Below are 144179 nucleotides of genomic sequence, written 5' to 3' on the forward strand. Positions count from 1 at the left end.
GTGTTCTTGTCAGTTCTATTGGTTACAGTGGTGAAACAGCTGACTAAGGCAACCCAAAGGCATTCTCCCAGTGACCAAACTCCTCCAACCACATCCTTCCTGCCTACAACTAACACCCATTAATCCATTCAAATTATCAATCCATTAATGGATCAATCCACCAATCAGGTATGGCTCTCATAATCTAATTATTTCACCTCTGAATAGTTCTGCATTTTCTCACACATGAGTTTTCAGAGGACACTTCATATCTAAACCATAACAAACCCTCATTCCCTAAAAATCCCATTAAAAACCTGGAAGGTTTTCACAACAATCTTTGTGCTTTGCTAATTCCATCTTCTAAGTAAGTCTTTGAGTTTTTCTTTTTCACACATGGTGTCTGCCTCATAATTTTTTTCTAGGTGACTACAAATCTCTTTTTTGTCACTGCTTTGGTTTTAGTGTTCCCATCTATCTTCCACAATAAAAACCCATAGTTTTAATTTTTTTCTTAAAAGTTATTTTTTTGGGGGGTGATGGTGGTGCTGGGATTGAACCCAGGGCCTTGTGTATGCAAGGCAAGCCCTCTACCAACTGAGCTATATTCCCAGCTCTAAAAGTTAATTTTTTTGACTGTAATATATGCATAAAGTTACAGAGAGATATATAGAGAAAAGTCTGCCCCTTACACTGGACTTCCTTCCTTCCTTTTCTCTCTCTCTCTCTCCCCCCCCCCCCTTACTGGGGATGGAACTCAGGGCTTGTCCATGCTAGGCAAGCACTTTATCACTGAACTACTCAACTATGTCCCCAGCATGTGCCTGACTCTTAGTCACCTAGTTCTTCCCCAACACACCACAGCTGTCAATTTCTTAGGAAAAAAATATATTTCTAAAATGCATCTAATTCTCATTTTCCCATGACTCCCTCCCTCTACAAGATAATGTCCAACTGAAAAGCACATATGAGGCCTTTTAGGATTCGGTCCAGTTTACCTCTAATTTCTTTAGTCTTTGTATCCAGATTCTATCCTCTTAACCACTAACTCTTCTTAGACTGCCTAAGGTTTATTTCTCTCAATAACTTTGCATATGCTCTTTCCCCTCCTCAAGAGGCCTTCCCCCATGCCACCCCCTTCTTAAAGAATATTTATTTTTTAGTTACAGGTGGACACAATGTCTTTATTTTATATTTATGTGGTGCTGAGGATGGAACCCAGTGCTTCATGCATGCTAGGCGAGCGCTCAGCCCCCCATGCCACCCTTTTGAGTATAAAACATTGTCTCTCTTGGGCTGGGGATGTGGCTCAAGCGGTAGCGCGCTCGCCTGGCATGCGTGCGGCCCGGGTTCGATCCTCAGCACCACATACAAAGAAAGATGTTGTGTCCGCCAATAACTAAAAAATAAATATTAAAAAAAATTCTCTCTCTTCTCTCTCTTAAAACAAACAAACAAACAAAAAAAACATTGTCTCTCATTTTGTTCATTTTTTTTGGTACCAGGGATTGAGTCCAGGGCACTCAACCACTGAGTAACATTTCCAGGCTTTTTTTTTTTTTTTAAATTTTTTTTTAGTTGTAGGTGGACACAATACCTTTGTTTTATTTATTTTTATGTGGTGCTGAGGATCGAACCCAGGGCCTCATACACGTGAGGCAAGCGCTCTTCCACTGAACCATAATCCAGGCCCCAGCCCTTTTTATTTTTATGTGAGACAGGGTTTCACTAAGTTACTTAGGGCCTTGATAAGTTGATAAGTCTTGCTTTGAACTTGCTGTCCTTCTGCCTCAGCCTCCCTTTTCAATGAAAACATCTCTCTTTCTCCTTCTCATCCTTGCCCTCCTCCTCTTTCTTTCTTTCTTTCTTTCTTTCTTTCTTTCTTTCTTTCTTTTTTTTTAAGGTGAGAGTAAAAGGAGTAGGATTTATTTAAGTGAGAATAAAAGAGAGAACTACCACCAGGCAAGAGGGGACCTGAATAGCAGATTACTGAAAATATCGTCTCTTCATATTCCCCCCAATAATATTCATGTACAAGCCTCGACAGACCTCTGTGGATAAAGGCTATATCCTCCTCTCATGAGGCCCTTTAGAAACACATACTTATTTTCATTATATTACCTATCACAGTTTTATTTGCCACTAGAAGGCAGAAACTGTGATCCTTTATTTTTGAAAGTCCTTTGTGCAGTAAACTGTTCAATATATAGTTTGTGTTTAGTAAATGTAGGAATATTAGCTACAATGTGATGTCAGTTAAGCTAAGGAAACATTAGTCTTAACTATCAGTAGTGTAGTACATAGAATTTTTAGTTCTGGCCAACATATTTAGAGATGGGTACTGAAAAAGTGTAAAACCTACTGGTAGTTTTGAGTCTAGTAACACTTAAGAAGAAAAGTATAAGAGGCAAAGCACTGAAGAACTAGAGAGGAAGCAGCTGTCAACTACCCAACTCCTCCTTGAGACCGGACATCTCTACCACAGTGTTGGATCATCCTGGTATTTCTTCATCAGTGTTGCACTTATTTGCACTAATAAAAAGCTGAAGTACTTAGTTTTGCAAACAGTTTTACTTTCACCCTCTTTTAAAATAAAGTAGATTCAGGTTACTTCTATAATGTAACTACTGTCCACTTATATTCCAATATACTTTGCTGAGGTAGGGGTAAAGTTAACAATAGATAGGTCAGAAAGCTGGGTATAAGCCACTGTCTAACATATCTTTGGTTCCACCCTGGAGAAATGTTGAGCCATGTGAATAATATTTATCTTGGTTGGGGTCAGGGAGATACAGAGAATGGCCATTGTAAACCTTTCTTCAAGGTAGGCATCAAGCCTTTCTTTTCTTTCTTTCTTTTTTTTGAAAATAAAGTTTTAAAAATTTCATAATGTCTGGTAGTTAACAAACACTTGAAGAAAAGTGAAGTTTGGGGGATGGGTCTATGGAAGAATGAAAGAGTGAAAAAATGTGATAAAAATTTTAAAAGTAGGAATGAAGGAAAGAAAAAGCAAAGGAATAGAGGAAACTTATGTTACTTCTTGCAACCTGTTAATTGGACACAGGTTTTACTCAACATTAAAAAAAAATCCTCAAAACATCAAGCAGTTAAAGTTGCTTAAATTGAGACTGTGGAAAACCAGATAAGATGATCTCTAAGTTCGTATGCACCATTTTGATCTGTGATTCTAGGCTTTTTATTTCTTCAGCAATCTTTAATTATATTTGTGAGAGAAATATATCTGACAATAACACAAAACAGCAACAAATAGATGCTTCTGGAAAAAAATGTATTGTTACTTTTTCAAGTCTTCATAGTTTCATGAACAGATTGGCAAATGGATATGCCAAGTTCAGTTTCAGTTTGCTCTTGTGCAAGAAACTTAATTTAATTAGCACAGAACTGAGGTATTTTGTGGTAATTTAAAATTATTTTTTAGGTTAAAAAATAGCAGAAACTTCCTGGCTAAATTCTAAACATGATGCAAGTTCTTTATAACTTAAGATGCTATTTCGATGGGGAGGGGATGGAATTAAGGTTTCTTAGATCCAAAACAGAATCCCGAGATAACTGGATTTACAGTTAGTGATCCCAAAAGAGATGGGTGTGGTGACATGTATGCTTGTACTCCTAGCAAGGATCATAAAGTTTGAAGCCAGCCTCAGAAACTTAGTGAGACCCTGTCTCAAAATTCAATAAAAAGGGCCGGGGATATATCTCAGTGGTAAAGATCCCCTGGGTTCAATCACCAGTAGGAAGAAAGAAGGAGAAGGAGAAGAAGAAGCCTCAGCTACCGAAAGTCACAAGGCAAACAGGTAAAGATGAAGAAGCCAGTAACTTCTCTTGCCTGCCATTCAATGTATCATAATAAAAGATTTCTTAACTTTCTACCTTCCAAAATAAGTGCAATCCATAATACATTAGGAATTTGGGATTATTCAAGGCTAGGTGATGCTGTTGTCTGCTAATGTGGTGCAATTCTAAGCTTAAAGACAAGGACTTTTGTTTCCCTTGCAACACTTTCCTTGGAATCAGACAGTGCTTAATGTGTTATTTTGGTTTCATAAACAAAAAAAGAGGGAACAACCAGGGAACTAGATAGTTTTCATTGGGAATAAAAATGATATTTTTGGTCTTTTATTTTTTTCATCCTCATTCATGAAGAGTGCGATTTTTTGCCCACGAACCTGGAAAACCTGAGAACATATAAACTTTTTTTTTTTTTTTGTGACACACTTGAGTAGAATTGAATAACAAACTCACTTGAAAACTACTACAAATAATCATACTTTACTTTCCCTGTAACATGTTATGGTTCCATTTATAAACAGTAGACTTATTCTGACTCACTGCAGGAACAATAAATATTTGCTAGTCTGGCCAATGTAACTATAAGCCTTTTTAGTGCAGTGAAAGTCTATGTTATAGATATCTAACATTATTAATTCCTATACATTATAAGTACTGGATAACATCCCCCTTCCCACATACACATTCATCCCCAGCCTCCTCCTTGCAACAGAGAATTTCGAAATTTCAGGACATCATCCAGAGGAAAAGACCACCAAGACGGTGCCCAGCAGAAACTTTCTGGCTCAACAGTCAAAATAGAGTAGCGGGAGGGAAATGGTCAAAGACACAAGTGGAAATTCCTTGTGGCTTCTAGATTTCATCGGAGAAGAAAAGATAATGAACACCAGGGTTAGAACACAGTGGCAGGGCGGTGTCCCCTGCCATGTCTCAATTCACGCCGCTCTAGTAACTAGCAATATCCGCATCACGGAGCCGTCTTGCCCAGTGCTCCTTTTCCCCTCGGAAAGATGTACCCCGACCCCAGACGCCGGAGTGGTCATGAGGGGAGACCATCGCGGGCAGAGGCTCCGTCGGTGAAGAAGGGAGCGGGGATGCCACCCTTCTCACTCTGGGAGCCCCCCCGCCGCGCGCGCAGGTGGGAGCGTGCTGCCGCGAAAGGGATGCGGGGCGAGATGGGAGCGCCGCCGCCTCTCCCGGCGCCCGCCGCCCGCCCCGCCAGGGGGAGCGTCTGCGTCCGACGGCCGGCTGCGGGGCCTGGGCGGGCGGCGCAGGGCGGCGGCCCAGCTCCGCGGCTGCCCTCCCGCGTCCCCACCCCCTCCCCGCCCGCCCCCGGCGCGGCCCTACCCACCCCCTCCGCCCCCTCCCGCGGCGCCATGCGCAGACTCAGTTCCTGGAGAAAGATGGCGACAGCCGAGAAGCAGAAACACGACGGGCGGGTGAAGATCGGCCACTACATCCTGGGAGACACGCTGGGCGTCGGCACCTTCGGCAAAGTGAAGGGTGAGGACCCCCGGGGCCCGGCTGGGTCCCGGCCCGGAGCCGGGCGACTTCCTCTTCTCGCACCTCCTCATCCTCCCCCGCGCTCGGCGTGGCTCGCCTCCGAGCGGGGCAGCCCCTGTCCCGGCTCCGACCCGGGCGCAGCCCGCGGCGTGCGGCCCCGGGACCCTGTGGGGGCGGGTGGGGGTCGGTCGCCATGGCGACGGAGCGGCGGCTGGAGGGGCTGGCGAGTGGCGGCGGCGGCGGTGCCTCCAGGTGCGAACTTTCCCAGGCGCGCTCCGCAAGCTGTGGCGGGCGCCGGGGTCTCGGCGCCCAGCCCCAGAGGCGCCTTGTGTTCGCCGGGTGGTGCCCCCTTGCTTGGGGCCAGCCCGTCTCTGCCTCGGTCGCCCCACGGGGTGTCTGTATTTCCGTTCCCTTGAGGAGCTGACGACTTACCTGCCCCTGCCGTTAACTGAGTATGAAATGTTCTCCCCAACGTTAGGTCGCTGTGGGGGAGCCTACAGAATTATGTATGTTAAAAAAAGCCATTTTGTCGGAAAGGACCCTGGATTCTCTTCAGAGCAAAGTAATGAATACACACTGGTCCTGTATTTGCTTTACGTGGTTTACATTCCGAATGCAGACTCCAGTGCCTACAGTTTTTTAACTATCAGGAATTTTTCAGTTAGTATGCCAAACCTGCGAGGTAGGAGAGTTATTGCTTCCAGATAGTAGTTATTAGTCTGTTAGTACAGTTCGTTTCCATTTATTTTCAAAGGACATTATATCATAACAAGTAGTTTGACTGGACATCTATCCTTGGGTAACAGCACAGGTGTCCTGGAAATTATTCTCTAGTCTACCAATTCCGGCACAAAGAGTTTAATTGCAAACTTTGTAATCCATACATATTTTTTTTTCTTTAAAATATTTGGCTTTGTTATTAGGTATTGAGACTAAGGAAGTTTGGAACTGATAAAAATAATATATGCATTGGCTTTGGGGAAATGATCAGCTATGGTTTGTATATACTAAGCTCTTAGTATAACATTTGACTTGAAAGAAAAAACAGTCTTTGTGAAAAATTTTACAGTGAACTGAACTTTGCTGTTCCAGAGCTAAATAAACATATTTCTGATGTTATTAAGGAATGGAAGAGGAGAACTTTTCCTTCTCTTGCTCTTCCTGAGTCATAGGACTGGAAAATTGCTCTGTACTTCATAGGGAAGCAGTTGCCTAAATTTTATGAAAATCACCAAAGCCAACAATGTTAGGAAGTAAGAAGCGAATGCCAGAATAGGGTAATAACAGTATTAGGGTTGGTCTGTATTAGGTCAGTAAGATGTTTCTGTGCTCTTGCAGTTTTAAATTTAGTTTTGACGATGGTATTTTTTTTTAATTGTTAGCAGTTGTAAACTGCAGAAGGTTACAACTAAGAAATGCTCATTAATGTTCCTAAAATAGTGAGAAGACAGACTTGATGCCTTCATCCCTTCCCAGAGTTCTGCTTGGATTATGGTGGTCATCATTCCCTTAATAATAGACCTGAGTGTAGTCAGGTCTGTTTTCATGTTTGGCACAGCATATAGGAAAGGAAGACATTTTTCATTTCTGAGTTTGATCTATGATGTGTCTGTGACATTTTCTCTCCAGTGACTGCTCTTTCTTAACTGTTTTCTCCACCTACACATTCCTCTCTGTAATACTATATTCTGTCAAAGTCAACAACCTCCTCAAATATTGAAAAGTCAATATTCCTCAATAAATCATAGACTTCATAGTCATGATTAAATTTGTTCATAAACATATTAGTTGATGTTCGTCAAAATCTTCAACCAGTTGTGAAATAGTTGGGATGCTTTCTGCCACCACTAATAGAAAATCCAATTCTCTGGTTCTTTCTTCATAACAAGGAAGCCCAACCTTTCTCTTGTGTTATTGGCTCATCCAGTCCCTCTGGCCATGTACCTATTGGCTTAAGCACCAGGAAGAGAATAGCATTACATTGGAGGAATATGGCTCACCCTTGGATATATGTGTGTGTGTGTGTGTGTGTAGGGTTATCTTTTTCTTAAGTACTTGGATAGTTTAGGGGGACAGGGTAAACAGAAAGAAATTGGTATTATTAAGGTTAGAGAAAGTAGGACATGGATGCTCAGTGAGCAGGAAAAAGTAGCCACTATAGTGGACACATTGGTAACTAATACCAGTGTTAATGTGATAAGAATTCTTACAATAGGATTAACCATATATTCCTATTGAGATAATTTAAATAGGTCAAGCTTTTGAAATTAGTTGTACACATTGGTAAACTTAAAGAATTGACAGAAGATATATGATGTTGATATGCAGAAAAATTTGCAGTATGATACCCTATGGTTAGAGCAAATTTAATTTTTAGAGGAATAGGGCTATAAATTCATAGTGATTGTTTTGTTTTCTTTTATAGACTAAAGAAAAGTTCAGCTGTTTAATGGTAGCATTTTGAAAGTAGAGTTTAAACTGAAAACTAAGGTTAGTTTAGGATTATGCTTGAATTATTACCATTTTTTAGGTGTCTTTTTAAATTTTTTTGGTACCACAGATTGAACCCAGCAGTGCTTAACCACTGAGAAACACCCCCTTTTTATTTTTTATTTTGAGATAGGGTCTCACTAAGTTGCTTAGGGCCTTGCTAAATTGCTAAGGCTGACCTCAAACTTGGCCATCCTCCTGCCTTACCCTCAGGGGTTGTTGGGATTATAGGCATGTGCCAACCAAGCCCAACTCTCCCCCACATCCCTCTGATTATTAAGATTTTAGTGTCTACTTCTTTTTGGGGGTCTGTTCCCAATCTCCTTCGGTGGAGTAATTACTAAAAAATGGAATAAACAATAAGTCATGATACTGTTACATTAAATTAATATGGAAATTTTGGTAAGTTTTTCTAGAGAAGATGATCTCTTTTTTATTTATTTTTTTTAGTGGTGCTGGGGATGAAGAAGATGATCTCTTTAGTACGTTGGGTGTGTAATTTATAACTGAATTGTTTATACATGTAGCCTATTAAATAAATTTAATATAATTTAATATTATTAAATTGGTGAGTTTCTACATAAAACTGCAATTTCAGATTTGTAGGTGACTTCTCTATATGAATCACAGGAAAAATTTTAAAATCCCTTAAGTAAAAAAAAATCTATATGTGAAATATATATATATATATATACACACACACACACACACACACACACACATATATACACACACAAACACATATATGTGCACAGTGTATGTGTAGAGTGTGTGTGTATCAAACATGAGTGAATCTCAAAAGCAGATTGTAAAAGAACGTGCAGATGAATGTGATTTATAGAAATTTTAAAAACATGCACAACACTTACCCAGTGCTGGTGAGAGTTTAAATTGGTACCACCTCTATAGAGTGTGACAGCATTTACTAAAATTAACCTAGCGCTTCAACTGCTAGGAATGTGTTTTATAGATGTACTCACGTGTTTGGAATAATGGATTATTCATTGCCATATTTCTAATACAAAAGTTTGGAAGTAACCTTTCTAGTGGGACAATACATAAATTATGGTTTATCCATACAGTGAAATGTTTGCAAATAAACATTAAAGGGCGAGCTAAGGGCTGGGGTTGTGGCTCAGCAGCAGAGCGCTTGCCTACCACTGGCGGTGCCCGGGTTGGATCCTCAGCACCACATAAAAATAAATAAACAAAATATTGTGTCCATCTACAACTAAAAAAAAAAAAATTGAAAAAGAACATTAAAGGGAAAAATAGTGGGGAATTTATATAATTTAAGAGAATGATTTTCCAGGTGTGTTTTATGAGGAAAAAGTAAAACTTTGTATGTAGTTTGCCAACCTTTTATGTTTAAAAGGCAGGGCAAATTTATATGTGTGACTGCTTTTATACATGTATTATGTGTCTGGAAACTAGATAGCTGGTGATATTATATGTTCTTTTGTGTGTGTAGGCAGACATGTTTTCAAAATATATAACATTAAATTTCTAAAATAAATATGAAAAACAATGTTACTGTTTTTTTTTTTAACAGATTCATACTTATGTACCAAAAATATATACATCTGTGGGAAATAAACACCAAATCCAGAGTAGTGGTTACCTCTGAGAGACATTAAGGAGAATGGAATCTGGGAGGAATCATACAAGTGCTTCAGTTATATCTGCAATGTTTTATTGCATAAACTGGTGGTGGTATCTAATATTTGGCATGCCTTTTTATATGCCCGAAATGTTCTGTTTTATAAAAGGTAGTTTTCTCAAATTTCCATCTGTAGCTTTTAAAGCTCACCCTTCTCCAGTATTGTTATTTCACTAAGTTTTTTCAGAGTGAAATTTTCATCCTTTTAATTTTAGAATGGGAACAAAATGGTTAGGTGGCTAGAATATCTTCAGTAGATATTTCTCTCATTGTGGCATTTCTGGCCTGTTAAAATCCTCCCAAGTGTGATCTTGTTTCACTTAAGAATTACTTATCTGATTAGAAGAACCAGAATTACATATCTGATTAGAAGAGCATTTGTTACAATGTTCTATATTTTAGACAAAGTTCCCTTAGAGAGTAATAACATGGTTGTTAGCTAAGATATAGATGATTAATCTGCTATTCTTGTGAGACAGACATGTAAATGCTGGTAACCTTTGCTGTGGGTGACAAGCAAATCTTCCATGGATAAAGTACTTGTTTAACACTGTGGTAAAATAGTGACAGTCAGAAGAGTCAAGTTTTGAGCTTTGAAAAAATGGGGGAGGGCTGGGGTTGTGGCTCAGTGGTAGCATGGGCAAGGCCCTGGGTTTGATCCTCAGCACCACATAAAAATAAATAAATAAAATAAAGGTATTGACAACTACAACTGAAAAATAAATATTTAAAAAAATGGGGGAAATTCCTTAGAAATACATATTCCTGACAAAATAAATTTACTACTTTCATTGATTGCATTGATTGACTGTGGAACTGTAGTTAATTTGCCAGCAACTGAGTTTACTCAGTGGAGAATCTTTAGCCCAGTTTTGAGAAAACAGTTTGGTTTTAATACTGTGCCAAGACTTTTTCCCTTGTTACTGCATAGTGTTGGTGGGATAGGGTAGATAGGTCAGAAGACTTGGAATCAAAAGTCCCAGCTTGATCACAGTAACATTGCTTTGACAAATTATAAAATCTCTCTCTCTCTCTTTCTCTCTTTTTCTCTTTAATGGTATTGTGGATTGAACCCAGAGCCTTTACTGTGCTAGGCAATACCACTGAGCTGCATTAGCAGCCCCTTTTATTTATTTTGAGACAGTATCTTGCTAATTTTCCCATATTGGCTTCCAATTTGCAGATTTCCTGCCTCAACCTCTGAGTACCTGGAATTATAGGCATGTACTCCTGGCTGAGAATAAGATAATATCTGCTTAGGTTTATTGTGAACCCTGCATATGAAAATATGGTTGTTTCCTAAACTCTTAAGACTATGAACACACACACACACACACACATTTTTAAGGTTCGGGGGATCAAAACCTTGGTCTTTGCATATACTAGGCAAGCAGAGTATCACTGAACTATACCCTTATCATTAAGATCATATATATATATATATATATATATATATATATATAATATTTATTTATTTATTTTTTGTAATGGGAATTGAACTTAGGGGCATCTAGCCACTGAGCCACATCCCCAGCCCTATTTTGTATTTTACTGAGAGTCAGTGAGTTGTTTAGCACCTTGCTGTTGCTGAGGCTGGCTTTGAACTTGAGATCCTCCTGCCTCTCAGCCTCTTGAGCCGCTGGGATTACAGGCATGCATCACTGGGCCTGGTAAGATACTATATTTTAAAAAGTATTATGCCACTGAAATTTTAATGTTGAAAGTATGTTGATGATTGGGTTTAAAGCAATTATTTCTTTTCCTATAAATAAGGATAATGTAACAAATTATAAAAATTACCAAGATTTTGTTGGCATGAATGAAGGAAGGGAAGAATGCATAATTGGAGGGAATAAAGCTTACTATGAAAGAGAGCCATCACTGCTGGGACATTGTTTCAAAATTTTAGAGAGAAAAACTTGTATCAAATTAAGATTGGGCTCTTTCATTCATCTCTTCATGTTGCCATAATAGTGTACAAGAATGTCCTCACTGATGCTCTCAAGATCATCCACTGCTGAAAAGAGACCAACAGTAGGTTCTTATTAGGCAGTGCTGCAGAGTCATCATCTGGTTTCTAACTGATAGTGAAGTTTAGTAACATTGGTTAATTCAAAATCATTGATGATTACAGATCTGGGAAAATTCTTGTGAACTTCACAGGCAGTTTAAGCAAGTATGGATAGATCAACCCCAGATTTGTTGTGCTACTCAATAATGGGAACTGATTATCCTGCCTCAAAAATGGCATATCAGTTTGGATTCATTGTAATGACCACCTCAGCTGGTATCATGGGCCCTAAAGAAGCAAGATGAAAACACAGGAGAGAAAATCTTGGGATTCTTTTTCTAGGGACTTAATACTCAAATAGAAATAAAATGCCCAATGGCTCCCCTTTTCCCTCCAAAAAAGAAAAGCCAAGTTAAAATTTAACAGGTTTCTTTACTATGAGACTTTTTTTTTTACTATAGGACTTCTCAGAATTGTTAATAAACATAGCCTCCAAAAGGGACAATAAACATCCTTTCCCAGACTTAGGAAATCTCTTTCTGTGGATAGTCTCCAGTCCTGGTGTGTTATACAATATGCTTTAGATTCTGTTATAATTTTAGTTTTATGACTATTGTAGCCCATCAAACACAGATAGTTGGAAAAGAGTAGGTAGGAGTTGACTCCTGATAGGGCTGCAAAGGATGGGGTACAACTTCAAATGGCATTAACCACCAGGCACAGTGGCACATGTTTGTAATTTCAGCAGCTTGGGAAGGCTGAGGGAGGAGGAGTCCAAGTTTGAAGCCAGCCTCAGCAATTTAGAGAGAGACCTTAAGCACCTTAGCAGGGCCTTATCTCAAAATAAAGGACAAAAAGGGCTGGGCACATAGCTGAGTGGTAAAGCACCCCTGAGTTCAATCCCCAGTACTAAAAAGAAAAGAGAAGAAAAGAAAAAAAAAAAAAAAGGCAGTAAACCACCGGAGCAGGAATGTAATATACCAAGAGCAAGAAGTCCTCTGGCTAGATAGCATTGTGTGAGCATAAGGTAGTAATTGGTGATTATGATCATTCAAGCTGAACATTTATTTGTCCTTGTCATCATGTAGTATGTTCCATTTAAGAAATCTTGGGCACGTCCAGAACAGTTTGGAAAGCCAGTTTTCAGAAAAGATTGCTTTTGTTAATTTGTTAATTTTAATGGTGAATATTAGAAAATGCACTTTTAAATTGATAAACTTGGTTGAATCAGTTTGTTAGGGCTGTAGTAACAAAGTGCACTTGATGGTTTAAAACAGAAGATTATTCTCTCGAAATCTAAGGTCAGAAGTCTGAAATCAAGGGGTTAGTAGGGCCACATTCCCTCACAAGGCAAGACACTAATGGAGAGTCTGCGTCTTGCCTCTTCCAGCTTCTGGTGGCTCCTGCTCTTCCTTGACTTATGGTAGCATAACTCCAGTCTCTGCTTTTGTGGTCACATGGCTACCTTTTGTGTCTGTGTTTGTGTTCTCTCTTATAAGGACACCAGTCATTAGGTAATAGGGCTCATCCTAAATCCAGAATGATTTCATATTGAGACCCTTAAGTAATTATATCTGTAAAGACCTATTTCCAATTAAGATAACATTCTGAGTTTCGAGGTTGACATGAATTTATGAGGGATACTCTTCATCTCACTGCACTTATTTCGTATGCTTTCTGTTTTATGTTCTTTGTTTCTCTTTTACAATACTTCAGTTTTTGGGTAACTTTTAAATTGCTTTGAGAGAATGTATTAAAATTTCTGTGCTGGGCTGGGGATATAGCTCAGCTGGTAGAGTGCTTGCCTCGCATGCACAAGGCCCTGGGTTTAATCCCTAGCACCACAAACACAAAAAAGTCTCTGCTATCTTAAGATGTTGAAATTGATATGAGGCATGTTTTCAGTAGGCTATATTTGTGCTTTGATAAAAGAAAAAGGTCAAATGAAAGAATGAAATTTTATAATAGTTCTTATTAGTAAGGGGAAGTTCAGTCTATTGTTTCAAAAAATATGAGAGTATAAAATGAAAGATTCCTTTGATATGTTCAGCTTTTGTTTTATTAAAAGGATGTATATATTTGTATTATTATATCATATAATGTCTTCTTGAGGATTATCTTTTTTAAAAAATTTTATCCCATTTCACTTTCCAGTTTTGGAAAAAGTGTGAGTTTTTGAGTCAGACCTGAGTTGAAGTTTTGGCTTCGACACTTACTTGCTGTGTTAGTTGGGGCAAGTTATTTTAATCTGTTCTGTGCTTCGGTTTCATGTAAAATGTTGTTGATAATATCAGTCTTCAGAATTGGTGAGGGTTAGAGTGTGTTTAAGTACAAAGTGGGTATGCCATAAATATTAACTAGTAAGGTATATATCTTAATAATACATAATGCAAATGAATGAACTATGAAAGAGAAACTACTATTTATGTTTTTCCACTGAATCACTCTGAAACATCTAAACCTTTAGGAGTAAAATTAGATAGAAGAGAAAAAAATATTTAAATCTGCTCAAGTATTTTCTGAGAATGCTAAGATTACTATTCTTAAAATGTACCTAAATATATATTATTGCAAGAATGTTTCGAATCTTCTATTCCAATTCCTTAGTTATGGACAGAATATATGTCCACAGTTTTGGATAAGTCCCAATTAGTCTTAAGGTTAATTTAGGCTGATGTTCAGATGAATAGGATCCAATAGGCAACTGGTTGGTTTATGATGAATTTGTGTTCAGGCTCAAATGGATTCTGTTCTAGTATTCTTCTCAGGTCTGACTCTGCTAGTGTTATTCACTTTTGTCACCATTTTCCAGTCCTGTTTTAGCTGTATAGCCAATAAGTCGTATTAAATGAAAGCTTGAAACTTTGGAGGGTATTTGGGAGAGATGAGATTATTTTTTCTTCAGTTATCAGTAAAATAGTTCTTAGAAAAAACTTACTTCCCCAATTGGGGTTTAAGTTAAGTTTGCACTTAATCACATCTAATTGGTACTAGAGATTGGAGAAAACCTTATTAGAAATTAGAATGTGTTTGATTTCTTTTTTTAAAAATACATTTATTTATTTATGTGGAGTCACTACTGAGGATCAAATCCAGTGCCTCACACGTTTTAGGCAAGCACTGTACCACTGACCTACAATCTCAGCCCGAACATGCTTGATTTCTACAATTTATTTCAACAACTATCATAGATTTTTCTAACTTCTGTCTTTTCTGTAGACGCCATTTTCTAATATAGTTATATCATACTTAAAAAAAATTTATTTATTGTTTTCATAATTATGATAAATACTGTTTGCTAAGCCAATAATATTTGGTAAGCCAACAGATTATACTTTGTTTTTTATGACCTCTTTAATTTTTTCCATGAGTTAATAAATTACCTCATACCCCTTCCCTTTTTTTTTTCTTTTCAAGTTTTCTTTGACCTAGTGCTGAATTTCTCATATCTTATATTGCTTTGAAAAAATCTCATTACAGTGTTTCTGTACTTTCAACCCCTCTGTTCCCAACAACTATCTAAGGTCTCTTGCTTTCCTATATGAATCTGTTGCCTTTTAGATGTTCTACACATCTGTTATCTGTAACTTTCTTTGTCATCATTGGGATTCTCTTAATTTTTATCACTTATTATATTACTTCTTTTCTGGACTTCATATCATATCATCTTTTGTGGTTTCCTGACTGGTTTTGATGGATTATATATTCATTAGTAGGTTCTTGAAAGGATGCACAGAAGTTAAATTTTGGGAGACTTTGCTTCTATAACAATATCTAAATCCTATCACCATTTATTGTCTGTGTAGGCATAGCATCAAAATTTAAAAATAAAACCACTTTTTAGGGGCTGGGGATGTGGCTCAAGCGGTAGCGTGCTTGCCTGGCATGCGTGCGGCCCGGGTTCGATCCTCAGCACCACATACCAACAAAGATGTTGTGTCCGCAGAGAACTAAAAAATAAATATTAAAAATTCTCATTTCTCTCTCTCTCTCTCTCTCTCTCTCTCTCTCTCTCTCTCTCTCTCTCTCTCTCCCTCCCCTCTCTCACTCTCTTAAAAAAATTTAAAAAAAACCACTTTTTAAAAAAACTTCATATTTGAAAATGAAAACCACATGTCCATGAAAAAAGATTGAAAAGTATCAAGAAGCTACCGATAGGGAAAATACGGCTATGCCATGAGGAAGTTTTTAGGGGGGATAATGTAACTGTTCTGTATCATATGATTAGTATGGTGGTTACACCAGTTTTTACATGTGTTAAAATTCATAGAACTGTACACCAAAAGATAAAAGGTTCAAATTAATATGTATGATAGTTTTTTAAAAAAAAAAGAAAAAAGAATTTAAAAGGACACAAGCATACAGCAAAAAGGAAGTCTTTTTCTATCCTCTTGGTTTTCCAGCTTTATTATCTCAGAGAAACTACTATTTGTTTTCCCACTGAATCACTTTTTTTTAAAGCATTTTTATACTTTTATTTTATTTATTTATTTTTATGTGGTGCTGAGAATCGAACCCAGGGCCTCACACATGCGAGGCAAGCACTCTACCACTGAGCCACAACCTCAGCCCCCTGAATCACTCCTAAACATCTAAACCTTTAGTAGTAAAATTAGGTAGAAGAAAAAAAAATATTTAAATCTGCTCAAGTATATTCTGAGAATGCTAAGATTATACTTAGAATATCTAAATATATATTATTAATCAAGAGTGGCACTAATTTATTAAAATTATTTCTCTTGCAGTTGGTAAACATGAATTGACTGGGCATAAAGTTGCTGTGAAGATACTCAATCGACAGAAGATTCGAAGCCTGGATGTGGTAGGAAAGATCCGCAGAGAAATTCAAAACCTCAAGCTTTTCAGGCATCCTCATATAATTAAGCTGTAAGCTCTATTTATATTAAATGTAGTCCATTCATCTTTTCATCACTTTGAGAAACATGACTGACATTTCATCCTGTTTCCTGAAAAATTTCTTCTTGTTCATGTATTTATCTAACTTCATTCATTGTCAGTTATGCCTGTCTTCATGTTTTAACCTTGTACATGTTACTGTTGTCCTCATTCTTTCCTGTCTTCTGAACAGATAGATGCCCTTCTAATAGATAATGTTTAGTACTTCTTTGTTATGGAACCAACAATTGATTTGATGTAAAAATCTCAGCCTCTAAATTTCCATATATTATCAATTAGCCTTACTAGAGGTAATACACTAGGAAGGGGTTTTCCCCATATTCTTATATTTGATCATATGAATATCAAAATTTCAGAAATCTAATATTTCAAAAAGCCATTATCTTACTGAAGTAGGGTTTGCAAGTAACCTATTTATTGCTCAGCTCCTCCTTTATTATATAGGCTACAATTGAAATGTGTTCAGATGTTTTTGTTGAAGTGGCTGAAACTGAAATTTGTTTCACTCACTCTTTTCATGTGTTAAAGTGGTTTCAAATATCACCCACATGCTGGTGACCCTAAATGCACATTTCCTTCTTTGAAACCTCTTCTGCAAACTCTGGACTACTGTGTGAACTGTTTACTTTTAATCTGTGTTTGGATGTCCACAAGACATTTCAAACTCTGCATGGTCAAATCTGAACTCTTTGTTACCCTCTAAAACCTGCTCTTCCCACAGTTTTTGCCATTGCAGTTAATAGTTAGTTGTAGGACAAAAACTTAGGAAACATCCTTAACCTCCTTATTTCTCTCAGTTCCTACCATCCATTTCATCTTTTCCCTCAAAATATCTTTCTGATCTGTTTCTCAGTTCTTATCATCATCTAACTGATCTGAACCACTTTCATCTGTTTCATGGACTACTGTAATAGCCTTTAGCCTCCACACTCACTTCTTCACCCTGCTGCCACTAATCCTAAAATGCCAGATCATAAGATTACTTAAAAATCTTCAATACCTTTTCATCCTCCTTCAAGTGAAAGTCACAGCCTTTTCATGGCTTGTAAAGTTCTGTGTCCTTTGGCCTGTAGTTATTCTTTTGCTTCATATCCTAGTTCTCTCCCAGGTTACTCTACCTATGCTGCCTTCTCATTCCTTGAACATGCCAAGCAGGCTTACTGGGACCTTTGTACTTTTTGTTCCCTCTGCCTGGTTCACCTCCTCCCAGATAATGGCATAGTTTGTTCCTTTACTTCCTCTAGGCTCTACTCAAATACTTCTTTATTAGAAGCCTTTCTTGAGCACTCTGTGTAGATTTTGCTTTATTTCTGTTCATAGCATGTTGTGCCACCTGAGATACTGCTCATTTATTTAGTGTCTGTTTCCTTTCTTCTGGACTATGAACATCACAAGAGCAAAGAATTTGTTCTGTTCCCTGCAATTTTCCCAGCTCCTAGCATAGTACCTGGTATATTATAGGTGTACTAAATATTATTGAATGAATGAATATACATGTTTTAATATTAGTAGATAATGTTTTCTCTCACCAGGTACCAGGTCATCAGTACACCATCTGATATTTTCATGGTGATGGAATATGTCTCAGGAGGAGAGCTATTTGATTATATCTGTAAAAATGGAAGGGTAAGCAGTTCTGATTTAATCCTGTATATGTTTTGTAACTCCCGTTATCCCTTACTGGCACCCAAATGTCAGAAAAGTTTAAAGAGGTCTAGTTTATAACCAGTTCCATTAGTTATATATTTGTTTAGAATCATAGATTACAGTTAGAAAGACAACCTGTTTAGCCTACTTAACAGATATGCCTATTGAGCCTCATAGTGTATACATTTGCTCGAGTTCACATGCTTTATCAATGACAGAGTTGGATCAAGACTCCAGAACTCATAATCCTTGAACTTATGCTTTTGGGATATATAAATACTTTAAATATGTAGTATCTTGAAGGATATAATTAATCCTAAAAATATATTATTAAATACTTAAAGATCTAGGCTTGCTAGTCAACCCTAGCCACATTAAATTGCATTCATTTTTTGGTTTCAGAAATCTGATGTACCTGGAGTAGTAAGAACAGGCTCCATGAAGGAGGTAGGAATTAGACTTAAAAGAATTTAGAGCTGGAAGGATCATGAACAGTACCATAAGTCCAGATATAAAAACTGAACATTGCTCACTCTCCATATTTTTTCTCATACCCAGGTTATCTGGTACACAAAATCCCCTTGTGAAAGCTGTACTTAGCACTGAGAAAACAATTTTTCACATTCCCAGTGTAAACTTATATATATTATTCATTCATTCATTCATTCATTTTGTATAGCATATGTTTACTTTAATCAAAATCAAACTCAATAACCAAGTTAATTTTTAGTTTACTGTTTCTTAACATGGTTCATTTATATTTCAGGTATTCCCTTTATCTGTTTCTCTGCCCATCCCCCAGAAAAGCTCTGCCTGGAAAACTGGAAACAGGCACAAGTTGAATTGATATCTTGTTTTTTTATCTTTTTACTTCCATTTTCATTTCTTGGCCATTGTGTTTTGCATTGTGGGATGTTTTTCAGTTTTTCCTTTTGCATATTAAAATGTCAGCTTTCATATTTGATATATCAGAGTTTTATCTTGCTTTCTGAAATCAGCTTTTCTTTAGAAAGTCTGCTATTTTTTTGCTCCATGGATGTAGTAACCTTACTTGGTTGAGGATGAGAGTTTTTTTTTTTTTAAATGGTTGTCTTCTATTCTTTGCACTGTTTCTGTACCTTCTGTGCTTTTTGCTCATCAGTTTTTTCTGTTCATTTTATGGCCTGTCTTTTGTTCATGGCCCTTCTTAGAGTTGTCCACTAATTCATTCACGGCCTGACTGTCACTTAAGTTCTTAAGAGTGAACTACTAAATACCAAGCATATTGGGGTAGGTCTTAAATGATTGGTAGGCCTTCCTGTAGGTTGAATTGGTAGGAACCTATTCATTTTATTAGTGTACACCAATGTCAGTAATAACAACTATTTTTTCTTGGGTCTGATATTTGCTGCACAAGATACTTCCAATTTTCTTGAAAGTATTAGTTGAGCTGTCAGAGCTAATTGGGGAAGCGGAAAGTTTCACTAGTTAATATGTTGACTTTCACTTAACCCACATGGTGTCCTCAAAGTGCCTCATTCCTGTGTGGTGTTCTTGAGGATAGACTGATTCAGTCTTACTAGAGTAAACCATTGGTCTTATTTCCTGATAGGGGTGAATTTAAAGGCTCCTTACCTCAATCATTTATCCTGTTTTCAGCCCACTTCTTACTTCTGCCTTCAGAAGTGTGTGATGCTTCCATTTTCTAAGCCTTTTCAGGTTTCTGTGTGCTGATGATTTTGTTCTCCCCCATAGGCTTAGGTTTCACCTTTTTCTTGTTGGCTAAATCTTTATCACCATTTACCCACTGTCCAATGTGGTAACTCCTCTTTATGACTGACGAACTCCTGTTTATGACTGCCATTTCTTCTCTTTTTCTTTATGTTTTATATACCATTTTTATTGCTGAGGTAATTTTAGTGATATTTTAAGGAGTGGAGGTAAAAGATGTAGTCTGTGATGTTGAACTGGAAATATACTTTCACTTTTCTAATCTTCCTTTATATAAAATCTCTTCCATTCTTTTATACTGTTTTTGCAAATGTAGTATTTTTTATTTTTGTAAACTACCTACTGATTTTACGTCTCATATTTTGTATTTTCATATTTTGAACAGATACCTTTTCTCTCATACTTTCATTTGAAGAAATAAAGGTGTTAAATTGTTAAAATATTAGTATTTTTTTCCCCAAAGGATTATATAGCACTTCAATAGTAGTTTTAATTTTTCAAAAGAAATTACTAGTTTTTCTTTTCTCTTAGATTATCCATGCCAGTTAAGCTGTGGAATTCTGATTTTAGAATGCTAATTCATGAGTTAGCATTGCATGTAAGAGTTCTTTGCTTAGAAGATTAATAGCTTATTTTTAAAATATGACTTCTTTGGAATAGGCATGTGCAAGTAATGGTTATCACGTATGTTGAGAAAGCATCATAATTTAAGAAAATATGAATAGAGAAAGTTTTAAAAAATATTTTAGTTATATAACTTTATTTAGTATGTGGTGCTGAGGATCGAACCCAGTGCCTTACATGTGTTAGGCACGCGTTCTACAACTAAGACACAACTCCAGTCCTGAATAGAGAAACTTTTTTTGTTTTAATATTTATTTTCTAGTTTTACGTGGACACATATCTTTATTTTGTATTTTTATGTGGTGTTGAGGATCGAACCCAGCACCCCGTGCATGCCACGTGAGCACGCTACCACTTGGGCCACATTCCAGCCTTGAATAGAGAAATTTTTAAGAATAATTTTACAAAGGTAGTTGTAGCATTGATTTTTAAAAAATGCTTTTATATTTATGAGACAAATTTAGATTTTTCTTTTGTTATAATTAAAACATTTTTAATTTCAGGATATATAATAATATGGCTGCTTGTTAATTCATTAACAATACTTAAATGTTACTTATTTATAAAGTTGTATCCCCCATTCCCAGCGTCACTTTCTCTTACTCTTTATTTTTCTTCAGAGTGCTGTCACTCCTTGATGTTACTTGACTTTTTTTGTTGCCTTATTTTTGACAACTAGATTAGGGATTTTATTTATTTATTTATTTATTTATTTATTTATTTTAAAGAGAGAGTGAGAGAGGAGAGAGAGAAAAAGAGAGAGAGAGAGAGAGAGAGAGAGAGAGAGAGAGAATTTTTAATATTTATTTTTTAGTTCTCGGCGGACATAACATCTTTGTTGGTATGTGGTGGTGAGGATCAAACCCGGGCCGCACGCACCCCAGGCGAGCGCGCTACCGCTTGAGCCACATCCCCAGCCCCAGGGATTTTATTTTATCCATTGCTGTATAAACAATGATTAAATGATATAGTACATTGAAGGCGCTTAGTAAATATTTGTTAAAAGGAAGGAGGATTAAATGTTTCTAATTTATAGGCAAAAACATGTCTAGTTTGTTTCAATTAGAAATTGAAACTATTTGAAATAGGTCATGAGATGTAGGAGATTGCAAGCTGATAAATGTACTCATATGCAAATGATAGGATTAGAAAATTGAATTGCTGATTTGGGTTCCAGAAATCCTCTTAACATTTCTTGTTTTGCTGGGCATATATATCTCCTTACCTTTTCAAAAATATCTCATGAACAAAGATCATCTGGAAGGTTTCATGAATTTTGACAGTTTGTATAAGTTGAAGAATAATAGATAGGAGTTTTTTCTTCATTTTGTTTTTTAATGACACACCTGTACTTCTCTGCTTTTCTTAGCTGGATGAAAAAGAAAGTCGACGTCTGTTCCAACAAATCCTTTCTGGTGTGGATTACTGTCACAGGCATATGGTAGTACATAGAGATTTGAAACCTGAAAATGTCCTGCTTGATGCACACATGAATGCAAAGATAGCTGATTTTGGTAAGGATATTTTTACAGTTTCATGTGTTCATTATGTTTAACAAGATAAGTAGCATTCTTCAGATGGCTTTTATGTAATAGAAGTATCCCATTTTGTCACTAAGCATGAGCATGAAAAAAGGAAAAAAATAAGGTATTCTTTCTTCATTTTTATGCGTTTTTATATGTGTTGAATCACATTTAAATGATTTAAATGATACAAAGCATAAATTATTTTTTGGTGGGTGGTGCTGCGGAAAAAGCATAAAATTTGATGGCATAAAAGTAACAACTCATTATCAAGGGTTTTTAAAGAAATAATAAAGCATTTTTTAGGATCAGTGTTGAATATTGCTTTATTGCTTTATTGCTATTTCTTAAACTTATTTCTTTAAAATTGAATTTTATGATAGTAGATAAACAATTGAAGTTGGCAGCATTAGATGGATCATATGAAAGAAGGTACCAAACTTATTCCAGCATATTCTTTTGATCAAATATGGAAAGGAAAGTGAGTGGGATGAAATTCCTTAAAAATTGAAAGCAAGACTGTGAGCTACATAAGAAAATCTAATTCATTTCTTTCTTTTTTTTTTTTTGGTACCAGGAATTGAACCCAGAGGTGCTCAACCACTTTGTTTATTTTGAGACATTGTCTCACTAAGTTGCTTAGAGCTTCACTTAGTTGCTGAAGCTGGCTGTTAACTTGTGATCCTCCTGCCTCGGCTTCCTGAGCCACCAGGATCATAGGCATGTGCCACAATCCCCAGCAAGAAAATCTAATTTCTGCTTAAGGAACATTTTGATGTATTTTTTTAAGTTGTAGTTGGACACATTTATTTATGTATGTATGTATGTATGTATGTGGTGTTGAGGATCAAACCCAGTGCCTCTCATGTGCTAGATGAGTGGTCTACGCTGAGCGAGCATTCTACGCTGAGCTATAACACCAGCCCCAATTTATGAATTTAATTTTATTTCATATATAGATTGCCCCTAACATTATTGAACCTCAGAGAAAAATGAATCTTTGAAACTCTGTTATTTTGGTTGGCTGTAATTCAAATCAGAAGAAATTCTTGTAGATATTTTTCTCAGCTTTCTTGCATATATTGTAATTATATGATGATTTACTAAACAGTGCAAACAATCCTGAGCTACATTTTTTGTTTTATTTTTTCCTTTGAAATTCCTTGTTCCTGAGCTGTCATGAGTATCTTTATATAGAGTACATTTCTGAGAAGATAAAGATTTCCTTTTGGAGTACAAGTATGAGGAAACATTCAGATTAAAAATTACTGGATTTGTTTTTTTTTTTTGGTACTGGAGATTGAACTCAGGGGCACTCAACCACTGAAACACATCCCCAGCCTATTTTGTGTTTTATTTAGAAACAGAGTCTCCATGAGTAGCTTAGCATCTTGCTGTTGCTGAGACTGACTTTGAACTTGATATCCTACCTCAGCTTCCCGAGCTGCTGGCTGCTTGGATTACAGGCGTGTGCCACTGTGCCCGGCTATGTTTTTGTTTTTGATAGATCAGAATTGAGTTAATAGAAACTTTAGATTTTAGTCATTCTACTCATCTATTTGAGATTATTTTCCCTAGCAGCTTCTATATTAATAAAGCTTATATATGACAAGTTCAATGTAGTAAACAGAATAACCAGTAGTTTAATATATACTCATTAAGCTCTAACAATACACTAACTTTAAAAGTTGAAATAACTTATACATTTTAGGGCATAGTGGCAGAATATTTGGAAATAAAGATGATATGATTTTGTTGAAGCACAGAAAATGATTCATTGCATAAAACAATTGCGTTTAATGGGCTTTTGTTTTTATTTTCGGCCTTAGGAAATCCTGACTAGCTGTTTTTGTGCACTTTCAGGTCTTTCAAACATGATGTCAGATGGTGAATTTTTAAGAACAAGTTGTGGCTCACCCAACTATGCTGCACCAGAAGTAATTTCAGGAAGGTAGTATTTGATACCATCCCACTCCTATTACATTTATAATAATTAACTTTTTCTCCTAAATTTTGTCATATTTAATTCTAGTGAAAGGAAAGAAATACAGTATCATTAAATTCTAATAAATGAAAGAAACATAAGGCTTATTTTCTAATCTGTAAGTATTCTGTTTTTAAGAATAAAACATAAGTGGAAAAGATTAAGATAGAGTACAAAGTTGGCTTGAAAATTAATGTTATGTTAAAGCATTTAGAAGAGAGTACTTTAATTTTTTTTCCCTTGTGGAAAAAATTGAAGGTTTAAAGCTGATGTGTTTTAGGTGTAGGTAGTGAAGACACTGAAAAACATGGGTAATATAGAAATACCCACTAGTTAGAACTGGTTTATTCTTTACCTATGAAGAATTGAAAGTGTAATGTAATGTGTACTTTAATTTTTCAAATAGATGGTATTTTGTAGTAGCTTTGAGTTTCATAATGAAACTGTTTCTTGGGAAATTGGACTGAAATATTTATAAAATCCTCAGATTCTCACTCCATTTCTTTAGTTAATATGGTTTGCTTTTAAATTACCTTTACTACTGGTAGTTACTGTCCTCTTAAAGGGGTACTGGGTGGTTAAACTTAGCACTTTTTTTTTTTTTTTTTTTTAGTACCAGAGAGTGAATCCAGGAGTGCTTAACCAGGGAGTTACATCCCCAGCCCTTTTTTATATTTTATTTAGAGACAGAGTCTTGATGAGTTGCTTAGGGCCTCATTAAGTTACTGAGGCTGGCTTTGAACTCAGGATCCTCCTGCCTCAGCCTCCTGAGCTGCTGGGCTTATAGGCAAATGCCACTGTACCTGGCCAAAACTTAGCACTTTGATTATGCTGATTTTATGTGTTGAAGCTAAGATAAACTCCCAGCCCAGGGCTTATTATGAACAGATAACTACTCATTATAAAAGGAAACAGAATCCACAAAAGAGAAAATGGAATTTATCACAACAGAAGTACAATATAGGACCTTAGAAACATCGTGAAGCAGGCAAACAAGATGCCTCCATATGCTTATAATCTTCCAACAAATGAATCCAGAAATTGAAATGAATAAAATATCAGAGAAAGAAATTAAAAAGTTGGTTGTTAAAATGATTCATGAATTTACAGATCTAAGGAATGAACTAAGGGAGAAATTATAGGATACTAAAGAGCATTTTAATAGATTCTGAAAAAGAGTCAAACAAAAATCTTAGAAGCCAAAGACTCAATATCAAATAAAAAATTAAGTTGAAAGTCCCTCCAAAGAATTAGGCCAAGTAGAAGACAGAATCTCAGATCTTAAAGGCAAGGTTGCCAGTCTCCAATATTCAGATGGTATTAAAAAGAAAAGAAAGAATCTATGATAAGAATAAAAAAGAACTCTGGGGCCGGGGTTGTGGCTCAGTGGTAGAGCGCTTGCCTAGCATGTGTGAAGCACTGGGTTCAATCCCCAGCACCACATAAAAAAAACAAATAAATAAAATAGAGGTATTGTGTCCATCTATACCTAAAAAAAAATTTAAAAAAAAAAAAAAAAAAAGAACTCTGGGATGACATTAAGAGAACAATCTTAAGAATAATTGGCATTGAGGCAGGAGCCAGAAATACAGGTTAAGGGCATAGATAAACCCATTTAATGGAACAAGAGCAGAAACATTTTAAAATTTTGGAAATGAAATGAATTCCCAAGATATAGGAGACATTTAGAACTCCAAATAGACAAAGCCAAAACCAAAACTCTCTGCTATACTTTATAAGTAAAATGTCTAACATCCAGGACAAGGATAGAATTTTAAAAATCTCAAGAGAGAAACATCATTTTACATTTAGAGATAAACCAATCAGAATAACATCCAATTTCTAAGCAGAAACTCTGGAATCCAGGTGGGCTTGAAATGATATGCATTATGTCCTTAAAGAAAATAACTTCAACCAAGTTTGCTATATCCAGCAAAGCTATCCTTCAGAATCAAAGAAGAAATAAACAACTTTCAAGGTAATCATAAACTGAAAGAATTCAGGACTGCTAAGCCAATGTAGCAGAATATACTTTAAAAAATCCTACATGAAGAAGATTAAAAAACAAAACAATAAAAAAAACCAACAGCGCCTAGGGAAGAATAAATATTAGAAGAGTAGTACTAGCATGTGAGAATTAGGATTACATTAAACAATTAGAAATAAATGAAAGTTGTAGGAAATAATAAATACCTTTCTGTAATAAAATTGAATGTAAATTTTGGTCTTATCTCTCCAATTAAAAGACAGAGACTGGAAGATTGGATTTGAAACAAGATCCAATTATGTGTTGCCTGCTAGAGATAGACCTCTCAGGTGAAGAGATCCACAGGCCAGAAATGAAAGGATGGAAAATGATATTCCTTGCAAATGGAGCTTCAAAGCAAGCAGTAGCAACTACTCTCATATCTGACAAAGCAGACTTCAAGCCAAAATGAATTAGAAGGGAAAAAGAAGACTGCTACATACTGGTATGGGAACAATCCAGCACAAAGATATAATGATAGTAAATGTATAAACCCCAAATGTCAGTTTACTTAATTACATAAAACAAATACTACTTGACATAAATGCTCAGATAGATCCCAGTACAATAAATAATACTGGGTGATTTCAACACACACCTCTCAGATCATTCTGATTTAAAATTAGCAAAGACACTTCAGATGTGTAAAATACTATATAGCAGGTGAACTTACAGAATAAATGAATTATTTCACCCAACAACTGAATATCTTTCTCAGCTGCTCCTGGAACTTTCTCCAAAATAGACCGCATTTTAGGCTTTAAAGCAAATGTTAGCAAGTAACAAAAAAATAGATATAATTCCTTGAATCTTATTAAATCATAATGGATTGAAATTAGAAATCAACAGCAAGAAAAAGTAAAGAAACTATAGAAACTCATGGAGACTGAGCAATACACTTTTGAAGGATGAATAGAAGAAATTGGGGAGATATTCAAAGATTTTGAGAATCAAATTTGAATAGATGCAGCATACCAGAAGTTCTAGGACATTCTGAGAGTGATTCTAAGAGAAAAACTTATAGCTATGAGTGCTTACATGAAAAAAATAAAAAAGATCCTACATAAACAACCTTGTGATGCATCTACATTCCTAGAAAAATAACAAACCAATTCTAAAATCAATAGAAGAAAGGAAATATTTTCAGAGCTGAAATTAATGAAATAGGGAATAAAAAATTATGAAGGATCAGTGAAAGTAACAGTTCATTCTTTAAAAAGACAAACAAGATTGATAAACCCTTAATCAAACTAACCAAAAGTTAAGAAAAAAGTCCCAAATTAGTGAAATTAAATTATCTCATGAAAACCAGATATATCACTACAGACATGATGGAAATCCAGAGGGTTATTAGGACTATTTTGAAAACTTATATTCCAATAAGTTGGAAAATGTACATGAAATAGGTAACATTTCTAGATACCAAAGTTGAATCAGGACATTGAAAAAAAAAAAAGGAAAATTTGTTTTGGTTCATGGTTTCTGAGATCTCAATTCAGAGATGGCTGACTCCATAGTTCTAGGCCCAAGTTGAAGCAGAATGGTATGGCAGAGGAAAGCAGCTTACGACATGGCAACAAGGAAGCAGAGAGAGAGAGCTCTGCTAATAACCAGGGACAAAATATAAACCCAAAAGCGTGATCCCTGTGACCTTTCTCCTCCAGCCACACCCTACCTGCTCATAGTTACCACCTCGATAGTTCGCATTGCTGGATTAATCCACTGATTAGGTCATACCTCATAGTCAAATTTTACCTCTGAAAATTCTTGCACTGCCACACACATGTGCTTTTGGGGGACACCATATCTTAACCATAATAGCAGCCATTCATGATAAAAACACTGAAGAATCGAGGGATAGAAGGAACTTACCTGAAAGCCACAAAGGCTATTTATTGATAAACACAAAGCCAACATCATACTGAATGAAGAAAAACTGAAAGCATTCCCTCTAAAATGAATATAGTACTTGAAATTTTAGCCAGAGCAATTGCCAAGGGAAGGAAATAAAAGGGCTACAGATAGGTGAGGAAGAAATCAAATTATCACTTTGGCAATTGATATATTCCTATACTTAGAAGAACCAAAAAACTCCACCAGAAAACTTCTGAGTCTGGTAAACATATTCAGAAAAGTAGTGGAATACAACTGCATGACCAATATCATTCTGCAACCTGTACACTCAGAAAAATGAGAAATTATATCTCATCTGATTCAAATGTATGATATGTCAAGGTCATCGTACTGTCATGTGTAACTAATTAAAACAAAAAAAGAAAAGTAGCGGAATACAAAATTAATATATAGTAATGATACACCAATAATGAATCCGGTGAAAAAGAAATAAGGAAAGTAATTTCATCAATTTCATCCATAGTAATCTCAAAACAAACAAATGAAAAACTGGAAATAAATCTAACCAAGGAGGTAAAAAACCTCTACCATGAAAATTATAGATCACTGAAGAAAGAAATTGAAGAAGACACTAAGTGATAAAAAGGCCTCGTGTGTTCAATAATAGGTAGAATTGATATTGTTAAAAATGGCCATATTACAGGTGATATACAGATTCAGTATAATCTCCACCAAGATACCAATGCCATTCTTCACAGAACTAGGAAAAGCAGGCCTAAAATTCACTTGGAAGAATAAAAAACCCAGAAAATCCAAAGCAATCATGAGCAAAAAGCAGTGCTGTAGAAAATAGGGAGGTTCTGGAGAATGAAATTGACCAAATTATGTTTTGTGCGTGTACAGATATATCAAAATAAATTTTCCTCTTACGTTGAATTATAGTGCCCCATTAAAAAAATAAATCCTCTGACTTCATTTATGCTCTCTTTATTTATATGTTTTAGAGATTGTAGTATTATAAGAATTCTGCCCTCTCAATCTGCTAACCATCAGCATAGAGAACGTGAGGATATTTGCACAGGACAGCTTTTTAAAAGCTTGGAAAACAATTTTTAAGGAGTAACTGTTTTATTACTGAAAGAAAAAAAAACAGAGAAATAAGTTTGTTTGCTAGATTTTATAATTAACTTTTGTATACTCTAGAGGAATAGAATTAACAGGATATATGATTATTAAAGTGAGATTTATTGGATTGGCTTGCACAGTCAGAAGCTGGATAGTCTACAATGGCTATCTGCAGGCTGGAGAGCTGGAGGAACCAGTAGTTGTGCCATCCAAGAGGTTGAAGCCTCAGAACAAGGGGGATCAAAGATGTGACCCTAGGCCCAGACAAAGGCTTCTGGAAACTCCCTAGAGAATCACTGGCAGAGTATGAATTGAGATAGTGATGGAGCAGGAGTCTGATAGCCTCTGGCAATTGCAGCTGCATAGGATAGAGAGCAGAATTCATCAGACACTAGAATGGCAATGTGTAAATCAATGGAAATGTAACTGATGTAACTGTTGTGATTCAGCAATCTGTATACGGGGTAAAAATGGAAGTTCATAACCCTTTTGAATCAAATTGTGAAATATGATATATCAAGAAAGATGTAATGTTTTGAACGACCAACAATAAAAAAAAAAAAAAAAAAAGAACCCATTCAAGGGCTGGGGTTGTGGCTCAGTGGTAGAGTACTTGCCTAGCAGGTGTGAGGCACTGGGTTCCATTGTCAGCACCACATGTAAATAAATAAAAATAAAGGTCCACTGACAATTAAAAACAACAACGACAACAACAAAACCCATTCAAAAAGAATCAAGCTTGCATCTGTTGCTACTTTCTGGTTCTTCCAACTTTTATTCCATCCAAGCCACCTTCCTATTAGACCGTGCTGCCCACGCTTAGGGAGGGTTTCTATTTCAATTTACTGTCCCACTTGCCATTCATTCCTTGACACACTCAGGAGCCTCTTAGTCTTTGGCATATGTTAATCCAATCAAGTTGACAATTAACCATTATAACTTTTTTTTTTTAATATTTATTTTTTCAATTTTCAGTGAACACAACATCTTTGTTTGTATGTGGTGCTGAGGATCGAACCCGGGCCACACGCATGCCAGGCGAGTGTGCTACCGCTTGAGCCACACCCCCAGCCCAACCATTACAGTTTTTAATAACTTTTCATTGAAAGCACATCTTTGAATGTTTCATATCTTGATTAACTCAGAATACAAAAATTTTTTTGTTTTCATAAGTTTGTTTTCCTAGGCTGCCCAAAGAAATGATATATGTGTAAAAGCTTAACTTTGAATAAGGCAGGAATACCTAATTTTAGATCTATCATCTTTCATCATTATCTTTTCTATTAACTTAATGTCAAAAAAATTAAAAAAAAAATTTTAGTTGTAGATGAACACAACACAACATCTCTATCTATCTATTTATTTATTTTTATGTAGTGCTGAACATCAAACCCAGTGCCTCACCCATGGGAGGCAAGTACTCTACCACTGAGCTACAACCCCAGTCACCCCAAAATTATTTTTTAAATTACTATTTTATTTATGTCTGTTGATCTTAATTATTTTGAGAGGAAAAATTCAGGACCTGGAAACTGGGTAGAGTGTAAATAAATAAAAATGAGATGTGTTATGATTATGCATATGGTGCAACCGCCATTACTGAAATCTGATTTCCCTAGTTTGGATGAAGTATTTGAGGTCTGAGTGAATGAGAACTTTTACTTTATTGAACAGTTCAACAATTTAATTTTATCATTTTTTTTTCCTCTTGAAGGTAGTCTGAATGGATGATTTAACTAGTCTGCAACTAGTTAAGGCAGATGTCTATAGTGTACCTTAATAAGAGTTTAAAATATTCTATGAACCACTTAGTTTGGCTACTTTCTCAGCCACTTCCAGTATGTTGGGAAGCAATGGGTTCTGTATATCACTAAATAATTTAATATCTCCTTTGTAACAAAACCACATTTTAAATTCAATAGTGATCTGTTTGTTCAAGGTTTGGCTCTATTGATGGGATTCTTTGAGGGTATAAGAACAGAATTTTAGCTGTGATCTATAATTTATAAAACTTCACTCTTGTTTTTAAGATAGTTCTGATTGAATTAAGATTTTATGGGAGATTAAGTTTATGGGTGATTTGCAACAGTAGCTATAAAACCCATATTTTAAATAATAATTCTTTATGAAGTATCCATATTTAAAATTTTTGATTGAGTCTGACATCATTAATGATTATTTAATGCAATTGGTATTTCCCATTACAGATTATATGCAGGTCCAGAGGTAGACATATGGAGCAGTGGGGTCATTCTCTATGCTTTATTGTGTGGAACCCTTCCATTTGATGATGATCATGTGCCAACTCTTTTTAAGAAGATATGTGATGGGATTTTTTATACTCCTCAGTATTTAAATCCTTCTGTGATTAGCCTTTTGAAACATATGCTGCAGGTGGATCCCATGAAGAGGGCCACGATAAAAGATATCAGGTAAGAAAGCACTTTGGAAAATATTAGATCTAATATATCCATGATCTATATTAAGTGAATGGAAAAGTTGTAGAATAGAATATACAGTGTAATCCATTTTTATGTGAAAAAAAATTACATGGTATAAACACATTTATTTCATTATGGTATTAAAAACATGCTGAACTGATACTTAGGGAAGTTAAATTGGTTGGAGGGAGAGATTTTATTTTTTACTTATATGTCTCTGTATTGAAATTGTCACAATTTCATTGTATTACTTTTTTTTTCATAACTTTATTTTTTTAATTTATTTTATGTGGAATTGAGGATTGAATCCAGTGCCTCAACATGTGCTAGGCAAGCGCTCTACCACTGAGCCACAACCCCAGCCCCTCATTGTATTACTTTTTAAATTTAAAAAAGCTAATGATAGACTGGGGTTATACCTCAATGGTAAATCTCTTGCCAAGCATTCATGAGGCCCTGTTTGAGCCCAGCACTGCACATGAGTCCCAAAACATTAAAAAATTTAACAAAGAATAGACAGGACCTTGGTGGGATATTACTTTAATTTTCTTCTTATTTTTAATTATTTTTTTTCTTTTTAGTTATACATTAGTTATACAGTAGAGTATATTTTGACATATTTATACAAACACAGAGTATATCTTATTCTAATTAGTGTAAGTACATAGGAAATTTATTTCAGAATCATTCCTTTATTTCTGTTCATTTCTTATTCTTGTTCTCTCCTCCCTTCCCTCATTCCCCTTTGTCTAATCTACTGAACTTCTATTCTTTGCCTCCCTTATCTTGTATGTTAGCATTCACATAATCAGAGAGAACATTGACCTTTGGTTTTTGGGAATTGGCTTTATTTTGCTTAGCATAATAAGTCTCCAGATCCATCTATTTACTGACAGAAGTCACAAAGTCATTCTGTTTTTGTGGCTGAGTAATATTCTGTTGTGCATATATGCCATATTTTCTTTATCCATTTATGCCCTGTTGAAGGGCACCTAGCTTGGTTCCATAGCTTAGCTATTATGAATTGAGTTGCTATAAACATTGATGTGGATATATCAGTAGAGTATGCTGATTTTAAGTCCTTTGGGTATATTCTGAGGAGTGGGATAACTGGGTCAAATGGTGGCTCCGTTCCAAGTTTTGCTTTCCAGAGTGATTACACCAATTTGCAGTCCCACCAGCAACTTATGAGTATACCTTTTCCCTGCATCCTCGCCAACACTTATTGTTGCTTGTATTCTTGATAATTGCCATTCTGACTGGAGTGAATGTAGTTCTAATTTGTATTTCTCTGATTGCTAGAGATGTTGAACATTTTTCTATATATTTGTTGACCATTTATATTTCTTCTTCTTTGATGTGCTGGTTCAGTTCCTTTGCCCATTTATTGATTTATTCGTTGAATCAGTGTTTTTTAAAAAACTATATATATTATAATCAATGTTCGGTTTTTTGAGTTCTTTTTATATCCTGAAGATTAATTCTCTGAGGTGCAGGTGGCAAAGATTTTCTCCTATTCTGTAAGCTCTCTCTTCATGTTCTTGATTGTTTACTTTGCTGTGAAGAAGCTTTTTATTTTTACTTTGATGCCATCCCATTTATTGATTCTTGATTTTACTTCTAGCACTAGAGGAGTCTTATTGAGAAAGTTGGTTCCTAAGCTGACATGATGGAAATTGGGCCTACATTTTCTTCTAGTAGGTGCAGGGGTCTCTGGTCAAATGCCTAGGTTTTTGATCCACTTTGAGTTGGGTGTTGTGCAGGATGAGAGATAGGGGATAAATTTCATTCTGCTACGTATGGATTTCCAGTTTTCTATGCACGGTTTGTTGAAGAGGTTATCTTTTTTCCAGTGTATGTTTATGGCTTCTTTGTCTAGTATGAGATAACTGTATTTATGTGAGTTTGTCTCATGTCTGTTTTGGTGCCAGTACCGTTTTGTTTTCGTTAATATAGCTCTGTAGGATATTACTTAAATTTTATAGTGGTTCTTTAGGATTTTCTATAGTATTCCTCAAATTTCATTTTTATGTATTCTCATCAGGATGAATACTTTTTAAAAGTGAATTTGTGTTACTGTTCTGGCATCATGTAATTTATGTTTTTTCTTTTGTTCATCTCAAGAGAAAATTGTAATTAATAATGTTTTACATGGAGGATACCTTGACTCATGTGAAATTGTTCTTTTAAAAATAAAAGGAAATGTTTTATTTTTTATGTTTTAACCTTGTAGTTTAAATAAGGCTTACATGATGATGATGGATCTTCTCAAATTTAGACAAGCCATTTCTGATGATAACTAAAAATATTCACTGTAAACTTCATTTTCTTGCCATCATTATTTCCTTATGATAACTAAAAATATTCACTGTAAACTTCATTTTCTTGCCATCATTATTTCCTCCTTTTCTTATTTTTGACTCCTTGTTTTTGCTTTCCTTAGAAGTTTTCTTTTGGTTTTCTGATGGTTAGTTCATACGTTTCTCTCATGTAAGGAGAAAGAAGAAAGAAATCATATAAATATGGGACTATAAATAAGAAAGCGTTAGGGTTAAGAAGTGAAGAGTACGCATGGAACTTGAAGCTTGATTTCCTTTCATATACTCCATGTGCCAAAAGATGAGCTAAAGAAGAGAGCATGAATTTAGTGTATGATTTTACTACCAGAGGGAAAGAAAAAGCCGTTCTCTAAAATGTGTTTTTTTTTTTTTTTTGGTACTGGGGATTGAACTTGGGGTGGGGGCACTCAACCACTGAGCCACATCCCGGCCCTATTTTGTGTTTTAGTTAGAGACAGGGTCTCACTGAGTTGCTCGCTTTTGCTGAGGCTGGCTTTGAACTCTGGATCCTCCTACCTCAACCTCCCGAGCCATTGGGATTACAGGTGTGTGCCACCATGCCCGGCCTAAAATGTGTATTTTAAAATACTTAAGTGAGAAATGTATTTGTTTGTGTTTTATGTATTGTTTCCCAATTAAAATGTAAAATATGTAGTTGTTAAAAGACTTAGAAAAATAACAAAAAGAGGGGAATAAAGATTATTTTGATTTCCATCACCTATAAGATAACGTTGTTTTTTTGGGTGTTTTCCTCTGTTGTTCCCCTCTCCCCCTTTTTAGTATAGTTTTTGACATGGTTCAAATGTATCCTTTTATGTGTGAAGTTAGGGAATTCAGATAGGACGTCTTTTAGAATATGGCCTTTTGGGTCACCTGGAACTTGGGTACAGTCCTGACTCTGCCTGTTAATATCCTGACTTGGCAAGATCCTTGATCTTCTGGAACCTCATTTCCTTCATTTAAGACCCAAAAGTATGTTATTTTCAGAGAGTTGTTTAGTGTTGACAGGAGATTATATGAATTGTTTGGCATAAAGCCTAGTATATAGTAATAGTAAGTCATCTATTATTTTTGTTATTAGATTCTTTTTATTTAACATTGTATCAAAATAATATTATGATGGACTGGGGTTGTAGCCCAGTGGTAAAATGCTTGCATAGCACATGTGAGGTACTGGGTTCAATCCAAAGCACAAAAAAAAAAAAAAAAAAAATATATATATATATATATATATATATATATATATATATATATATATATATATATACACATTGTGCCCATCTACAATTAAAAAAAAATTTCAAAAAGAAATTATTATATTGAAGCCACAAAACATTTTTTTTAAACTAGAGATAAGCTGTGTTTTATTATTATCATTTGTTCCAAAACTTGAAATGTAAGTGGAGACATTTCTTTTCCCATTGCTACATTGGTCCTTAAAATCAGAGGGGGTCTGGAACATTTCCCTCAGTATATATGAGAAAGTGTGAGGTAGAAGAAGAAAATCTCTTTTTAAAAATATGATAGTGAGGGGCTAGGGTTGTGGTTTAGTGGCAGAGTGTTTGCCTGGCGTGTGTGAGGCACTGGGTTTGATCCTCAGCACCACATAAAAATAAATAAAGGCATTGTGTCCATCTACAACTAAAAAAAAATATGATAGTGATAATACAGTATGTTTTAAATTCCTCAAAGATGTTGATTTTATTCCTGGCTGTACTCAAAATCCTTTTAATCCTACATTTTTCTCAGGGAGCATGAATGGTTTAAACAGGACCTTCCAAAATATCTCTTCCCTGAGGATCCGTCATATAGCTCAACCATGATTGATGATGAAGCCTTAAAAGAAGTGTGTGAAAAATTTGAATGCTCAGAAGAGGAGGTTCTTAGCTGCCTTTATAACAGAAATCACCAGGACCCTTTGGCCGTTGCCTACCACCTTATCATAGATAATAGGAGAATAATGAATGAAGCCAAAGATTTCTACTTGGCAACAAGCCCACCTGATTCTTTTCTTGATGATCACCATTTAACTCGACCCCATCCAGAAAGAGTGCCATTCTTGGTTGCTGAAACACCAAGGGCACGACATACTCTGGATGAATTAAATCCACAGAAATCCAAACACCAAGGTGTAAGGAAAGCAAAATGGCATTTGGGAATTAGAAGTCAAAGTAGGCCAAATGATATCATGGCAGAAGTATGTAGAGCAATTAAACAACTGGATTATGAATGGAAGGTAAGAAAGAGCATTCTGAGTATTAACACATTTGGCAAACCTGTAGTCTAAAAAATGTTATAGAAGAATTGATTTGGTGTTTTTGTTTTGTTTTGTTTTTGTCAATATCGTACGCCAGGTTGTAAACCCTTATTATTTGCGCGTACGAAGGAAGAATCCTGTGACAAGCACATACTCCAAAATGAGTCTACAGTTATACCAAGTGGATAGTAGAACTTACTTACTGGATTTCCGTAGTATTGATGGTATGTACATCACATAAAATACAACAGATGGTTTATTAGAACTTGTTATGTAATTTGACTTTAGTCTTTCATTCTTTTGAAGCTTGTTCACTTATTCCTAGTAGTTCAGTATCAAAGGAATATGTATTGTGACTTTTTGTGCCTTTTTGATATAACATTTGTGAATCTGTGTAGTCTTGTAATCTTATAGTCCACTGTCATTTTAAATTTGTTTTATAAAATCCTTAAAGCCGGGCTGGGGATGTGGCTCAAGCGGTAGCGCGCTCGCCTAGCGTGCCTGCGGCCCGGGTTCGATCCTCAGCACCACATACCAACAAAGATGTTGTGTCCGCCGAGAACTAAAAAATAAATATTAAAAATTCTCTCTATCTCTCTCTCTCCTCTCTCACTCTCTCTTAAAAAAAAAAAAAAATGGAAAAAAAAAAATCCTTAAAGCCAAGATAGAGTTTGATCCTAAAAAGACAGTTTCCTGCTACATTTCTGGTGGGTTTTTTTTTTTTTTGTAATTCATTTTGGTAAGATAAAATATTATAAAATAAAATAAATGTTCACATTTCTGTTAAGTTTTTACTTACTTTTTAAAGTTTTAAAGTTAAATACAATAGTTTTAAAGTTAAATACAAGGTTATAACTATTCTTTTTTTCCATGTTTTTTTATTGGTGCCTGGTTTTTTATGTTATAGTGGATTCATTGTTATATATTCTTACATGCACATGATATAACAGCATAATTTGGTCACTGTCAGTCTCCAGTAGTTCCCCTTTCCCTTTTCTCCCTTTCCCTGATCTCTTTTCCTCTTCTACTGGTCTCCCTTTGACCCCCTCCCCCTAGAATTTTCTGTTTTCTTCTCTAGTTTCCAAAGTGAGAGAACATATGACACTTGACTTTCTCAGTTTGGCTTATTTTACTTAATGCTCTCAAGTTCCATGCATTTTCCTGCAAGTGACATAATTTCATTCTTCTTAATGGATGAATAAAACTCCATTGTGTTCATGTACCACATTTTCTTTATCCATTCATCTATTGGTAGATACCTAGGCTGATTCCATGGTTTGGCTATTGTGAATTGTGCTGCTATAAACGTGGGTACGCATGTATTACTATAGTAAGATGACTTTAATGCTTTAGGTTGAATACTGATGTGTGGTATAGCTGGGTCATAAGATGGTTCCATTTCTAGTCTCTTGAGGAACCTCAAAACTGATTACATAGTTGTACTAATTTACAATCCCACCAACAATGTAACAGTGTTCTTTTTTCTCCATACCCTATTATTTATATTTTTGATGGCTGCCATTTTGACTGGAGATGAAATCTCAGTGTAGTTTTGATTTGCATTTACCTAACTGCTAAAGATGTTGAACATTATTTCGTATAGTTGTTGGCCTTTTGTACTTCTTCTTTTGAGAAGTGTCTGTTTGCTTATTTGTCCACTTGATTTTGGTATTTATTTTATTGAGTGTTTTTAGTTCTTTATATATTTTAGCTAGTAATCCTCTGTCAGAAGAGTAGCTGGTAGAGATTTTCCCCATTCTATAGGTTCTGTCTTCACATTTTGAATTGTTTCCATTTTTGTACAGAAACTTTTTAATTTTTTTAAATATTTATTTTTTAGTTTTCGGCGGACACAATATCTTTGTTTGTATGTGGTACTGAGGATGGAACCCGGGCTGCATGCATGCCAGGCAAGCGTGCTACCACTTGAGCCACATCCCCAGCCCACCTTTTTAATTTGATGCTATTCCATTTATTAATTCTTGGTATCATTTCCTGAGCTTTAGACCTATAGAGGAAGTTCTTTCCTACGTCTACATGTTGGAGTGTTGACACTACATTTTCTTCAAGAAGTTGCAAAGTTTCTGGTCTAACTCCTAGGTCTTTGATTCATATCAAAATCATTTTGAATTGACTTTTCTGCGGGGTGAGAGATGAGGTTCTAGTCTCATTCTTTTACACACGGATAACTAGTTTTCCTACCACTATTTGTTAAAAAGGCTGTCTTTTCTCTCAACATGTTTTTGGCACCTTAGTCAAGGTTGAGATGACTGTACTACTGTGGGTTTGTCTCTGTTTATTCTGTTCTGTTCCATTGATCTATATCTCTGTTTTTTCATATCAATACGTTATAGATTTTGTTGCTCCGGAGTATAATTTGAATTGTTATGCCTCCAGCCTGGATTTTTTAGATTAGAATTGCTTTGGTTATTCTGGGTCATTTATTCTTCCAAATGAATTATGGACAGTTTTTTTTCCTTTTCTTTCTAGTAACGTAAAATATATCATTGGTATTTTGATAGGGATTATATTGAATCTGTATATGTTTTTGGTAGTATGCCATTTTAACAATATCAATTCTGCGTATGCTTGAACATGGGAGTCTTTTCATCTTCTGGTGTCTTCTTCAATTCTTTCCTTAGTGTTCTATACTTTTCACTGTAGAGGTCTTTTATCTCCTTGGTTAGATTTATTCCTAGGTATTTTATTTTTAAGGTCTATTTTGAATGGGATTTTTTTTCCTGATTTATTTTTCAGCAAATTCATCATTGTTATATAGGAAAGCTTTTGATTTTTTTTAATGTTGATTTTGCATCCTGATATGACTATTACTCTTCATTGACCAGATCAATTGAGTTAAGTTTTGTTTATGGAAGATTATATAGAATTATTAGAAAAATTTCGCCTATGAATTCTTCTTTATAAGCTCAAAAATAGTACCTATTCAGTATCAGGAAGGCACAGGTTTGAATTATGATATGCTGGCTAAACCTGATTTTCTGGGTATATCCAGATAGCAAATGTGTGCTAACACATAGTAGTACAATTTGAGATATAGAATATGTTTTATTTTTATTACATGTGGGTGAATCTTGCAAGCCTAGATTTATTAGTGCCTGAGTTTACATTTGAATGACCATTTACTATTTTTGTATTTTGATTCCAATAGTTTTTCTTTGAATTAAAATTTTTTTTTTTTTTTAGTTGTAGACGGACACAATCTTTACTTTTTATGTGGTGCTGAGGATCAAACTCAGTGCCTTATGTATACAAGGCAAGTGCTCTACTTCTTAGCTATAACCCCAGCCCTATTTTTTCTTTCTTTCTTTTTTTTTTACTGGAATTGTTGTTCACTTATAAGATTTTAAATGAGGCAGATGAGAAAGTAGAGAGTGAAAAGCACTGAGCTGAAGTTAGAGGAAACTTCTGTTTTAAACCTAATTTACATTTTTGTTCATTTCTTTGCTTGGACAAGTAACAACTTATCTAGGTGTATTTTTTTAAATCAGTAAATAAGGTATGAATCAGATGATTCCCATTATACCTTCCATATTTCAAGAGAATCGATGACGCTATGACTTTCATGCAGAAGGATTAATTTTTATTGCTAAAAATGGTATTTATTAAACCCCAGGTTATTAGTTTACTGGGTTCTTAACCTTGGATTGCAAAACTGTATTAGGAGAATAGGTATTATGTTTAAAAAAAGATGACTAGTTCAACCCAGGCATATTGCTTCAGTTTTCGAAGGTGTTTAAAATAAACATGTTTTGAATATCTGGTCAATATTCTTATTTAAAGAAGCAAATTCAGTATTTCAAAAAATCTTGTGGGGAGGTCATATATTATAATAAATTGAAATTCTTTTTACCTAGATGAAATTACAGAAGCCAAATCAGGTACTGCTACTCCACAGAGATCGGGATCAATTAGCAACTATCGATCCTGCCAAAGGAATGACTCAGATGCTGAGGCTCAAGGAAAATCCTCAGAAGTTTCTCTTACCTCATCTGTGACCTCACTTGACTCGTCTCCTGTTGAGTTAACTCCAAGACCTGGAAGTCACACAATAGAATTTTTTGAAATGTGTGCAAATCTAATTAAAATTCTTGCACAGTAAGCCTAAAACCTTGCTTATTTCTTTAATAGCAATAAGCATGCATAGTAAATTATAGCTAAATGCTTCCATTTGTAATCAAGTTTTATATATATATATATATCATATATATATATGATATATATATAAATATATAATTATAACTAAGGATTGGCCTTTTGGAATGCAATTTGCACAGGGATTGAAATATGATTAATAGTTAAAAGCCTAATGTGCAGAAATAAATTAAGATCATTTTGTTGTTTGTTGTTCAATGGGTATACAGCATTATATAATACATACACAATGGATTATAGCTCTCAGGCTCACTTGATTTTTGGCTATTTTATATGTAGTATATATAGGGCTTTGTAGAATATTAATTTACCATAAAGGCCTTCATATATCCTTACATGTTGATGTGTTGCTTCATAAATTTATTCAACACATATTGCCTAGCATTTCCATAGAACTTTATAGGTGATATTGTTTTCTGGGATCCTCAAATTCTTAAATAGTATAAATAGTCTGGATAACTTCTTCTGTATCTCTTCAAATTCTATATTATAAGTCATATCAGATATTAGATTCAAATGAGAGTTTTTCTTTAGTTTGATAAGTCCGAATACACACAAATTTATATATTCAAAAACTCTAGGCACTAAGTTTAATCGTTAATTTGTCCCCCTAATGCTTTGTATATAAAGTACTCTATTTGCTTTAAGAGCTAGTTGCATATACTGTAAATAAATCATGTTTTTGCCAATTCCACAACTTATTCTGGCTCATCATGTCTGCCAGTATTGAATGTATGCAAAAATTTTTAATCATTTGATTGTGTATCTTTTAAATTGATTCAGGACATAGGAATACATCTTACAGACTTTAAATGCTTGGATCTGATTTTCCCTAAAACTATTTTCTGAACATGTTTTAAGAAAAAGTTGAAAGACTATATTGGTGAGCACATTTAGCTACTAATTAGATTCATTAATTAATGTTTTACCATATTTGATTTCTTTATATTCATATATGTATAAACATACAGGTATACATATATATTTTTGTGTTTATATATGTGCTTTTTTTCCTTAACCATTCGGATGCTATAGATGTTTATTATCCCTGAATACTTAAAGCATATCCAAAACATAATGATATCCTCCTTAAAAAAAAAAAACTTATAAATCCATTGTAAAATTTATAATTCCCTAATATCTTCTAATGCTATTCTCCTGCCCCATCTGTCCTCCAAATTTTTTTTATAGCTTGTTGTTTCAAACCAGAATCCAGTTAAACCTTACACGTTGCATTTCATTATCTCTCTTTAGTCAGATATAACATTATTATTATTTCTAAAATGTGGAATAAATCAGTGCTTCTAAATGGTCAAGTTTGTTTCAGGTTTTATTACTTTTTTAAAAATTAGCATTATGGAAACTGTCTAAAAATGTTTACTCTTACTAAGATCCCTGATTTATGTATTTTTTTCTTAGTAAAGAATCACATACCAGGAGTAAATGCAGATATTAAAAGTCACTTCAGATACATTCGGTATCATGTGTATCCTGATAAAAAATAAAAAATACTGTATTCTCCATATTTGCATTATATTATTTTAATTTAAATTGGGGTTGGGAATGTAACTCAGTGATACAGTGCTTGCCTGCCATGTGCAGGCCCTGGGTTCACTTTCCAGCACTGCATTTTATCATTGCAAGGGAGCTCCACCCCCTCCCCCTTGTATTAGAATGGTTTTTGACAAATACAGTGAGCACTTATCAGATAATAATGTGATCAGATGTTGTGATAGTTTGCATAAATGGTTATTCTAGTTAATGGTGACTCCAGTACCTCTAGACTGCACTGAATTGAAAACAAAAATCTTGATTTTTTGGGGGGGTGGGTCCAGGGCTTGTTTTATTTCAACTTTGAGTTTGAAAGATGTATATAGTAATTGAAGTTCCTTTTAAATATGAGTTCAAAACTGTATTTATAACTTGTATGTAGTCCTCTGGGGGATATCGATTTACTTGGGCTCTCTGGAAGCAGCATTATATTACTGATGTTAAGAACAGAATATTGTATTTTTAAAGTTACAGATTTGTACATAGAACTAAATAATACTCTATAAACTCTTGTGAGGAGGAGAGAAAAAAGGAAGAACCAATTAAACAGGACCTTCTAAAAAATGTTAATTTTGTGAACTTTGCTTCTAAGTTATTGTGATTCATTTTAGTTATTGAGATTTATTTTGAAGATGTTTAAATATTGCACTTGTACAAATAGTATGGTAATGCAGATTATTGCGGTAAATTCTTTTTTAAGCTTAGACAATTTTTGGTTAAGTGTGTCAAGGTTACAACAGAATTTTCACAAATTTATTGTAGTTTGCAGATTCTTACTAATATTAAAGTTGTAAGGGAAGTCAATGAAAATGCTTTTTTAAAATCTTTTTTTATTATCTTTTCAGCAATTTATATTTTTTGTGATTTTATGCAACCATATTTTTACTTTGTCTTGAATGAAAGATGTATAAGGTTTTTGCCAGAAATGTACTGTATACATAGTTTTAAATATGACAGATTTTACTGATATGTAAAAATTTTGCCATTAAAATTGATTTCTCACTGAGAGGAACTTTTCTACCAAGTTGGGACATATAGGAGCTTAATATATCATATATAATTTAAAATAATTTCACTGAAATAAATACCATTGCTTTTACTTTGATTATATTTTTCTTAAGATACTTTTGTAGTTTTTCAGAGTTTTAGATAATTTTATATAAACCCCTTTCCTCCCTCCCTTGTGCTGCCCTTTTTGATCTTGTAGTGATACCATTCACACAGAATTAACACCTGGTAGCCTGTGGCTGGATGTAGAACTCCCTGCCATTTGTGTTCCAAGTGACACCATTGGAATGAAAAAAAATGTGTGTGGTCTAAACATCTTTTTCGTTATCTTCTCCCCTACCTCCCCACCTAAATATGAATCTCAATTTCATTGTGAGTTTTCTTGACAAAATGAGTGAAATTCCACATATAACATGTAAATCAGAGGTAGGATAAAAATCAATCTGTAGTTTATGTATGCTTTGAGTATACAATTTCATAATAAAGAAAAACTTCATTTTTCATCTGTTAATGTCTTTCTTTTTTAACCTCTGGGAAAACTAAAAAGGGTGGGTGGTGGTGAGACAATTTATTCATGGCCAACTATCTGTATAGTGCTTGATCAAATTTGAGTACTTAAAATATTGTGATCTTTGTCTCCACTAAATTAGTTCCGATTTCATCTAGAAATCAACTACCTAAACAAAATGTTAAGATATACACACAGTAAAAGCTGTGGTTGTGGTTCAGTGGTAAAGGGCTTGCCTTGCATGTGTGAGGGAGGTGCTAAGGGTTTGATCTTCAGCACCACATAAAAATAAAATAAAATGAACTTAAAAAAAATAAAAAGAGCCAAAGCAGCTTCATTTATCAGTAGCTAACATTGGATTTGGGCCCATTACTGTTGGAATTCAGTTAGTACTAAATCTTGTATCCATACAATTCATCCTGCATTGTTATGCAGGGCTTTAGCTAGATTGTAGGCATTCTAAATCCTTAAAACAAGAGAAAACAATGTTAAAGAACATTATTAAAGAACATTATGAGTAACATATAGGTTCTTTTAGGGAAATTATTGCTCTTTGTATTTACTCTGTACAAATTTATACCAGGAAAGATTGTGTTTGAAAAATTAATATCTACTGAACTGTTTATTATAAATGCTAAGTGATAAATTTAAATATTTTTTTAGCAACTTGGAAGATGTTCATGTTTGTCTCTAAAAAGAGTACAGGAAATGTGGTAAATAGATCAAAAGGTTAATAAAGATCATAGACCAAAGAAAGAACAGAAATGGTGGGCGATTGTAAATACTTTGTGGGAGGAAGCCTTTGTCAGACTAGAGGGGATCAAGATTAAATTACCTGAGGGATGTAGGAAACCCTAGAAAAGGGGCACAGCCATTTCCATTTCCCTCGGTAAACTGTTATTTCCTCATGCGGCCACTATGGATCAAGCACTACAAATGTGACCACAAGACATCCTGCTCTGAGCGTCTTGTTGGGGAGATTACATATATTTAAATGTTTTAATAGATTCTAACCTATAGAAAAGGGCACAAATCATAAATCTTGGACTAAATGAATTTTCAAGGTTTGCAGTGAACGTGGCCATGTCAACCTTTGCTCAGATTAAGAAATATTGCTGCCACCTTAGTGTAAGAGAAGCGATATGTTATTATTTATGCCCTGTTCTGTAGGTTTCACATGCCCTGGTGCAAGTGGGAAGGAACTTCACAAAGGTGTGAATGTTAGGAGTGGGGTTCACTGGAGGCTAGCTACCAAAATCATACATTGGTCATTTTGAAAATATTACTTAAGCAGCTCTTACAAATGATGCATTTAATCAAACTAAATAGTCATATCTGATAACATCACCACTACTGATCCCATTAAATAAGTCTGGAAATATTCAGAAACTATCAAGATCACGGTGGTGAGTACAGTGTTTTTTTTTTTTTTTTCCCCAAAACCCTAATTTTTGCTTACAATCTTGAATTTTGTCATTGGTAGTAAACACTGTCAATTGTTTCTCTTTTTTTTTTTTTTTTTGAGAGAGAGAATTTTTGTTTATTATTTTTTAGTTTTCGGCGGACACAACATCTTTGTTGGTATGTGGTGCTGAGGATCGAACCCGGGCCGCACGCATGCCAGGCGAGCACGCTACCACTTGAGCCACATCCCCAGCCCCTCAATTGTTTCTCTTGAAGTAACATTCTCCTTTTTATTATTTTCAAGGAATGGTTTGTCAAACACAAGTCTTAATAAGCTTGTGAATGCTTCCAAATAAAAGTTGTGTTCCACGAAAAAGTATCTACTTCAATTTATAGCGCAGTCTCACAAATGCTTTTTTTTGAGACATCATACTTTAGTATACAGCAGAAGTACTTTATGAAGACTTCCCATTTTGTCACAGAATATTAAAAAATATATTTGCTGGGTGCGGTGGCACACATGCCTATAATCCCAGCGGCTCAGGAGGCTGGGACAGGAGGATCTCAAATTCAAAGCCAGCCTCAGCAACAAGATATTAAGCAACTCAGTGAGACTTTGTCACTAAATAAAATACAAAAGAGGGCTGGGAATGTGTCTCACGGATTGAGTGCCTCTGAGTTCAATCCCCAGTACTCCCCTCAAATCCCCCCAGAACAAAAATGGACTCAGGAATCATTTTATTTATTTTTCTCTTTCTACGTTTTTTATTGGTGCATCATAGTTGTACATTTTGGTGGGATTTGTTACATATTCATATATGCACAATATAACAACAATTTGGTCAATATCACTGTCCAGCACTTCTCCCACTCCTTCCCACCTCCTGGTCCCTTTTCTCTACTTATCTCTTAAAATTCGTCACCTGTCTTTTCCCTTTCCCTCTCTGGCTTCCACATGAGAGAAAACATACAATCAAGGATCATTTTAACGCAATAATTTCTACTGCTTTGTCAATATTTTTGAGTGGTGGCACTTATTTTTCTTGCCACGAGTGTGTGGTGGAAGAATATGACAACCAGTAGAGTTCCCTATCATTTACCTTAATTCATTCTGAGGTGCCAGCAGTTTTGCCCCCTATTCCTTTTTAAGCATCACTTCAAATGTCAGCATTGTGAAAAGGGCAAATGATGTCTTCATGAGTATGAAAATGGTTTTGGCTTTGAAAAGGTCTTATGACTCTTAGGGGTTTGAGGATCACTTTTCAGGAATCATTGGTTTACATCAGAAATCCTCAATAAGTGAGTTTCTGGAAGAATTTTTCTTCTAGGGGATATTTGATATTCTCTGGGGAAAAGTTTTGGTTGTTATCATTGGTAATGATGGTGGTGAATATTAAATATAATGGTGGAGAGAAACCAGGGATGCTGCAAAAACACTCTACGATGCACAGGAGGCTCTTTCCTCAACAAAGAATGATCTAGTTCTAAATGTTAATATGTAGTGCTGAGGTTGAGAAGGTCTGGTTTCCAGAAATGGGTCTTCCTTTGTATAATATAAACTAACAGTCATCATTTTTCAATTTCCTGAACACCTGTTTCACATTTGCCCTCTCATTTTCCTTCATATATATATATTCATATGGTTTGATTTGAATCCAAGGAGAACATAAAGGCACATTGTAGCATAATCTGTTTCTCTGTAAAGCTTCTAAAGTACATTTACATTCAGCAGTTTAGCAACTCATATTTGCAAATTTACCTCCTCAACCAGCTTCATTGGGATATTATTGACAGATAAAATCACACATATATTTAAGGTGGACAAGGTGATTTTTAAAAATTTTTAGTAGTTGTTGAAAAAAAAATATATATATAGTGCTGAGAATCGAACCCACACATGCTAGGCAAGCACTCCACCACTGAGCCACAACCCTAGCCCCCATGGTGATATTTTGATATACATTTTGAAATGATCAGCACAATCCAGCTTATAATATACCCATCACTTCACATGGTTACCTGAGTGTGTGTACACATTAGTCTTAACAGGTTTTTTTAGTTGTTGATGGGTCTTTATTTTATTTATTCTTTATGTGTTGCTGAGGATCGAACCCAGTGCCTCACACATGCTAGGCAAGCGCTCTACCACTGAGCCACAACCCCAGCCCACATATTACAGTCTTAATAACTATAGTCACCATGCTGTACCTTAGGTCTGCAGAACTGCAAACTTGAATCCTCTGATCAACATCCACCCATTATCCCCAGTCCCCAGCTCCTGTTGACTCTGTTCTACCCTGTTTCTGAGTCTGACTTTTTAAAGACGCTACACACGAGATTCGCAGTATTTGTCTTTCTGTGCCTGGCTTATTTCACCTAACATAATATCCTCCAAGTTAATCCATGTTGTTTCTGATGGCAGGATTTCCTTCATCTTTTTTTTTTTTTTTAAATTTTTTTAAGGACTGGAAAAAAAAGTATGCGCGCGCGCGCGCACACACACACACTATAATTTTCTTTAGCTATCTAGCAGTGAATTGCCCTCTTATTTTCTAGACATGATTCACAGATACTTTCATGTATTCTCTATTCTGAGTCCAATTTATTTGTTAATTCCCACATGAAGCCTACAGGTAAGCCATGAACCCTTACTGATCAATCCCTTGAATCTTTATTTTTTTTTTTTCTTTGCCCTCTGCGGTGGCTGACCTCATCAGTTAGGTTGTAAAGCGCGTTAGAGCACCTTGCTTTACTTGCCTAATAGTTGTGCCTTGGGTCCAACCTGGTATCCTTTTTGGCTTCACTGTGAGGTTTTCCTGCCCTCTCGCTGAGGTCACCCGCTCGCTGGCTCCGACTACAAGTCCCAGAAGGCATTGCAGATCCCGCTGCAGTGGCTTCTGGGATTTGTAGTCCGGGAGAAGGCGTCTGCGGCGGAGAAAGACCCCGATAGTCGTCATTTCTCTGCCAGCCTCTTTAAACTACTCGGACCTCTCTGAGGCTTCTCAACCCTTTTCTTCGTAGGTTAGAGAGCAAAAGTAGGCAGGTAAGGAGTCTGGCGTTTTAGTTTCCGCTTCCTGTGGCAAAGGGCAAGCGGAATGTAAACACGGGGCCGCGGCAGTGGTTATCAGGTAATCGGGGCTAGAGGTTGGCGGGGAAACCGGGGCAAGAGGAGGAAGACGAGGCGAGTGGGTGTTGTGGTTGGGGAGAAGGGGCCTTCAGGAGTCAAGAGGGGGTCCCGTTAGAGGGGTGGCAGGGCCAGGCGGGTGTGTCGGCCCTGCCTCACCGCCGCCTGGGTTGTTGCGCGGCGGCCGGCGACGTGGACCTTCCCGCGGCCGGGAGCAAGCGGCGCCCACTCTCGGCCGGGCCGAGGTCGGGGGCCCGTGGCGGCTCCAGCCAACTGGCGGCGAGGGCCGGGGCGGGCTTCATGAAGGAAAAGTCGCGGATTCAGCTCTCTCTTGAAGTAGCATTCTTGGATCACTCGTTCTCTGGGTTCCTCACCTCTGAAGACGTCTCCACCCGGAAGGATGCGGCGGCGACTTCCTGTGTCCACACAGTGTTTTTTTGCCCTGAGGCCCGCGTCCTCGGACCCGGTCAGGAATGACATTTTACTCACCCACAGGCTTTCTCCTTCTCCTGGTTGAGCAAGATGTAAAGCTGCCAACTTACCGAGCGCCTACTACACGGGTCACGGCTGGTGAAAGACATCAGAATACAACGTCATTATTTAGAATTTTTATGGCACTCATTAAATATAATTCTATATAAAATGTTTTTGAGTTTTTTCGGGTTTCATGAGTTTAACATGAAACCTGTATGATTGTGACTTCTTCATATGGTTTCTTATCCTGGTGAAAAAAATGTTAAGGCTAGCGTGTTGGTACCTTGTATATCTAGCTATAGATTTAGGAAAACCTCCTTTTGTAAGTTATAATTTTATGTTCAGATAACCTTAAAGAAACGATAATTTCATACTATTTATCTTTAAAGAACAGCTCTATTTAGGTAAAATTGATGTCTCATGCAGTTCACCCATTTCAAGGATATATGGTTCTTAGTTGTGTCACCAATTATGGAACATTTTAATCACATAAAATGGAAATTCTGAAATCATTAATAGGCCTTTCCCATCATCTCCCACCAGCAGCATTTAAGCTATCCAGGTCAAATCGAAGTGTTCAATTTTCCCTGGGGAAGGTATTTCACATATTCCAGGAACTCGCTCCTCTTTTTAAGCCTGGTTAACTTTTATCTTTTAAAACATAAAGTTCTCTATAAATACTCAAGTGTCCATTCTCAAATATCATGACATCCTTTGATTACTTTTGGTTATACTTTCATTGTTTCAAGACATTTTTGAAGAAAATATAAAACTGTGGTAATGGCTTTGAATGAATAAAAGATTCATGCTTTTATCCTCTAGGCCCTTGATACTGTTTGGTGTTTTTACTTATTCCTTATTGTTGTATCTTTCCTAATCCCCATAGTGACTACTTCAGATCTTCTCATTTTTTCTCAAGACTTAGATCCATTTATTTTTACTCTACTTTGAGCAAACGACTGTCTCCCATTTCCTTGAGAAAAATGAATTGTGGGGAACATGAAATTCTTTTTCTTTTTCCTCCATCTCTGAACTCTGCTATAGGTTTCACTCAGTATTAGCTTCTCTTTTGCAAGATATGTTTTCTTGTTCCTCTCTTCAAGGTGAATCTTGTCAATTTCTTGTGTCTTCAGCCCTCCTATAATTTTAGAGCTTTATTCTGTCCTGACCTCTCCAGCCTTTGACTTTGAGGAATTTGTGGGGGAGAGTGACAAACATTTGAGGAAACAAGGTGTGGCTTTTTCATACACAATTGAGAATTGTGTCCTCAGTATGATAACGGTAGTTTGGGTTAGAAGATAGGAATGGTAATGGAAGTCCGATTGATCCAAAAATTTGGAAAAATATCTGAAACAGTCACTGTGGATTTACCTTTTTCCTTTCCTCCCTATCATATCCCCTGCTCCTAATAATCAACAGATGTAACCAGTGATTTTTAAGGTAATTTGCCTGCAGTAAGCATGCCAGGTTTCTGTTACTATTAGTAGAGCTATTACACTGCCTGATGCTCTACATTACTAATATAGAAACAGAGCTCTGTGTGGAAACTTGAAACTGGAAAACTTAATCATCATCCTTGTTACTTTTCGGACAGTCATAAATCTATGACTTCTTTCTTATCTTGCCTTTTTCATATCTTGTGAGGCCCTTCTAAGAATCCATTCCCTCAGGGTTTCTTCTCTGTGCCTCTGGACTTTTGATCCATACTAACCACACTTCTGTATTCAGCCATTTCTTGGTTCTTCCCTTAGAATATGTATAGTCATGTTCAGACATCGAAAACTCATTCTCCCATGTTGTGATGGGTCTGGGGAAAAGTTTACATTGTCCTAGCATGATTTATAATCCATCACTTCTCCAGGTTTTTCTAAAAATCTGTGTTCCTCTGTAAAATGTGTTTCACTTATATCAGCTTGTGCATTTCATTGGCACTTTCTCATATTCAGTAGAACTTAGTCCCAGGACCCACAATTTTCTTACCCCTTCAATGCTGCTATTATTTAGGGCTTTTCCGTGTGAATGATCTCACAGCTATGCTCATCTTTTTTTTCCTTTCTTTAGTGATTACTTTCACTTCACCCAAGTGTGGCAAGGTTAAAGATCTTCACATCTGTCTGCTAGAACTTACTTGTTTACTGTTTCATTTCTTTCCTTCCTTTACTCTTAAAATGCCTATTCCTTGATCCTATCATATTTAATTTTTTTTTGTGATACTGGGAATCAAAGCTAGGACTTTGTGTATGCTAAGAAAGGACTCTACCACTGAACGATGTCTGAGTCCTTTTAAAAAAATTCTCAGTTTTGAGGCAGAGTTTTGCTAAATTGTTTAGACTGGCCTCAAACTTACAATCCTTCTGCGTCAGTCCTCCTAAGCAGGCATGTGCCACTGCTCCTGACTTGTTTAATCAATTCAAAGAGCACTTGGTGCATTTTTCCCCCCTGTCCCTCTATTTGGTCAATCAGTTCACCTAATCTCCTTGGGGTTATAAACTTCTGTATAAATGGAATGAAAGCTTACATACTCTTCCCCAGTGCACGTTGTATAAAAAATTTATATACAATCCAAAGGATTCTTCAGTATCTTGAAGTCCATCTGTGCAACTAGTAAATTGTGGGATCCCTTATTAATTCCCTCTTTAAACAAATACTTGTTGAATGCATCTAGTATTTTCTTTAACTTTGTTCTTTAGTTTTGCTTTCATATCCCTTACATTTGTATTATTGCAGATTTACAAAAGCAGTTTAACTTGTCTTATTTTTTTGATTTGCCCAATAGTTCTGTGAGTTAAGTCATTTATAAGCTTATATCTTTTAAACTATATTTGTTTTAAAAATTTTTGATATATATGAAAGGAGAGAGAAAAGTACTCCTATGTACTTATCACTCAGCTTCATTAGTTATTAATTCAAAGCAGTCTTATTTCATTGATATCTTCCTCTCTACTGAACTCTGCACCCCAATGATTACTTTGAAACAATTTTTAGATATTGTATAATTTTATATGAAATATTTCTGTAATTTATAAAAGACAAGGGTTCTTTTTATAAATATGATCATAATACTCTTATCATACCTAAAATATAGCAGTAATTTTTTAATGTTGTTAAATATCAAATCAATTTTCTTCTCTTTTTTGTCATAAGAGGGTTTTTTTTTTTTTAACTCTTGGCTTTTTTGAACCAGGAGTAGAACAAAATGTACACATTATGTATGTCTTTTAAATTTCTCAAGCTAGGGGTTACTGCCTTCTTTCATCTTTCTGGCAGTTAATGTCTTGAAGAAACCAGTTTTTTTGGGGGGGGACACTGGGGGTTGAACTCAGGGACACTCAACCACTGAGCCACATCCCGAGCCCTATTTTGTATTTTATTTAGAGACAGGGTCTCACTGAGTTGCTCAGCACCTCTTTGTTGCTGAGGCTGGCTTTAAACTCGAGATCCTTCTGCCTCAGCCTCCTGAACCTGGGGGATTACAGGTATGCGCCACTGTATGTGCCACTGCACCCGGCTAAGAAACCAGTTTTGCTTCTCTTGAGTTTCTGTTTTCTGCTGCCTGTGTCTCTGATGTGTTATTCAGTATGCTTAACTGTATCCATATGTTTTTATAAACTTTCTTAGAGGGCTGATGTGATTGAGGATTAGTTTTTGTAGACCAGCTTTCTGGATGGTGTGCTGCTTCCATTAAGAATTGCAGTAATGTGTAATGTCCAGTTGTCTTTCTTGGTGATGTTAGCAGCCCTTGATGATCATTGCCCAGATCTACTAATTGAGAATTGAAAAATGGTGATAGTCTAAGCCTGCTACTCTTTATTCACCTGTTAGTTGGAATACTTTTATAAAAGGCTAAGGTCAAATTTCATAATTTTTCTTTGTAATTTTCCAGCATGGCTTCCTTTGGGTGGAAGAGGAAAATTGGTGAGAAGGTCTCCAAGGCCACTTCACAGCAATTTGAAGCTGAAGCTGCTGATGAGAAAGATGTAGTTGAGAATGATGAAGGAAACTGGCTTCATGCCATTAAACGTAGGAAAGAAATTCTCCTTGAAGGCTGTACTGAGAAAAGTAAACAGCTGAAGGATGAAGGAGCCAATTTGGCTGAAAATAAAAGGTAGGTTTTGGAAATTTTCTTATGGTGCAATTTGTTTCACTCCCAGTCTGTTTTGTTGTCAGTAATGGAACAAAGAGTTACAAATTCTGTAAATTCATGTTTTTTTTTTCATTTTTTTATTAGTTGCACATGACAATACAATGTTTAAACCTTTTTTATTTTATTTTTTTTTAAATCTTACTTTATTTGTTTTTTTAAGATACACATGACATTAGAATGTATTTTGGCATATTATACATACATGAAGTATAACTTATTCTAATTAGGATCCTATTCTTGTGGTTATACATGATGTGAAATTACCCTGGTTGTGTATTCAAATACAAAGATAGGAAAGTTATGTCTGATTAATTCTACTGTCATTCCTATTCTCCTACCCGCTCCCTTCTCTTTATTCCCCTTTTTCTAATCCAGTGGACTTCTATTCTTCTCCTCCACACCCTCCCTTGTTGTGGGTTAGCATCCACATATCAGAAAGCAGATTCTGCCCTTGGTTTTCTGGGACTGGCTTACTTCACTTACTATGATAGTCTTCAGTACCATCCATTTACTGGCAAATGCCATAATTTCATTATTTTTATGAGTAAGTAATATTCCGTTGTTTATATGTATCACATTTTCTTTATCCATTCATCTGTCGAAAGACACCTAGGTTGGTAACATAGCTAGGCTATTGTGAACTGAGCTGCTATAAACATTGATGTGGCTGTGTCCAAAACAAAACAAAACAAAACAAAACAAAACAAAACAAAACCACCCTACAATAACAACAATGAAAAACTTTTAGGTGTTACACTGAAAAAAGAAGATATTTCAAAGTGATATAAACATTCCCATTTTCTGGGGGAAATGAAAGTTTGTAAAAATTGTCTTCAGGATGCTTATAATGTCTGCTTTACTATCATTTTGTTCTATATAAATAGAAGTAAATGCTAAGTGAAATGTTCCACACCATGCGGCCTGCGCAATGGTTTCATTAATGAGGTTCTTGGCATAAAAGTTAGCTAGAAGAGATTGAAATAAAACACACAGACTCAGTTACCTTATTTCTATTGCCGGGTCCGAGACGGCTCCCCTCTCTGGTTCCCTCCTCTAACCGCCCAGCAGGGCAGCAAGAATTACTCAGGGCTAGCAGGAGAGAGAGAGTTTGAACACGCCTGAGAGTAGCTTTTTATTGGGGAACAAGAGATTCAGGGGAGAATTCCATCCAATGAAGGTTGAGGGGGGACTGCACTCCAAGGTCAGGGTCAGTGATTGGGCCCCCGGGGTCAGTGGTCAGGCACACCCCCACACGGATGGGTTCTCTCATCAGGAAAGGGCCGGGAAAGTTCCAACACAGCCAGAACACTTCAGACCCTTAACGGGAGCCACCCAATCACGTGTCAGAATGGCTTCCCACAAAATGTAATCCAATTTATTGGTTAATAGAAGATGGTTTAATCTCTGAAAACTTTTCCTTATGATGTTATGTAAAGTCAGGCATTTCCCAAACAGTTTTGAGGGAATATACATTTAAAAATAATACTTAGTTTTCATTTATCATTTACATACTGTATCTTTTAGTAAATATGACATGGTGTGCAGGAATTTGATAATAACTGCATTTATTTATAACCCTTCCTGAATTAAGCTCTTATACTTCTCCTGTATGTGCCTGCTTTTTTTCTCCTTTGCTGTTTCTTAAGTACTTTTTACCTTTCACTTGTTAGATTATTCAGTGGGAATGAAGGTCATTCTAACACACAAATTAGTGGTGAAAAGATAAATTGTTTAGTAGAGTGTTGAGACATGACTTATGGATGAGTACAGACCAGTTTTTTATTTGGTTGTTTCTCTGTATCTGTCATTTAATTCCATCCTTTGTTGTGTATATTTCTTATAAATTGAAAGTTAGGTGGAGATAATTGATTTAGAGTTTCCATTTTTTAGCAAGAATATGTTATAGGTAATGTTTTTGCTTTATATTGCTTCATATTGGGAGATAAAGCATAAGGTTGCCCTCTGTTAGAGCAGCCATTGGAAAGACATTGTAATCCTTTCTGTTTGTTGTGTTTGACATCTGTTGAGAGGCATATTTTTATAAAACTATTTTTTTCCTTTTTAAAATTTTCAGTCCTAGGGAACAAATCTTAAGTCATTGGTTTTTAGTGAAGCAAATATATTAGGAAAATTGTACTTAACAGTATTAGAGACCTAGGGGTGTAGCTCTGTGGTAGAGTGCTTCCTAGCATATACTAGGCCCCGTGTTTGATCCCTAGCAAAAAAAGAAAAGCAGTATAAGATCTGTTGATAAATTTACACTAAGTATATGCTTTTTAGAAGCTACACCACACACACACACACACACACACACACACACACACCTAGTAGGAGTAGTATCTGATTTTTTTTTTTTTCAAATACTAGGAATTGAACCCAGGGCCTTGTGCATTTTATAAGCATGTACTCTATTTCTGAGCTATATATCCTTAGCCCTGGGAGAAGTATCTGAGACAGGCCTCTGAATACTGTTCATATAAACATGTAGAATCAGGCTTGTGTGTTGTTGACTGGTATCTGCCACGTGGTAGTGAAGAGTTTGAGAAATTGGGTCGGGGGACATGAAGTAATATTTAGGAAGAAACACCTTTTTAAATTTTTTTTTTAGTTTTCAATAGATCTTTTTGTTTTATTTATTTATATGTGGTGCTGAGGATTGAACCCAGGGCCTCACCATGCCAAGCAAGTGCTCTACCACTGAGCCACCATCCCATTCCAAGGAAGAAACACTTTTTTCTTTCTGTTTTTTCAGAGTTACAAGAGTAGTTATAAGATTCCTTGTCAATCATGTTTTTCATTAATGAGTTACTGAGTTGAGGAACCAACACACTTGTTTCTAGTTCTGTTTTTCATTTTGATTCTAGGATAGTTTTTAATTATACTTTAATATAAAACAAATCAGTGCATAAAGTGTAATATATTATCATCTCAAATTGAAAATGAAGGGTAGTAGTCAAGATCTGTGAACCACACACACACAGCCTAATGTTAGATTGTGAATTCTCATTTGTGGCATGTTAAACATAAAAAGTTATTTTTTATAGAACGTTGCAAAATTATGGCACACATCTTTAATCCTAGTGACTGGGGAGGCTGAGGCATGAGGATCACAAGTTCCAGGCTAGCCTGTGCAACTTAGGCCCTAAGCAACTTAGTAAGACCCTGTCTCAAAGTGAAAAAAAAAAAAAAAAAGAGCTGGGGATGTAGCTTAGTGGCAGAGCATCCCTGGGTTCAGTCCCAAGTAAGCAAAAAATAACTATAAAATCGGCTGTTCTGTCATAGAAGAAAACCAAATGTAAATTTTCCACAGTTATGAAATCAATTTTATAATATCCATAAAACATCTTAAGAAATTCCTGTAAATGCCTGTTAAAAGTTCATTAATGTTGTTTTTGCCTTTTCTCTAAACCACACGAGTATGTATGTACAAGGGAAAAGCTATTAAATTATTGCCATGGGATTCCTTCTGAATTTCCTGTGGTAGTGGAGAGATATCAACTTTGTAGATAAACAAAGGAACTTTTCTGCCTGGGTGTTGTAATATTGAGCCATTTCACTAAAATCAGCTGGATTGGATGCTTTGTTTTGAATGGAGAACACTGTGGGGTGATTAATTTTTTGCTCTTTACCTTTTGTTTTGGAGTTATATATACACAGCTTTGGAGAAATAACTAAACAGAATTAAAGGAATCTAGTGAAATTTAGTAGTTCAGCTATTCTAATCCAAACAAAAATAGGAATAATAGTTTAAAAATGCTAATGAGAATATTAAAGTCGACTAAAAGTAATATGAGAAGGAATAGTGAAATTAAATAAAAAAAAGTAAAACGGCCCATCAAATCAGCTTCATTTAACCACTGTCAATTTCACTACATTTTAGCCATGTTGGCTTTCTTCCTCATTTTGTCAGTGTAGCTCTTACACAACTTTGTGTGACTCTGCAAAACTCTCTTGTATTTTCTGATGTCTGTTTTCCTGTTCTTCAGATCTCTGCTCACATGTCATGTTCTTGGTAAGCTCTTCCTGATTAGCCAGTTTAAAATGGCACCCTCATGCTCCCTCTTGCTCCATAATATCATCGTGTTTTATTTTCTTTTAGTATTTCTCTTTATTTAAAATGACCTCATATGCTTATTTAGCTGTTTGTTTGTATGTTATTTTTCCTCTGTAGAAATGTAAGCTTTAGGATGGTGAGCACTTTATCTGACATATTGTTCTGTATCTTCAGCTCTTAGAATAAGTGGTGGCACTTATTATTAAGCCTGAAGTAAATATTTATAAAACTGTCATTATTTGGCTATTTTTTGAAGAATAGGTTTTTGTGGGCTATCGTTGACTGTTTTTATCCATAGAATATATATTTTTACTCCAAATTAGGATACTGTATTCTGGGAATATTTTTTTTATTTTAATTTTTAAAAAAATATTTATTTTTTAGTTTTACGTGGACACAATATCTTTATTTTGTTTTTATGTGGTGCTGAGAATCGAACCCAGTGTCTCACGCATGCTAGGCGAGCGCGCTACCACTTGAGCCACATCCCCAGCCCCTGGGAATATGTTTTAATTTATACCGTAACCACAAAAGTCCTTTGGGAACAGAATTTTCCTACCTCCATTCTGCATTTTCCTACCTCCATTCTCCATTCTCTGAGAATATGGCACTTGAGAGTAATTGTGCTATTTTTAGTCTCATTCCTTTTCCCAATAAACCCTATACTCCTCAGTCCCCCATCTTCTGAGTTATTTTGTGGAAGAAGCCTTTATTTATATAATAGGAAAATAACAATAAGTTTTACAGTATAGTGATTAAGGATTTGGGCCTTAGAGATACATTGCCTTGTTTTTTTTTTTTCTAATTCTGACAGTTTCTAGCTTTATAATATTAGGCAAGTTATCCAGTCTATGTTTAGGTTTCTGTTTCTGCCCAAAATTACATACTTCACAATGTTATGCTAATGAAATTAAATTGTGTATATGATGTATTTAGTATGATGCCTGTTACATAGTTAATACTCCATAAATATTAGCCATTAGTATTACTATTAATATATAATAATGCCACTGTTTTAATCTCAGTTGGTTTGTGTTCTTGACTAAATATTTTTTTTTCATTTGCAGTATTATTTGCTTCATGGAATTCTTGTGAGGTTGAAATCCAATAATGAATAAAAAAATACTTTAAAAACTAGATATGGCCTTCCACTTGAAATCATGAAGGAGTATTTAGTAGTAGAGCTGGATGATGTCTTTTTGCAAAAAAGATATGAAACAAATGCTTTCAAACACTGGATGAGAGTGGGCTTAGGACTTTGATTTTTAAAAAATTTTTTTTAATATTTATTTTTAAGTTTTAGGTGGACACAGTATCTTTATTTTACATTTTTGTGGTGCTGAGGATTGAACCCAGTGCCTCATGTATGCTAGGCGAGCGCGCTACCACTGAGCCACAACCCCAGACCAGGACTTTGATTTTTGAGAGAAGGAACACAAAGGAGATGATCCCTGTGAACTCCAGTAATTTCTACTTGAAGGCAATTTCCAGACTATAAATAGCACATCTTGCTTAGTTGAGGAGGTGGAGGATGGATTTTGGAGGGGCTAAGGAAGCTGGAAGTTGTAGAGTTATCTCAGAAGAGTGGTACTTGGAAAAAGCTCCAGAAGTCTTTATGAGGTTCTCTTGAACCTTTTTGAACATTAGACTATGTAGCTGTGAAGATAATTTCCTAAATGGGCAATATGACTGGGGAATTTTAAGCTGAACAATTGCCAGAGTTTAAACAGATCAGGAATATATTTAAGCTTCAGCCATCCAGACTGTAATGTCTTTATTGGTCACTTGGTTCATTCACTGGAGTCACTAGAGAGGTTATTATGCCTTAGGATAAGATTCCTCTGGTCCTGCCCTAGCAAAGCTTAAAAACGTGTTTTGGAGGCTGAGGCAAATCAAGCCCAGCATTAGCAATTTACCAAGGCCGAATCTCAAAATAAGGACTGAGGATGTAGTTTATTAGTACTGCACCCATGGGTTCAATCCTGAATACAAAACTGAAAACAACACCCACCCCATAATAGGTGCTCTATTTTTTTTTTTTTTTGTAGTACTCAGATTGAATCCAGAGGTTCTTTTTTTTTTTAAATTTTTTTTTTTTTACTGGTAATAGGGATTTAATCAAGTAACAATCTACTACCAAGCTACATCCCCAGCCCTTTTTATTTTATTTTATTTTAAAATTTTTAGAGTCTCACTGAGTTATGGGGCTGGCCTTGAACTTGAGATCCTTCTTTGCTGCCTCACCCTCCATAGTAGCTGGGATTACAGGCATGCTCTACTGCACCTAGGGTACCCAGATATTCTTGGCGGGCTAGGCAAATGCTTTTCCACTAAGCTCCGTTTTCAGCCTTAAAAACAGGTTTTAGGGTTCACACTGACACGAAAGTTAACTGCCTGCCATAGCAGAGTCCAGATTTTCTAGTCAGTAGCATAACATTTCAAATATTCAACATCAAATAAAAAATTACTATATATGTCAAAGAGTTCTATACTATATCCCATACATAGGAGAATAGTCAAATAGAAACAAACTCAAAAATAGCATAGATGGGGCTGTGGCTGTGGCTCAGTGGTAGAGCACTTGCCTAGCACGTGTGAGGCACTGGGTTCGATTCTCAGCTCCACATGCAAATAAATCAATAAAATAAAGGCCCATCAACATCTTAAAAAAAAAGGAAAGAAAGAAATAGCATAGATGATAGAAATAGTGGATAAAAATGGTAAATGAAGAATGAAATGGAAGAAAAATAAATGGCACATTTAGAGATGAAAATATAATATCTGAAATAAAAAAGTACTGAATTATATTAACAGCTGTGCTAACTGGTGGTTTTTTAAAAGTGGATGGCAAAAGTAGATAAAATTTACAAAGATTTAATTAGGGGAATTGTGTGACAGGAAATGGAGAGGGATCTGGGTATATCTGGGAGAGCTTCCAGACCATGACATTGGTTTAATCTCGTGGAGTAAAGGTGAGATGGAGGGAAAAATGGGTGGAAGCATCATATTGTCATCCAATCTAAATAAATTTGGGCAAGACCCTAGGTAGTTCTCAAGAATTGTTCATCAGAGGAGTCCCATGCCTTTTAGGAACTTTAGAATTTCTTCTACTTTCAATTAGTGCACAGAACAGTCATGGAATACTTATCCTTGCTACAAATGTGGGCACAGATTTCAGAGTGTAGCATTTGAAGCCACTGGAGGTCTATATGAGATAATGGAGTGACATCATTGAAGTTCTGAAAGAAAACTATCAACTTTGATTTCTGTATACCACAAAATATCTTTTAAAATGAACACAAAATAAGTTTATCAAGCAAAAGCTCAGATAGCTGATTACCAGTAGGCTTGCACTTCAAGAAATGTTAGAAGTTTTTCAAGTGGAAGGAAAATGATTCCAGATAAAAATTTGTTTCTAAACTAAAGAATAGAGGGTGCTAAAGAGGGTAAACATGAAGGTAAGTGAGAAGAAAGGTTTTTTTTTGTTGTTTATTTATTAAATTAATGTTCTTTAAAAAGATAATTGATATTAACAGCAGTATAATTAAAAAATTATAAACTATAAAAGTAAAATGTAATAAGCAAGAAGGGATAAGTGAAATTATGTTGCTTTTAGGCCCTTCTGTTATATGTAAAATGGTATAATATTATTTGATCCTAAATCCTAGAACAACCACTCAAAATAATAGTAATCACCAATAGTGGAATATAACAAAGCAATTAGAAAGTTAAAAAAAATTTTAAAAATTTACAGTAACATCCCCAAACACAAATTGTTAGAAAAAAATTGAGCAAATTCAGCAAATTATGTATAAGAACTATATAATGGAAACAATTAAACATTGCTGAGAGAAATTTAAGAAGATAAATCAACAAATATATTCTGTGGATCAGAAGATTAAATTTTGTTAAGACATCAGTTCTTACCAAACCAAGCTGTGAACTCAGTGTAGTTTCAATCAAAATCCCGAAAAGCTGGTTTTTGTAGTAATTGACAAGCTTAACTTAAAGTTTACATGGAAATGCACAGACTCTAAGTTAGTCAAAACAGTTTAGGAAACAAATACATCTTAGAGAACTTACTTTATTTCAACACATGCTACATTTTTGAATTTGTATCTTTATAGTATTAGTGTAAAAAAAGATATATGGATCAGTGAAAAGAATATCAAGTTTAGAAATGACTCTATGTGGTCAGTTGATGAAAAATTAAAACTTCTGGTTATCAAAAAGCTTAATTAAGAAAATGAAAAGTCAGGCTGCACACTGGGAGAAAATATTTTTTAGTACATTTATCTGACATAGGATTCATTTCCAGAATATATAAAGAACGCTTATAACCCAATAAAATGATAAGTTATTCATCTAATGAATGAGTAAAAAGTTTGAACAGATGCTTCACAAAAGAAGAAACATGAGTGACCAAACACACATAAAACTGCTCAACATCATTAGTCATAAAGAAATTTCAATTAAAACAACAGTGAGATACTACCACATAGCCCCTAGAATGCTAAAATTGAAAATATTGACAATAGCAAGTATTGGCGAAGATGTAAAACAACTGAAACTTTTATAGGTTGCTTGTGAAAATGTATTACAACTTTGGAAAATAGTCTGGCTGTATATTATAAAATGAAATATACATCTTACCATACAGACCCACAGTTTTACTTCTAGATATTTACACAGGACAATTGAAAACTTCTATCTACACAAAGTCGATCTAACAATGTTTTTAGTAGCTTGATTCACAATGGCCATGAACTGAAACAACCTAAATGTTCACCAACAAGTGAATGGATAATTTGTGATATATCTGTACAGTGGTATATTATTGAGCTGTAAAAAGAATGATTTGCATATCTCAAAAGCATTACATTGAGGAAAGAAATCAGAAAAAGTACATACTGACTCCATTTATATAAGTATCCTTAAAGACAGATCTAATCTGTAATGACAGAAAGAAGATCAGTGGTTGTCAATGGCCAGGCATTGGGGTTGGGTTTATTGAGAAAGGGCACAGGGAACTCTTTGGGGTTGATAAAAAATGTTCTGTTTTTTGTGATGAATGCTCTTATATTTATATGGGTGTATACATGTGTGAAAAACTCATCAAATGCTGTGCTTAAAGTGGGCACATTTTTTGATATTAAATAGATTGTATAGAAGTAAATTTGATTAAAAGAAGTTGAACACTTGTCAAATATAAATGAATTATAACTTTGTTTCATTTATCTATATTCAAAATATATATTTTTATGTATTCTGAATTATTTACTTTCTTGTAAGTTGATTGATAAAAGGGACAATTAGGTTCTAGCTTAATTCTGAATGTGAATATTATGTGATATTATGTTGGGGTCACGATCATTTACTGCCCTGTCATCCTTCTTCATTACCTCTTGTGTGCACAGACTGGGACAGTGGCTGAAATCTCCAGTGTTGTTGTTTTTTAAACTTAGTCTTTTGTGGGAATTTATTACTGCTAAGCAGTGTTTGAAGGTTTTAACTTTATTTCTCCTCAGGTTTTTTTTGATGAGTTTTCATTTGTGCTTTACATGTATGTAATATAATTTGCTCTATTTCAGTCAGCATTTCTCTTAACTTTTGCACAAACATACTGTGCAACTGGAAATTGATCTTTCTCATGAGATCCAATATCAGTTTTTAAGTATCTTTCTCTACCAATTTCAACACAAAGTAAACTGAATATGCTTGGAAATTTCACAGACTGCTCCCTGTTGAAATTCTGTTTGACATGTTGTGTCAGAATTCTTAAGATCCTCCTTGAATTTTACAGGGGGAATAGTATGATAAGCAGAAATAATTTGAGTTGGATTTTCATTCCCCTGCTCAGTGGTTCTGAGATCTACTGCACCCATTGGTTCCTAGGACTGTGTTCACCTGATGATGTCGAGTACAGAAAATAAACCTGCCACTGTGGCTTAGGAGTCATCTCCCATGGAAGACAGCACTGGCCTTCTGAATGATGGGAGTCATGGGCTCTTTGAAGTGGCTTTCTGGTGTGTTAGACACTCCTGGTAGCTCCTACTCTTCAGTTAGGCAGTATTACTGGGATACAGCATCTGACAGACAGGTACTCCTTGGGCTATCCTGTATTGTGCCACTGGATCCTTCAATACAATGCAGAAATAATAAATCACTGTCTGCACATAAATAGCCTTATTAATGACATCATTATTCACCTGACCCATCTTTCTGAAGATGATACTTTCCTTGTCTGAAGCATAAGGTGAGGTCATCTGGATTTCAAGAGAATTAGTGATTAACAGTATCTTGATCAGTCTTCGCAAAATGGGGGTAAGGAAGTAAGCTTAAGAGGGTGATGAAGATGGCAGCAGAGATCATGCTGTGGGGCTGGGGATGTGGCTCAAGCAGTGGCGTGCTCGCCCGGAATGTGTGGGGCGCTGAGTTTGATCCTCAGCACCACATAAAAGTAAAATAAAGATGATATGTCCCCGAAAACTAAAAAATAAATATTAAAAAAAGATCATTCTGTTCTTTAGAGTGAAGAGTATGTAGGCTCCTGGCCACATGGGGCAGGTTAAAGTGGTGAGTGAAACCAAGGAGAGATAAGAAAACTGAACCATAGCTCCTGGCAGGACTGGGAGTAGTAATGGTTTTCAGGGTCAAGTGGTACCTCTGAGAAGTTGTTCTCTGTGACCTACTCACTTCCACTGGGCCAGACACTGCTGCTTTAACCCACCTGCACTCCTATGCTGTCTCCCTTGCTGTCCTCAGTCTTAATGTAGAAACAAGAGTTGGGATTTTTGTAGTTGCATATATTCACAAGTCTTGAGTTTGAATCTTAGCTTTTAAACTTAATAACCCAGAAGATATAATAACAATCATGTAACCTTTTTTAGAAAAGACTGAGGGTTTTTTAAATAAAATAATTGCAGTATTAAGTGCACAAAAGTGTGGACTAGTTTTGAATTTGCAGTCCTTAGAGTGGTAGTTAAGGATGCCTCTGGATGAACTACTAGAGAAGTAGATGGAGAGGGAGATTGATAAAGAGAGGAGGGATAAATTCTTTTGCCTCCTTGTAATTTTTCCTTCTTTTAAAAATTTCCTTAGCAATTTCTCATTTAGTTTTATTGAGGACTTAGAGAATTACCTTAACACATTAAGTGTCATCTCTTAAGGAGGTTCAGTTGTTGGCACAGTAGGCAAATGCAAAGTCTCCTTCAGTTTCCAATAACACATTATAACTATTCTTAGAAAACTTGGCTTGCAGTTGAGCTATTTTTAAATTCTTCAGTTTTACCTTAATATTATTTATGATATTTTTGTAACAAAAGACAAGTTTACTTTCCTACCCAGCCCCCAATTAATTTTGATGCTTTTTAGAAATGGAGAACAGTGGTTAAAAGGTGTGGATTTTGAATTTAGTTTGCTTCTGTTTAAATCCTGGGTTTATCATTTCTATCTCTGTAAAGTTTGGGCAGCTGTCAACTATTATGTTAGTTTCTAGTTTCCTATTATATAAAATGGGGATACATATCTTATAGAATATTGGAGGATTAAAGAGCAAGTCCATGTAAAAACATAGCATTACCTAATACCTAGTAAATTTACTTTAGAAATGATATTTTAGGATTTTATGTTATGGGTATATTTTATGTAATAGTATTTTTTGTATATTTTTTTTCAAATAGCTAATTCTAGAATTGTTACTGACTACGATAAAACTTTGTCGAGATAAACATTCACAAGTTGGCATATAAAGTTTCAGCCACTAGATGGTGCTATTTGCTTATATAGCTAAGTGGTCTAATTTTTCTGTTAAAAGCAGTGTGTATATGTGTGAAGCAGGAGTATATTTAGAATTTACCACAAATTTTGTCTCTTGTCTGTAAAAGTATCTTTGAGGTATTTTAGCTATGTGACACATATTCTACTGATCAGCAGAATCAGTGTATTTAATGTCCATGATTTTGTGACATTTGTGGAAAAAAATGGATGCAAACAGTGGAGGATGCCTTTATTTTCTCACCATCTTATCTTTCAACCTTACTTTATCTGGACCCAAACTATTTGTCTTCACTCTGTTGTAATGAAATGCTTTGCTCTTATCAAAGGCCCATCCCTCCATTTGTGCACTAGACATGCCGCATCCCTTCTTGCTTTCTCAGGAGCATTGATCCTAAAGTTATCCTCTCATTTTTATATCGTGTGTTGCTCCATCTTTTGACTCCTCTTCATGGGTATACTAACATTTGATAGTAAGATATCTTTGACTGCATGTGCTCAGCCAGTTCTTTGTTCCCCTGTTACTGCAAACTTACTTTTTTTAAAAAAAATATTGTTTTAGTTATAGATGGACACAATATGTTTATTTATTTATTTTTATGTGGTGCTGAGGATCAAACCCAGTGCCTCACACATGCAATGCAAGCGCTCTACCTCTGAATCACAGCCCAGCCCACAAGCTTCCCATTTCTTAATGAATCATCCTTTCTGTTTAAATCAGGTTTTTGTTCCCATTAATTCACTTTTGTGAAGGTTAGCAATGACCTGCATACTATAAAATCTAGTTGTCACTTCTCTGTTCTCATTCATTGTACCTCTCATCATTCAGCATAGTTGACCACTCTCTTCCTAAATACTGCTATCTAATCTTGTGTTAACACAACACTTGGATGCTGCTTCTTTGCTTTATTATTTATTACTTATTTAGTTTATTACTTATTTTCTAAATATTAGTCAGCCACAATATTTGGAAAGTATCTTTTATCTTTTTCATATATATTCTTTCCTTTCTTAAACTTAAATAGTTTCCTGCATTTAGTACCCTCTCTGTACTAATGATATCAAATATATGTCTGCAGTACTGTCTTTCTACCTGAACTCCAGACTCTTTAATCTACAATGCTTGCTTTATGCCCACTTGGATGTCTGCAGTATCTCATTCTTAACATGTACAGATCAGAACATTTGATTTTTCTCCCAGACATCTGGTGCTTTCCGGTCTTCCCCACGTCAGTAAAGGCACCATCACTTACCCAGTTACTTAAGCCTGAAAGCTGTGAGTCACCTCTGCTGGTTTATGTGCCATTCCAGATCTAATGAGCTTCACTTGCTTCTAACTGCCTGCCCTTCTGATAGCTCATGCTGTTCTTGTAGCTACAAAGCCCTCTCTGCTGCTACTATCACAGACAAGAGAGCTCCCATATGTGATGCTGACTGCCAGTGAAAGACCATCACACCTTGACATTGGTCAGATCAGACATGCTGAAGTTCCATTGAGCCTGTGTCACATACCCAGAGTGTGTGTGGGTTAAAGTCTTGTAGAGCAGACTTCAACCAGTGGGAGAACAGTGTATGGGAGGGAGCCTGTAGATAAATTTCTTTTCCTTCTTTACTGCCAATGGACTGCTTCCAAGACACAGTGGTTTCATAAGATCTCTCTGAATAAGTTCTTAAAGTTCAGCAATTATCTGTTTGTGGAGCCAGCTTAAGATAGGCCTTGCCTTTAATTCTTCTTCCTGCCTTACTCCTCTGTTCCCCTCACTCTTGCTTTGCTGAGATCCTACTCCCTAACAGAATGAGCAATAGGTGTTGACTTGGGTTCTTTTTCCCAAGTAACCCAGTGAAATCATCATCCTGGATACCTTATTGGTTTTTGCACCTTATGTCCAACCCAAGTTGAATTGACTTCACCTTTTTTGTATCGTGGTGCTGGGGATTGACCCCAGGGCCTTGTGCTGTGAGAGGCGAACACTCTACCAACTGAGCTATATCCCTAGCCTGACTTCATCTTTTCCACATATTCTAAATCTCTTTTTTTCCCCTTCTATCTTCACCATAGTTATCTTAATATAATCTCTGGTAATCTTTTATGTAAATTACTTTGGTAGTCCCATAACTGATATCCTTGTGCACATTTTTATACCCATATAGTCCATTCCTCTTCCCTTGTGCCTGAATGGTCATTTAAAAGTGTAAATCAATTCATGTTTCTCTGTTGCATAAAAATTGGATTTGCCATCACATCTACATTAAATCCATATCTATAACTATGGCCTATTTGGTTTCTATGGTTGTGGCTTTGGACAACCTCTTGGACCTTCCACTTCCCTTCCTCCTACTATTGCCACCTTGGTGTTATTTCTTTTACTCAAAACATAGTGTGTTTAATTCTGCCTTGGGCTATTCCTTTTGTTTGGAAAGGAATTTTTCTATATTTTCATGTGACTGACCTCTTTTGTCATTCAGGTTTCAGGTCAGATACCTTCCTAGAGTGACCTCTCTTGACCATTTTGAATAGCCACTTGGTCACTGCCTATTATATCCTTCCATTTTAAAATTTTTATCATGGCACTTATATTTTGACTGAGTTTATTGTCTTTCTTTCCCTATCCCCTTCCCAGATGCATGTGTTCCAGAAAGTAAGATTCAGAAGAATAACAGGAGTCCTCTACATCTTCTTTAATGCAGAATTCTCAGTCCCTAGAATGCTACCTGGTTCAAAGAACATGCCCTACAAATATTTATTAAATGAATAAGCTACTAACTATAAAGACTATTAAATTGGAAGCTGTAATAAATTAGAATTCTAATTGGGAGCAAAGTAGCGAAGTACTCTGACGTTTCTATCTGTTAAATGTGTATGCTATCTAACTTATTTGGCTTGTTCACCAGCTGTTCTTTACCTCATTGTAGGGTATTATCTCACCCTGCCCTTATATAATCCCTGGAACTATTCACTTTGCTTCCTTCCTTGTGCTGGTTTAGTTGCATACTGTTAAGGTTGTCTTTAAACTGGCTGAATTAGACTTTGGTCATTTATTAACCACAGTGACTTTAAACCAACTTTTTATCTTTTAATGCTTCCTATCCAACAGCTGCAGTAGGGCTGTGTCTTTTCAGTCTGTTCCAAACTGAAGTTGAATTAAGAGATATGCTGTAGGCATTATGAGAGACCATTGATTTAGTAGCTGCCAAATTTCCTATGATCCCAAAATGGAGGAACTAAGTGGTACCACCCTTTATTCTTGGCCAAGAGAAGTAAACCAGAGAGACAACTGAGAAATGAGATTTGGGAGAGAATTCAGCAAGCTCATACTAATGAATTTCTTGCTCACTATTTTTTTGTTCTATTGAAAAACAGCTCATTTGTTTCTTTAACTCTTTGTATGCTTCATGGATAACAAAGAACATTTTATTTAGCAGTGCCTTTGCTTACAGTATTGGTTATGTTTTCAAAATAAAAGCCGTGATGAGGAAGACATTTTTTCCCCCAAAATCTGTGTGCTTGTGTTTGCACATGTGTATGTTTGTGTGTGTGTGCACTTATGCACATCTACCTTAAAAAATGAGAAAATAGAACTAATAATGGTCATTGTCATCTTGAACCTTTAGTTTATTGTACTCTGGGACTACGTAAGCTTAGGTACATAAGTAAGTTTGTCATGTGGTTATGGGTAAGCCGTCCTGTTTCTCAGCAGTACTGCTAGTCGTATTTTGGGCAGAACAGCACTTGATTGCTCAGGACTGCCATTTTTCTTGTGGTTTGTTAACATCCTTGACCACCCTCTAGAGCCTTCAAGTCATAGTGACAACCAAAAATGCATCCATGAATTTCCATAAATGCTTTCTATTGAGTGATAACACCCTCTAGCTTAGGCAGGAAATAAGACTGGAAGTAAAAAAGAATACTTGGCAAATACGACAAATTTTTATAGTAGTTTGGCCAATTAGAACAGGGTTTGGCATACCATAGCCTATTTTTGTAAATAAAAATTTTTATTGAATCAGAACTGTGTTCATTTGTTTATGTATTGTTTATAGCTGAGTTTGCAGTATAGTGATAGAATTAAGTAGTTGTGATAGACACTGTATGTTCCACAAAGCCTAAAATATTTATTATATGGGACCTTTCTTTGTCAACTCACGTTCTAGAGACCAAAGATTGTGTGCCCTTCCTCAAAAGCTGCAAAGACTTTAGAAAACTGAAAACAGCCAAGGTTTTAAGGTCCCTCAGCTATACCTAGAATTTTCATTTCTTTGTTCTTTTTGCCCATATTTATATTCCCCTAGTCTTGGGATTCCTTAAAATTCCTGTTTCTGAAATATGACTCAAAGTACAGTAAGGATTAAGGTTTTGCTACATTTTTCCCTATGATTTAGTTTGTTTTCACTTCCATTTCCCCCCCAGATATATTGTTAGCCGGCTACTTCCTGTCCCCTCTTTTCATATCTTAATTCTTCACTGCCTTCTAGGACTTCTCATGGGAAAGACAGGACACACGAGGTAGATAAAATCTGTGATATTAGCACCTTCCACGTGCCCTGAAATGTTCTGGGTTATGTGAGAACATAGCATAATTAAGTCTATTCTTTGGTGCCTGAATTCATTACTCAAAGACAAAAATACATGGAGGAATTAGAGAAAAATTAAATGAAAAGCATCATGAGAGTAACAGAGAAGGCACTAGTCTTATAAGAATTAGCTTCATATTCAGACTTTTGCAGAATTAATACCATCTGCCTCAGACTAGTCCTGTAGCTGTTCTCAACCTGTGTTTCCTTATCAGTGAATTGAGAACAAGTAATGCCAATCTTGTAAGGATTTGAATAGTAAGTGAATGAACTTTTTGTGAAAATAACTGCCTGTTAAATAAATCTATTTAAAATGCTTTGGAAAACATAAAATACTTTAGGAATGTAAGTGACATTATTTGTTCAGGCAGCTGATACTTAAGGCTAATGAGTAGAGCCACTAGAGAAGGTCCTCAGGAACAACAGAGCATTTTAACTTGGTTTTAAAGGTAAAAGAAACTTTGAATAAGTGAAAAGGGGTAAGAAGGAGATCTTCAATGTCATGTGTATGTGCATAGGGTATCCAAATGAGCATATAGTATATAGTATGTGGGTAGGGCCAGGGTAAAAAGCCAGCCAAGTAGAGCAGAAGAATATAGGGGACTGGTAGAAAACAGACCAGACAGACAGGCTAGTGCTGGAGGAAATATATGTGCTTTGTTAAGTCCTGCAGAATTTATTGCTGTTTCATTTGTTAGAAAATTGTGAGTAGAAGAATTATTATTAAGGAATAAGTTTTCCAATAGAGATAGAATAGAACATTACAAATTCCCAGAGTTCTTCATGCTCCCCTAGCATGCTTGAGGCACTGGGTTCGATCCTCAGCACCACATAAAAATAAAATAAAGATATTATGTCCACCTAAAACTAAAAAATAAATTTTTAAAAAAAGAAGCACATATACTTTTTAATTTAGTTTATGTGATTGCTGTTTTAGAGATAATGTTACTAATACTTGGTAGATAATAGTACCAAGGGACTAAATTTCTTTAATATTTATATACTTTTTGTTAAGAACAGTATAAGCATAGCTCTACACAGTCAGAAATAGATGTTAAATTATAGTAAGTATTGTTGACTGGCATGTACATTTTTCTCCATTAGCTGTTAAATATGAACCTATATCTAAAGTTTTCCTGAGATGCACCATACATAGTCATGTGGATTTGTGCCTTAAGAAGTTACTGGACCTATATTACTAATCTGTTTTTTAGAATTTCACATTCATTTTAGGGATTAGAAGTCTTCAGTAATCACTACAGTCGATTCTCTTTTAGGAAAAATCTTTAACTTATTTTTATTGCTAACTTCTGTAAATATGCTTAAATACATCTTAAAATTCTTAACATTACATCTCTAACTGTGGAATTTAAAACTTTGGGGCTGGGGTTGTGGCTCAGCGGTAGTGCGCTCATCTAGCACGTGCGAGGTGCTGAGTTCGATCCTCAGCATCACATAAAAATAAATAAATAAAATAAAAGTATTGGGTCTATTTACAACTTAAAAAAATAGATTAAAAAACAAACAAAACTTTTGATTAGGCAGTGGCAGCCCTTTTGTGGTCAGGGCCTGTTCTGTATTGTCCCAACTCATTACACAAAGGCCATGGCTGACTTATGTTCGCTTTATTCCTTCAGAGATATTGATATCAGTTAGGTACTACAGCTGCATATATATGAGGTATATATATAACTTTATCTTTCACCTAGATATGAAAAATGTCCATCCCACTGCATACATAGACATTTTAGTTTTAGTATACACAAAAATAAATTCAAATTTTCAAATTGTTGTATAAAAAATAACAAGGTGCTATTAGCCAGTATTCACCAGAATAATTTTGATAAGGGGCTTCTCTGAGGAAACAAGTGATTGGGTTCATCCATGTGAGAGGAACGAGTCCTATTTATTCTTTTGCCTTTTGTATACTTTGCAATTTTATCATGTATTTATGAAAACAAATAAGGCAACTTGTTATAAGTATTCTCTTTATTTTTATGTCTTATTTTGTCCAAATTATCCTATGATGTTAATATTAATTTCTGATGAATTAGATTTTGTGGCATTTATATGTAAAATGAATGAATAATATGGGTGTTAAAATATTTTTAAGGGGCTGGGGATGTGGCTCAAGCGGTAGCTCGCTCGCCTGGCATGCGTGCAGCCCGGGTTCGATCCTCAGCACCACATAAAAAGATGTTGTGTCTGCCGAAAACTAAAAAATAAATAAATAAATAAATATTAAAAAATTCTCTCTCTCTCTTTAAAAAAATATTTTTAATTATTCTTGTATGTGAAGTCAAACTTGGAAGATTAAAATTATGACTTTTTACTTGTTTCAGCAAATTCATTGTCTAATGAATATAAAGAAATAGAACTGACAATTAAGACCCATAGAATGTCTTGCATTAGGTAGAAGTTACAATAATATTTTGATGTGCTTTGGAAAATGACGTTTATTCAATGTATACTTCTTATAATGTCAGATCAATCCACCTGTTTCCAGAGTGAATTAATATGCCGTAAATGGTTTTGTCTTGCCTATAATAAACTAAAAACTCTTAAAGACATAGTTATTCTTTTGTATAAACAACTTAATTACTGAAACTAAACTTTATGACTTCATTTATTCCTGTCTATATAATTTTAGTAAGTGATATAAAACTCTAAGCAGTTTAGGATTTATTTTGAGGTATATTTATAACTTTTTCTTTCACCTAGTGAAACTATTCTGAAACTGTCTGATGTGAGCATCATCTCAATACTTCTCCAGATCTAGTTTCCTTTCCCCTTAATATGACTGTCTTATGTTCATATTTTTCTCTATCATTGTTTTTGCTTCTTTTTTCTTTCCTTCTGAGCCTGTTGTTAAGTATAAAAAATTAGTCTCCTTGTGATGAATAGTAATTTTAACTGTTCTGTTCTTGCTTTATTCAGAATGCTACTCTAAATTCTAAATAGAAATTCAGAATAATGTAGAGATTTTGAGGGGAATTTCATTCAAGAACTTGATCATTGTTCTAAAGTTGGAACTTTTAGTTAAACTTGATCCAATAACTACATTAGAAGTCAGGTGGTTTTCAATCTAATGAGATCTATCTAAAACTTTTTTGTTGTTGTTGTTCTGGGGATTGAGCCCAGAGGTGCTTTACCACTGAGCTACATCCCTGGCCCTTTTTATTTTTTTAATTTTGAAAAGGGCCTCATTAAGTTGTTGAGGCTGGCCTTGAATTTGTTATCCCTTCTTCTTCAGCCACTCAAGTTGCTGGGATTGTAGGGGTGAGCCACCACACCCAGCTAAAAACTCCTTTCAGTATCATTATGTCTTTATAAAATCACCCACAAAATCAAAGAAGTAAGTTAAATTTTTTATTTCAAACATTATATGCTTAGTAAGAAAAGTTACTTTTAATAGCACAATGTAAACTGAGTCAACCAAAATAGTTGTTTCTATCATTAAGCATTTTGGAGTACTATTATATTATTAGTAAACATAATATAAAATAAGATGAAAACTTTACTGTTCTTGACAAAATAGTTTTTATTTATTTGTTTATTTAAAATGGCTTTATTTTATTTATTTGCATGTGGTGCTGAGGATCGAACCTGGTGCCTTATGCATGCTAGGCAAGCGCTCTGCCACTGAGCTATAGCCCCAACCCAAAATAGTTTTTAATAATGAAATAAAATGATGGACTTTGATGTTGGTAGCTATAGAGGAATAACTTTTAAATTTGTTTTGGTATTTCTTTTTTAATTTTTTATTTATATATGACAGCAGAATGCACTACAATTCTTATTACCCATATAGAACACAATTCATATCTCTGGTTGTATACAAAGTATATTCACATCAATTTGTGTCTTCATACATGTACTTTGGATAATAATGTCCATCATATTCCACTATCATTTCTAACCCCCTGCCCCCTCCTTTTCCTTCCCACCCCTCTGCCCTATCTAGAATTCATCTATTCTTCCCATGCTCCCCCTCCCTACCCCACTATGAATCAAGCCTCTTTATATCAGAGAAAACATTTGGCATTTATTTTTATTTTTTTGCGGGGGGGGGGGATTGGCTAACTTCACTTAGCATTATCTTCTTCAACTTCATCCATTTACCTGCAAATGCCATGATTTTATTCTCTTTTATTGCTGATTATTATTCCATTGTGCATAAATGCCACATTTTTTTAAATCCATTTATCGACTGAAGGGTATCTAGGTTGGTTCCACAGTTTAGCTATTGTGAATTGTGCTGCTATAAACATTGATATGGCTGTGTCCCTGTAGTATTCTTTTTTTTAAGTCCTTTGGGTATAGACCAAGGAGAGGGATAGCTGGGTCAAATGGTGGTTCCATTTCCAGTTTTCCAAGAAATCTCCATACTGCTTTCCATATTGGCTGCACCAGTTTGCAGTCCCACCAGCAATGTATAAGTGTCCTTTTCCCCCACATCCTCACCAACACATATTGTTGTGTGCATTCATAATAGTTGCCATTCTGACTGGAGTGAGATGAAATCTTAGAGTAGTTTTGATTGCATTTCTCTAATTGCTAGTGATGATGAACATTTTTTTCATATATTTGTTGATTGATTGTATATCATCTTCTGAGAAGTGTCTGTTCAGATCCTTGGCCCATTTATTGATTGGGTTATTTGTTATTTTGATGCTTAGCTTTTTGAGTTCTTTATATACCCTAGAGATTAGTGCTCTGTCTGCTGTGTGAGACATAAAGATTTGCTCCCAAGATGTTGGCTCTCTTTTCACCTCACAGATTGTTTCTTTTGCTGAGAAGAAACTTTTTAGTTTGAATCCATCCCATTTATTGTTTCTTGATTTTAATTATTACGCCAAAAGAACCTTATTAAGGAAGTTGGGGCCTAATCCCATATGATGGAGATTAGGGCCTACTTTTTCTTCTATTAGATGCAGGGTCTCTGGCTTTATTCCTAGGTCCTTGATCCACTTTGAGTTGAGTTTTGTGCATGGTGAGAGATAGGGGTTTAATTTCATTTTGTTGCATATGGATTTCCAGTTTTCCCAGCCCCATTTGTTGAAGAGGCTGTCTTTTCTCCAATGCATGTTTTTGATGCCTTTGTCTAATATAAGATAATTGTAATTTTGTGGGTTAGTTTTTGTGTCCTCTATTCTGTACCATTGGTCTACCAGTTTGTTTTGGTGCCAATTACTATTGCTCTGTCGTATAGTTTAAGATCTGGTATAGTGATGCCACCTGCTTCACTCTTCCTGCTAAGGATTGCTTTAACTATTCTGGATCTCTTATTTTTCCAAATGAATTTCATGACTGCTTTTTCTATTTCTATGAGGAATGTCATTGAGATTTTGATTGGAATTGCATTTAATTTGTATAGTGCTTTTTGGAAGTATGGTCATTTTGATAATATTAATTCTGCCTATATAAGAGCAAGGTAGATGTTTCTAAGGTCTTCTTTAATTTTTTTCTTTAGGGTTCTATAATTTTCACTATATAGATCTTTCACCTTTAAGTTGATTCCCAAGTGTTTTGGGTTTTTTTTTTTTGAGGTTATTGTAAATGGGGTAGTTTCCTTATTTCCTTTTCTGAAGATTTGCCACTGATATACAGAAATGCACTTGATTTATGGGTATTGATTTTATATCCTGCTACTTTGCTGAATTCATTTACTAGTTCTAGAAGTTTTCTGGTAGAACTTTTAGGGTCTTCTAGGTATAAAATCATATCATCAGCAAATAGTGCCAATTTGAATTTTTCTTTTCCTATGTATATCTCTTTAATTTCTTTTATCTAATTGTTGTGGCCAGTGTTTCAAGAACTATGTTAAATAGAAGTGGTGAAAGAGGGCATCCCTGTCTTGTTCCAGTTTTTAGAGGGAATATCTTCAATTTTTCTCCATTTAGAATGATGTTGGCCTGGGGCTTAGCATAGTAACCTTTGTGATGTTGAGATATGTTCCTATTCCTAATTTTTCTAGTGTTTTAGATATAAAGGGGTGCTGTATTTTGTCAAATCCTTTTTCTGTGTCTATTGAGATGATCATATGATTCCTATCTTTACGACTTGATGTGATCAATTACATTTATTGATTTCCGTATGTTGAACCAACCTTGCATCCCTGGGATGAATCCGACTTGATCGTGGTGCACCATCTTTTTGATATGTTTTTGTATTCGATTTGCCAGAATTTTATTGAGAGTTTTTTTGGTGCTGAATATTCCTTTGGTAATGGTGAGAGTAGTTTTTAAAAAATTTTGTAATTTATTCTAATCAGTTATACATGATAGCAGAATGCTCTTTGATTCATTGTATACAAATGGAGCACAATTTTTCACTTCTCCGGTTATGAATGAAGTAGGATCCTACCATTTGTACAATCATATATGTATCTAGGGTTATGTCTGTCTCATTCCACTATCTTTTTCATGTCCATACCCCCTTATCTTCCTCCCCTTTACCCAATCCAAAGTTCCTCCACTCATCTCATGCCCTTCCCCATTATGGATTAGCATCCGTTTTTCAGAGAAAACACCCGGCCTTTGGTTTTTTGGGATTGTCTTACTTCGCTTAGCATGGTATTCTCTAATTCCATCCATTTACCTTCTTTTATTGCTGAATAATATTCCATTGCATACAATTTCTTTATCCATTCATCTATTGAAGGGCATCTAGGTTGGTTCCACAGTTTGGCTATTGTGAATTGTGTTGCTATAAACATTGATGTGGCTGCCTCACTGTAGTATGCTGTTTTAAAGTCCTTTGGGGATAGACTGAGGAGTGGGATAGTGGGATTCCCAGTTTTTTAAGGAATCACCATACTACTTTCCAGATTGGTTATAACAATTTGTAGTCCCACCAGCAATGTATGAGTCTGCCTTTTCCCCCACATCCTCACCAGCACTTATTTTTTTTTAAAGAGAGAGTGAGAAAGGAGAGAGAGAGAGAGAGAGAGAGAGAGAGAGAGAGAGAGAGAGAGAGAGAATTTTAATATTTATTTTTTAGTTCTCGGCGGACACAACATCTTTTTTTTTAAATTATTTTTTTTTATTATTGATTGTTCCAAACATTACAGAGCTCTTGATAAATCATCTTTCATACATTTGACTCTATTGGGTTTTGAACTCCCATTTCTACCCCAAATACAGATAGCAGAATCACATCTGTTACATACTCACATTTTTACATAATAGCATATTAGTGACTGTCTTGATCTGCTACCTTTCCTAACCGCTACTATCCCCCCTCCCCACCCCTCCCACCTTCCCTCTCTGCCTCCTCTGCTGTTGTTCAATTCTCTCCCTTTTTTCCCCCCTCCCCCTTGCCCATCATAACCTCTTATACTTTTGTGTATCATTGAAGGTCTCCTACCATTTGCATATCCTTTCCCTTCTCTCTCCGTTTCTCTCCCCCCATTTGTCTTTGTTTACAGTTAGTCTTTTCCTCATGCTCTTCCTTCCTGTTTTGTTCTTAGTTGCTCTCTTTATATCAAAGGAGACATTTGGCATTTGTTTTTCAGGGCTTGGCAAGCTTCACTTATTAGAGCATAATCTGCTCTAATGCCATCCATTTCCCTCCAAATTCTATGATTTTGTCATTTCTTAGTGCTGCATAATACTCCATTGTATATAGATGCCACATTTTTTTTATCCATTCATCTATTGAAGGGCATCTAGGTTGGTTCCACAGTCTAGCTATTGTGAATTGTGCCGCTATAATCATTGATGTGGCCGTATCCCTATAGTGCGCTCTTTTAAGGTCCTCAGGGAATAGTCCGAGAAGGGCTATGGCTGGGTCAAATGGTGGTTCCATTCCCAGCTTTCCCAGGACTCTCCATACTGCTTTCCAAATTGGCCTCACCATTTTGCAGTCCCACCAGCAGTGTACAAGTGTACCCTTTTCCCCACATCCTCGCCAACACTTATTGTTATTTGACTTCATAATGGCTGCCATTCTTACTGGAGTGAGATGGTATCTTAGGGTGGTTTTGATTTGCATTTCTCTGATTGCCAATGATGGTGAGCATTTTTTCATGTACTTGTTGATTGATTGTATGTCCTCCTCTGAGAAATGTCTGTTCAGGACCTTGGCCCATTTGTTGATTGGATTATTTGTTATCTTATTATTTAATTTTTTGAGTTCTTTGTACATTCTGGATATTAGGGCTCTGTCTGATGTGTGGGGGGTAAAAATTTGTTCCCAGGATGTAGGCTCTCTATTTACCTCTTTTATTGTTTCTCTTGCTGAGAAAAAAACTTTTTAGTTTAAGTAAGTCCCATTTGTTTATTCTTGTTGTTAACTCTTGGGCTATGGGAGTCCTATTAAGGAATTTGGAGCCTGACCCCACAATATGTAGATCGTAGCCAACTTTTTCTTCTATCAGACGCAGTGTCTCTGGTTTGATATCTAGCTCCTTGATCCATTTTGAGTTAACTTTTGTGGCTGGTGAGAGAAAGGGATTCAATTTCATTTTGTTGCATATGGATTTCCAATTTTCCCAGCACCATTTGTTGAAGATGCTATCCTTCCTCCATTGCATGTTTTTAGCCCCTTTATCAAATATAAGATAGTTGTAACTTTGTGGATTAGTCTCTGTGTCCTCTATTCTGTACCATTGGTCCACCCGCCTGTTTTGGTACCAGTACCATGCTGTTTTTGTTACTATTGCTTTGTAGTACAGTTTGAACTCTGGTATCGCTATACCTCCAGATTCACACTTCCTGCTTAGAATTGCTTTTGCTATTCTGGGTCTTTTGTTTTTCCATATGAATTTCATGATTGCTTTATCTATTTCTTCAAGAAATGCCGTTGGGATTTTGATTGGCATTGCATTAAACCTGTAGAGAACTTTGGGTAATATCGCCATTTTGATGATGTTAGTTCTGCCTATCCATGAACAGGGTACATTTTTCCATCTTCTGAGATCTTCTTCTATCTCTCTCTTTAGGGTTCTGTAGTTTTCATTGTATAAATCTTTCACCTCTTTTGTTAGGTTGATTCCCAAGTATCTTATTTTCTTTGGGGATATTGTGAATGGAGTGGTTTTCCTTATTTCCATTTCAGAGGTTTTGTTGCTGATATACAGGAATGCCTGTGATTTATGCGTGTTGATTTTATAACCTGCCACTTTGCTGAATTCATTTATTAACTCTAGCAGCTTCTTTGTAGACCCTTTTGGGTCTGTTAAGTATATTATCATGTCATCCGCAAATAGCGATAATTTAACTTCTTCTTTTCCTATTTTTATGCCTTTAATTTCTTTTGTCTGTCTAATTGCTCTGGCTAGTACTTCAAGAACTAAATTTAATAGAAGTGGTGATAGAGGGCACCCCTGTCTTGTTCCAGATTTTAGAGGGAATGCCTTCAATTTTTCTCCATTTAGGATGATGCTAGCCTGAGGTTTAGCATATATAGCTTTTACAATGTTGAGGTAAGTTCCTGTTATCCCTAGTTTTTCTAGTGTTTTGAACATAAAGTGATGCTGTACTTTGTCAAATGCTTTTTCTGCATCTATTGAGATGATCATATGGTTCTTGTCTTTAAGTCTATTGATGTGGTTAATAGCATTTAATGATTTCCGTATATTGAACCATCCTTGCATTCCAGGGATGAATCCCTTGGTCATGGTGCACAAGTTTTCTGATATGTTTTTGTATTCGATTCGCCAGAATTTTATTGAGAATTTTTGCATCCAAGTTCATTAGAGATATTGGTCTGTAGTTTTCTTTCCTTGAGGTATCTTTGTCTGGTTTTGGGATCAGAGTGATGTTGGCCTCATAGAATGAATTTGGAAGAGCTCCTTCTTTTTCTATTTCTTGAAATAGCTTGAAAAGTATTGGTATTAATTCTTCTTTGAAGGTTTTGTAGAACTCTGCTGTATACCCATCCGGTCCAGGGCTTTTCTTGGTTGGTAGTCTTTTGATGGCTTCTTCAATTTCTTCCTTTGTTATTGGTCTATTTAAATTTTGTGTGTCTTCCTGTCTCAATCTGGGCAAATCATATGCCTTAAGAAATTTATCGATATCTTCACTATCTTCTATTTCATTGGAATATAGGGTTTCAAAATACTTTCTAATTATCTTCTGTATTTCTGTAGTGTCTGTTGTGATATTGCCTTTTTCATCCCGTATGTTAGTAATTTGAGTTCTCTCTCTTCTTCTTTTCGTTAGTATGGCTAAGGGCTTGTCTATCTTATTTATTTTTTCAAAGAACCAAGTTTTAGTTTTATCTATTTTTTCAATGGTTGTTTTTGTTTCAATTTCATTGATTTCTGCTCTAATTTTAATTATTTCTTGTCTTCTACTACATTTGCTGCTGTTTTGCTCTTCCTTTTCTAGATTTTTGAGGCGTAGTGTGAGTTCATTTATTTGTTGGTTTTTTCTTTTTTTGAGGAAAGAACTCCAAGAAATGAATTTCCCTCTTAAAACTGCTTTCATTGTGTCCCATAGATTCCGGTATGTTGTGTCTGTATTATCATTTGACTCTAAGAATTTTTTCATCTCCTCCTTTATGTCTTCTGTAACCCATTGATCATTCAATAACATATTGTTCATTTTCCATGTGGTGTAGGGTTTTTCCTTCCTTCTTTTATCATTGATTTCCAATTTCATTCCATTATGGTCAGATATGGTGCATGGTATAATCTCCACACCTTTATATTTACTAAGAGTTGCCTTATGGCATAATATATGGTCTATCTTTGAGTAGGATCCATGCGCTGCTGAGAAGAACGTGTATCCACTTGATGATGGTTGATATATTCTATATATGTCGGTTAAGTCTAGGTTGTTGATTGTGCTGTTGAGTTCTATAGTTTCTTTATTCAATTTTTGTCTAGAGGATCTGTCTAATGGCGAGAGCGGTGTGTTGAAGTCACCCATAATTATTGTGTTGTGGTCTATTTGACTCTTGAACTTGAGGAGGGTTTGTTTTATGAACGTTGCAGCTCCATTGTTTGGTGCATACACATTGATAATTGTTATGTCATGTTGGTGGATGGTTCCTTTTAACAGTATATAGTGCCCTTCTTTATCTTTCTTGATTAACTTAGGTTTGAAGTTGATTTTATTCGATATGAGTATGGCCACTCCTGCTTGTTTCCGAGGGCCATGTGAGTGGTATGATTTATCCCAACCTTTTACCTTCAGCCTGTGTATGTCTTTTCCTATCATATGAGTCTCCTGAAGGCAGCATATTGTTGTATTTATTTTTTTGATCCAGGTTACCAGCCTGTGTCTCTTGATTGGTGAGTTTAGGCCATTAACATTTAAGGTTACAATTGAGATATGATTTGTACTTCCAGTCATGCTTCTTTATTTATTTATTTTAGTTTGGCTAATTTTACTTTTTGGTTATTTTCCTCCCCCTTTACTGAGCTACTTCTTGCTATTGGTTTTGTGCACTATTTTTCAATTCCTCTTCTTGTAGTATTTTGCTCAAGATACTTTGCAGTGCTGGTTTTCTTGCTGCGAATTCTTTTAGCTTTTGTTTATCATGAAAGATTTTAATTTCGTTGTCAAATCTGAAGCTCAATTTTGCTGGATACAGTATTCTTGGTTGGAATCCATTATTTTTCAGTGTATGAAATACATTGTTCCAGGATCTTCTCGCTTTCAAAGTCTGTGATGAGAAATCAGTCGTTAACCTAATTGATTTACCCCTGACTGTGATCTGCCTCTTTTCTCTCGTAGCTTTTAATATTCTCTCCTTGTTCTGTATGTTGGCTATCTTCATTATTATGTGTCTTGGAGTTGGTCTATTATGGTTTTGAATGTTTGGGGTACTGTAGGCTTCCAGGATTTGGCAATCCATTCTATCTTTCATCTCTGGGAAGTTTTCTACAATTATTTCATTTAATATGCTGTCCATTCCTTTGGTTTGAATCTCTGTTCCTTCTTCTATCCCAATGACTCTCAAATTTGGTTTTTTTATGACGTCCCATATCTCTTGAATAGATTGCTTGTGGGTTTTAAGCATCTTTTCTGTGTTGGCTATACTCTTTTCAAGTTGATAAACCTTGTCTTCATTATCTGATGTTCTGACTTCTACTTGATCAAGTCTATTTGTAATATTCTCGTTTGAATTTTTAATTTGGTTTATAGTTTCCTGCAATTCTAGGATTATCGTTTGATTTTTTTTTAAGATCTCTATCTCCTGGTAGAGCTCGTTCTTTGCCATTTGAATTTGTTTGTTTAATTCATTTTCAAAATATACTTTTATTTCTTGGACTTGCTGTCTCACGTCCTCTCTAATATTCCTTTCCATTTGAGTTAGGTATGCCTTGAGTTCTTTCCCTATCCCTGCTTCTGATGTTTCTATGTCCTCCTGTAGAATTAAGTTCTCTTGCATTGTTTGTACTCCTTTTTTCCCTTGTTTTCTCATGTTGTCCACGTTACTTCCCAGCTCTTTTTGATTGTCGTGTTTCTGCTCTCTTCTATAGCTTTGTTTGGTTCTGTATTACTCTGATGTCTCTCCTTTGTGTTGTTAAACTATGCCTGCTAACTTGGATTCCGCTGGGAAGGAATTCTGACGTCTAAGCTCCAGTGACAACACTCCTCTGCTATGGCGGGCCCCAGGCTCCTTGCTGGAGTGTCCTAAAGGGGGGTGTGACTTGACTATCTCTGTTTGGTTTCAGTTCCCAGTTACGGCAGGCAGGCAGTCTCCAGCCGCCCAGTATCACAGGCCGCTGGCGGGTGATCGGTCGTCTGCGGGCGGCGTTCTCCTACCGCCCCGTTACGCAGGCAGTGGGTGAATTGTCGCCGGCGGGCCTGCGGTTTCCAGCTGCCCACTCGCCAGGGTCTTGCCTCTAGTCTCCTGGTTTCTCCTATTAGTCTTGGTTTCTCCTGTTTTGTTGTTGCAATCTGTCGGAGAGTGGTGGTGGATACTTCAGCTTTCCAAGATGGTGGCCGCTGGTTGCCTCAGTGGAGTGTCCGCTGTTTTGATGTTGTAGTCTGTTTTGATGTTGCAATCTGTCGGAGATTGGTGGTGTATACTTCAGCTTTCCCAGATGATGGCCGCTGACTGCCTCGGTGGAGTGTCCGCTGTGGGGGATGGGGCTGTACCGCTTCCTTCCCCTTCTGAAATCCTGTACTCAGCCCAAGGATCAGTGTGGGCTTGGCTGGCGGGATTCCACCTAATGGCAGTCCCTAATCTCCCTGTTTGCCAATTAATCGCTTCTCTGCGGCGCCACGCCTTCTGTAGCCGAGGGGCAGGCCGCGGGAATCAGTCGGCCTGGATCTCCGGGGGTCCTGCTGCTGGCTGTTGGGATCGACACAACATCTTTGTTGGTATGTGGTGCTGAGGATCGAACCCGGGCCGCACGCATGCCAGGCAAGCGTGCTACTGCTTGAGCCACATCCCCAGCCCCTCACCAGCACTTATTGTTGCTTGTATTTTTGATAACTGTTTTTTAAAATTTGTTGTTTTAGATATGATACATGATAGTTGGGTGTATTTTGACATGCTACATATAGCATACTCTTTCAAATGAGACTGGGTGCATTCAGGGTGATATGGCTATAGACTCTTGATATCCTTTTAAAGATGATCTTTAGAAACGTGTGTTTATATATAGGCATAAAAGGCAACATTTAAATATATAAATCATTTTATCCCTTGCCTTTTTAGCTTAATGTGTATCTTAGAGATCATTTAAAAAAAATTTTTTTTTATTTATTTTTATACAGTTTATTTATTTTTATTTTAAGGAGAAAACCCACAGTGCCTTACACATGCTATGGCAAGTGATTTGCCACTAAGCTACAGCCCCAGCCCCCTTAGAGTTCATTTTGTATTTTTACTTATAGAACTTTTTAAAAAAAAATTCAGTATCTTTATAGATCTTTCTTTATCTATATTATTACTCTCTATAATCAGGAACTAGAAGAATTTGGATATAAAAAAATATTTGTACTTCATTGTGTCATATAACTTAGAGGAAGGGTGCTTTCATCTTTAATTTCTACAAATAGTATAGTGAATATTTTTTCAGAGATGTAAGTGTGCATACATACACATCAGTCTATCATAAAGATTTGTAGATGGAATTGCTGATTACACTACATTTTAAAAACATTTTACTACTTTCTTTTTTTCCTTTTGTGCATATTGTTATAAACAGCATTGGATTTTAAAGGGTGAGTGTGTATAAATGCATAATTCAAAGGATAGGGAACATGCACATGACTTTTCATTAGAAACTGTTTTCTAACTTATTATTATGAAAAATTTCAAACATACAGAAAAGTTGAATGTGCAGTGAACAAACTTTACCTATCACCTAGATTTAACGATTGATATTATGCTGTATTTGCTTTATGTATGTAGGTTTTATGAATCATTTGATAGTGAGTTGCAAACATCATGAACACTTATTCCTGAAATTTCTTTTTTTTTCTTGGTAGAGACATTTTATTTTATTATGTATTTATTTTCTTTGGTACCAGGGTTTGAACCCAGGGCCTTAACTACTAAGCCACATCACTAGACCATTTTATTTTTATTTTTTTTAATTTTGAGACAGAGTCTTGCTAAGTTGCTGAGGCTGGCTTTGAACTTGTGATCTTCCTGCCTCAATTTTCTGAGCTGCTGGGATTACAGGCATGTGCCAGCCAACATGCCCAGCAGTTTATTCCTGAAATTTCAATGAATTTTTTTTATTAGTGAGGACATTTTCCTATATAACCATAAGAAAAATTATGGTTAACAATAACACATAAGTCAATTAACAATAAAAAAGAAAAAAACAAGACAGTAGTAATTCTCAAAATATTCTAATATCTATTCTATACTTAGTTTTGTAGTCACTCATAAAATTATGTCTTTTGTAGCTGGCTGTTTTTTTTTTTTTTTGGAGGGACTAGTTTTTTCTTTCAAAAAGACACTGACACTTGTCAATATTCAATATTAAAACAGTTGCACTGTTGGTTTCTCTTTATCCCAGCTGGCCCCCCAAAGACCACAACAAAGAAGAGTACATTTTAAGCTAATAAGCTATAGGATGTACACCTAACAGACCTCATAGAAATCTCACTTAAAAGTGGGGTTGGGTTAGGAAAGAAACTTTGAAAGATCTGTAGCTGATATTTTAAGCAAGATCCAGTTAAGGCTTAAACATAGTTAATGATTGTTATGTGTTCTTTTAATTTAGAACAAGGGTCTGAAATGATGACTGGGGGACCAAATCTGGCCCACTATTTTTTTATAAATAAAATTTTGTTGGAGTGTATTCATATTTATTTGTACTGTCTATGCTACTTTCACACAATAGCATCAGAGTTGAGTGGTTGGAACACAGGCTATCTGACCTCCAAAGACTAAAGTGTTTACTGTGGGGTCTTTTATAGAAAAAAAAATTGTAGACCCCTGGTCTAGAACAATAGATTGACTTTGTCATCTTTTAAAATTTTTCCCCATGTCATTAATTTTTAAAAGTGACAAGGCAAATTGTTTTATGTAATATCTCATTCTGAATTTTGCTTGATCCTCACCTGACTTGGGATCATTTATTTTTTCCCTCTATCTCTTGTATTTTTTGCAAAGTGGATCTAGAGGCTTGATTATATTCAGGTTTAAGTTTTTTGCAAAAATATTCATATTTGTATTTACTTTCAATTGTATCATATCATATGATACATATAATATCTGGATGTTCCCTTTTAGAGATGTTAACTTCAGTTCAAGGTTCAGGTTGAGTATCCGCCTTATCCTTCATTATAATGTTTAGGATCAAGCTTTTTCTTTATGGTTTTAGTAGCCCCTGATAATTTCTGCCTAAATGCACTGTTTCATATAAAGGGTTACCCTTTTTATGAAAAAGTCTTACATACACTAGCTGGACGTTTTTTCCCCTATAAAGAAAAACTTTCCCTTATGGGTTCTTTGGTTCCACTAAAACACAGAGGAAGTGTATAATAAATGTATTATGGTTTAGATACGTGGTATCCCCCACAAGCTCATGTGTGAAGACAGTACAAGAAGGTTGAGAGGTGAAATCATCAGATTATGAGAGCTTTAACCTAATGAGTGGGTTAATCCACTGATATGGATTAACTGTGTGATAACCATAGACAGGTAGGATGTAGCTGGAGGAGGTAGCATCTTGGATGCTTTGGGATTTATAATTTTTGTCCCTAGTGAGCAGAGCTGTCTTTGCTTCTTGGTGGCTATGTCCTGAACTGCTCTTTTCCACCATGTGCTTCTACCATGATGTTCTGTGTCACCGTTGGCTCAGAGCTATGGAGCCAACTGATCATGGACTGAACCTCTGAAACTATAAGTCCCTAATGAACTTTTCCTTCTCTACTTGTTCTTGTTAAGTCTTTGGTCACAGCAGTAAAAAAGCTGACTAAAGCAAGATACATGATTTATTTCTTTTTTTATGAATTTTCAATGTATTAATTTTGTGAATAGGTGCCTTAGCAAGCTTCAGTAGTGAACAATGAATTTTATATGTGTGTATATATATATATGAGGGTATGTATATATGTATGCATGTATGTGTATGGTAACAGCTTTGTTGAGATATAATTCATATGTAGTACAATTTACAGTTTACAATTTACAATTGATAGTTACAGAGCTTACCAATTTAAAGTGTACAATTCAGTAGTTTTTAGTTCATTCACAAGAGTTGTGTGACTGTCAACCCCCAAAGAAACTGCTTGCCCATTTCCCCTCACCTCTTAGTCTTACATGACCACTAATCTACTTACAGAATTTCTGTATATTATGCTGAGGGCCATTGTCAAGTAGGAATGACGCTTCAAAATTTCCTTGCCAGCGTACCCCATGTTAAATGGATTTCGCTGTTGACATTGCATGTAAGGTGACCTTGCTCAAGGACCAAGGCGGATCCGGGTTTAGAGCTGATCAGGTTTGAGGAAGTATCCTGCTCCTTAGGGTGTTCCCGGTTTAAGACAAAAGGAGTTTTAGGGAATTGGGAGGTTGAAGATTATTGCTGCTGGGAGTAGGGCGTGCCTGCTACCTGAGTTCCCGCTGAGTTCTCCTGGAGAAAAAGTATTTAGGACGTGTATTGTGGGGGAGATTGAGATTTCCCCTGAGCCTGTGTGGAGGCCGCTGTGAGTTCGGGAATAAAGATTTGCTGTTTGAATCTACAAAGTTGTGTGGTGGCTCATGATTCAGTGCCAGCCGAGACACTGGCAATATTATACAAATCTCTACAGATTTTCCTGTTATGTACATCTTATGTATATGGGATTATATAAATAGAATAATATATAAAGAGATTTTTCCTGCTTTCTTTCATTTAGCATGTTTTAATGGTACGTACATCCATGTTTTGCATGTATTAATACTTCATTCTTTTTGTTGCCAAATAGTATTCCATTGTATTAATATACCATCTTTGATTTTCTGTTCATCAATTGGTGGACACAGATTTTATATATTTTAAACATTATTATGAATTTTCATAGTTTTAATTAGTTTAATTCTATTGTAGTCATGGTTTTTATTTAAAAAATTTAATTGACACATAAAAATTAAACATTTATGGGGTACTATGTGATGTTTTAATACATATATATGTATTGTATAATATTAGAATTATGTTAATCATTGTCTGTACATTTATTTGATGCTCAAAATATTCCATGTTAGTTCAGTGAGAATCCCTTCAAATTTGTTTCTGTATGATATTTCCTATATGCTTTTTTTTTCCCCAACAGACTTTTATTTTTTTTTTAATTTTATTTTTTTATTGGTTGTTCATAACATTACAAAGCTCTTGACATATCATATTTCATACATTAGATTGAAGTGGGTTATGAACTCCCAATTTTACCCCAAATGCAGATTGCAGAATCACGTCGGTTACACATCCACAATTTTACATAATGCCCAATTAGTAATTGTTGTAACTTTCTTGTACAATAAGAACCTCAGATTTATCTTGGAACATTTTTCATCCCAGACTTATAATCAGCTATTTTTCTGACTATCCCTTATTTATTTTATTGGAAAATAGTGCTTAGAGACCATAATATGTGCAGTGGATGTGTTTATTAATACTGTTCTATTACACTTTTTGTTATTTTTTGTGGACTGAGCTAAGAAGTTATTTTTAAAAGATGAGATATAATCTTGAACTTATACTGATAATTCTTATTTTTAGGTGTTTCATAATTTTTAGCTTTAACTTAATTTAAAAAATTAATTTAACTTAATTTTACATTAACTTAATTTTAAAAATTAACAGCATTAAAATAATCATCTTTTCTTTGTTTTAAAATATGCTTTTAATAGTTTCACAGTATCATTACTCATTAATACAAGCAATACATGTCGTTTGAAAGCTATGTTAAATTCTAAGACCCTCCATATTCCGTCTTCTTGTTTAAAATTTTATTCATTTCACATTGTTACTCTATTGCTCACTGTACTTCATCCAGACTGCATTTCATTCTTTTCCTTGAACTTGCCAAATTTATTTATGAGTACTCATCTCTATACTTGCATTCTCTACCTAAAGTATTCTTTTCCCAAATTTTTACTGGTTAGATTATTCCTATCACTTCAGGAAACACCCAAATAACACCTTTTCAGACGGTCTCTCTCTAAATACTAGGTATATTTTAGATGGATATCCCCAGTTACTCTCTGTCTCATTGTTAGAGTTTGGATGTGAATTATCCCCCAAAATCTCTGAGTGAGTCAATGCAAGAAGGGTTAGAGGTGATATGATTGGGTTATGAGAATCTTAACCCTGCCACTGAATTAATCCCCTGACAGGGATTAGCTGAGTGGTAACTGCCGTAGAATGTGGCTGTTGGAGATGGTCGTTAGGAGCATGTCTTTAGGGTATGTATTTGCTGAGCAAATTCTCTGCTTCCTGATTCACTTTGTGAGCCACTCTCCTCCTCCACACTCTTCTGCCATGGAGTTCTGCTTATTTTGAGCCCTACAGGATGGATCTGACTGTCTATGGTCTGAAACTGAGAGCCCCCAAATAAAATTTTCCTCCTTAAAATTGTTCCTGTCAGGTCCCTGAGGAAAAATTTATTTGGGGGCTCTCAGTTTCAGATCATAGACAGTCAGTCAGGAGGAAAAAAAAAAAGATGACTAAAACACTCATTATTCTGTTTATTTTCTAGCAGGCATCACATTTGTTTGTTTGTTTGATGGGCTGGGGGTGTGGTTCAGTGGGAAAGTGCTTGCCTAGCTCTGGGTTCGATCTTAGCACTGCCAATAAATAAATAAATAAACAAACAAACAAATAAATAAATAAAAAATGCATGCGATTGTTTGTTGATATCTGTTTTTCATATAGAATATAGTTGTATGGAGGTAGAAACCTTGTTCCCTTTTCACTGCTGTAGTCCAGTCAGTAGCACAAGTGGTTGTTGAATAAATATTTGACTGATAAATGAATGTGGCAATGTCAGTTTACTTTGGTGATTTTCTTTTTTTTGAACAGTATTCAGATCCCTGTAGGAGCAAAGAAGTCTGAAAGTTGGTGTGATCAGAAGTTATAGAGGTAATACATTTGGTAGAAAGACAAGGTGATTAGGATTTGATTACGCTGCTGAATTTATTTAATTATTGAACTGACTCATCTATAACAGTATCTTGGTTAGACAGACAAGTGTTGGGATGAAAGGAAAACCCAGATGAGTTTCTAAGAATACTTGTGTTAGGAATGAGCGTATGAGACAACTAGAGAAATTATGGATTTAAAATTTTTTTGGTTCTCATCTCATATCTCATATCTAACATGTGTTTTCTAATCAAGACTCTTAGTATTACAAAGAAGAAAATCACATTTATAACAGAAATATGGATAAGTGTGGGTGTATTATAAGGAAATTTTTAGAAATAGCTTGGTATTGAAGAAGGTAGAGCTGTGAACTCTTAGGAATGAAAGCAATGTTCCGTTTTTCCCCCAAATTATTTGTGCATCTGCTCTTTTAATTTTTATTCACTTAATGAGTATTTATAGAGCAACTTGTTCATGTGATGCACTGCTGTAGGTGTTCAGCAAACGAAATGTACAAATCTTTTTCATTTATATCTTAATGGGAAAGATGGATAATAATCAACAGAAATAAATGTATATTACTATAAATAAGAATAAATGTTAAGGAGAAAAAAACAAAAAGCCAGAAAGGACCAGGACATGTTGAAGAGGAAGTTTCAGATAAAGTAACTGAGAAAGTCTTCTCTGAGAGAGTGACATTTGAATCACATAAAAAAGTTAGGCTACTCATCATGAGGCTGTCCAGTGAAAGAGTGTTCCAGGCAGAGGGAATAGAAGTACTCTAGAGCGGAAGTATGCATGATATATCAGAGAAAGAGCAAGGGAGCCAGTCTCACTAGAGAAGGGAGTAAAGGGGCCTGGCCAAAGATGAAGTTAGAGAAAGAAAAGGGAGCCAGATCTTGTAAGTCCTTATAGGTCATGACAAGAACTTTGATTATGTTTTGTTTCGTTTTTGGTACTGGGAATTAAACCCAGGGGTGTTAACTACTGAGCCATGTCCTTAACCCTTGTTATTTTTTACTTTGAAGTAGTGTCTTGCTAAGATGCTTAGGTCCTTGCTAATTTACACAGGCTGACCTTGAGCTTAAAATCCTCCTCAACCTCCCAAAGTTGCCGAGATTACAGGTGTGTGCTACCATACTTGGCAAGAATTGTGGTTGAGATTACAGGCATGTGCTACCATCCTGGCAAGAATCGTGGTTTTTATTCTGAGTAAAACTAAGAATCATTGGAAGATTTTGCTGTTGGCTGACTTCCTTTGGCAAGCCTCAGACAGTCCCTTCTGCTACCTAATTAACTTTCTCTGTTTAGCTGTCCAGCTGAGTCTTCATTCTTTAGTTTCCTACTTTCAGATTCAACACAGTGGAATCTGATTGGCTCATGTCAGTTAAGTCAGGTTGTGGAAATTATACATAGCCAGCTAGATAGTGAATTGGCTAATCTTTGGTTAGATGTTTGTCTTTAGCCCTGTCAGTAGTGACCTGGATAGAGGAACATATGGTTGGGTGCCGCAGTCTGGCTGGGCACAATTCAGGAGCCACTTGTCAAAAGAAACGAACTTTAGTTTTAGAACACACATACCACACCACACAGCTCCTCAGGAAAACCCCTCAGAGCCCAACTGCCACCACTGGCTTCCCACAAGCCTCTCAACTTCCCCCACTCCTCCTGCTCTTGAGGCAGATTGGCTGGGTCGTGTGGGCGGAGCCAAAAAAAGTCCCCCAATGAACAGCTCCGTGGTCTGAAAGGGCGGGGAAACAGCCCAATGAGCATCACCACAGAGGAGCCAGTCAGTTGGCAGCTAGAAGTTTGCTGGGGCTGCTGTGAGCCAGTCATCAGCTGGCAGCTGGAAGTTTGCTGGCAGCTAGAAGTTTGCTGGGGCCCCTTCGGCTGTGGCTCTCAACAGTTGGGGCAGTTGCTGACAGCCAGGTGTTGTCTCATGTGTCATACTTCTATTCTGCGGCTTTGGTCTACTTAAAAGATGATCATCTCCACTTTCTGTATCTTCTCTGCTCCCTTCTTATCACCAAAATTTGAGGTGGAAATGTAGAATTTCTTTTTATTAATTATTGTATATTTATTGCATACTCATAGTGGGCCAAGGCAATCTGAGGACAAAGCAGTGAATAAGATGAAATAGATTTTTGCAGTCATAAAACTCACCTTCTCCACCTGCATTTTAGATGGAAAAAATAGGTAATAAAGAAGCAGATAAATCATATTTTAGATTGTAGTTGTTGCTATAAAGAGAGGAGCTTTTTGAGGACATGGCATTGGAATTTAGGCTGCTTACCCATTTCAGTATCAATAGCTTTAACCTTTTAAAACTGGTTGTTGTTACCCCGCCCCCCCCATTTCTTATCATTAACGTGGTTATGTAATCTTTGCCTGAAAGAAGACCTGTTAGTGGCCCCCAACCCAGAACAAATGGGAGGAGTATATACATATATAGGAGAGTCTATTCCAAGAATTTTCAGATAGTAGACCTAAAACATAAGGTAGATTATAGTTTATATAATATTTTATAACAATTTTTGGAAATGTTTACTCATATATATTATTCAGAAGTTGGCTGATCATATTTCCAAGTTTTTGAAAGAAAAAGTTCTAACGTTTCTTCACAAAGGTTCTGAAAATAATTAGTGTTCATTTACATGTTTTCTTATTGTTTCCATAGTTTGTAAGTGAAAAATAATTATTCATTTTAAATAGAGATTTTAAGAGTATGTGTATATGTGTGTTTTGAAGACTAAATTGAAGATAAAGGACATGAGAGTCTAATATTTTATTTATCAATAAGGGGTTATTCCTTATCTGCAAAACTAATAAAAAAATATTAAATCCTAATGTTTTTTGTTAAACATGTAGGCTAGTTCCTGGAGAATTGAGCAGCCTTAATATGATTCATATTTGAGATATGAAGTTATATTTAAAGGGTATTAATGATATTTAAACTTTAGAGATAACTAATTCTAATAACCAAGCCAACTGGAAACTGAACTGTATTCTTTGTAAGGCTGGCAGAGCATATTAATAGAATATCTGAAGAGGAATAAGATAGATGAGTAAATATAATGTGTATTTCTTTTTCATTAGCTGTGTTCTTAATTATCAGAAATCAGTAAAATTTATATATTGAGTTATATAATCTTCCCTCTGAGGTGATCTCATCTTCATCAGTTTTATATCAGATATAAATAAGATGCATATTATATTTGGCCCCCAAATATAGTTTATTTTCTTGAATGATTTATTCATTTTCTAATTCTTTCCAAAAGGGAATTATTGTGGTCAAAGGACAATTTTTAATGTCTGACAACAGAGAATCTATTGAGTAAGTTTTGCTGTTTTAATAGATATTCACCCTTTAAGCATTATGCTATAGACAGAAACCTTTAGTGATATAAAGACATGGAGAAAATGTTTAATGCATGTGTGTGAGTTGTACAGTATACTTTGAAAAAACCCTGGTAGAATATACAATAAAATATTAGCTATGTTAAGTTATATTAACTATGGTTGTAATTTTTGTGTGGTGAAATTATAGTGTCTTGTATGTGTATGGATGTGTTTTCTCTATTATCTGATTCTTCTTTATTTGATACCCAGAAAACAGTTTTTAATATAAAAACAATTATCATTTACTCAGTTATAGAATACAAGGAAGAGCTCATTTAAAGACATTTTGTATTAAAAAAAACATTGAATGCACAATATTGGTTGACGGTGTGTTTTAGTTGCTGACATCGATTTGTAGTTTTAGGCTGCCTTAAATGATACAAATGTGTAGTTCAGAGAAGGAAGTAAAGTCCACTGGAATCTCTGCAAACCCTGCCTTCCTCCTCTTTCCCTTTCTCTCCTACCTGCATGCTGTGGATTTTACTCTTTCAAGGAGTCCACCAGGAGAGTTCAGAATGACTTTCTCATTCTTTCTCTGTAAGTTCCTTTTTCATCTTCTAATTTGTGTACTCAGGTGAGGTCCTTGCATCTTTTTTCTACTATCCGTCTTTTTCACAAGTACCATTTACCACATTATCTGAGGGGAACAGGAAAGGAAAAGATATTAGAATTGGCCTCTAGAATCCAAGCAACGTGATCTGATAGGTGATGACTAGAAAAGTAGCTAATCAATGAATTCCATTTAGTTTATAGCATTTTAATGGAGGAATTGGAATTCATAAAGAATTTTGTGGTATCTTAAATTTTAATGACACCTGAACAGAAATCTTAAATGGTAACTTCATATTCTGAAATGCATGGGGCAGGTTATAAGCTAACAGCAATATGTAAATCATCTAAAGATAACTGTGAGCCTCAAATTCCCACTCGGGGTAACCAGGAGCTTACATAAGACGTAGTATTTTAACCAACTCATGTCTACCACCACCTAATAACAGGGTTCATATGGAGAATTGTATGTCATCCACTGAGACCTGTATAGGGCAGCATAATGAACATATTCTGACATGTTGCAGAAGTGTTCAAGTACATGGAAAGAAGAGCAATGGAAGTAGCACTTCAGAGGAATTTGCAAATTGGAAGAACTGAAAGAAATCAGCCAGTGAGACTCCATGTCTCCTATAACTTCCCACTTGGGAAACCTGGCTCTAGACAAATGCTTGGGTAGGGGAGAATCTTTCATAGAGAAAAAAAAAATTAAGTTAGTGAAGCTCTTAGAGATCTGATTTGTGCTTTGTCAATATGGTATAAGACCTTGGAAATGGTATTGCCTATTTGTATTATATCCTAATAAAGGATCTCAGTGAAAGTGTTTTCACTCAGGTGAAAATGTATATTTTTAATGGACTTTAACGTTCTATTTTTTCTCAGGTTCTTCTTTTATTTCTTTAGTTCTGTGCACCTTGCTTGGATAATGATCTATGTAGACTAGCTGACATTTTGTTGTGTTTGGTTTGAATCTTCCTATACAGTTATGCAATGCTTAACATTGTGTACATATTTTGAGACATCTCATTAGGCATTTTATTGTGGGAACATGGTAAGTGTACACTTTACACAAAGCTGGATAATATAGGTCAATAACTTGACATGGTCTCAAGACTCTCAGTAAGAACAAGGTGTATGAAGTTGCTTCTGGTATAATGCTGCACATTCTTTTACAGTAAACTTGTATAAGTATAAGGAGTACACTCTAAAATAACAATAAAAAGTATGGCACAGTGAATATATAAACCAGTGACATGTTTTTTTGTTAAGTATTATATACTATATGTAATTTTATCTGCTATACTTTCATATGACTGGAAGTGCAGTAGGTTTGCTTATACCAATATCACCACAAATGTGAGCAATACACTACACTATGACATTCGGACAGCTACTGAGTTACTAGGTGATTGGTACTTTTCAGCTTCATTGTAATCTTATGGGATTGCTATGATTATGTTCAGTCTGTTGCTGATTATATTAGGTACAAAATTATGCACAGGAACACATACACAGGAAATGAAAAGTTTGGGGGAAAAAACCAAGAAGTGATTCAAGAGGAGATAGTATATGATAAAAGTTAATAAGATAGATGTGACAGATACACTATGACATAATTTTGTACCTAATATATCAGTGGTTCAAAATCTGGAACTTTGTAGAAGCTTTATTTTTTAAAAAGAGAAGTGCTTTTGTGTTTCTGCAGATTTGGCATGGAGTAGGCTGAGGTCAGATTTGGTTATACTGGGTTTGAGCTGTTGGGTCCAGGTAGAGATGTTAATGGACATAATAGCCTTAGAGCACAAGAGACCCATTAGGAAAACATCAGTGAAAGTGTGGTAGTGGAGGTCATCTCCATATTGTTTTAGTTCATTTCACCCATTTCTTATAAGCTTGCTGTGATGAGCAAAAACAGATATAGTTTCTTCCCTTTGTTCTTTCCTATAGACAAAGAAACTTAAAACTGAAGAATTTTTTTACAAAATTACCTGGCAGATTCTTAAAACATCATCTCTGTCTCTGCTAGATTTCTATAGCAGGACCCAGTTGCAACTGGATTATAAATTTATCAGAAAATTTATGTGCATCTAAAAGGAATGTAAACACATGCCAATTATGAGTTTATGGGGGGGGGAATGAATCTGGTGGTGATTTCTCAACCCGGAAAATAAAAATCTTGGAGAAAAATTTTTAAGATCTCTTTTATTTGAGTCTTACATTTTCTCTTTGCTGTCCTTTCCTTTCATCTCTTTATTTTTTCTGGATTTTGTAACATTATCAGTTCCAAAGCAGAGATATTTCTTAATAAGCAATTAATTATTTCCTAATATCTAATTTTTTAAATTTTTTCATCTACTCTTAAAGACATTGAAAATGTGATATTAATGTAACTTTAACAACTACAGATATCGGGAGGCAATTCAGAAGTGGGATGAAGCACTGCAGTTAACCCCAAATGATGCTACCCTCTATGAGATGAAATCACAGGTAATAATTTGCAAAATTTCACTTTGATTGTGAAATTATGCTGTTTGTTTGGTGAGCAGTGATTAACCAAAATAGTGTTTCCTCCCATTTTTCTTTTAAAAATATAATTTATTTAAAATTTTATCATAGTATTTATGGCTGTGCCATATAAATAAAATTAGAAATTTATTTGCCTTAACAATGAATGTAACTGTTATTTAACCTAATTGTAAGATATCCATATACTTATATCTAATCAATTATATCTTTTAAAAAGTTACATTGTAGTGGAACACCTATAGCTTATTTTTCTTCAAAATTAGGATGAATTGGGTTCTGTATGAAATTTCTCTAAAAATAGCTGAGGCCCTAGCATTGGTTAGATTAGATGCACCTTATTAATAGTTTAAAAGTTACATTTGTTTTTAAAAATACATTTTTTAGTATTTTGTAGGAAAGTCTATAAAGAAAACCTCTGAGCACTCAAATTAGGCTATCCAAGCAACTTCAAAAGTCTCAGAACATTAACCACATTTTTGGTAGAGTTCATCCTTGATCTGGGTGCCTAATAAATGTTTTTCAGATAATGATGTCAAACATGAAACACATGCTTTATTAATTTGATTTTAGTTTATCCAGAAAAACTTGAATAAATTATGTCCACTGAAGCAAGTACTATGAGGACCTTCATTTCTCAATCTTAAAATATTTATATAATAAGGCATAATTTAGGGCAAACTGTATGAAAACTTTAATTTGGAGCCTGATAATGATGCTGTCATAAAAATGTTAATGCCCCCAACAATTATAGATAAAACCCAACCCTTTCTCATAGACTAAAAGTGGAGAAGACTTAAACTCCCTGATTTTTCTGGTTTTTATGGTTTTAAAAGCCCAGTTATGAGGATGTCTGTGGAGTGTCAAAATAATTTTCACATGAGGGAGATGTTCACTAGGGACAGGATGGCTGGCTGAACAAATTAATTTACCTCCTTGAATAGCAAAGTTTGGAGTTTTCTTAACAAACACATTGTAAATGGAATAAATAAAAGTGGAAATGGGAGTTCAAATAGATCTGAATTACCATGTCCAGAATAGGACCACTTGGTTTTGACCAGATAGACATAGAATTCAGTAGCTGGAAAGGGAGAGTTTTATTTTCTTATTATTTTAGGAGATAAAAGACTAAATTTCTGATCTCGCATAGCAAAGGAGGGATAAAAACCACTGAAATGCTTTGTTTACCAGATTAAAATATACTCAAGAAATGAAAATCTTCGTTTATTAATCAGTATTTTATTAGTTTATATATATATAAACTAATAAACTACTGATTAATTACTCAGTTTTTCTCTTCTTTTTCCTTTTGGCTTATAGGTTCTGATGTCTCTTCATGAAATGTTCCCAGCAGTACATGCTGCAGAAATGGCTGTACAACGAAACCCACATTCATGGGAGTCTTGGCAAACTTTGGGGCGTGCTCAGCTTGGATTAGGAGAGATAGTCCTGGTAAGGATGTCAGATCATTATAATTCTGAATTTTAAAGTTTATTTTGACATATTTTTGATCAACCAAACCTGAAGGCAAGTAGTCATTTCTCAAGTCTGTATAAAAAATAAATAGAAAATCACCTCTTTAAAAGCGTTATTTTATAAACACAGATCAAAGCTATTACTGAACATCTTTTATGATTTTTAGCACCAATTATATCAGGATAAGAGTATTTTTCAGCTATTTGGTATCATGAAAATTAAAAAATAAAAATTTAACTTAAAACATTAGCATTTGGTTAACCATATTTAAACAGACAATAAGCAACTTCTGGCTTTGTTCTTTGGATCATTAGGTTTACTGTATTATAAAGTGATAACAGTGTTATCATGGAATGAAGCCACTAATAGATTTTGTAGGGAAAAGAAGACAGAATATGGGAGATAAATGATGCTAAATATTTAAACTGAAAAGTTGCTGGACTTAGGGGAAAGTGGGGAAGGGTAGAAACTTATGAAAATAAAATAGTCATTATGTGAAATTTACTATCAATGGTACTAAGTGCATCTCTTTTTTTCCTTTATTGGCACATTATAATTATACATAATTGTGTAATTATAATATATGTACACACAATAAAACAGTATAATTTTTTTAGAAATCAAAAATTTAATGACAAATGCAAATACAACCAAATCAATAATAATATTAAATGTGAATAATTGAAAAAACTATCAAAAAAGAGAGGTTTTCAGATTGCAGTTTTTTAAGCAATTTATTTATAATTTATTCATTGTTCAATATTTTTATTTTATTTTTTAAAATTTGTTTTAATTTATATTTTATATTTGCTTTGTCATGAACTTTTGTAACTCTGTTTTACTGGTGTTTAGTCCATCAGCATTGTATCAGTTACTTTCTTTCATACTCTATAATTTTTTTCTACTGTAATCATCCAGTGGTTAGAACAAAGCCCCAGTTTCTCTCCTTAATGTTCTGATACATTAAAATAATGCATTATGTATGTGTAGGTGTCAATCAGTATACTTACACTCTCAGAGATATAGTAAACATACTGAATTTTAGAAACAAAATAAATGAAAAACTTTCACCTTTTTTTTTCCAGGCAATTCGAAGTTTTCAGGTAGCCCTTCATATCTATCCAATGAACCCTGAACTATGGAAAGAAGACCTTTCTTGGGCAAGAACACTTCAGGAGCAGCAGAAGGTAGCACAGAGGATTAAGAAAAGTGAAGCACCATCTGAAGGAACACATTTTTCACCAAAGTCAATTCCTGACTATGACTTTGAAAGCGATGAGATTGTTGCTGTTTGTGCAGCTATTGCTGAAAAACAGAAGACAGTTTCAGCAAATAAAACAATGGTTATTGTGTCAGCTTCTGGGACTGTTGAGACTGTAACTGAGAAGGAGGATGGTGCTACCCCACCAGATGGCTCTGTTTTTATCAAAGCCCGATGAAGCAATATGCAGAAAGGAGTTATTTGAATCTTTTTGATTGCAACTTAAAGTTTAGACATTAGGGACATTTACTCTGGAGAAAGAAGGCAGAACTACTGTTTGTATAATAAGTTTTTCAGATGAATATAAAAACTAAATGGTAGAATTATAGTGTTTGGACTATGCCTTGATAAGTTACAATTTATGCTTCTTAAAATTAGAATTCTGAGTGAAATATGTTTTGATTGATAAACTTAGTTTGTTTTAAATCTGAATGAATACATTCTTAAGGACTCAACTTGAGAAGTATATTCTTGAATAGTGACTAACTTGGTGGCCATTGTTTTAAAAATGTTGACTTATTGACTTTTGCTTTATGATAAAGGCAGTGTGTGATTTCTTTCCCTCTTAGAGATATGATGCTTGTTACCCTTCACTCTTCCATTTTTCCTGCTTCACTAAAGTAAGTCTTCACAAAGCTTGAATATTTTTGACATTCATTTTGATTCAAAATTACCATTTGGTAATATGTGAAATTTTTGAAAGTTTATCTGAAAATGTGTGCAAATGTGTACATTCTGAACATTTTCTTGATGCTTTTAATTCAGATGTGTACTTCTGTTTTGACTTTAAAGTACTATCAGTGGCATTTGTCTTCTTAGATGTGTGAAATACTGATAAATGTCAAAATGATGGTTTTATTATTTTCATTGTTATGGTTACAGATGTGTCATAACAAATTGTGCTCCAAAATTATCACAATCAAAACCCAAATTTCTTTTCCTTGTTTTTAGATGCTTAAAAAGCCCCGAGAATATTTGTTGGTTGCGACTTTCCAGCTGATGATTTAGAATTACTTTTCCAAATATCTTTTGGAACTATTCAGTGAAATGAAAAACAATTAAAATTTAAATATATACCATATCTTTCTAAAAATAAAACAGTAGGGATATTGTTAAAATGCCAGTGAATGAACAAGTTAAACAAAAAATACATAGACACTGGAATGTGATTTATGGTATAATCTCATGAATGTGAGGATGTATTAAAGAAGTTGTTTGTTGAAAGAACACATTTGTAAATCAGTACTATCATTGTTAATATGATTATTTTTATACTATATATTGCTGTACAACCCTATAGGACTGTTGGGAACTATTATTGTGACACTCAGGAAGATATTATTGGCATAAAATTAATTTTATCTTTTAGAGATGAGAGTTAGCTACTTTTTGTGTAATCTTACCTAACACTGTTGGAGCATGTGAATAATGGTCTACATTTTTGTGAGAATTCCATTTTTAAAATTTTTGTTCTAGTAGAAGAAAGCCTATTTTCTTTTTCAGAGTTAGAGAAATCAACACTTGCCTTAAAAAGTATTATAGTTTTCCCCTAGGTTATATCATCAAAAAGCCCTGGTTAAAGAGATGAGTTTTAGAATGATAAAAATATTACTTATTTTATTTTGTTTAATAAGGAATATTCTCAAAGGGAGGTGGGTACTAGAGAAGTGATTTGTCAACATTTGGTATGTTGTTTTGTGCAATGGATATTTGTTTATTGTGAAATATGTGAATAAATAGTTTTTTTCCTGAATTTTGAAGATTTCCCCATTTTATGTTGTTAGCTTTTGAAAAATTTGATTGATTTTACTTCTTATGTGAAAGTAATATATAGTAAGCATCTTGCATGTTTCCTCATACATGAAGTGCTCAGTAAATGCTAGCTATTTCTATGAAAAAATTGCATTAGTTTGGAGATACTTAACCTGTCTCCTCTGATTTTAAGAAAGAACTCCATGATCTTTCCTTATCTGAAAGTGAGAAGTCACTACTTTCAATTTTTTAGGACAGGTGGTTATTAATTGGAGATTGTTCTTAGCACAAAGTCTGTACCTCAACTTCAAAAGAGGTACAACCCAGCATGGAGTACATCAGGTCACTAGACTATTAAAGAATCTGTTCTCCTCTGTGTTGGCCTTGGCAGGCCAGATTATTCTCTTCTTTACCAAGTTTAGACATAAAGTGGAGGAGAAAAAAACAACAGTTATGGAGGGAGGAAGGCTACTAATTTCTTTAGGCCCCCAAAGATGATTATTTTAGCTAAAACTTTTCCATGCATGGAGAGAAAAATGGATTCATTATTTTTAAGGATGTGAATACTGATGCATAAAAGTTTACCAGGCTTATTGGTTATAATGATGAATTTTTATGAACCCTGAGAAAAATGTTTGTGATAGTGCTATAATTATTGATGTCTATTTCCTAAAACAGCACTGTCTATGGTTCAAATTACAGTGAATATAATTTTATTATTCTTGTTTGAAAGTTGTGTGCCGTAGACACTCAATAGTTAGAAAACTTCACATCCAGACCATGCCTGATAACATGGGATTTCTGTTATTCTCTGGAAAACAGGCTCCTAGATTGTATTTATCTTAAATATGCTAAGAAATACTGCATAAAACATTGAAAAGTCATGCAGAGCACCCTTCACAGAACTTAGGCCTACTGAAGCTGGGGCCTTTGTACAAAATAGGATGGTAGTGGTTTAAGTATGCAAATTTTAAAAATTGAATATATATGCAAAATTATAATGAAGACACAAAATAAAAAGGTATCTCAGAAAACTAGTGTTATAACTGAATAGTATAGCCTTATCTTTTTGAAGAACTGTACTTTACATGATCCAAAAACTTACTTCAGTGCCTTTCCCAGAAGTTAGAAAATTATTAATCATTTTAAATTTCCTTGAATCAGAGCCCTTCTAAATTGATACTGGTCCAGTCATTCTGAGTTGTGATTTCATGATGTAATATGTATGTAAATGAGTTGTGAGTTGACACAAGAACCATAGTCCCAGAAGTAATTATCTTCAAATCAATAGGCATATTAAATGTATTCTTTTCTAAGAAGTTATTAAACTGAAGATATATTTTATAATTGATGGCATATCAATAGTATTGAGATAGTCAGATTTCTTACACCAATAATGAAATAATGGAAATCTGTAAATTGGTTACCTCCTTACCAAAGTAAACTAAAGTGAAATAACGGAGGTAATTCCTAAAGTTGTGTCTCTTAGTCACTTGCAATTAATTATGGCCACTTTGAATGGGAGAGAAACAATGGTCCTGTAGTTAGAATACCATACATGAATCCTGTCTTAATTTGATTACATGTGAATTTCATCTGTTGTATATGCTGACAGGGAAGAAAAGTTGAGAAACACTCCTCTCCACTGGTTGGAAGGCAGAAAGGGATGGCTTCTTTACACAGTGCTTCTTAGGATGTTCATTAACCAAAGAATTCTGTTCTCTTCTCACCTCCCTTGGAGAGGAGGGAATTTGGGATAAAGAAGTGACATTCACATACCTTTCTCCCTTCTTTGGGTTTGTCATACCTGTTCTCAGCCTTGGGAACCTTGTGGCTGTGTCTGCCTCTCTGCAAGGGGATAGTCATGCTTGCAGAACTGTGCATGGCTTTTAGAGCAGGTTATCTTTAATTTTGGGTGCAGTATGAGGTGGCCGTTGTTGGCACAGACCTAAATTATATCATTTAACTTATTATATCATTTATCTTCAGCAGTAAATCTGATATATTCACTCTCCTCCTATTTGACTTTCTCTCAAGTGCTTCAAGAGGCCATGAGGGGACATGGATTATTTTAAATGACTCACTCAAAACTCTTAAGAAAAATTTTATTTCTTTTTTTTTTTTGCCATACAATTTATTTTTATTTTTTTTAGTCATACATGACAGCAGAATGTATTTTGACATATAATACATACATGGAATGTACATACATCAATCATAATGTCTAATCTATTCTGCTGCACTTCCTATCCCCCCTACTCCTCCCACAAAAATTTTATTTCAAAGTAAAAATGAGATTTAGTATAAATGAATGGGGAAATTCTTGGCTTATTTCATTTTTTTCAATTATGGAAATTTTATTAAAAATGAGTAATATTAGTTATAAGGCAACTTAAAAATTTTTTCAGGATATTTACAAGGTCTACTTATTTAGTACAAGGATAAACCACAATATAGAACGTACATTTAATTGGAAGGGAAGACTATGAAATGAATTATGGTATCCTCTTCCTACTCCTGTCAACTTTCTTAAATTAATATAATTTGAACATAATGAAATACAACCATTTTAATTTACAGTTTGGTGAGCTGACAAATGTAAACAAATGCCCTGTCACTATTAAGAGGAAATTTATGTCCCATCACCAAAAAGGTCTCTAAAGCTTTTTTGCAGTCATTTCCCCTCTCCTCTAACAGCCAGCCCTGTTTAACTACTTAACCTGCTTTGTGTGACTATAAATTAGATTTCATTTTTCTAGACTTTCAAATAAATAGATCATATAACATGTACTCTTTGTATCTGAGTTGTCTTTGTTCAGCATTTTTTGAGATTTCATCTGTGTTATTGTGTATATAAGTAATAATGTTCCCATTTATTGCTTAGTATTCTACAGTATGAATATGTTTCAATTTGTTTAGCTCTTCCTGTTGATGGACATCTAGGTTGTTTCAAGTTTTTCTCTCTTATGAATAAAGCTGCTGTGCACATAGATCACAGTTCTGTGTAGTGGACATACATTTTTATTTGTCTTAGGTAAATGCTTACAAAATGGAATTGCTGAGTCTTAGGATAAGTATATGTGACAGTTTAGAGGGAAATGCTGAACTGTTTTCCAAAGCATTTTGCCTTCTACCAGCAGTTTATTAAAGAAGTTTCAATTGCTTCACATCTATGTTAATGTTTGATATTGTCAGTGTTTTTAATTTTAGCAACTTGAATGAATGTGTAGTTCATTGAGATTTTAATGTGCATTTCTCTGATTATGCAAGGCATATTTTCATAGGCTTATTTAACATTTTTGTGTCTTCTTTTGTTCAAATATTTTGTCTTTTTAATTTTGGTTATTGAGTTATAAGAATTTTTTATATCAGATAAAAGTTATTTTTGGGATTTATATATTGAGATAATTTTTCCCTTTGTTTTCTTTATAATACCTTTTAAAGAGCAGACATTTAAAACTTTGATGAAGCCCAATTTATAGGGTTTTTTTTAAATGGTTGTGCTTCTTGTGTACTAAGAAATCTATGGTTACTCCCAAATCATTCTTAGAATTCTCTTTGCTTCTCCTTTATATTGAGTCCTGTTTCACCCTTTCTCAAGAAAGAAAAAAAAAACTTACATCACTGTTCAGATCTAGTGAGTGGAGTTGCTGTTACTAAAAGTTCTTAGGACAGACAGATGCAGTGGCACACACGTCTATAGTCCCAGCTACTTGGGAGGCTGAAATGGGAGGATTGCTTGAGACCATGAGTTTGGGACCACCAGCTTGGGCAACATAGCAAGACCCTGACTCAAAAAAAAATTTTTTCCCCCTTAGGACATAGAATTGTTTGGTGTTCTGTTCTTCTCTTTCATGGTGGTTATTAGAGTGTATGGCCAGGAAAGGGAATGAATGAATGGTAGAATTGTTGATATATGGACCAGAGACCTACCCCCCCTTTCCTCCCTCCCTCCCTCCTTCCCTCCCCCACCCTTCCTTTCTTCTAAGGTGCTTCTATCCTGGAACTAAAGCTTTAGCTATGCCCAGGGCAATCCATGCTAAGCCATATGGTCAAATGCTCTCCCTTGCCATCTCCTTTTAAAAACCTGGTTCCATTTCTTACACACCTGGAGAGCAGTCAGATAATGATCACAGGGTCTTAGACTCAGGTTTGGGTTTTGTTGGAGAAAGGGATGAGGTAAAGGGAGTGGTGAAAGAGAGTAAATATCATGGCTTATTTTTTTCTGACGACACTAGTACAAGGAGGTTTGGAAAAATGAGTATTTTGTGTAATATGGATTTTTCTGCATTAACATTTGAGGCCAAAAGACACAGATAACAGTAAATATTACTGTGTTTACATTTTTCCATGGCCTTTGTGTTTGTGGCTCCAACAGAAAGTTTGTGGAGAGGGCTAGTGGTTATTTTGGAAAAGACTCTTGATTCTGCTGGTCAAAGTACCACTAGCAATCTCATTACCTTTTCTAACATACTTGACCCAGTGGAGATGGTCTCAGATTATGAGATGGTGTTAAAATTACCTTCCTGTCCATCATAGCCTATTGTGACCCAGTTAGATTCAATACCAGCTACTAGACAATCAGAACTTTCCTGTACAGAAAATCTGAGGCTCTATAAAAAGTCTGAATAAGTGTCCCACAACAAAAAACAACAGTCATCATCATCATCATCATCATCATCATCATCATCATGAACAACCACAAAATAAGCTTTGCATTACATAGAAGTTAAGTCTTACAAATAATTATGAAATAGACAACTGAACAAGACTTTTCCCTTGGCTTTGCTTTTATTCAGCAGTAAAATGGATTGGATTATGTGTCCTCAAATTCATTTGTTGAAACTGTAACCCTCAATATGACTGTATTTGGAGCTAAGGCCCTTAAGGAAGAAACTAAGGTTAAATGAGATTGTAAGCATGAGGTGGTATCCAGTTCATTTGGTATCATATCAGAGAGAGACAGAGAGATACAAAAAGGGAGACACAGATACCAGGGATGTACACACACAGCAAAGGCCATATGAGGACACAGTGAGAAGGTGACCATCTGTAGGCCAAGGGGAGAGGCCTCAAGACAAACCAACCTGCCCTCATCTTTATCTTAGACTCTGATCTTTAGGACTGTAAGAACAGAAATTCTATTGTTTAAGCCATTCAGCCAGTGGTATTTCATTGTGGCAGCCTTAGCTAATTAAAGCAAATGTTAATGCAACAATTGGCTCATATAGTCAATTAAAAAGTGGACCAAGGACTTGAATAGACATTTCTCCAAAGAAGATATACAAATAGCCAATAAGGATGTGAACACATTCTCTATATCATTAGTCATCAGGAAAATGTAAATCTAACCACAATGAAATACTACCTCATACCCATAGAATGACTGTAATAAAAAAATACAATAACAGGTGTTGAGAAGAATATGGAAAAATTGAAACCCTTGGACATTGCTGGTGGGGATGTAAAATGGTACAGTTACATGAGAAAACAATTTGATGTTGCCTCAAAGTGTTGAATTTATAGTTACCATATCCCAGCAATTTCGCTCCCAGGTATATGCCAAAAATTGAAAATATTTTCATACAAAATCTCATATACAAAAACATTCCTAGCAGCATTATTCACAATACCCCAAAAGTGAAAACAACCCAGTGCCCAATAGATAAACAAAATATATATCCATTCCATGGGATACAATTCAGCCACAAAAAAGAACTAAAGTACTGATTCATGCTGCAATTTTAGTGAATCTTGGAATCTTTCTAACAGAAAAAAGCTAGACACAAAAATATAAAATATGAAGGATATGAACTGGGGTTGTAGCTCAGTGGTAGCGCACTTGCCTCACATGCGTGGGACACTGTGTTCAATCCTCAGCACCACATAAAAATAAAGATTATTGCGTCCACTACATCTAAAAAATATTTTTAAAAATATGCAGAATAGACAAATTCATAGAGATAGAGTGTTTGCTAGGGCCTTGGGGAGAGGAAAAGAGGAACTGGCTATAAGTGGGCATGTGATTTCTTTTTTGAGATTATGAAGATGTTCTGCAATTAGCAGTGATAGCTGCCTAATTTTGGGAACATTGCTAAAATATTTTAAAGGTGTATACTTTTATAACTCTTATAATGTATGAATATTTTAGTTAAAAAGATTAAACCAAATCATTGCCCCAGATGGTGAACCTGAAGTGAAGATGAATGAAATTGTGTCTTGAGTATTAATAGTTCTAACTCATATGAGTGGGGCTTTGGTTTTTCCCCATGATCATGGGTGATGGATATGTATGTATTCACTTGTATATAAATCTAGGTGTTGTCTCTGATGCCATTCAAAAGGATTTTGTTTTCAGACAAAACAAAATCCTTCTCCACAAGTAAAATAGGACATTTTTAGAAGTTGAGGCTGCTTACTCCTTTTTTGAATCATCCCTACCTCAGAGAGAATCACTGTGCTGGTAGATCTGTGAAGATGACAGGCCTATTTTTCTGACATCATTAAAAAATATCTTTAAAAACTTGCCAAGAGAAAATCATGACCTCATTCCGAGGGATCATTCCCATTTGAAGTGTACCCTAAGACCGGCAGCATTGACATCACCCAGGAGCTTTTTAAAAATGTTGATACCTCAGACCTACTGAATCAGAAACCATGTGTGTGTTTCCTATGCTCTCCAGATGACTCATGCAGACTGAAATTGGAGAAGCACTGATCTAGAGAAATCGCAAATAGGAACAAAAGTTTGTGCTCATTTTTTGTAATAACCATTTGAGTACTTTACATGCAGCTTTTAGAGCATAACACTATCTCACTCGCCACCCATGTAAACTGTTGAACTTGTGTACACTTATCCCTTGGATCATGTTTTCTAAATCTATTCTCTACTAAGTGGATTTGAGGCGTTGTAATATTCTTGCAACTTCTTCAGGATAATTTAACATTAAAAAAAATTCTGTTTAAAAGGATGTAGAAGTCCTGAAATGAAGACCATACAATTTCCAAAATTGAGGATATGGAACTCAGCTGGAATGCATTTATTTATTATAATCCCCCAAATAATTTCAGTTGGTACAACTACTTCTTAAAACCATATCAATATTAGGCTCAGAATTTAATCACAACCAAGCAATTCACAAAAACACTTTAAGCAACAAAACATGCTTAATATTTCTTTAGGAAGGTCCTTCAAATACATGTACAGCATCACTGGGTACTACACCAAACTATTAGAAGGTGATCTTTATGTGCCCAATACAACCATATGACACTTTTTTGACACATGTAAAAGACGAATTTAACTACATCTCAAAATAAAATCTTTAGGGTGCAACTTGTCTTATATTTTAAAGGATATTCTAGGTCATTTCTTAGGCAAGCAAAACTATGCACACTTTTAGGGGGAAAACAAACTGCTTAGAGTTTTTATATCATACATTTCAATTATGGGTAAACACTTAAAAATTTATATTTTAAAAAGTATCAGTTAGTGGAAACAAAAGTTGAATTTCCTAGCGTGTCAGGTTCTCTTGAATTCACAGCTTTCTGGATAAATAAGTGTAATGTCACTAAAATAATTTCCACTATTATACATAGTTTGGAAATAATAATATTTTGGACTAATAATTTTCACATCTTAAAGGATGTGTTTTCTTTATTCCTTTGTCAATACTAAACTCTTTCTTCAAAAATTTTATATCTATTTTTGACACTTTGGCCTGAACTTCTTTACGGAAAAAGAAAAATCTAACATCTTCAACTTTAGCTGGTTACACTGGGAGGAGAGGGGTTATCATAACTTTATTATACCGTGTATCAACAATAAACCTTCTCATAGAGAAGAAAATACTTTAAATACCTTAAATCATATTTACAACAATAAAAATTCACATTTCATGCTTTAGTGAGACATTTAAATCAGCCATAAGGTAGTAGTCCTCATAGTTTATTAAAATAGAGCCCTTCTGGTATCTGGGCCTCTGCTGTGTGCCAGACAGAAAGCTCTTGATGTTATGAAAATAGCATAACTTCTGCCATCCTCCCATCCAGTCACAAAACTGAGGGTATCTCCTCCTTGCCATCAAGTTGTGGCTGTAGTCCTGTGTCCTAGCAGGGTGGCAACCAACGTGCTGCAGGCCCCTGAACACAGGTGAATCAGCTTGATGGTTTGAAAAGTGCTCTAGAGCCTGACTGTTCTCTACTGTGAGTCACGGATGAAAGCAGCTCTTCGGAGCACAGCTCAACTCTTAATGTGTCTATTGCACAGGATTTTAGACGGTTCCAGAAACAGTGCTGTCTTTCCCTAGCTACTATATACATTTTTCAGATAAGTTCAGTGTTTCCCTGGGAAATGTGACTTGCAGGGAGTTACCCTTAGGAGCGGGCCCATCCCCGCTCCTTCCTCCAACCTCATCCACCAGTAGCACACTCTCCGAGTCCTGGCCCTGTGAGGAGTCTGAGGTCTCTGATATTCGCAAAGTTCTCAGTGAGGTGGTGTCTGTTTCGGCCAGGCCCATGCCAGGCACGCCTGGAAGTAAATTCCTGCCTGCAAGGCCACTCTCACTTAGGTCTGGCAGGTAGAGGAGCGTCTGAGATGTGCTGCTGATCTCTTTCAGCTCCCGGGAGATGAAGGAGCGGGAATGGCTGGACATGGCAGAAGACGTCCTCCGACTCTCCGAGCAGTGTTGTCTGGAGCGGTCTCTTCGGGACCCACCGATGCGGCAGAAGAGGCATTTGATCTTCTCTATGGCTTTACTGAGCACGGTCTTTCGTAGAAGGATGTATATCCAGGGGTCCAGGATGGGGTTCACAGAAGCAATTCGGATGGCCTGCAAATCTGGGTTCTTGCTGATTTCTCTCACCACACTTGGCTGATACAACTGGTTGATGAATACACGCACCTGCATAAACGAGATGCCCACATGTAGATTTTATAATGAAGCAACCGAGAAAACACTTAAATGCTATATCTTTGGTAGCAACATGAGGTAGCTGCTCTCTTCTGTTAGTAACTTCCAAGAAAAGGGCAGTTTACACACTGAACCTCAGAATAACCGGTAATTGCAAAAATGCAATTACATTTGTTTGGAGTTAATATAAATAAATATTTTGTAAGAATCTTATGAATATCTTACGTAGATCAAAGACGGTGTACAAAAAAGCAATGTATGTGCACGAAATATATGAATAAATACCGTGAGTCATCCGTGAACTGTGTGTGAACTAAAAAGGACACGGAAGCCACTCGGCAGGAAAGTTTGGTATCTGGGAACTCCCAGGGGCAACCCTGCTGGTTTGAGACTGCCCAGTACATGTGACTTCCTACCTGCCTCTAAGTTCAGCACAGCACAGGAAATGGGGGTGACCCACTGGAAACACTGCCAATCAGAGGTGGGTGTGGCTTGCCAAGATGCCAATCAACCTGTTTACTACAAGACCCCTGCCACACCGAGAAGCAAGACTCCTCCCCCTGACACCTTATCTCTTCCTTTGATGGATTCTCACTTAAATAAAGAATTGGAGCCATTTTTCAGTTGTTCAGTTCCAGCTCCTAACAAGGCTGGAAAACCTATCAGGTGCTCCGATTCCTTTAAATATATATATATATATATATATTTTCTGGTTCTGTCTCTTACTTTTATCTAATTATTCCAGATTTTCTATTGCTCAGGCAGCTCTCAGTCTTCTAAGCAGGAAACTACCCTGGTGGGGTGCTGGTTGTCCCACGACAAATGAAGTCTCCTTGTGAAGCATTTTGCTAACTTAGTTTCTGTGAGTGCTTTTAAGTTTTCATCATTCTAATGAAATCTCTTTTTTTCCAAGAGCTACTGATTTCCCCTATCCGAGCAGCTGTTGTATATATTTTATATGATACTCACTTTTAAAATCAGCTAAACATTTAATCATTACAGAGAGCTGTGTTTTATGTATTATGGTAGGTTTTAGGGACAAAAAGTTGTACTAGATGTCATAAACTTTCTGAAGGCAGAGCGTAATGTACAGTCCAGAGGACCGGAAAGTGGATCAATTATTATTGTGGAGTGATTTAATGATATGAGAGAGGTGTGCACGCGGGAGCTCAGCTAATCCAGACCTGGAGGACACACTTCCTGGAGGAAAGGAAGCCCTGAGTTGTGATGGATGAGTAGGAATTTGCTAAATATAGAAGGAAGGAAATAACTTTCAAAGAGGGATAGCTCCATGTGCAAAGTCATGAAGAATGAAATAATGTTAGCTTCTAGGAATGTTGAATGATTCACTGAAAAAAGCATAAATTGGTATAAACTTAAGGAAAACTATTATTTTGCTCCTTAGAAAAAGCACTTGTTAAGTGTATACTCTCAAATTTAATTTTTTAAAAAAATCTAGATCTTCTAATCACACTGGGATCATTTATGTAAAAATCTCATCTGTAATTCACATAAAATGTGTTTTTGAGATCGCTGCCATCTATTTAGTAATTATTTAGTCAGTATTACCTGCTTTTGGTAATTGTTTTAGGGAGAAGTTAAAAGCAATTATTTTTTTAAAAAATACTTTTATTTATTTTTATGTGGTGCTGAGTGAGGATCAAACCCAGTACCTCACACATGCTAGGCAAGTGCTCTACCATTAAGCTACAACCCTAGTCCCAGCAATTCTTAAAGCTAGGAAATATAAACAAAAACCATAAAAAAGAGAAAAAGGAACTCATAAGAGCATACCTAGAGCCTATATCTATTAATTAGAAACAAATATTTCTAAATTTAACAAGACTTCAGGACATTGCTGCCTTTACCATATAGTATAATAATTAACGATTCATGTTGTTATGAATCATCAGAAAAAGGTGGTGATATTTTAGAAAAATTTACAACAATGTGGACAAAACAAACAAAAATGGAAGTTCAAAATGTTTCAAATAAGTTTCATTAATTTTCAGAATTCAACTTACACGAAAACCATTCCTGGATGATGCTAGATCAATGACATTTGACTATATTTCTATTTCTTCCTTAACAGAAGTTTAGATCTTAATCAGCTATAGGCCCACTGATCCTTCATTAAGAAAATCTTGTTGGTCTTCCTTCGTTTTGCTTTGGGAACTTACTTGGTTGCAAAACCTGACCCAAACTTGGCATCAAAATCTGATCCAAACTGACTATGATACTATTTTTAGTTTTATTTATTTATCTTAGAGTGAATATTTCTGTTTTGTTCCAGGGGCACTTTCCCAGTTCTGATGGAAAGATTACATATTTTATGACATACTAATAACTGATTGAAATTCTGAATTCTGAAACACATCTGGCCCTACAAATTTAAGATAAAGAATTATGGACTTGTAAATTCTTCAAACAGAGTGGTCCAATGACTGTAAGATGAAATTATCATTTTGATCTCTGGAAGACAGCTAAATAAAGAATGAATAGCAGTATATGAAGTCTTCTCTTAAAATACTTGCAGGAATTATGCTGGGATAAATGATGATATCAAGACAAAGCTTGACTGATTTCTTAAAAAAATCTTCACAAAAATTAGTAAAACAAAGCATTGTGGTTTCTTCTTTCCAGAAGCTTGATTGAGGTCCTCAGTGATACCTGGGAACTAAATGTTCCCTTGAGACTTTCCTCAGGTGATGTATTTTTTACTGAGACCTGAAGGTTCTTCTCAGAGTTCCCCCACATTGTTGTCTGTTCTGGGCCCCCAGGTTCCAGATGAATTCCATGATTTTTTATTTTGTTTTGTTCTACAAGCCTATATTTCTGCTTAAGAATTATTTCCTTCTATTGGAGTCAATGGTAAAATGCATGAGGTCTATATTTTACTCACATCCCATATTATGTTTCTAAGGTTAAAAGAAATGACACTTCTATATCTGTCATTGTCAGGTCCTCTGTGTGGCAGGGTTTGTGTTGACTTGAGACTTTAGTGCCTCTAGGTGGCAGTGTTGCTCCACCCCGGCGTCTGGTAACAGGAAGCATCCTCCTCCCCAGGATGCATTTTGCACAGCCATTTCCAAGATTCTTTCAGACCAGAATCTTGGACAAGTCTGAATACTGCATTTCTGAGATTTTAAACATTGACATGTCATGTTGCTTGTTGCTTCTTTACCACAACCTCAAAGGAAACATGGTTACTACTGAAAGGAGGAAAATTTTTGAATAGTTAAGATGGGATGATATTTCACAGCTATTTAAAGGAATATTAGGACTTAGCATTTTATTTTTAAATTTCTGTGACCTTTTAGAAAAGTTAGAGGATTGAAAAATAATTGATGATTGGTGTTCACAGTCAAAGGTGATGAGAGGCAAGGAAAGTATCACTTCTGTGCCTCACTTCATCCACAGCTATAATTAATTCTGACTATCGCAGAAGGGAATGCTGCAGGGGAGAGCTTACAATTTAGTACAAGCTGCTAAACCTGGCTTTTAATGTCTCCTCACTAAAGGGGAGTTCACAGGGTAGCAGAAGGATGGGTATAAAACACAAAATTCTAAATTCAGGGAAAAGCATCCTTAAAAGTGGGTCAAATTATTTGAAAAGAATGAATATGAATGATGAGTTTTACTTTGCATAATATTCTCAAAGGAGGTTTACTTCAAATAGACATGGGGGAAAAATCTAAAACAAAAAGTTCATGCATTTTGTAATGTTTGAATAAATTTAGCAACTTCTGCATCACTTTAAAGGCTACTTGATTTTTTCTCCCTGAAGGGAGGGAAACCCAGATTAGAATGGGAATATCTACAGCAGTACTTCAATGTCATGCAGGGAGGTGAAAACTTTTCTGGAACTCATGTCCAATGGGCCTTATATGTTACACAAATAAACAAGTGCAGGCAGTTTCTAGTGTTGGAAGACTGTGCTGATGATAAAACAGAACCTCTGAGTCAGAGGGGGGAAAAACATCCTAAACAATTCACTGAACTCAAGCAACACCTCAACTTTCAGCCAATTTTAAAAGGTGAATTTTAAAAGCTGTAGTAGCTGCAGATTTGTGCACATGATTTTCACTAATATTGGCATACATGAAAATATTTCAAACTTTCTGAGACTGATTAGAGCTTAGGGTTCAAGAGCATTGGAATGTAACTTGGAGAGGATTTGATAAATTCACAAGGTGTAATGAGAGGAAAGTTCAAGGGAGGCTACATGTTGTAGAGGTAAATGCCCGAGCTTTGTAATCAAACAAACCTCTGTTCAAATCCTGGCTGTTCTTCTTACAATTTGTGCATAAGTTGTTGAAGTGTGTACTACAGTGCCCAGGATAGAACACATATGCTGGCTCTCTTTGTTTTTCTTGTAACCTATATAGGGACACTTGGCCACTGTGGAATAGATCATTAATTTGAAAACTGTGGGTAGGGGGTAACTTTAGGATGTGGTTAATGACATGGTATTAAAAACATGTACTTTCTACTTAAGAACAACCTGTTTGCAGGGAATGTTGAATTGACAAAAGAATGTTGAAATCTTAATCAGAACAATTTAATAATTGATTTTCAAAATAGTAGTACTTTCCAGTAAATACCAAGATCTGTAACCGGATTTGTGCACACATGCTACTTGGTCTGTTCCAAGAACATAAAAGGAATTATCTGTGTGTGCTCAGTTATCTCACTCACTGCCTTGTGAAGAGTCCAGAATTGACACAGCTGTTACTAGAAGATTTTACCTTTTTTTTTTTTTTTTTTTTTTTTGAAGTGAAAGATCATGGAAAGAGTTCTGACTCTGTGGTGGTATTAGAGACCTCATTTCCCATTCCTTCTGGGTCACTAACTGAACACTTACTGCAGGCAAGTTAATCTCTGTTAGTCAATCTCTACATTGCAAATTTATTTCTAAATTTTTTAAACTCTCATTTTCAACATTTTAATAGAAGAGTATAAGAATAACTTCAGCTCTGGGAGAAAAATATCTTGTTAGTAGGAGTTCAATGAAACCAAGACTTGACAGGTCAGCAAAGGGTGGTGAAAGGAGCATTTGACTAAGATTCACCCAAGCAACCCAGTAAGTTTCACTGAAAAATTCTTTTTTAAAAAAAATATCTTTTTAGTAGATGGACACTAGCACATTTCTTTTATTTGTTTATTTTTATGTGGTGCTGAGGATTGAACCCAATGCCTCACGTGTGCTAAGTGAGCGCTCTACCACTAAGCTACAAATTCAGCCCCAACTGAAAAATTCTTCATGTGCAGCCAGGGAAGCTGACGTGCAGAGACGGGAAAAGGACAGTATGCTCTACTCTCTTCCCAGAGCTTTTACAAGATTCAAATGAGATGTCAGATGTGGAAATACCTCACTTTTTTGTGTGTTATTCTGCTGTGTTCAAGGTGCTACTTACTACTGGGTCTGCAATTTCAGACAACGAAATTGTCATAACTGCAATGTTATGACTAAAAAACTTGCTTCTAGAAATTGCTATTCTTAGCCAAAGTTATTTAAAAAATCAAATCTTTTCAATTCTACTGCAGTTGTACCCAAATTTACTGCCTTATTCTATTACCTACAAATGTAATTCTTACTCACCTAAAATCTCATCAGTTATTTTATAATGAGATTCCAGTTTGCCTTAAATAAAAAAGTGCATCTATTTATACAGTTTTCATCTGCTTTGATAAGCTTTTGCTGGTCAAATGCTGATGATCAACTAGTTTCTAGTAATTTTGTCCGTTCTTCTATTTGAAATCAGTCTTAGGATTTTTTAAACACAGGAAAATTGAATAAATGATAAAGTATGCTTAAGATAAAGAAAAGGGGATTACATTCTTTGGAAATATGTAGATAAGACAACCTCTGTAGCTTGTCTTTATAGAGACAATTAGTTTATAGTAAGGAACTAAACAGATACTCACAGGAAGTTATTTTCCTAAGGACTTAAATTTTATCTCACCCAAGCAGAAGATTAATCAAATTGACCATTCCACTCCCAATAGAGATGAATACTTGTTAATTCAGAGTAAGAAAAAAGAAAATAAATAAATATGGCCTTGGCTTGCCTGTGCATGAAGGAAAATGCCTTTCCAAATCCTACATTATAATTGCTTAGCCCTGAGGCAAAATATTTGATTACAATCATTATCTTAACATTAGTACTGTAACTGCAAGATTAGGTAGCAGAAATTGATCTAGCTGCAACATTTAACACAGGGATGTTAGGAAGTTGTCTTGCTTGCACATTTCTGAATTCAATCCTCTTTTATTTTTCTTAAGTGTACTCTTTCATTTATTCAGCTTTTCCTGTATTAAAATTAAAAAAAACAACAACAAGATTGATTACAAATAGACAAAAAGACAAAATAACAAGAACCACCTTCCTATCAAATCTTGACATTTGATATTCCTAAGGATTTCACTTCCACTTTCTACCTTTTTTGTTCATTGACTATGATTCACTTCAGACAATTTTGTAGGTTCTGCACAGCACAATGAATTCCCCAACCTTTCTTAAATTTCCATTCCAGACTCAGATCTATTTATAAAACATTTATTTTTTGATAGCAGACTGACATCTACCTTTTATACTAAACTCAGTGTCACACACCCTCTGAGAGCCACTGTAGCTTTTTCTTCCCTGGTGTCCCAAAGACAGAAACTTGGCTGCTTTCCAGTGGCTACATAGTTCTCTCCTACTTTGTGTCAAGCTTTCAAATTTCCTTGAGATTTTAAAAAGAAACTATATATGCCCTGGTAGGTAACCTTTCCAAGTGATTCAAAGGATTTGATTTTTCCTCAGATAGGTTTAGCGAAAACTTTATTGGATAAAAGTTAAAATTGATGCTTCATTAGTTTCCCTGCAATTGAAAATAGAGCCGGCTGCTTTAACTGCCAGAGAGTTTAGAAGCTTTAATCTTAAATTACATTATGAGAAAGGTGAAAAAGAATGTTGCAAAAATAAGCCAAGGAGGACTGTAATTGTGGATGTTTCCCTTTTGATTCTTTAATTGCTGAAGTGTGCGTGGGTGGATGGGTAATAATATAATATCCCATTACTTAATCATTTACATTTAAACTGATTCTGGAATTAGTTTTCAGTAGTCAAAACTTAAGGCTAAAAACTAAGCCACTACGATTTGTAAGCTTCCTTACTTCACAAAATCTATGTAAGTTCTTGACTAACATGATTACTTCTTAACTGAGCCAGTTTCAATGTTCAGGTTGAGATTACTTAATATCTACTATCTATTACTGACTTTCTACAGACTTGACATTTTTTTTTGTTAGATTAAACTATGGTTAATTTGCAGACCATAAATACAAGTACAACAACTTATTGTCCTCAAATAATTTCAAAGGCTTTGTCATAAATGGTCCTATACTTTAGGGCCAAGTCTACTGTCAGTCTATAATAGAAGGCCTCTCGTGATGATGGAGGAAAACCCTGTATCCGTGGATTTGCAGGAATCAGCTTCACATGCTCACCTCCAACCAAAACATTTAAAAAGTATGAGCTTGTTGCTAACCTCCTAGCTCTGATTCCTTAGTTCCTTAAAGTGGATGTTCTGTAAATAACAACCACTCACTTTGTCATATACTGTTCTGCAAAACATAAGGCAGAGGCCAAGGAACCCAGACCTTAGCAGGGGCAGAGTGCTTTCTTACAAAAGCTCACTTGATCTTGAGTTGCCATCACAGACAGTAAAATATGTTTATGTGGCTCAAGTGTGACTTCACTCTGTAAATTACACTGGGTCCTGGAATGGCTTAAAGGCTCGTCTGCCAATTATATTTACTTCTGTTTATACCAATTGGCAAGAAGCTACTGTATGCTGGCTCCCAGCCACCTCTAAGTTCCTTCCATTTACAGTCACTTATCAGAGATATAATATTTTTATATCAAATAATACTGTACACTATTAATAAAATAAAGGAAAGAACAATAGCCCGTTACATGTATTTCCTCTTGCTTCCAATAAGCCTAAGAAAGAGTAGTCATCTCTTTTTTGAGTCGGTGTTTTGTAATTTCCAGGAATGCAGTATTTAGAGAGATGGAGGAACTTAGAACTTTATCAAGATAAACTAGATAAAGAATTATGTTCACCTGCCTATCTGTTACTGGTGCATTCCATCTTAATAACAGGCAAAAATAGAGAAGTAGGTAGGCTTTGAACCTTTCTGCTTATTTTAAAATTTAATCCAAAGGCAACTTTAAAGAGAATGTTGTCCTGAAAATAAAGTGTACCAAAACTTTAACACATACAGCACAAAGGCCAAAATTAGAAGTTCTAAGAGAGAGAATGCAATACTATAGGAGCAGGGTTTGGAGTCTGATGGCCTAAGGGCCACAAAAACCATAGAATTTTGTCTGGGCAATAAATAAGAATCCTCTCTAAACCTTATAAACCATCTAAAATCTCCATAAAGGTACTGTACCTCTCATGGTTATTTGAGTATTCAAATTCATTGACTTATATAAACCATAATTGGCCCCCTCAGAAATATTACTTTCCTGGCCTGCAGAAAGAACTAATGAACCTGAGTTTGGGCCATGCCCTGTGCAAGAGTTATAATTTGTATGCATTAAAATGTTCTCCCAGGCACAGCATGGTAAAGAGCAGGGAACCTAGCTCACTGTGTAGTTTCTGCTAGATTATTCTCAGCAATCACTCCCTTCTTCCTCTGTGAGGTGAAGGAGTTAGGCAAGACTCAAAAGCATTGGCTATCTCTTCTAGCACTAAAATGCTACTTTACCTAAGGAAACATAACCAAACCAAAAGCTCTACATAAACCAAAACACCCCAAGCCCCACTGGCCTAAGAAATGGTTTCCAAGAGAGATCATCACCGCTGATGTTTTCAGGCTCTGCAAGTTGTCAGTGTGGAGGACTGGGCTAGATGTTCCCTCCACAGGTGACAGAGAGAGGGGTGTGTGTTCCCAGACAATCGGGGACTAATGTCAAGCACCAAGGGGTAGGTAGGGGTTGTCCCTGGAGGGGGAGGAACCCAGGCTTTCGGAGAAAGAGTTTCAGGGCACATAGGGGAAGGCACCCCTCTCCCAGTCTCAAAATTGGGCACTCAGAAGGCCTCCCCAGAGGCTTTCTCAGAGAGGCCCTGTGGGGGGTTCCAGCCCCTATTTGGAGAAGACGCAATTCAGAAATCCGAGGGAAGGGAAGGAGCAGGCGGAGAGAGGTGGATGAGGGAAAAGGGCAGAACAGGGCCTGAGCCCGGCCACTCACCACGAGCGGGATGGAGCAGATGAGCACCACCAGGGAGGTGGCAATGAGTAAGATGACCATCTGGATCTCCGCGCCCGCCATGCGGCGGAAGCTCCGGCGGCGGCGAAAGTCGCTGAGGCGCGGCAGGGCTGGGGAGGCAGAGGGGTTGCCCCGACAGGCAGCAGAGGACACCGCGGCGGCGGCAGCCGCGTGGTGCTGCTCGGTGCCCAGCGAGGTGCGGCGCATGAACTGGCGGTGCATGCGGAGCAGTGCGCCGCACACGAGCACGTTGCAGAGCACAGTGGCGAGAATGAGGAAGGAGCTGAAGCCCGCGTACATGTAGGAGAAAGCCGCGTACGCCGTCACGTTGGTGGTCCAGTCGATGAAGCACCAGGTCTGCGGGTACTGCAGCTGAGAGCGCCCGAGGCCCATGTTAGGCAGCGCACAGAACAGCACATTGGATGCATAGACGGCGAAGAGAGTGAGGCCGGCCAGTCGCTTGTCCACGTAGTGGCTGTAGAAGTAGGCGTGGTTGATGGCCAGGTAGCGCTCGATACTCATGGCACAGATGATGCTGAGACCCGACAGACCGAAGAAGAGCAGGATGAAGGTGCTGTAATCGCACAGCGCCTGTTCCCCAGGCCACTGGCCCTTCATGTACGTGGCGATGGTCACTGGGCTAACCAGCAAAGTGCCCAGTAGATCTGTGACCGCCAGCCCGCATACCAGCGTGTAGAAGGTGGTCTCCTTCTGCTCCTTGCGCGACTTGCACAGCACCACGATGGCCACCAGGTTGCCCACCACCCCGAAGATGAACATCACCGCCGGGATGGTAACGGGGCTGTTCAGACGGTCCGGACTCGAGGAGGCGGATGCATTGACCGCCGGCGTTGACATGATGGTGGTCGACAGTGCACAGCCTCGCGGAACGATGCTGGGTCTAGGGATGGCAAGAGACAGGAAAGTGATCAGTGCGCGGAAGTTATTACTTGTAAGGTGTTAGATCCCTACCCGAGAAACTCTGCTGATGAGACAAGGGAACTTGATCTTACTCTCTGGACTGTAGCCACTGACTGACTTGCGGCTATCGAAATCCCCAGGCTCCCGATACGTCCTGCCAACAGCACCACTCTACTGACATTAATATTTAGATGCTGATAACTGCCATTCTCTCCGCCGCCTCCTCCCAAACGAACCCACTCCATTGCCAAGATGAACAAGACCCATCTCAAGGGAAAAGTGACTCCTAGTGTTGTTCCCGAAAGATTATGAGTCGATAAAATTCTCACAGAAATCAAGTAATAGAAAATAATTTGGAAAGCTTGCTCTCTCTCTCTTAGTTTTCCTGGGGTAGTACCCGACCCCTGCTCTGTCTACCCGATGACCACTACCCCATCTTGCACCCTCTTACCTTTAGTGGACGCGGTTGTAGCAGCACCGTAGGCGCTCAGGCTCAGGCCTCAGATCCCTGGACCTGCCCCCAATCTGCCTTCAGCCTCGTCCGGTTTAGTGTGGAACTTACTAAGCCTTAGGCTTTTTCGGAGCTGGGTCTCCGTGGCTGCCAATTTTCCGGAACTGGGATCAGAGTGGTCAGTTTTCACAAAGTTGTCGAACGGGAGGGGCAGCGGATGGGTTAGTGAAGACTGGTGTTGGGTTTTTTGTTTAATTTTCCCCTTTCCTTCAAATAGGAGTCCCCGCTTGGTAGAGCCCGCAGGTCTTGGCCACCGGCAGGTAGCGTCCAGGTGTGTGGCCGCGCGCGCAGGTGGAACGGTGCGTGGGTCCTCGGTTCCTGCCGCCCTCCTCCCCAGCCGAGGGCAGAACGGACGGCTACCGTCGTTGGCGGCTGCCACTGAGACCGCTCCTGGTGTCTTGCGGGTGGCTCGGGGTCCACGCAATCTGGGGCTCTGACCTAGAGCTGTTCATCTTCCTCTCTGGCTGCCGGGTTTCGAGCTCCGCTCTCCCCCTTCCAACCTCTGTACAAACTTTTCTCCTCCTTTCAAGTTTCCCTGGCAGAGGCGGAGACAGGCGGCGCGCGGCCCGGGCACCCATTGGCTGAACGGGAAGGGGGCGGAGCGTGTCCTCGGCTAGCGCCGCGGGGCGGAGGCCGGGCTCAGACTTGCGCCGCTCCAGCTACGCTGCTGGGGGCGACTCTTGGAATCTTCTCACCCGCGGACTTTCTGAGAGGGCACCGCCGGCGGTGATCAGGGGAAGCCCTGGTGCTTTCCCGGGCACCCTCACAGCTTCTCCCGAACTCTCCATCCAGTGTCGGGGGCAGGGGGCGAGGGAGACCAGGCTAAACCTGGCGTCTCATCTCCCTCGCTCCTTGCCGTTCCCAGTGGGCTATTTCCCGCACCTCTGCTCGCGAGGTGCAGCATCCGTGTCTCGGGAAGGGAGAACAATGGCTTTGGGACTTCACACTGGAGTAGCGTGGGGAGGAGAGGTGGGAGCGTGCGTGCGCGCTGTACCCTATTCGGGTGCGCGCGCGGACACGGTGGGTGGAGAGGTGGGTAGGTACCAGGCTTGGGCGTGGAAACTACGAAGAATTCTTCCTCTCACCATAAAAGGAGTTGGTTGGCAGTGCCCGGGCTGCGGGCTGCGCTCGATAGAGCACCGCAGGATAAAAGAGAAAGGGAGGGAGGAGGAAGAGAGAGAGAGAAACAAGACGGGACTACAGCGTCTCCTGGCCCAGGTGGCCGAAAGCCTTGTGGCTTGGAGAGTACAGGAGAGAATTGGCGAGAGTGGGAGTACAGTCTAACTGCGGAGATCTCTCCCCCTGGGGAATTTCTCCGACCTGAAAGAACAGGTAGACTGAGCTTCCGCCTTGAGCCGGTTGTATTTCTATTAGATACCTTCCCCATAAATCCTTGGAAAGGCCAATCAGAGGGTGAGAAGGCGGTTGAAAGTCACGCAGGCAAAAGGATTCTCTAAGCATTACCTTTACCCTACCCTTTTCTTTGATTTACGGTTGTTTGGCCTTGTCTGATGGTGGAACAATTTTTCCATGTACTCATTTATTAACTTCTTTCTACTTAAAAAAAAAAAGTAAAGCGTCAATTGTGTGAGCCTTCACACAATTGGAATTCCTAGAAAAACCTCTTTCCATCTGTAGTACGCTTGCTTTTAACACATCTCACAGGGTAAGTAACGTGATTCCTTTATATGATAATCTGGCACTCTTTTCTTAAATGTGATTTCATGAATGAACAAACCTGCTAAGAATTTGTCTGGTTCCCCAGTCAGTCTCAGTAACAAGTGAGTAATAAGAGAACCAAAGAGAGCATTTCATCAATGAATTTCTGGTCATAAAATATCTAGAATCACATTGACATGTGTTAAGACCTGTAGCATCATTCTGTCATGTATACTATTTTATCATAAGTATCAGAAGGAAACAGACAAATTTGTTAGCTAACATAAAAAGAATAAATGGCAATTGGGCATTTTCTCAGTCTTAATCACTACCATAACCACTTCTGATGTCTATTCTTCCTTTGTATTATAACCTCTGGGATGGTGCCAGCATAGAACACAAATCAGAAAAGAAGGAACTGTGCATTCTGCCCCCATTCCTTACTGACCACACTGCATTCTATCGCTTGTGTCAGTTGTTGTCAGTAAATATGTGAAGGGAAGGTGGGAAGTTAGTTCTACTCACTTTCTGCTCATAATTTTTCCCCAGTTTTCTTTCCTTTTGAAGCTCCTTTAAAAAATAGAACAATTGCAATTGGTTTGCTCATTAATTTTTTATGATGAATATATTAAAAATAAAACTGAGGCATGCTGCTGAGGAAATTAGTCACTATTACAGGTTTTAGCATGTTATTGATAAGTTGGGCTTCTTATCAATAGAACTTTTTTTATAAATGTGTTTTAAAATTTCTTTCTGGTAGCTTTAAGATGATGGGAAATAAGTAAAAATTCAGTATATGAAACTAAAATAAAGTGCAGTGAGGTTTATCTGGATCCTCTTTTAATGCATGGTTCTTCAGAAGTTAGAAGTTGAAAACTTGCAAAACAATTTTATTTCATTAGTTTGAAAAACTGGGATGGTGAAGTTCAGTTTACCTCATCTCTGCAAGGATTCCATGTTGAAAAAGGAAAGGGAGAATTGCCATAATTAAGTGGCAATTCTTGTTACTGTTTGTATATGTCAAGGGAAATATTTCATATTCTAATCATTGTTGTCTGTTTTCCCTTGCAGTTTCTGCTTCAGTCCTTACTTCTCTGAAGTGGAGGACCCAGGCTCACTTCTGTGGAACTGGCATTAAATCCTCTCTGAAGGTTTAAACTAATCCAAAAACTGCCTGATCCATCTGTTTGATGGCTCTGTTCTAGCTGTTTGACTGCTTTGAAGTAAACACCTTAAGGTGGGAACCCACTTAAAAGCAAATGTTGCTAAGGGGCTACTAACCACATTCACTTTGACGAGGTTGAATCTTCTTAGATCAAAGGAAATATGGACAGGCAGATCCTGTTTCAGCCAGCAGGAATGGGGTAAGAAAGGGAATGATTCCTGGGAGGAAGGCAGCAAGATGACTCAGATCTGGCCTGGACCCTTACTGAACTAGAGCTGGCAGGATCTTAGTGCATTCCCGAAGCACTAACATTCATGTTGTAAAGCCTGTGCAAATTGTGTTTGCTCTTGTGTTTCATGACAGGCCATGCAGAGACTCAAAACAGAGTGTAAAAGGCATCTATCTGGTGCAAATAACACAGTGCCCTTGGACACATTTGTCTTCCACACGCTCAGCCAATTGGTTCAGTGGGATATAAACATGGCATTCACCCCTGGGCATGGAAAGAGGCCTACTATGATTGTGGTTGTGGCCCTAATGGTGTCCCTCCCTTTTCAGTGGTACATTTCAAATATGTGGTCTCCTGATTATTTTCATTTTCTAAACATGAATTTTATGCTGAGTCTAGGGCCTGGAGATGCTACACGTGTCAGAACTGTAATTAACTCCCCAACATCTTCATGTGGTGTTCAATTACTGCTGTGGAGGCTGGTAACCGAGAGTAATTACTCTAGGCTGCCTCCTGCTCTGACAATTACACTCCTCAAAGTGATGCTTTCTGCTCTTTTATTTGTCCCTCCTTTTTCTCTAGCTGCTTCTGTCATACTCCCCTTGTGAATTGGGCCAATGGACAAAGTAAGGTGACTATTTACCTATGATTGATTATTTTTGAAGTTACACGTGGAAAGATAAAGCCTAACTAAGTTCAGGAGTCTGTCTTCTATAGGAGGGAGGATCTTTTTATTGCATTTCAGTTCCTTCTCATGCCCCCATTTTTTTTTCTAAACTACAGAAGATTCACAAGACAGGCATGGTAGTGCACACCTGTAAATTCAGTGACTTAGGAGGCTGAGGTGGTAGGATTGCAAGTTTAAGACCAGCTTCAGCAACTCAGTGAGGCCCTAAGCAACTTAATGGAATCCTGTCTCAAAATAAAAAAAAAAATAAAAAGGGCTGTGGATGTAGTTCAGTAAAAGCACCCCTCCGTTCAGTCCTCAGTACCAAAAAAAAAAAAAAAAATATATATATATATATATATATATATATATACACACACAAAACTCACTGGTTTAATCATCAACACCAGCATCACCTGTAGCCCATGTTGTTGCATCACTTTCACACTTGGATTCACACAAGATTTTTTTTTTTTTTTTGGCACCAAGGATTAAACTCAGGGTTGCTTAACCACTGAGCCACATATCCAGCCCACTTTGTGAACAAAGATGTATTAAAGAAATAAGCTATTATTTTACAGACATAAGGACTCAGTTTATCCTACCAGATGCTATAGCTGCAGGGTCTACTTAATTGGAATCAGCTCATCCTGGGCACAACTGAGACCCTTGTCCTGCAAAAACTGGTAATGTCCTAGCACAATGCTTGGCATACACAAAGTATCATGAAAGTTCAGGAAATTAACTCCTTGACCTTTGTGCTCTATATAATTTTCATTTTTGTCTGTTCTCACAACAGTCTCTTTGCTTGCAATACCTGTATACACAGAAATATGCATCCAAACTAAAGAGGTATATGTACAAGTTATGGCCTCCATCCCACCCATGAGCACATCTCTCATGCATTTCCAGACATAGATCCTTCCAGTCCACCTAAAGCACAGAGAAATACTATGGGTCCATTTTCCAGTGAGCAGGGGCCATGGCCCGATATACTAACTGTGCTTTAGTTGGCCAATATAGTCATTTTTGCTATTTATCTTTCCTTTCATTTATCCATCCAACAAACACTCACTGAGAGTCCACTGCTTATAAGTGTGCACTAGCCTATGAGTATGCACTTTGAGTAAAATGAATAGTTCCTGCCTCTGTGTAGGTTACCATGTAAAGGAGGAAGATTATAGTCCAGAAAGAGGAAAAAAAAGACATTAAATGTACAAATAAACTCACACTGATATACATTTACACACTGTGATCAATGCTATGAAAGAAAAAAAACAGGACAGACTTCATTCAGATTTGAGACTAGAAATGACCATTCTGAAGAAATGTCATGCTCTAAAGAGAGCATGTTTTCCTTGAAAATGTCTCTCTAGTTAGCAACCAGAACAGATAACCTTCCATACCAAGTACAAGAAGCCTTAAGCATTCTGGCTGAAAACTTTGTGTTTTCTCTGTCTCATGCTTCAGAGAAGACAATTGAGATCTTATAGGTCAAGAACTAGGGCAGAGAAGGTTTTGGAGAATTCAGAGTGCATTTTGAGGAAAGTAGGGCCTAAATAAAACTGAGTAAGGAGTCCTGAAATATGGGAAATCATCAAAGTTTGAACAGAGGCACCCATTACAAAGAATTCTGTCACTCTACCAGGTTGCTTAGTGAACCCCTTCAACACAAGTTGGTGGGGAAGGAAGAAGAAGAGAAATGGGGTATTATTCATAAAATGGGCTTTTCTAGAACCATGTCTTGATATGTGAAGTACCCATAGTTCTTGATTGTCAAAGAAAGCCCATTTGTCCATCCTTTTGGCCTAGATGACAAATCTTTCAGCTTTGAACCCCAAATCAAATCCCATCACCCTAGCCAGAGGCTGCTCTTGAGAGAATATCTAATGATAAATACTTAAAAATTCAATGAAGTCTTTTAAAGATAGATTTTATTTTATTTTATTTTTTCCTTTACAGAGCCAGCATCTACCTGATTCTTTAAGCTTCTGTGTTAATTATTTACATTTGAGTCTTGGGGCAGGTGTTAACATCTTATTTCTCCCTTCCACCTATAATAATGGTAGAAGCTTTTCTAGAATTCAAATTATAGGTCACTACTGGAGGTTTTCTTTAATACTATATCTTCCCTGAAGAAATTCTCTGCAGCAACTCCCCCTGCCTCTCCCGCTAACTCCTCCTTAGAATAGCAACAGTGGAAAGAGCCCTGAGTTAGCAAACCAGGATTCTAGACACCTGGATTCTAGATACCTGGATTCTAGACACCTGGATTCTAGGAGACACCTGGATTCTAGACCCCTGTCTAAAATGACTTGAAGAGCTAAGCCAAGTAGAACTTTACAACTTCTTCCCTTTCTTCTACTTTTCTTTCTCTGTCTGTCTCCTTTCATTCTTTTCCTCACATCTCACTATCAGCAGTCTCAAGAAATAACCTTTATTAGGCAATTGCCATTTGCCGGGAAATGTACAAAGTACCATTAGTGAATTATTTTTTTTCTGTTTTACGAATGAGGATACTGAGACAGAATTTTACAAATGAGGATACTAAAACAGTAATTTTTCCAAGGTCACAGAGCTCAAAAGTGCCATGAGAGAAGACTACATTAGTTCCCAGTCCTAAATGTCTCATCCATCCTTAAAAGAAAAAGAACAAAAGCAAGGACATTTCAGTAAAGTAAGAAATGCAAAATGTTTCTGAATATTAATGCTGTATTTTGTGTAACTACAGGTGCCAGAAATAGAAAATGGAAAACTTCATTATATTTTGATTTTATCTTATGACTACTTATTTTCATTTGCTACTTTACGTGGGGTAGTTCACCACTTCTGCAGTTGCCAAGGGGACTGATAATTTCTATGACATTTAAATGATTAAATACTTCCTTGTGAAGCTCTGTTTTTTTCTGTTCACAAATACAAGGCCAAAATCAACTTTCCTGCTTAGGCTGAGCCTATGTATAACAATAAAGTGGAATGTTGTGTCAATACTGTGAAAAAATATCAAATGCGTGCAAACTTTGAGCCAGGGATTGTACTAAGCCCTTAATATTTATCTTAGTTAAGCCTAAGTAAACCTATAAGGGGAGTAACATTATTGCCCCATTTTACTGAGGGGTAAACTGGACCTTAAAAAGACGCTCTTCAGCCTGTTTGAGGGAGGAGAAGAAACCAGAAAGTAGCCCCTTAACCACTGAATAATACAACATGATCAGGCCTCAGCCATCATCTGTGTGCTTTTGTGTAAATTAACTTCCTGAACATCTTCTGTTCTTGTGCTTTAATTGTTACTGGGCCTATCTAGTTTCCCAGCTCTGCCAGCAGATATCATTGACAAGATCACCTCTGACAATGCATATCTCTTTCCTCTTTCATCACTAAACAGATCAAATTTGCTTATCTGTGTCTTCAACACTAACAGGTATCATTGTACACACTAGGAGGCTTTTGAGGCTTCATAAGACTATGAGCTTTATTACTTGTAGCTGGACGTAAAGTCAGCAAGAAAATCTCCATTCATTTAGCACATCTCTTTTTATGAGACACGGGGCTGGGAAGCACAGGAAAGGATTAGCATTAACTGAGGGATGATGTGAGAGAAAGGGCTGCATCATCTAGCCTTCCTCTTATTTCTATGCACGTTATAGATATCCCTAATCAACAAACTCACTGCTTCCTTCAAGGGCCTTCCACAGGTCTCTTAGCAATGGCTCAAGAAAGGAAACTTATTAGCCCTGTTTGATCCAGCATGTAATATACACAGAATTGATTCTAAGAGATCAAAGAGATGGTGGTTCTGCAGACCTGTGAGGGAAATGCATGTGAGAGTCTCTTTGTTTAGGTGATTACAGGGGACAATGAAGACCTCTAATCAGGAATTTTTGCCTTAGAAAGCAAACCTTATGCCAAGAGAATATGAAAGGGACACAGAGCAGAGAGAACATGCTCATTAAATATGCAAGTATGAAAAATCTCCCTTAAGATAGAAAGTCCTGCAAAGCATATTTTAAAATATCTGTAAGAAGATACTTCAAGATTGTCTGGAATATATCCTATAGTATAATAAATACCTTCAGGCAAAATAGCCATGTTCACCATTCAGGATGTGAGGAGATCAGGAACCAATTACACTTGGGTTGAACTGTGATGTTAAATATTTTCAGCAGTCATGAACTAGCTAAATCTAATACTTCAAATGGACTTTAAGAATCAAGTAGAGAGTAAATGGTTGACAAAAATATGATTTGCAATCAGTAAACCTAACTTTATTTGGTAAATACTTTATGATGTTTAAGCATACACAGAAATGAATATTTGGAAAATTGAATAATTTAAAGCCTATGGCATGGAAGTTTGCTACGTGTTTTCCTGAAGGATCAAGCATTTGCAAATGATATGAATTTTGTCTTCTATTTTTGATGCAGGCATATTTTTTAATAATTACCATTTGTATAAATTCATATATTTATTTTAAATTACATTTGTACAGGTCGAACTTTTGTTGCCCAAAATTTCAGTCTCAATTTTTATCTGCCTTGATTATTTCAGAGAATTGAATTTCCTCAGGCAATATTCTGTTGTAGTGAGATAGTGTCAAATGTGGACATGCACCAGAGCTGAATCATTTCGTTATTGGTGGAATTGGTGAACACAACTTTCTAATTAATAAATATTTTTGAACTAGAGAATTAAAAATGTTCCTTAGAATAAAAATGCATTCTGTAATTTAAAAAACCTCTGTAAAGCATAGGGGAAGAATATGTAAAAATTTTGACTGCAGGAGCCACATCAGTGTTTATAGGAGCACAATTCACAATAGCTAAACTGTGGAACCAACCTGGATGCTCTTCAGTAGATGAGTGCATAAAGAAAATATGGTTTATATACACAATGGAATATTACTTAGCATTAAAAGAGAATAAAATCATGGCATTTGTAGGTAAATGGAGTTGGAGAATTTTATGCTAAGTAAGCCAATCCCAAACAACCAAATGATGAATGTTTTCTCTGATATGAGGATGTTGATCCATAATGGGGAGGGGGGAGCATGGGAGGAATGGAGGAACTTTAGATAGGGAAAAGGGGAGGGAGGGGAAAGGAAGGGCGCATAGGGATAGGGAAGATGGTGGAATGAAATGGACATTATTACCCTAAGTACATGTATGAAGAAACAAATGGTGTGACTCCACTTTGTGTATAAGCAGAGACATGAAAAATTGTCCTCTATATGTGTAATATGAATTGAAAATCATTCTGCTGTCATCTATAACAAATTAGAATGAATGAATGAATAAATTTTTGGTTGCTGGGAAAACTATTTAAGATCAAGGTCCTCAGGATGGTCTATGAATCAGTGTACAACAGGATGAAGAAACACCTTGTCTTTAGCACATCAGTTTTCTTCCTTCCTTATTAGTGTCAGTAACATTAACACTGAGTAAAGGACATTGCATCAATGTTTGTGCCTTTAATCTTTTTTTTTTCTAATTTTAATTGAAAATGCAATAGAAAGAAATATTAATGTACTTTGGATGTAAAATATTCCTTTAGTGACTGTGGGATTTTTTAAAATAATAGCACAAATACTTAAATATCAAAATGCTATATCATTTTTCAGTTTTTAATATCTAAGTTTTTGAGAAATGAGAGAGGGGGCGAGAGGGAAGGAGGAAGGGAGGACTAGAAACAAAAAAGGAAGAGGGGAGGGGTTAGAGGGAGAGAAAGAGGAAGTCGGGGGCTAAACCAGAGGCACATTTTCTCACAGTCATACCCACAGATCACGTGTGATGTTATGGGAATGACACTCTTGAAGTTCCACCCAGTTGAGAAGGAAGTAACCAAGGCAACAGAACCAGACATAGATGAAAAGCATGTGGGGCATTAACTGCTATCAACAATACAGAAGATTCCTAAGACATATTAGGATTTATACTCTTAGAACAGCTGAGTTCATTGCAGGTGATACATTCTGAATAAAGTGAGTCACCTTTCTCTAAGGATTGAACTTTTGGAAATGATAAGAAAAAACATCATGTTTTCCTACCCATTCTTTTTTCCCCACCATAAAAATACCTTGAATATGCTAATAGGGATACACTATTACAGTATTCTATAGAGTACCTATTTTTATTGTTTGGGGGATCAAAAGGAAAAAAATGCAAACTTCAGAAAGTTAATACAACTTAGAACGTGCTTTCAGTCCTGATATTGTCTAGAGAAAAAGATTTTGTTAGAAAAAATTTTGGGAGTCCCATATTACATTCTCTTGTTAGAAAATCTCATTGTGCATCATTATGAAAGGCTCTTAGATGTCCAATAATTTGAAATAACCAACACCTTACACTTTATTTTAGTTAGCTCTGCTACGTTTATTTGATCGTTTACTTTTTCATGAATAACGCCTATTAATGTGATATAGACCAGAATTCCTTGAAACACATGTAAGATATCTTCTCCAATATAATGAAGCATGGTTTACATTTCTGAGGAATGGTTCAAAGACAAACATTGTGATTTCAGTAGATGCATATTTGTTTTAATGGGTTAGGGAAAATGTACATCTCATTTATGATTTTGTGGATATTTTTGCTTATGATGAAGCTAAGTTAATATATGCAAAAAGTGAATAGATTTGACGAAAACAAAGTGAATAATAGCAGAGATAGTACTTACATATGACAAAATGATAAACAGGATGACTAAATGTCTGAGGGTTACGAAATGCTGGTTTACTTTATAAATAGAAACATGGTGTGTTTAAGTAGGTGCAGTAACCTGAATATAGATTCTATTCCGACTGGTCATCAGGAAACTTAGGGAGAAGGTCGTTAGTTCTCTGGTTCTGCCTTAAAAAAATAATTTTGTGAGCTTGTAGGAGAAGACTGTGTGAAATGTGTTTTCTCCTCTGTAAATATAAAGAATTGGATTGGAGCGTATGACTGACTGCAGCTCAACAACTTTAAAGTGAATGGAAGCTGATGTGGTGGTCTGATCTGTTTACCAGGTCCTCTGGAACTTGGAAAGGCTCTTTCTTTTCCAAATAGATGGAGAATGACAACCTGCATCACTGTCTTTACAGGGAAAACAATGAGTATATATTACACTGAGCACACCTGAGTTGTCCTAAGCAACTTAGCAAATCTCGTGTCAAAAACAAACAAAAATGAGACAAATGAACAAAAAACTTGGGCTGGCGATGTGGCTCAGTGTTTAAGTGCCCCTGGGTTCAATCCCTGGTACTGCCCCCCCACCCCACCCCCGCCACTCCCCAAAGCACAGAAGGATGCTATGGTCAATTCAGTCATCACACAAGGAGGGTTATTAAAAGGCAAAAGTCATCATGTTAAAATATTTTGGGATAACTGCTAATAAACCTGTGTTTTTTAAAACCAATTATATTTTTTGAGGAGACTCTGTATACAGGAATAGTCATCCATTTCAAATATTTCACTTGATAAATTTTCACAAAGAGAACATAACTTCATAAGTAACACCTCGATGGAGAAACAGAACATTACCTGCAGTTCTTGCATTTCCTTTCAGTTTCATTGTCACATTTATTATATGCAAAAACCTCTAAAGAAAGAAAATTGACATTGTTTTGATCAATTCTGTTTTTTTTTTTTTTTTGGAAGAGGGTACCAAGAATGGAACTCAGGGGCACTCAACCACTGAGCCACATTTCCAGCTTCATTTTGTATTATTTAGAGGCAGGGTCTCACTGAGTTGCTTAGCACCTCCCAGTTGCTAAGGCTGGCTTTGAACTTGCAAGCCTACTGCCTCAGCCGCCCTAGTCGCTGGGATCACAGGTGTACGCCACCACACCCCACTGACCAATTCAGTTTTCACAGCCAGCAGGAAGTTTTCTGATAATAAAGGCTGGAAGATTTGGAAAGGTTTATATATGCTTTAAGATTGTTAGTTTCTTCAGAAAGTAAAATAATGAATTTATAATTCTGTCCAAAAATCTTCCTTTAAAAAATAGTTTGATATCATTTACTTATCAAACCAGACAACTTTGCATTTACAGGGAGTTTTCTTGTGAGTCTGAAAATGCATCTGATTAGTTCAGGCACTTAAATTCTCGTGTGGGATATACGGAGGGCTTATCTTGATATTTAGTTAAAGCACTGATTCAAGGGTCTCAACTGAGATTCACTGAATCAGCATTTGCATTTTCCTGAGCAGCTTGAATGATGCTGACTCATGAATGGTCACTGATCCACGTAGAGGAATATTGCTCTAAAGAGCACTAAAGGTCCTTTCTTGAAGATAGACATACTGAAAATACTGATAATTTAAGCAGTTATTTAGTGAAACCTTTCTGCACTACATGACATCAATTTCAAAAATAATGCAATCAAAGAAGTCCATGTTTGGTCTTTTCTTCCTTTGTAGGCTTTTCTACTGTAAACCTAGTCACACAGTATTTAACAAATAGGTGGAATAGCTTTGTGTAATCAGAACAGGAAACATCTATCTCAAAGGACACCCCTGGATTTCAACATCTTTGAAACTGACTTGGTATGATGGGTCTAGATTTCCAAAGAATTACCCTTGGCTCAATCATTTGGGTCCTCATCAGGAAGATAAGGACAATAGTTGAACCTACCTCACAAGATTGTGGTGTGGATTGAATGAGCTGATATATGTAAAGAACTCAGCAATGCCTGTTACATAATGAGCACTCAATAAATATTTGTGGTTTCTTACTATATTCTTTTAAAGATGCATCTTCCCTAATCCATATGAGGCATGTAGTCTATTCTTTGTATAGATCATCATGCACATTTTTTGCATTAATTATCTAAGCACTGACTTTGAATTTTCTTCTTTCATTTTATGCATATAGCTACTATCACCCTCTTAAGAGATAAAAGTTTGAATCTGCAAACACGACTTAGCAGCTAAAAAATTTGCATTAACTCCTCATCTACTTATTAATGCTACTATTTCCTTTATGCCATTTCCAGCAAGTCATCATATGGGCTCAAATATTACATGATTATGAGAATGAGCACAGAGTTCCCTGCTTCCCATAAGGCATACACTTGCAATTCTTGTGAAATACAATCTACAAATGATTATTTCCTTTTAGGAAGAGATAGAAATGAATTTCCTTATTCCTGAAGCCTGTCCTGATTTCTTTTAGTTTTTTCATAGTCTGATCTACATCAATTACATGACTATATATAATATTACAGATCCTTAAAGAAACCAACTGTATAACACAGTAGTGTTTTTGATCCTAGGAATATAGATCTTGGCTATGGGAAAGGTGATTAAGGTGGTATCTGTTACTTCCTACATATTTTCTGTGATCTGGCTGGCCATCATAGCTCAGAGGGGAAGACTGAACTTGACCTCACACTATTGTGAACCAGTGGTAAAGTTTATTAGCTTTACCTTAATTAAACCAGTGCCATACAGCAGGAGCAACGATATCATTGCTCCTTTGTTACTCTTGGCAATATTCCCATTTCTCTTTTGTGATAAATCACCAACCCTTTGGCCTCTGATTATCCACCAGGGAAACAGGCTATTGCTTTGTGGAGCAGAAGGGGAAGTATATTATTGTTTAATTTTCAACTGCAAGGGTTGGCATATTGTGTCAGGAACAAATAAATCTGAACTGTTACTTATCTAATGTTTAAGCAATTCTGAGCTTCTTTTATTAGGACTTTATGGAGGCTGTCTGCAAAGGCTGACATTCTGCTCTGCCTGGCAGATTCTGAGGTTATAAAGCCATGATTGGGCCACCAATTCCAGAAATGAAGGGATATGTTCTTCCAGCGTATGAGACATTTGCTGGAGTGGTGCTCACAGAGTCAGTCTAGAGAATTGCATTTAAAAAAAAGATTTCTCTCTTTTTTAAAAAGCTATTTTACGGGATGTGATTGGCATACAAAAAGCTATACATATTTAAGGTATACAACTTGATGGACTTGGGATGAGTATACACCTGTGCAACCATCACCACAATCAATGCCATTAATCACCTACAAAAGTTTCCTCCTACCTTCTTTATTTAGTTATTACTATTATTCATAATAAGAATACTTAACATAAGATCTATCCCCTTGGCAAAATTTGTTAAGTACACAGCTTTGATCACTACAGGCAAAATGCTGCACACTAGGTTTCTAGGATTTATTGATTTTGCATAACTGAAAATTTGTGCCTTTTGACAAGTAACTCCCTCTTTTCCTCTCCCTTCTATTCTTCTATTTATGGGTAGGAAGAACAGTAGAATGAATCAAGTATTATTACCCTATGTACATATGTGAGTATATGACTGGTGTGATTCTACATCATTTACACCAGAAGAATGAGAAATTATATTCCATTTATGTATGATGTATCAAAGTGCATTTTATTGCCATGTATAACTAATTAGAACAAATAAAAAGAGATTCTTCCATTTAAAGCAGGGGTTTTACTCTACAATATTTCAGCAGTGACTACCTCTTGGAGAGGAACCGGTGGTTGGTTGGTAAGTAGGTGTACCTTCCAATTTTATATATAACTGTTGCTTGGTTTAAAAAATAGTTATGTAGATCACAAAGTCAAATTTGTAATAAAAATGATCAAGACAAGAAATAGTGACTTTCAAATGCTTTTAATTCTGGAATGGCACTCTGATGCTGAGATCGTGTCCTTGCTAAAAATAAAACCATTGTGAGGATCCGGACGTAGATGTAAGAACAGGCCTTTGCTAGAGCTCTAGCTTGTATTTCTGAATCTGGCCTGATTGACTAGAGAAGGAGGGTGACATGGAAAGGAAGGTAGAAAATGAGATAACATAGACAAGCCAGAAATTCTGAAGTTATGCCTCAGAGGAATTGGCTTTATGGAGGAGGAAAGCAAATCTCCCTGTGATCTGCTTGAGCTCCCATAACAAATTCCACACACAGGGTGGATCAATAGAGAAATCTATTTTCTCATAGTTCTGGCAGCTAGAAGTGCAGCATCATGGTGTTTGCAGGTCTGATTTCTGCTGAGGCCTCTGTCCTTGCTGCCTAATCACACGGTCTTTCTTCTTTGCTCCTGCATACCTGGAGTGTCTGTGCACCCAGATTTCTTCATTTGATGAGAACACAGTTTTATAAAAGGATACCTTGTCCCCCACATGTTAAGTTACTCACTCCTAGAAGGGTCTTCACATGCAGTCATATTCTGAGGTAGGACTTCAGCATGTAAAATTTAGGGGTTGGGGAGGACATGAATAAATTGGGAATGAAAATGACTATAAGCGTTTAGACTAAAAAATAAATGTTGGCAATTGATTGAAAAACTAAAGATAATTACTAACACATTATGCAGAATACAGAAAATTGAAAAGACAACTTGAAGCGTAAGCAAATTTATGCTACACATTTACCACATGAAGAATAAGGAAATTGGACAGTTACAGTGGAGAGAAATTAACTTGTTAAGAATGCATTGCTGGTGTTGGTGCGGTTTGTTTTGAAATCTTTCTACAATTTATAGTCCAAGGATTTATGGTACTTCCTTCATTTTTTTTTGAAAGAAAAACAAACATGGAAAGAAAGTATAAACATTAAGCGAAATGAAGCTTTAACAGAAGTTGTTACTGAGTAGCAGAGAAAATATTTACCTGGTATCCAGTTCACATCCTTTAAAAAGCATAATCAAAGTTTTTTTTTTTTTTAATCAGAGTAGGCATCTAATAAAGTGTTTATTATGCCAAGATCTGAAAATCAGTATTTCCACAATTACAATGAAAGCACAAAACCCTTCACAATTTTCTAACTTTCATTTAAAATGGTTTAAACATTCTTTAGTATTTGGAATGTTGGATGTTCAAATTATTTCTAGAAGAATTTAAAGAATATATTTATTATTACCTTTTTGATTTGACATGTACCTTGTCTTTCCTGTGGTGTTATATTTTGTTTTCTATGTCCAATCTTTTTTTTTTTTTTTTTGGTACTGGGGAATTGAACCCAGGAGTGCTTTACCACTGAGCTACATATCCAATCATTTTAAAAATTTGAGGCAGGGTCTCATCAAAATGCCCACACCAATCTCGAAGTTGGGATCCTCCTGCCTCAGCCTCCCAAGTCGCTGGGATTTTAGGCATGCACAGTGGTGCCAGGCCCTGTATACAAATGTCCACCAACAAAGCAGCACATCTCGAGGAGAACAACTGTGTTCAATTCATTGTATTGTTCCAGAGCCTGGCATGTAGTAGGTAGCTGGTGAACCATTTTATCAAGGTTATGTGGTATAAAATTTTTCTCATACATTTGACTCTAAAACTTTTAAGGCTGCGATTTGAATTATGAAAACTGGGAGATGACTTTATGGTTGTATCTTTAGTTATTGGATCAGTTGTCCAAATAATTTCTTTAGAACCCCAAATACTTTAATCTGAAGTGTTCAGAAAACAGAGGTGAGAAGATTGTTTTTACTTCTTTTATCTAATCACTCATGTTAGCTGTAGCACTATGGTTAAAGGAAAAAAAAGTGTCCCTGCCCCTTCTACCTGTAATGACACTGGGCAAGCTACCTAATAGGCCTGGGCCTCGGTTTCAATATAAGATGAGATGATATTAATGCTTACCCCTAGAGGGTGTTTCAAGATGAAGTGAGTTACTCAGTGTAAAGCTCCTAGAAGTGGGTCCGGCACGGCATTAGTGCTTGGAGGTGTTTGCTTTCTCAGACGCAATTTTCGGTTCATTGAAATAGACTTAGGCTCTTCCTCCACATTAATCTTCTGCATTTGTGATGTTATTCAATTAAACAGACAAGCAAAATGAAACTACTTCATTGGTAAATGGCAGTCAACAAACAAAATCCATCTGTAACCTGGGAAATTAAGACCTGCTCTCCCAGCCATAAATTTAAGAGAGCATTACCATCTGCGCAGCAATGGCATCCTTCAGAAACGGTTGGCTCCCTCAGATCTTTTACAACGTATGATGAATGTTCAACAAACGAGTTGATTACAGTGGAGTCCAGACAGGATTGATCGGTGTTCCCCAGAACAAAATCACTCAGACACTTGATTAGTAGAGAATGTACTTTTCTCAGAATTCCATAGGTATGGCTTCAATGCTGTGAATTGCTTAACAGGAAAAACTGAACTTGGACTCAATAGGACACCACCGGCACTTTCCAAGATCAATAGGGCAACTTCTAGCAATTAAGACTACATTTTCACAGTCAGATCTATGGAATCACAAAGAAGATGTCCTTAGGGCCTTGCTTGATAGTAATGGTAGCCTGGAGGACGTGGCTTATTCTATCAGCTAGGATGGAGACCTTTAGTTAGAGTCCTGAAGTTAGCCACTGGGATTGCATTAAAGGTCTTGACACTAAATGGTTGGGTGGTTTCAGCCTTCTCATTTAACTTGTTGGGATATCAGTTCTCTCTTAGGTTAGTGAAGCTGTAGGTCAAGGCGATCTTTAAAACTCTTCAAAATTCAACGTTCTATAATTCTGCAGTGGGAATGGAGGAAAAATCAATTAAGAAGTATTTGAGGGGCCGGAGTTGTGGCTTAGTGGTAGAGCACTTGTCTAGTATTCGTGAGGCACTGGGTTCGATACCTGGCACCACATAAAAATAAAAACACCTAAATAAAGGTATTGTGTCCATCTACAACTAAAAAAAGAAATACTTAAAAAAAAAGAAGTATTTGATTCACTCAACTTTTCATAAAACTAAAATCAGAGTTTTTGCAATGACATAGTTATGCAATGATATAGTTAATTCATATATATTTTAAAAAACATTCTGTGATTAATAAAATGAGAACTGAAAATGAGCTCATCTGAATTAGTAGTGTAATTTTTTTGTTTGTTTTTGTTTTTGTTTTGCATTTGAGAAAGAAACAAATGCAATGAAAATTAATTACAAAAGCCAAACATTTTAAAATTCGTTGTCAGGGCCTAGCAATTCAGCTCTAGATCCTATAATCTTTACATCTAGGAATATGCTATGGTTACAGTTAATGTTTGGTAATATATCCCTAGAATAGCAAAGGTAGATCAGATTCCTTTAAGCTATATTTAAGAGTAAAATATCCCAGTAACTTTTATATCTTTCCTGAGATATTTAAAATTTTTTTGATCATAGTTATAAATCAAATAACTTTCCTGTAAAAGTTTAATGAGAAAATTTAATTTGCCAGACTAGAGTTTGATGAGCAGAATTTTATTGTACTTTCACTAATAACTTGTGTGCATTTAGGCAAATCATTTTACTTCTCTAATCATGAATTTCCTCCGAAAAAGCCAGAGTAGAATAGAAGCAAGGTCTAAGATGCTTTGTTATCTCTAATGTTTGAAGGCAAGTCCCCCACTTCCTCTTCCTTTTATTTAAAAGACCATTCCAGATATTTTATTTTGATTCTCCCGTAAAACTCCCTTAGTCTCACTTGTCTATATATGACCCAGGGATACTATTAGCAGCTGTCGTTTACAGTGACTGGCTAAGTCAATGTTGACTGCTCTTCTGAGCTGCTCACAGACATCTTTCCTATAAGCCCTGGCCAAAGAACAGACACAGAGATTAGCAGATAAGACATGCAGACCACTGAAACCTGAGTTATTTGTCTAACACGTGGCTGAAGTTTTCCATAAATTCAATGGCCCAAATACCTAAATGTATGACAGCCTGGCATAATAAAATCTACTCCTTATTTTTCCACATTGACAAAGGTTTATTTCAGAAAGCAACATTAATACAAAGAGAAATTAGATGAAATACAATATATGCACACATGCATACAAACTCTATAATCCCATCAGTTGAGAGGCTAAGGCAGGAGGATTGTGGGTTCATAAACCAGCCTTAGCAATTTAGCAAGGCCCTAAGCAATTTAGGGAGAATCTGTCTCAAAATAAAAAAAAATAAAAATAAAAAGGGCTGGGGATGTGGCTCAGTAGTTAATTGCCCCTGGGTTCAATCTCAATCCCCAGTACCAAAAACAAATGAACAACAACAACAACGGAATTTAGGCACCTGGAGGAAACACAGGCAAGAGAGTAAAGTGAGGGTGTTCATGGCCATGTCTACTCTTAAAAAAGGAAGTTACTGCTGATATATCAGAAATAATCAAAGAATTCTTAAATGCCAAACTGTATAAAATAGTAATTTTGTTAGAAGTGCATGAAAGGGAAGGGTAGATGGGTGGATGTAGGGTTTTTTTATTTGTTTGCTTTGGATACTGGGGATTAAACCCAAAGGAGCTTTTACCACTGAGCAGCATCCCTAGTCCTTCTATTTTTTATTTTGAGACAGGATTTCACTAAGTTGATTTGGAGCTTGCTGAGTTACTGAGGTTGGCCTTAAACCTGCTATCTTCCTGCCTCAGCCTCCTGAGTCTTACCAGTGTGTGCCACTAAGCTTGGCTGAGTTTGGAAGAATCAGCGTTTTAATGGAGGAAATATGAATGGCATAGCATCTTTAAAGGAGAATAATATATATGAATCTTCAATGAATCAATTAATTCAACCAATGTTTATTTAGTGGCTATAATATATTGAAATTTTCTTAGGAATACAGTGAGTTAAATAGGAAAAAAATATTTGTTCACGGAGAGGTGAGAAAAAACAGATAAGTGGGATATATGTTATATCAAATTGTAATAAGTGCATGGAATTTAAATAATATTTAGAGCTGGGTTTGGTGGCACATACCTTTCATCCCAGCTACTTGGGAGGTTGAGGCAGGGGCACAAGTTTGAAGCCAGACTGGGCAGCTGAGTGAGACCCTGTCTCAAAGTACGATAAAAAAAGTTGAGGATGTAGTTAAACAGTAGAGCACTTACCTAGAAAGTGTGAGGTTCTGGGTTCAAACCCAGATAGCCCAGTACTATAATACTATAATAGCCCAGTACTATAAATAAATAAGTAAATAAATAAATATTTAGGTAAATAATGTAGGTATAGTGAATGCTTTAAAATTGATATAATTTTAGGTTCAAGCCAACTCCCTTATTTTATAATTGAAGAAGCTGAGGCTCAGTGGGGTTAAGTAACATAATTAAGGCCACCCAGTTTATCAGCAAGAAAGGAATACGATACAGACTTCCCATCTTCTAGTTTAGGGTTCTCTTCCATATACACACAACTCTTATTCAAGTAACACACTAACAGAGGTGGGGGTGAGCAGAGCTTGTTTGGGACATATAGTTTGTTTGGGGGAAAAATAGAAGAAGTAGTTAGATAGATTAAGATAATGCAAAATCTGTAAAGCCAAACTGAGAAGTTTGGATTTGATATGGTAGCAAAGATATGAATAAAATTATTCTTTGAAAAACTTGAAAATAGTTGATTACTACTCCTTCTGATAAAGAAATTCATCCTGTGTGATGCACTTTTCCTCTTTCCTTCTCTTTTCTTCATTCCTGAGAAATAAGTCAGTCCTCTGATTAATGATGGTTAACATCAGGTAGAGCAGAACTGTTTCCTGAGAGTATCAAAGATGCTATGCTGTGATTTGTCCTGGAACTTGAAATAAAGCATTTTGGATAACCACAAGTATTTTATTGCAGCTCCACACTTAGGGATTAAAATGGTGGTGACACGAATGTTGAGTGAGAACTTAATGTAGATATTAGATTTGGAGGCAATGAACAAGTCGAATCAGATACAAATGAGAGATGCTGTTACTCATGCTTTCATCATAAATTGGGAGTTAAGTACTTAAGCTCCTTCAGGACCTAATGCATAAATTATAAACCAGATAATAAATTTCCTTAAGTGCAGCTTTGTTGCTGATTCATTTTCATTTCAATTCTCATTCCAATGGGTGGGGGGAGTGGAGAGGGAGCAAGTGAGAGCGAGAGAGGAAACCACCAACAAAATGTACAAGGATGTTGGAGATAGATGCCACAGAATGCAGAAATAGCTTTAGGCTTTTTTTTTCTTTTCTTGAGAATGAACAATAACCTAAGTGGGAAGAAAATATATGCATTAGAATATTTAACACAAGTTTAATGGTCAGAAAATTATCTAAAAGGGCAAATAAATCTTGGGGTTGTTGTACTGATTACATGCTAGATATGGATTCTTACTTTGGCTTAAATATAAAGGGTGTCTTGCTTTGGCATGTGATGGGTACTCTGGAAAGGCTCCAAAGAGTTTGTGCATAAGGTTATGATCCTTTATCATCTGTGGGTCATGAGAGACATTCAAAGACCTTGCTATGCATTTAGGGTCTCAAACAAAATTTAGAGAAAGATTTCACATCCATAACTTTGTTAATTGCAAACAGATATTTAATGCAGTACAAAGGCTACTTAGATTTTTGTGTTTTATGGTTGGGTGGGGTGGCAACGTTAGCTCTAATGCTCACTTGTAAGTCATTGCCTTTTACAATTTTCCCACCAAAGTCCAGAATCACTTGCATAATTAATGCAAAAGAAGAATAAGATCTGTTATGTAACCAAAAGATCTCTTCTACACATTCATTATATTCAGGCATCTTAGTGCTAATGATTTATAAAACAAAAATACCCTGAAGCAATGAGAAAAATCTGCCACAAATATAAGTATGGCATTGGAGATCAGAAAGAGGAGTCACCCTCAGGCTTTCATTTTAAATGCACGGAATATACACTGCAAGGTTTGGTCCTGACCACATTCAGGAGCTCATACAGCTTTTCAGGCAGATGGTAGACAGTCATAGCATTGTCAGTCTTCAAAGATTTTCCTCCCCTCAGTTGTGCATGTCAAATGTTTATGCTTGAGATAATTGAATATATATGGGCATAACATTTAGATGCTTTAAAAACTCTCTTAGGAATCTGTGTAATGTTACATTACTCTTCTGCTAGCTCATAATCATGGTCTTATGCGGTCAAAATAGAATTTCAATCTATTTATTCAGAAGAGTAAGTAAGAATGTAATAAAATGGCTAAATCAAAAACTGTATATTCAAAGAGATGATTTTAAATTATTTAGAAATAATTTACATCTGTACCAACTGCTTCATTCCAAGACGAGGAGGAAAAAAATGAGTATTTATGTAACACATGGATGATGTACCCAGCAATTTGGCAGGCTCTACAAGTGGTGGTGGTTGTGGGGGGCACCTCAGGACATGGAAGTCAACAGCAGGGCCTTGATAAATTTGCCCTATGTTTGTTGTGATGCAAGATGTTGGAAAATGAACTTTGTTCCCACAGAGTTGAAGTAAGGGCAATGATGTGTTTTTGGAAGGCTAAGATGGAAATCTAAATTCCTTTTCATAATCATTATTATGAAAGAGCAGATTTACCTTTCCATGGATAATTTTATAAATAGTGGTTAGTTTCCAAGCTAGCTGACAGTAGTTTTTTTTTTTTTTTTTTTAAATTCCTTAATATACCTGAGGTCCTGAGTTCTAGAACTTCCACTTAGTGTAAAGCTTTTTTTCTTGCTAAGACAATTGATTTGAAACCTTCATACTCTAAGGATCTTGAGAAAGGTGAAACCTGGCTGGTCAGGAGTAGATAGGGATGGTCAGAATTGCTGAACCTATAAGAACAAAGATGATAGGGCAGGGGAAGGAAACAGAGTAGGCATCCTAGTCAGGGAAACAGCAGGTAGAAAGCATAAAGCAATGGTTCTCAACCTTGACTGCACATTTGGATCATTTGATATGCTTAAAAGTTACCATGACTGAGTTTTCTTCTGGCATTTCTGGGAGTGGCACCAACATGTATATTTTAAACAGTCTAAGTGATTCCAATGGACTCCGTGGGTTAAGAATGAATCACGGGCTTAGAGTCTGGAGTGAGACTGCAGTGTTGGGAGTTCACAAGATCAGTTTGGAGAGAGTGGAGATCTCTTCCCCTGCATTCAGAGAAGGTAGGAGGGGATGCCTCAGTGGACTCAGAAAACTCTTATCCTCTGAAGTTTGATGGGAGACCACTATTTTTTAAAGCAGCAACAAGCGTGAATAAAGTGGTATTTTGTGGTGTTTGGTCTGTGGGCACAGCTTCTCAGAACTGGTCAAGAACGGAGATAAGGCCATTATTTCAGAGGCTACTGCCATAACTCAGGCATGAGGTCACAGGTCACGGGACCCATTGACGAAACAAGAGCATAAAGTGGAAGACACTGAAAAAATTGAAATGCCAGGTTATGTATCTTGATCACGAAAGGTGCTTAAAATTTGTGGAATGAATTAATGGAAGGGTCAGAAGATGGGGGAAGTGCCAAAGAGGAGTTCAGATACAAGGGTCAGCGAAATAGCATCATCAAGACAACGGATAGGAGAAAGCGGAGTGCGGGGCGGAGTTGTTTTGGTGAAAAGGTAGATTCCATTTTAGAGATGTTAAATTTTGGGGGACAGCTAACGTTTGCATGACTCTCCTTCCTGTGTGATGGATGGAATCTCTGCCTACTCCGCCTGTCCCTCATGTGCTCACAGTCTCTGACCACAGCTACTCCTTCTATCTCTAGGGATTCCCACCGGCCCTTCTTGGGGTCTTGTTCTTATTAGTTCTTTGTCCAAATCGTACTTAAAATTTCCTTGAAGATTTTCTTACTGTGCTCCCACTCAAATTAATTTCCCTATTACATTGTTCAGCACTCTGCTCCTGGGACATTCTTTCCTAGCACATATCACCTTGTGCTTTTCTGTGACTAGCTTAAGAGTTTGTTCCCCACTAGGGAGTAATCTCTATATTGTCAAAGACCTCCTCTGTTTTGTTCACTGCTATACTCCCAGGGTTCATCATATAATAGGTGCTTAAATAAGTCAAGGAATATGTGTCAAGGATTTTTTCCCATGTTTTTTTTTTTTAATTGGTGTATGAGAGTTGTTCATAATTGTGGGATTTGTTGTTACATATTCCTGTGTACACACACATAACAATATAATTTGGCTAATATCATTCCCAGGTATTTCCCCTTTTCTTCCCCTCCTCTTTCCCCCTGGTCCTTTTCCTCTACTCTATTGATCTCCCTTTGATTTTCATAAGAATCCCCTGCCCCCACCTTTCTTTTCCTTTTCCCTGTCTACCTTCCACCTATGAGAGAAAACACGTGACCCTTGACCTTCTGAGTTTGGCTTATTCCATTTAACATAACAGTCCTAACTTCCATCCATTTTCTTGCAAATTATATAATTTTATTTTTCTTTATGGCTGAATAAAATTCCATTGTATAAATATATCACCTCTTCTTTATCCATTTACAACAATCCTTTGGGATAGATACTATAATTAATCTCATTTTACAGATTGGGAAAGATACCTAAGGCTACATGGCAGTTATGTAGCAGGACTGACCCTTACATTTCTGTTTCTCTGATGCCAACGGTTGTGCTTTTTAACCTCTATTTTGCCTCTGTCAGCTGACGTTATATACCTAGGAGCTTAGGAGTGAAGCACGGCTATGCAGACAGAAGGGAAGGGATGTAAAAGAAAGAGTAAGGCATTGTAGGAGATGTTTGAACAGGAAGGGATCTTAAATTTCAAAAGGACAAACCCTTCATTACAGGGATCTTGGAGGTTAAACTACTGTGCCAAGGTCACATAAATTGTGTGCTAGATCCCAGGTTCTTTCCAGCTTCTGTGATAGGCAGGCCAGATGGAACCAAGTGGTGTGGGGCCAATAAGTGGGCAAACCTCTTTGACCTTCATAGTCCTCAGTTGAAGACAGAAGGAGAAGAAACTAGGAAGGAGCTGAAATGAATATTATGGGTAAATGAACTGTTTTATGGAAACTTTTATGGCTCTGGTTACACCATAGCCATCCTTTGTTGTAGCAACAGAAGTAGCTTGCCTTTGAAGACTGTGTCTTAGCTCCCTTTACTTTGGTCTTCACACTCTGCCCGAAGGACCCAGTCTAGGGAGATGGTAGTGATGCCTCTGCTTCGTGGGAAAACATGGGGTTTCTCTAATACTGTGGGGGTAGTTGTTGCCTAAATGTGTCTTTATTCTTCTTCCTACTGCCCCACAAATTTTCTGGTGAGGAAACTAAAATAGGGAGAGGCTAAATGCTTAGTCACTTTGGGGTAAGGAAGACAGATAACAGAAATATGAAGGAAGGAGGAAGAGAGGGAGATTGGCATGTCAATCTGTTACCAGAATTAAGTTGGGGCTATGTGTCCCATGTTATGCAAGTCCAGGGTGTCATAATTCAGCTCTTAAGAGGGCCTTGAGGGGGCACGTAGCTTCAGACTTTCTGTAGGGTCAGGCGGATGCCTCCAGATCTCTTTCTACATAACTCAGGACTTCTAGGACAGGGCAGGAATTATCTCTACATCTGGAGGAAGGGAAGCAGAGCTTCCTTTTCTGGGACCTCTTCTTTAGGGCAATAACTCAGGCATGAGTCCTAGACATACTCTTTCTTTACATCCTTTCCCTTTGTCTTCTCACGGCTGTGCTGCACTCCTAAGCTCCTGTGTATATGAAGTCATCTGGCAGAGGCAGAATAGCCTCGAGGTGGAAAAATGCAGCCTCTGGCACCAGAGAAAGCTCCATTTGCATGTAGCAGTTGACACCTAACTGCTGTTGTCAACATCACTGCCAGGAGCCCGGAACAGAGGAGGATTAGAAATCAAAAGTCATGGCTCAGTACCCTGATCTGAACTTTATTTATACAAACACAAATGAGGTAAGTCTGCTTTTACTTGATTTCTCTTCAAGGTTATTCTCTGTTAAAAACATGGTCATCTCACACTGGTGTTTCCCTCACATTAACGCTACGTGCCACCCTTGATGCCAGGTCCTGCCTCCTCGTCCG

At 36.3% G+C, this 144179-nt stretch overlaps 3 protein-coding genes and 1 long non-coding RNA gene across 10 annotated transcripts; 2 read left to right on the plus strand and 2 right to left on the minus strand.

Annotated features, from left to right (window-relative positions):
- The first annotated feature begins 5165 nt into the window (after positions 1-5165).
- Prkaa1 (protein kinase AMP-activated catalytic subunit alpha 1) lies at positions 5166-43113 on the plus strand. Of its 2 annotated transcripts, XM_026410241.2 has the most exons (10): positions 5166-5292; positions 16199-16340; positions 17903-17996; positions 18420-18464; positions 21721-21865; positions 23738-23825; positions 31071-31295; positions 35393-35879; positions 35998-36124; positions 39776-43113. In XM_026410241.2, exons 1-10 carry the CDS (start codon positions 5166-5168, stop codon positions 40018-40020), a joined length of 1725 nt encoding a protein of 574 aa, XP_026266026.1. In that variant the 3' UTR covers positions 40021-43113. The 2 variants fall into 2 exon arrangements, with proteins under 2 accessions (XP_026266026.1, XP_026266027.1); XM_026410242.2 differs by lacking the exon at positions 18420-18464.
- Positions 31955-47383, minus strand: LOC144255408 (uncharacterized). The gene is made up of 3 exons (XR_013343755.1): positions 47302-47383; positions 39906-39955; positions 31955-33789 (listed from the first exon to the last, which is right to left on the minus strand). It is a non-coding gene; the product is annotated as an uncharacterized LOC144255408 (long non-coding RNA).
- Positions 47384-47452: 69 nt separating this feature from the next.
- On the plus strand, positions 47453-99005 carry Ttc33 (tetratricopeptide repeat domain 33). Of its 5 annotated transcripts, none has more exons than XM_077800098.1 (7): positions 47453-47587; positions 48009-48134; positions 51518-51618; positions 52026-52247; positions 94534-94615; positions 95972-96103; positions 97213-99005. In XM_077800098.1, exons 2-7 carry the CDS (start codon positions 48069-48071, stop codon positions 97564-97566), a joined length of 957 nt encoding a protein of 318 aa, XP_077656224.1. In that variant the 5' UTR covers positions 47453-47587; positions 48009-48068; the 3' UTR covers positions 97567-99005. The 5 variants fall into 5 exon arrangements, with proteins under 5 accessions (XP_077656224.1, XP_026266020.2, XP_026266019.2 ...); XM_077800099.1 differs by lacking the exon at positions 47453-47587 and adding an exon at positions 47610-47672; XM_077800108.1 differs by lacking the exons at positions 47453-47587; positions 48009-48134 and adding an exon at positions 47652-47672.
- A 7161-nt stretch (positions 99006-106166) lies between these two features.
- Positions 106167-119234, minus strand: Ptger4 (prostaglandin E receptor 4). 2 transcript variants are annotated; one of them, XM_026410239.2, is made up of 3 exons: positions 118802-119234; positions 117301-118219; positions 106167-108043 (listed from the first exon to the last, which is right to left on the minus strand). In XM_026410239.2, the coding sequence occupies exons 2-3, from the start codon at positions 118174-118176 to the stop codon at positions 107453-107455; spliced, it is 1467 nt and encodes a 488-aa protein (XP_026266024.1). In that variant the 5' UTR covers positions 118177-118219; positions 118802-119234; the 3' UTR covers positions 106167-107452. The 2 variants fall into 2 exon arrangements, with proteins under 2 accessions (XP_026266024.1, XP_026266022.1); XM_026410237.2 differs by having other exon boundaries at positions 118691-119234.
- Positions 119235-144179: the final 24945 nt, after the last annotated feature.

The sequence above is a fragment of the Urocitellus parryii genome, chromosome 1 (assembly GCF_045843805.1).
Source record: "Urocitellus parryii isolate mUroPar1 chromosome 1, mUroPar1.hap1, whole genome shotgun sequence".
NCBI lineage: Eukaryota > Metazoa > Chordata > Mammalia > Rodentia > Sciuridae > Urocitellus > Urocitellus parryii.

What these genes read in the sequence shown, in the direction of transcription:
- Ptger4 (XM_026410239.2), bottom strand. Translation starts at nt 118,176, where the DNA reads ATGTCAACGCCGGCGGTCAATGCATCCGCCTCCTCGAGTCCGGACCGT. An exon ending in TCTGCTCCATCCCGCTCGTG is followed by an intron (nt 108,044 to 117,300) that starts GTGAGTGGCCGG and finishes TCGTTTATGCAG; the next exon opens with GTGCGTGTATTCATCAACCA.
- Prkaa1 (XM_026410241.2), top strand. Translation starts at nt 5,166, where the DNA reads ATGCGCAGACTCAGTTCCTGGAGAAAGATGGCGACAGCCGAGAAGCAG. An exon ending in CATCCTCATATAATTAAGCT is followed by an intron (nt 16,341 to 17,902) that starts GTAAGCTCTATT and finishes TTCTCTCACCAG; the next exon opens with GTACCAGGTCATCAGTACAC. An exon ending in AACTGGATTATGAATGGAAG is followed by an intron (nt 35,880 to 35,997) that starts GTAAGAAAGAGC and finishes ATCGTACGCCAG; the next exon opens with GTTGTAAACCCTTATTATTT.
- Ttc33 (XM_077800098.1), top strand. Translation starts at nt 48,069, where the DNA reads ATGCGGCGGCGACTTCCTGTGTCCACACAGTGTTTTTTTGCCCTGAGG. An exon ending in AATTTGGCTGAAAATAAAAG is followed by an intron (nt 52,248 to 94,533) that starts GTAGGTTTTGGA and finishes TAACAACTACAG; the next exon opens with ATATCGGGAGGCAATTCAGA. An exon ending in GATTAGGAGAGATAGTCCTG is followed by an intron (nt 96,104 to 97,212) that starts GTAAGGATGTCA and finishes TTTTTTTTCCAG; the next exon opens with GCAATTCGAAGTTTTCAGGT.